At 38.6% G+C, this 104,456-nt stretch overlaps 1 protein-coding gene, 1 non-coding gene and 1 pseudogene across 5 annotated transcripts; all 3 read right to left on the bottom strand.

Annotated features, from left to right (window-relative positions):
• Positions 1 to 2,240: 2,240 nt before the first annotated feature.
• Positions 2,241 to 89,495, bottom strand: AP1G1 (adaptor related protein complex 1 subunit gamma 1). 4 transcript variants are annotated; one of them, XM_075537386.1, is made up of 26 exons: positions 89,177 to 89,495; positions 74,883 to 74,934; positions 74,043 to 74,127; positions 72,205 to 72,281; positions 68,139 to 68,342; positions 48,677 to 48,801; positions 45,343 to 45,484; positions 42,836 to 42,932; positions 41,642 to 41,718; positions 38,337 to 38,432; positions 37,594 to 37,674; positions 37,311 to 37,409; positions 34,825 to 34,880; positions 33,626 to 33,739; positions 31,419 to 31,559; positions 30,115 to 30,169; positions 27,438 to 27,560; positions 27,162 to 27,251; positions 26,414 to 26,541; positions 24,115 to 24,219; positions 23,300 to 23,441; positions 23,023 to 23,149; positions 7,795 to 7,902; positions 7,497 to 7,657; positions 6,318 to 6,416; positions 2,241 to 5,086 (listed from the first exon to the last, which is right to left on the bottom strand). In XM_075537386.1, the coding sequence occupies exons 5-26, from the start codon at positions 68,337 to 68,339 to the stop codon at positions 4,985 to 4,987; spliced, it is 2,469 nt and encodes an 822-aa protein (XP_075393501.1). In that variant the 5' UTR covers positions 68,340 to 68,342; positions 72,205 to 72,281; positions 74,043 to 74,127; positions 74,883 to 74,934; positions 89,177 to 89,495; the 3' UTR covers positions 2,241 to 4,984. The 4 variants fall into 4 exon arrangements, with proteins under 4 accessions (XP_075393501.1, XP_075393500.1, XP_075393502.1 ...); XM_075537385.1 differs by lacking the exon at positions 72,205 to 72,281; XM_075537387.1 differs by lacking the exons at positions 72,205 to 72,281; positions 74,043 to 74,127.
• On the bottom strand, positions 33,222 to 33,311 carry LOC142432958 (small nucleolar RNA SNORD71). The gene has a single exon (XR_012781032.1). It is a non-coding gene; the product is annotated as a small nucleolar RNA SNORD71 (small nucleolar RNA).
• On the bottom strand, positions 76,746 to 76,999 carry LOC142432252 (small ribosomal subunit protein eS27-like; annotated as a pseudogene).
• Positions 89,496 to 104,456: the final 14,961 nt, after the last annotated feature.

Genomic DNA, 104,456 nt, shown 5'->3' with positions numbered 1-104,456 from the left:
TCAGTTGAACAGATAAAGATACTATTTTAATTCCTAACAAATACACAGTATTTACTTGGCTTCAAGGTTTGGAGAAAATTTATCCTGTGAACATTTTTATATTTTACAAGTTATAGGGGAAACTGAACTGGGGAAAACTGGAAAAATTAATTTGGTCCTTTGGGATTGACATTCAAATCTTATTCACTGCACTGGATAGGCTTTCCTATTATAGCTTTTATATTTTTGCCTCAATACATGTAGATAAAGCTATCATCTAAGTTTAATATTAAAAATAAAGATCCATTTAAACTAAACTATATGCAAGGAAAGATTACAGAACTATTGCTTATCAAATAGTTCCAAAGGGCACTTCTACATAAACTAGGCAAGTGCCCAGGCCGACACCCTCCACCTTTCTCAGTCAAGGCACTGTCACACCCTCCCTTTCTCAACAAAGGAACTGTCAGGAATCATCACAATAATGGGAATACTGAAGCTTCTTAGCACCAACCACTGTCACATCTACAGAAAATCATTTATATGCATTAAGACCACAAAACAATACTCATTGTGGCTTGTCAGGCCTCACCTCTTCCCCGTCAGATACACACCTCAAAAATTCAAAAACAGAAGTTTAACTAAATCCATGGCCACCTCCAATACCTATTTCATCTGGCTGTGTGTGTGTGTTTTGCCTTATTTGAGAATTCACATAGGTGGATAAGTTCCAAATGAACTTAAGACTTTCTCATTATCTATTAACACCTACTACATTTACTTTTTGTTTTATTGAACTTGCTAAGTTTTGTTTGTTTTACATCTACAACTTTTTAAATTTTTCAGATCCCTTTCTTGGTGAGATTCCTGATTGTAAAAGGAATAGTAACAGTTAAGTTTGGCTCAAAGCTGTAGAAGAAGAATCCACCTAAAGCTTCTAATCTATTTATGAGAAGCAAGGAAGCAGATTTTAAATCATTGAGTATTGACTTTTTATTTTTAGTCACTCTCCATAATTTGTTTCAACCAAAAGACAATACACACAGCAGAATTCTAATGCATCCCATGTAAATGTTTACATCCATTTTATTCCTCACTCAGCTGTAAGACTTAATTTTTTTACATCTCAAAAATATGTCTGCAATAATTAAAACTTCATGAGCTGTCCCACTGAGAAACAGCTTTTAATATTTTTTACAGTAAAGAAGATGTGATGGGGCTCAATGAAAATGTAACTTACAACAACATGGAAGAAAAAGAACTTTACGGGAACATAGTTGAGATCTCAGGAGGAAAGAGTTCAGAAGCTCGACTCCTTAATGCCCCCAAATACAGAGGAAAACGCATACACGCACGCACGCACACACGCACGCACACACACACCTCAACAGCAGGTTCTTAAAAAAACAAAACAAATGAAAATAACCCTTCAATGCTCCATCTTAACGGCAGGATTAGCCTTGTGAAAGTTTGAGAAGCAGCTGTGCAAGCTACTTCAGCAATGTTTTTCTTCCTATTCAAGGGTTCCAGGTCTTGGGACCCTGTGGATGGAAACAACTCCCTGCTATTGCTTGGAAAAAGTTATTATTCACATCCAGTTCTAGAAGGAGCCCTTACCTCCTGAGTCAAAGCTGGTCAAAAAGGTTTTAAACTTTAGGGCTTTCTGAGCAACTCTCTTCACGTGATCTACCCCAACTCCCAAGCACATGAGTATATAGACATGTACAACCTCTCCCCAACCACAAAGTTATTGGATATCCATTTTTTGCTCTCTGAATCACTCTTTTAAGGAAACTGGGGTTAAAATACAGTCACAAGGAAAAATATACCCAACCTAACTCTATCTTCCCCATAAATCTCATGGCCCACATATTTTCCAATTCACAAGACAATGGCATTCAACCTCAAAATCAGTATTCCTTAACCCTTGGCTCTTCAGGAAGGGCAAAAAATGGAAAGCATATTATATCATATATGGAAATACTCAAACCAATAGTGCTGAACAATTTTTAAAAGTCTATTTTCATATATCAATGGAACAAACAAGGGGTACAAACCACACTTTTAATCTAGCAAGAGGAAAGAACCCCCTCCCCGTTGTTACATTAAGGAATATTTCTTTAACAGATGATCACTGTACACACACAAAACATCCCATGACTGTCTAAACCATCTCAAGGTAACAGCACCTGGAGCTCTGCGGGGGCAGCTCTAGAAGAGAGCGTCCTTCCTGTGATGTTTTGAAATTACTTTCATGGATCTCCTCAGGGTTGCAAAAGGGCGGGGTGGGGAGGGGCAACAGGATGCAAACTACAATGAGGTGAAAGTGCATGTGAAAGTGTTGAAGGAAGTGTATGGTAGATTCAATGTGCATCACCCTGGGTTATGAAAACAGTCATGGAAATCACTTTCCTCACAAAGCCTCTGAACCTGTAACTCCATCCATGTTTGCTCCCCCTTGAATGCTTACACTGGGAAATTACTGAAATGTGCACGTGTTCACAGCAATTGAGAGATTTCTCCATTGAGCTGCAAGGCCAAGTGAGAGGAATACTAATTCTGATCCTAGAAACTAAGGCACTCTGAAGCTTTCAAATATCCAATCATTTGAAACAGTCTTCACAACCATCAGTATCCTAGGCAGTTATTTGGCTGCTAGTCCTCAGTAGGATGCTCAGGCTTAGTCTCTGAAACTAATTCAAGTTCTAAGCAGCACCCTTTGTGTTAAGGCCATGATATTTTATTCCTTGTAGACAAAGCTTTGGATGATCCTAGAATTCTACCTCAAAATTTCCATCAGCCAAGAAGATGCTTTGTCAGTATAGTAGATCCTTTCCAGCTCCATCAGCCACCACTGTCTTATAGCATGGTCTTCGGATTTCATCAGGTACTCAACTCAGTTCAACTAAAAAGCCTTGAGTTGGTTAACTACAAAAATGAGAGAGAAAATAAAGCCTCTACCACAAGGAGGAATGTTAAGACAAAAATCTATTCAAGAAATCCACCAATATTATGTTAATCCTATCAGGTTTCACAGCATTAAGTATCCATCCAATGAACTCAGTCTGAAAGGAAACCTTTAAAGGCTATTATTTTTCATTTCACAGGCAGAGCAGTTGTCTTACAATGTGCACCAGTCCCATTCACTTACTGAAAACGATGCACAAAGATAATACCCTTGTGTGGACTCAACCATTTAACAAAGGGAGTAAGTTTTAGTAGATCTTGCTCTTACTAATAAAGACCAGGTTTCCCTGTTGGAGCCTTCAGTTCAATCCCAGTTGGTCAAATGTTAGGAATAGGCTAGCATCTGATACAGCGCTAGATTAGACAAGACTCTGAAGAGCGTAAGTAAAGGCCTGGTAGAATGAAGATCTGTACCCAGCTGTAAGACCAAAACCAAAGTATTCATTATACTGTACTTAATACAGTAATAATTTAAGAACAAGGTGGACTCACTTTTTCTTTCTTCTTTAATATATAAGACATGATACCTGTATACTTGAATGTGCATAGTACATTCAACATATGCCATAGGACAGTCCCTGTTAACCTTAATTCCAGCAACTAAATTTAAGGTTTGATGACACAAGGATCCTTTCCAATAAGCACTTGGCACTCCTACTAGTTTAAAGAGCTCCAGGCCTCAAATCTTTGCTACAGATGTTCCTAAGGTTGGTCTGTGTCAAGAGACCATTTTCTCAGACTCGGGAAAGGCTATTCCTACTCTATGGTGTCTTAAGACTTCCTGTTTCAGGGGGCTAGGAAGCTACAAGGCTTCATTCCAACATCATGAAGTACAATATAGGAAAGATTTCTTTATGGTCTTTATTTCAGTGCCAGTGTTACAGATACAACACAAATGTTCCAGTTAGAAGAAGGAATTCAAACGGAATGCCAAGGTCCAAGCCAGGCTCAGGAAATTAAAAGGGAGGTTTGGAGTAATGGAGGTGACGACTCCAGTATGCTCCAGGATGAGTCTGATACTCAATCCTCCTATGGGCAAAGGTGCTTTTGCTAAGGAGTCTGATCTTTAAAACTGGTGAGAACCCCCCTTTCAACCCATTTCCATAGTTCAACAGGCAATTTAAGGGCTTAGATAACATTTTTAATTTGTGGGGGTATTAATAACTATTTATCTTTTTGAAGTTGTCCACTTTCCACTTTAAGAGGAATCAATTTTGAAAATCATGGAGAGTATTCATGACTACAGCTAAAGAATGGTGAGAAGGGGGAGCTGGAAGAGCCTTGGAAGTTTCTATTACAAATAGAGCACCATAGCCTTCATGCTAAATCTGAACAAAAGCTCTTTTCCACTACATCTGTCCAGTGTTTACAAATAACCCCTCAAGATCTGGCTAGTTCTTCGTAACAAACATACATACATACATATGTGTGTCTGTGTGTATACAGCAATGCACAGAAGAGGCTACCAGGAGCCTAATGCCTCTTTCAATCATTGGGGGAACCAGTAGAAAAAGGCAGGGCTCCCTAAATGTCCATTGTTGCATTTCCATTCTGAATGCCTGGTGTAAAAAGCGCCTTAAGATGGTAACCTAGCTAGTGAGGAATAAATACCCCACCTCACCCAGTCCAAAGAGAAAAAACAGTAGAAGGGGCAACCCTTTGCTGCAGAGACAGAATGAGTGTTTTCTTGCCATGAATTCCAGTCCTCTCCTCCAAACCAGCTGCTTATTTCCTCAAAGGTCCGGGGAATGTTGATTCTGGCTATAAATTTAGGAAGGGTGGGGAAGTACGGAAAAAGGAGAAGAGGAGGAAGAGTGCACAGTAGCTTCCAGAAGCAGCCAGCCTCAACAATGGAGGAGAGGAAATTAGTCTTTAACGATGCTTCAAGGTCAGCAAGAACTTTAGGAAAAATCCTCCTCAACAGTCTCTTTGGCTCCTCATGCCCATGGTAGAGTTGGGGGGGACTTGCCAGCAATCACAACCTCCTTCCCAGAGTTCCTTTGATTGAGTGGGATAAGAATGAGAATGGCTGGACCCCTCATTGCCAGGATTGAGGGGGGAAGTTGTTCACTTCTGCTAAATCTTGCATGGCTGAGCCCTTGTGATTATATGTGAGCTTGATCCGCATTCGCAGCTGTTGCTGTAAGAGAAAAAGAGAATCGCAAGCTATACATTGAAATAAAATCCTTAGAATTTATCCAGCCTATAAATAGACTGTTAATTTTATGGATCAGCAATTTTTTTCAAAGCAAAGCTGTCTCTTAATAACGAGGCATATGCAAAAAACAAAAGAATAAACCACATCATACTCCAGCTATTAACTGAGGAGCTGCTGTGAAATGCACGCACCTCCCAGTACAAGAAGCACTCCTACCGCACGTACCTTCAGAACACATCTATCTTAGAAATGCACTGAGAGCACAAGCCATGAGAGCATTTTCCTAGCATCATTTGCTGAGTGCTTAACAAAAGGACCCAACCCTTGAAACCAAGTGCCTAAAAAAATAAGATAAACAAATGCCTATCTTTTATATATCTGCAAAACTTAGTTACTATAAACATACATTTATTTGTTCCCAAGGTATAAAATAAAAAATTTTAACTTATGCATAGCAACAGGTTAGAGAACTCAATTATAAAAATTCTTTAAATGGTAAATTTCAAATATGAATATACTAAGAAAACTTTTACTTCATGAATTGGAGTGTCAAAAGGAATTTTTGCTTGTTCTAAAAGCAAATGTTAAAAATAGAGTGAATAGCAAAGGAAAGGCAAATTGTTACAAGAAAAAAAATAATACTATTTATAGGACACTACTAGAAATCTTTCTATTTGAAGAAATTCTGTGAACTATTTTCATAAAATATATGAAAATCAGGCAGTTAAATGAATATTTACAGGAACTAATTTACCTCTTTCAGATGGCATAATAAAAATATTGCTTTATTTCTTTCAGCTTTTAAAGCTATTTTTCATTTGGCTGTCTTGTGAAAATATCTCACTTTTGTTTGCATACTTAATAATTATAGTTATAACTGTTTGTATTTGGTTTGAGAAATGTTCTTACCAGATGTTAGTTTGAATGAAGATTAAAATGCCTAAGTCTTTCACCCCACCCCCCCAAACTAGGCAGTTAAGCCTATTAAAAGAGGATATATTTAAAGATGCATTTTCATAAAATGCCACTAAGTCATTTACTATCTGTGGACTAAGTTTACTACAAAAGGAACAAGGAAGTTGGGCCAGTCATTTTCATAGCACTCTCTATGACAGTAAGTCAGAAAAACTCCAAAGAATAAAGCAAATTCTATTTGACTTCATAAAATATGGTGACATCTTGCTTAGAGATTGTCTTCAAATGAACTACTCACCTTCTGAGGGTTCAGAACTTTAATGACTTGTGTGATGGTCCCTGTATTAAATGCTGGGACAATGCTGCTGCTAGGAGACAGAAGCTGCAGTTGGAATGTCTGCAGGTGGAAAAGTAAAATATTTTGTATGATTTGAGAGATTATCAAGCAAAAAAAAAAGATACACAAAGGTGATGGTTCAAGTCAAAGACTTGCCTACTACACTAAGTTCTCTTTGCTTTCTAGGTCTTAGCAGTTCACAGTACATGTGTGCGCTGTCACTTTATGAGACCTGTAAAAATCACTGGTTGGGAGCATGAAAACTAGCAATGGTCCCTTCTCCCTCCTTTCTGGCAGAAGGAGTTTAAGCCTCACACTTTCCCAAAGGTGAACAATTCTTACACTGGCAACTTCTGATCAACTATGTAGGTGATGACTTTGACTTTAAGAGGTCTATGACTTTAAAAAGCCAGAAAGAAATCAAGGAAAACTGGTTTCTGAGAATAACAAATCAACAAGATAATTTTATGCCTTTGTGTATTTAGATGGTTGGGAACCAGCCACCTGAACTCATGTCTAGAATAATTTGTAAAGCTCAAGGTCTCCCTCGCTCACTCTACATGACAAGGGAAAAGGCAAAGTATGAATGAGCATGTAGGTACATAAGTGGAACACATGAGAATCTCTCGATCAGGAACACAAAACCATAATGAAAAAGTATGTGCAGAATCAGTACATATGTACAGCATAAAGACATGGAAAAGTCAAATGACCTAATTTGTTGAGTGCTTGTGGGTTTTCTTTTGCTTATAGCGATAAAAGCTGCTGTGAGTTAGGTAAGTCAGATGCTACATAGCTCTTCTACATATTAAACCAAAAACCCAAATACACTACTGTCAAGTCAATTTCAACTTAATGCCCTGTGAAATAATGGATCACTTTGCAGGAATAATTCTGTTTTACACTTACTACTATTAGAATTTCCTTTCTTTATCCTACAATTTTAACTATATAAATATTTGTGACCAAGAAAAAGGTATTCAATAAAGATACCATGTTTCAATAAACCAGATGAGTCACATTGATTTGGGTTAAGTCTATAAGTTTAATAACTATAGATTAAACATGTCCCTTATCAAACACATCTTTAAAAAAAATCAGCTAATCTGTATCTAAGGTAAAGGCAAGACATTGTTATACCTTTGGTACTGCAGCCTGGAAAACAAAGTCCGTCATATCTAGCTCTGTGCTGTTGGAGGCCTGTATCGTTATCACTGTGACACTAGGGTTGGTGTTTGACCGTTCAAAGGTGAATTCTATCTTCAAGCCATTCTTACTGTATGCTGTGATGGAAGGGATGCCTGGAGAAGTACAGAAAAGATCAGTGTTATTATACCGAACCTACCAATGCTTTCAAAGAAGCTATTACTGCTTTTCTTCAATAACCACCTCCATTGCTCAGTATTCCACATAATAAAGATAACCAGCGTAATTCTACCTGAAGTGATGTCATTGAAGAGAGGCTGTGAGGAAAGCCCATCCAACAGGAAGGGAGGCTGGGATATCTGTGGGACTGAGGCAGGGGCTGGAGCAGCAGCTGGAGTACCTATAGAAAACATCAGCATGGACAGGGTTAACCTTAACTTGCATAACTACTCACCAAGAAAATATACAAAAACATTATCATAATTTTAAGAGTAAGGATAGATTCTTCACACATGATGTAAAAATAAAAAGCACAGACCATGAGAGAAAATAACTGAAAGTTAAAATATATTAAAATTGTAAACCATGTATTGATTACAAGAAAATAATACAATAGTAAAAGGAAAGACCACTGGAAGAAGAAAATGTTTGCTACTGAATAAAGAATGAAAGAATATCCAGAAGTATGATTTTCTTTAATAAAAACACACCCCAGTCAAAACAGGACAAAAGAACAAGCACATCAGTGAAAAAAGAATCATATTTTTTAAAAAATAAAAAGGAACCATATAAAAGATGTTCAAGATCACAATGATCTACATATAATCCCCCTCCCTGGGAGATGGGCAACAGAAAAGTGGGTGAAGAGAGACATCGGTCAGTGTAAGAAATGAAAAGGTATTAATTTATAAATTATCAAAAGTTTGTGATGGAGGGAGGGTGGAAGAAGGAGGGGGGGAAATTAAGAGCTGATACCTAGGGCTCAAGTAGAAAGAAAATGTTTTGAAAATGACGGCAACAAATGTACAAATGTGCTTGACACAATGGATGTATGAATGTACTGTAAAAAGAGCTGTATGAGCCCCCAATAAAATGATTTAAAATTTTTTTAAATGTTCAGTATGTTCAAACCCACAAGAAGGTACCACTTCACATTCATTAGAATGATAAAAATTCCAAGTTCTGATAATACCAACTACTGTTGTAAGTATTGAATAGAAACATTTAAACTCTACTGCTGGAATGTAACCTGGTTTAGCCAAACTGGAGAGAAATTGGAAATAGTAGAAATGAGAATAGATCCATAAAGCGTGGTACCTAAACTTTTGACACTAACGTACGGTGACCAGATTTTAACATTGGTAAAGAGGGACACCGTTGATAAAACTCATATCCTGGTGAAATAGCCACATGGCAGCTGAAAACCGCATACCCTAGCTTGTGCATTCTTTCCAAAAATCGGGACTTTTTAAAAATACCGCAGGACGCGGGAAAAACTGTTAAAAATCGGGACTGTCCTGCCAAAAGCGGGACATCTGGTCACCTTACACTAATGCCATGTTAAGATATAAATTGTGTTGTGAAGGTTGGAAAAGGACTAATTAACAACACTCCTTGCGGATCTCAGTCATACCCTCATAATTTTTACAATGAAAAATGCCCCCAGAAATTGCCAAAGGTCCTGACAGGTGAAGTCTCTCCAAGTAGGAAACCACAGCCTTTCTTCAGCTTTGTTGTGGTTGTTGTTAGGTACCACTGACTCAGTTCTAATTCAGAGACCTTGTGGACAACAGAACAAAACACTGCCTTGTCCTGTGCCACCTTAATATATCACTGTTATTGATCAGGCCATAGTTGCAGCCACTGTATCAATTCATCTTCTTGAAAATCTTCCTCATTAGCACTGAAGCTTCACCAAGCATGATGTCCTACTTCAGGAACTGGTCCCTCCATTTGTACACAGGGAGACATGTATAAGTAAGTGTTCATAGCAAAATAGTTTCTAATATTAAAAAAGAGAAATAATCAAAATGTCCACTTTCAGGATAATGGTGAAATAATGATAAATTGGCACAGTATTATACATATACAAGAGTTAAACTGGAAGTTCATTTTAAAATTATCCATAAATTTTTCTCACAAATACATTGAAATAGAAAAACTTTTAAATGGTACAAAATAAATTCCGTTTACATAAAGTTAAGTAAACACTAACAAAACCATATAACAAAATGTTTGAATACATTATAAAGAAATGCATGGAATTCTTAAAAACCAATGGTTCGTTTCAGACAGACAGTAATTGTTACCACTGAGGTTGAGAGGGCACAAGGGGAGTACACAGGGAACATCATTTTACAAGCTAACACTATTTTACAACCTAAGTACATAAAAGCTCATGTTCAGTTTTGTAGATGTTAAACACTACATAAGAAAATACCAATGTGTGCCCGGGCGTGCGCGCACGCACGCGCACACACACACTGTAAAGGTATGGAGTATGACTGGGGCAATACATAGCCAAGTTAACCATTTTATTTGATCCTTCCATGTAAGCTCAATGGGAAGGTAAGTAACAAAACATAACCATAAACTAAAAAAAAAAAATCAAGAGTAAGAAAATTCAAAAAGTATATTTTAAGTTCAAATTTCAAACCACTTAAGAAATTGAAAATACATCATTAAAAAAATAAGAACACAATGAAATAAAGGCCTTAACATTGTTTTTTGTTTGTTTTTACAAGTAGTAGTACTAGAGACATTCTTAAAAAGTAACAATGAAGTTGAAAGTTACATTAGCTGAAGTAAAGCACAAGAGTCTAAAACAAGGATCTTATTTACCTCATAATGAATGGTTCACAAATGCTAAAGGAATGTGTTAAAGGAAACTTGTGTATAAAGCAAATATGGACAAACTATAAACATTCTAAGTAATCAAAGAAATAATTAACAAAATAATAGAACCAATTTTACATCAGTTAACAAAACCTTTTTTTAATATAGTAATAATATGCATGAATGCTAAAACTAATAGCCATCCATCTGCTTGGGGAAAAGGTAAATAACATGTGTTAATTACTTCATATATATCCAAGTACTAAATAAGTTACTATATCCACAAATCTAATCCCTGAGGTACTGTCCTTATTTTAAATAAATTCAAAAAGGTTAAATAATTTAATATATAAAAGTAATCCAGTGTAAGGATTAATTAATGTGATAATGTTTTTGAGAAATTATTTTGAAGAAAAATATAGAAACAAACAAAATGCCTAATAGTGAGAAACTAAAGATACAACCATACAAAATTTTTGGTGAATAGCCATTTAAAATTATAATTGTGAAGATTATGTACTAATGTGGGAAATGGTGACAAGTTAAATGGACCATATCATCTATTCCTGGTTTTAAGTAGGGGGCGGTCTTTGCTATTTCTTATATTCAGAATACCATTGGTCTATGAGGATTTGCTATGGGCTCTTTATGAGTGACTCACAGATACATGACAACTAACATTCTGAAATTTTGTTAAGCCACAGTTTCTGGCTGCTGAATTAGAGGGGGAAAATCACTTAGCCTGTGATAGTCTAGCCCAGTATCATTACCATATGACTTTCTACTTGAGTTCATGCATACCATATATACCATACTATACTACTTTGCAAAGGATCACTTACCATTACAGTTTACTTCATACTGCCATTAATTAAGAGTAGAAATTATGTTACAATGACTCTTAGTCTGAGAGATTCATATTTCTGAACACATCAATTACAAATGTGTACGAAACGGAAAAAGTTCAAAATATTTCCAAAAGGATGTCTGCATGTGAGAATTGCGGTGGGATTCCTTCTTATATATATTGCTTTAATAACTAAGAGATAAGAAGAGATGTAGAGATGGCAAAAACAAAAAGGTTAAGAAAAGGAGATAAAGGAGTCTGGTCCCACTTTCCCTGTGGAGATATAAACAATACCCTCCCCTTGGGTGGGTTAGTGCCCAGTGCTGCAAGGTGTGAATGCAAGATCCCGGCGTGGAGTAGGGAACCAGTGGAGAGGTCTGGGAGGCTGGCCCCAGCACCAAAAATTAAGTGGATTCCTGCCCCTGCCCCGAGAAGAATTTATTTCAAAGGATGACACTGATTCTGCAGCTCTGGGAGACGGACATATCTGATCAAAGCACACGGGAGCAGATGAAGTGGGAGGAGGAGAGAGTGGAACACAGCCTGGCTGACCAGGCCGTGAGGATGATGTTCCTGAGTAGAGCAGCCAGTCCACAGAGAGAACAACATGGCTGGCACCACTATGAGAAATGATGCCCCTCAGTGACTAAGGGCGATACAGGGGACAGCACCAGAGACACAGTGTGGGAATTGCACCTGACCTGATCCCACCACACCGAGGCAAAGCACTGGGGGAGTGCAGCGGAACAGCAAGGGAATGGAGTGGCAAGGTCCCCAGGGAATGCTGAAAGTGGACTTTGGGGCCAGGGCATGGTGCCCCAACAGACTGGAATGGAAAACACTCCTAAGGGCTAACAAACGATCCTTGAACAAACTACAAGCTTTTCTTTTGTGAAGTGTTTTGTTTTGTTCTTTGTCAGTGGTTTGTTTTTGTTGTTTTGCTGTCTGGTTGTATACTGTTGCTTTGTTTACCTCTGTCTTGTTTTCGTGCATGTTAGTGTCTCCACAGGTCTGTCTGAATAGGACAGGCTGGATGAACTATCTGGAGGAAAAACAATGGGACCGACAGTTCCGGGGGGACTTGGGGTGGGGGAAGGTAGTGGGGTAAGGAAGTGGTGTTAACAAACACAGGGAAAAGGGAACAACATGGGACCCAAAATGGTAGTGAGGGGGGAGTGGCAGGCCTGGTGGGGAATGATCAAGGGTAAGGTTGCGTAGAGAAGAGGTATAGCTGTAGCCCAGGTGGGGACTGAGCATGGTGGTGGGGCAGGAGGAAAGTCAAGGGAGATGGAGGAAAGAGTTAGGGGTCAAGGGGCATTTATGGAGGTCTAGACAAAGACATATACATGCAAATATATATATGAGGATGAGGAAATAGATCTATGTGTCTGTATTTACAGGTTTAGTATTAAGGTGGCGGGAGGACCTTGGGCCTCTAATCAAGCACTCCCTCAATGCATGAATACTTTCTTTTATTAAATTGGCACTCTACGATGCTCACACTCCCAAAACAACTGCTAAAGCCAAAGCGGGTGAACAAGTAAATGTGGTGAAGAAAGCTGATGGTGCCCGGCTATCAAAAGATATAGTGTCTGGGGTCTTAAAGGCTTGAAGATAAACAAGCACCCATCTAGCTCAGAAGCAACAAAGCCCACATGCAAGATCACACCAGCCTGTGTGATCGCGTGGTCCCGAAGGGATCAGTTATCAGGCATCAAAGAAAAAAAATCATATCATTGGCTGTACACCTCCATGATACGATCGCCGAAGACAAACGGGTGCATAAGCAAATGTGGCGAAGAAAGCTGATGGTGCCCGGCTATCAAAAGACATAGTGTCTGGGGTCTTTAAGGCTTGAAGGTGAACAAGCGGCCATCTAGCTCAGAAGCAATAAAACCCACAGGAAGAAGCACACCAGCCTATGCGATCACGAGGTGCCAAAGGGACCAGGTATAAGGCATCATGCAAATATATATATATACATACACACACACACACCACAGTGAAAGAAGGGGGGAAGTGCAGAGTGGAGACCCAAGGCCCATTTGTCGGCCACTGGAGATCTCCTCATAGAGGGGTTTAGGAGAGGAGACGGGTCAGTCAGAGTGCAATGTAGTACCGATGAAGAACACAGCTTTCCCCGATCCTGGATGCTCCCCGCCCCCAACTACCATGATCCGAATACTACCTTGCAGGACTGGATAGGGCAGAGGTTGTACACTGGTGCATATGGGAGCTGGAGGCACAGGGAATCCATGGTGGACGATACCTTCAGGACCAGGAGTGTGAGGGGCGATGCTGGGAGAGTGAAGGGTGAGTGGGTTGGAAAGGGGGAAATGATTACAAGGATCCACATGTGACCTCCTCCCTGGGATATGGACAGCAGAGAAGGGGGGGAATGGAGACTCAGGATAGAGCAAGATATGACAAAATAACAATCTATAAATTATCAAGGGCTCATGAGGGAGAGGGGAGCGGGAAGGGAGGGGAAAAAAAAGAGGACCTGATGCAAAGGGTTTAAGTGGAGAGCAAATGCTTTGAAAATGATTAGAGCAAAGAATGTACAGATGTGCTTTATACAATTGATGTATGTATATGTATGGATTGTGATAAGAGTTGTATGAACCCCTAATAAAATGTAAAAAAAATGATTAGGCAAAGAAAAAGAAAAGGAGATAAAGGAAAGGAAAGGAAAGGAAAGGACAGGACAACGTGCAATAGTAAGTTAGCAACTCTGCATTCTCCAGAATATGCCTCAGCCAAAGTAAAAAGTACCTGGAGAAAGTGATTTCAAAGACACCTAAGGACAAGCCAGCTCAGAGATGATCAAGGCTATTGAATAATGAGGCAAATTATCTGAAACAGAAGATTTTGTGGAAAGATGGTTCCCTCAAGCCTTTAAAAACAGGTTGCGTACAGAACTTACAAATGCAAGACTTCCAAGAAGATGGCGACGGAGTGACACATACCAGAGGGACACCGCAGAACTCAGCCCAGGAGAGTTGCTTTCAGGAAAATTCAACACTGCTGGACCGCAGGAGAATGATAAGGATAAAGAGGCACAGAACCACAAGGTTTTGAAGGGATGGCAATTTTGGCTTACCACAGGGAGGAAGGTTAGGGCTTGACCTTATCCCCGCCATTATCTCTGCCGGAGCCAGGACCATTGAAGCCCGAACAGGGGCTAAATCTGAACACAGCCAGTGTGCCACAGGCCGCCTCCCGACAGGGACTAAACACTTGAAGCTGCACGGGTAGAGATCAAGGCTCAGCTACATTGTTACTTTTGTTTCCCTTATTTGCCCTCTATCCCTCCCCCTACCCCCAGTCTCATTGACTACTCAGGGGTTTTTTCTAAACACAGCCACAGCTTGCCACTGCATCAGGGCAGGCACTAAACCCTTGCAGCCCCAAGAGCAAGGATCCAGGTTCAGTTACATTGTTACTTTTGTTTCCCTCTCTTCTATCCCCCACACAGACTCCGAGGCCTGCACAGGGGCTTTTTCCTCAACACAGTCGCAGTTTGCCGCTGCCTGCCTCAGAGCAGGGACTAAACACTTGCAGCACCACGGGCAGGGATCTGGCCTAAGCTACGTGTTACTTTTGTTTCCCTCTCTTCTTTATACCCCCCACCCCAGTCTGGGGGGGGGGGGCTTACATTTTAATTTTTTTTCCTACTCTTTGTCCCTTTCCTATACTCTCACACTCCACTGCTGACCTCCAGACCACTCCCCATAGCCTAGGGCATTTACGCCTGTGACACACCCAGCTAGGTGAGCTGAACCTTGAGCAGCTATCCCAAGGCTTGGGGAAGCCCTGCTGGCCTCCACCAGGGGATACTCTGCCCAACTTCTTACCGGGGACAACTTCTTATTGGGGAATTCCTGCCTGTGTGCCTGGAGGACTAAGGCAGCTCAGCCAACACTTGTCAACGTTCCAAGCTGCTGCAGGAACCTCTGCACAACCTCCGCAACACCAAAGCAGGCAACCCACCAGCCTGCCTTCTGGGGAACTACCCTGAGAGAGAACAGTAAGATAAGGAGGTAGATTAATTCCATACAGAAATTAGCTGTATGCACTTTGAAGAAGCATTTCTACAAGTCTCCCAGAAAGAGCCAGAGCTCTTAGACTCCCTGGAAAATGGCACCTGGCTCCTCTAAAACAACGCAACACAAACAGCCATCAGACCCAATGACCTTAGTGAAAAACAAGAGAAACTAAAAGCAATGGCAGAAGATGTCCTGATCATAACGACATGCATAGGAGAAGCACACATTGAGCTGCCACAGAAAGAAAATTTCAAATTGCTGCTTGGAGTCATATAGGATATGAAGGAAATAATACAGAAAAAGAATGAAATGATAGAGGAGACAAAGGCCATACACCAAAGGGCAATAAGGACTTAATAAAAACCAGTAGCAGAAACACGGACCTCAGGAATTGACTGGAGAAAGCCGAGAACCACATCAGTGAATTGGAGACCAGCCAAGCAGACTTTAACAATGCGAACAAAAAACTAAGATCATCAGAGAAGCTGAAGAAAACCTAAGAGTTATGTCTGATGCTATGAAGTGGATAAACATTAGAATTATTGAATTACTGGAGGAAGACACAACAAAGACATCATCTGCAACAACAGTGAGAGAATTCTTGGAGGAAAACTTCCCCAACTTAATGAATGGAAAGCAGGCAAACATTCAGGAGTCTGAAAGAACACCAGCTAGACTGAATCCCATGATGAAGTCACCAAGGCACATAATAGTTAAACTAACCAACTTTGAGGAAAAGAAGGATATCATGAAAGCAGCTAGGGAAAAACAAACAAAAACATATTAAGGTTCCCAAATAAAAATATGCTCAGATCTATCAGCAGAATCTATGAAGAGGAGGAGAGTGGAGTAACTTATTCCAAAAATTGAAGCAACGCAAACCCAAGAATATTCTACGCAGCCAAATTATGATCAAGATACATGGAGAAAAGTCTTCCCAGAAAAGAAAACACTCAAAGAATACATTAGAAATAACCCAGCCATACAAAAGAAGCTTGCCGACCCAGTATGGGCAGAAGAACAACACTCACTAAGCATAAATAAGAGACCGCAACATAGAACAAACTCACACAGAAGGCAACAAAGAGAAAACAGACCCCAAGATAGCATTGGCTTAAGAACTGAAAGAAGTCAAGAATGATACACATACACACACGCACAACACACTAATGAGAAAGGAAGGTAGGAAAACACGCAACACAAAAGGTCTAAGTTGACATCACAGTCTGCAGATGGAGATAATAACCCTGAATATCAATGGCCTAAACACAGGCATTAAAAGATTGAGATGAACAGACTAGTTTAGAAAACACAACCCAACAATCTAATGCTTACAGGGGACACATCTCAAGGCTACAGACAAAAATAGGTTGAGAATCAAAGGCTGGAGAAAGCCATACCAAGCAATTCAAAAAAAAGCAGGGGTTGTAATCCTAATCTCGGATAAAACTGACCTCAAAGTGCAAACAATAAAAAGAGATAAGGAGCAACACTATATAATGCTGAACCACTATGCATTGTAAACATATATTCCCCGGATGAGAGACCTGCTGAATACGTCAACCAAACACTCCAAAAGATAAAAAAAGATATCACAGCCTCAACAATTCTAATGGGTGACTTCAATACACTGCTCTCTGACGAAGATAGATGACAGGAAAAGAAAAAAAAAAACAAGGAGGCTAGAAATCTAAACACTATAATTAGACAATTTGACCTGATAGATATCTACAGAGCTTTTCACCCAAATAGAAAAAAATTCACATTCTTTTCAAGCCCGCATGGCACATACTCAAAGACAGACCAAATGCCGGGACATAAGGCGATTCTACATAAATTTGAGCACGATGATATTATACAAACCTCTCTCTGAACACTGTTCCCCATAAGGCTGGAAATCAACAAAAGGAAGACGAAGAAAACAAGAGCAAACAATTGGAAGATGAAAAACTCTACTGCAAAAGGAGTGCATACTGGCGCAGATCAGAGATGAAATTAGGAAATTTCTAGAGAACAACGAGAATGAAACAAGACATACCAAAACTTCTGGGACAAAGCAAAGGCAGCTATCACAGGAAGTTTCATAGCAATGCAAGCACACGTGAGAAAGGAAGAGAGACTCATGATTGATATACTGGCACAAAATCTACAAAACTAGAGCAAAGTCAGCAGGACAATCCTACTAATAGCAAAGAAAAGAAACAATAAAAATCAGAGCTGAGATTCATGCGAGGGAAAATAGGAAAATTCTGGGAAAAAATCAAGGCTGCTAAAAGTTGGTTTTTTGAAAGGATCAACAGAATCGACAGACTGCTGGCAAACCTAACCACAGAAAGCAGGGAACAAATTTCAATAGCACGAATAAAGGATGAAAGAGGGGACATTACAACAGACCCTAATGAAATAAAAAGGATAATTACACAGTACTATGAAGGGCTGTACTCCAATAAATTCAACAACTTGGAAAACATGGCAAATTCTTGGAAAAACAATCCCTCCCTAGACTATCCTCGATGGATGTCAAGAATCTAAATAGACTGATAGCAATAGAAGAAATACACAAGGTTATCATGGGATTACCAATAAAAATAATCCCCTGGACAAGATGGCTTCACTGGAGAATTCTACCAAGCATTTAGGGAAGAATAAACACCAATGCTATACAAACTGTTCCAGAACATAGAAAGAAATGGCAAACTCTCGAAATCCTTCTATGAAGTGAGTATAACTCTGATACCAAAACCAGGCAAGGATCCCACAAGAATCGAGAACTATTGACCAATATCCCAAATGAACATCAATGCAAAAAGCATTAACAAAATACTGGCCAACAGAATACAGAAGTATATAAAACAAACAATTCACCACGACCAAGTGGGATTCATACCAAGGATTCATGGATGGTTCAACATAGGAAAGGCCATTAATATCATTCAACACGTTGACACTAGAATAATCACATGATAATAGCGACACAGAAAAAAGCATTCGACAACATCCAACATCAATCCTGTTTAAAACACCTAAGAAGATAGGAATGTAAGCAAAATTCTTCAAGACAATACAACTTATATATGAAAAACCAACAGCCAACGTGGTAGTCAATGGCGAAAAGACTAACACAATCCACCTGAAAAATAGGATCAGACAAGGATGCCCCTTGTCCCCACTCTTATTTAATATCATGCACGAGGTTTTAGCTAACAGCATAAGGCAAAGAAAAGACATCAAAGGTCTTCATCTGAGGAAGAAAGAGGTGAAATATAATTATTTGCAGATAATATAATTCTCTATAAGGAGAATCCCAAAAGCTCCACAAGGGGAGTACTTAAAGCAATAGAAGAGTTTGACAGAGTGGCAGGATGCAAGATCAATAAACGGAAGTCCATCAGACTGTTATACACATCTGATAAGACCACAGAAGAGATAAAAAAGGTGGTACCCTTCACAATAGCAAAACACAAATTGAATTATCTAGGGAAATACCTGACTAAAAGAAAAAAAGATCAATACGGGGAAAACTACAGAACACTATTACAAGAAACCAAGAGCGACCTCAACAAATGGAAGAATGTCCCTTGCTCGTGAACTGGAAGACTCAATATAGTCAAGATGTCAGTTCACCCAAAGGCACTACTAACTTTAATGCAAGCCCAATACAATTACCCTCATGTTTCTTCAAAGAAATGGACAAACTGAATACCAACTTCATTTGGAGAAAGAAGAAGCCCAGAAATAGCAGAGAACTCCTCAAGAAGGACAGAGTGGGAGGGCTTGCTTTACCTGACTTTAGCACATACTATACAGCCACAGTTGTCAAAACCGCATGGTATTGGTATAATGCCAGATACTCTGACCAATGGAAAAGAACTGACTACCCAGAAATAAAATCATCAGCATACAGACAACTGATCTTTTATAAAGGCCCAAAAAATATCCAATGGGAAGCAGATGCCCTCTTTAACAACTGGTGCTGGAAAAAAATGGATATTTATCTGCAGAAAAATGAAGCAAGACCCTTATCTACCTCCATGCACAAGAATAAACTCAAGATGGATCACACCTCGAGGTAAAACCCCAAACTATTAGGGCCATCAATGAGGGAATTGGGACCAACTTGAGAACTTTGGCACAGGGAAAACATAGGCTATCAGAAATAGGGAAGGATACAAACAAAGAGGAGGCACAAATTTACAAAATGGGATATACTGAAGCACCTGTGTACAATGAAAGAATTCACCAAGGTAGTCCACGGACTGGGAAAACATCTTAACAATGACACACTAGACAATGGCCTTATTACTAAAATCTACACTACTCTGCTAGCTTCCAAAAAGAAAAAAAAACTAATTGCCCACTAAGGACGTGGGCAAAGGACCTGAACAGAAGTTTCACAGGGGCAGAAATCCAAATGGCCAACAAACGTGAAAAAATGTTCCTGATCTTAAACCATGTGAGAAATGCACATTAAAACATCAATGAGGTACTGCCTAACACCCTCAAAGGTAGCGCCATTCAAAAAATCAAAAAGCAACAAGTGTTGGAGGGGCTGTGGGGAGACAGGAACTCTCATCCACTGCTGGTGGACCTGTAAGTATGTACAGCCACTATGGAAACCGATCTGGCGATAACTAAAACATATGTAAATCAAGTTACCATACGACCCAGCAATCCCCCTACTGGGCATATACCCAGAAGAGGCAAGAAACAAACCAAGGCCAGACATCTGTGATCCAAAGTTCACTGTGGCACAGTTCACAATTGCAATGATTTGGAAACAACCCAAATTTCCATCAACTGACCAGTGGATTAAAAAGCTGTGGTACGTACATACAATGGAGTACTACGCACCGCTAAAAAGCAGTGATGAACGTATGAAACACATCGCTGTATGGGAAGAACTGGAGGAAACCATATTAAGCAAAGTAAGGCAAGCAGTAAAGGACAAGTACAACATGAGACTGCTGAGATAAGCTTTAAAAAAAAAACATGCAAAAGGGCCATAGGGAAAAAGCTACCGTATACAAACATTCCTGGGGTGAGGAGCAGATGTATGGCAGGGGCCAGACCAAATCCCGGGATACATATGGTAGCCAACTAAAAAGGATGTGGGGAAACAAAAAAATAGTAATAATAAAAAAGAAATCGGTAGCAGGAGAACAGGGCACTAACCCACGCAAGAAGAGGGTATTGTTTATATCTCCACAGGGAAAAAGAGACAGACTTCAACCCAATGCTCCCAAGATGTGAATGTAACATGCAGGCATGGAATAGGGAAACAGTGGAGAGGTTTGAGGGGCCGGCCCCAATCCCAACTATTACGTGGATGCTTGTCCCTCACTCCAGAAGAATTTATTGCAAAGGATGACACTGAATCTGCACCTCCGGGAGAGGGACACATCTGTTCAGAGCACACAGGAGCAGATGAAGGGGAATGAGGAGAGAGTAGAGCACATCTTGGCCCACCAGGCCTTGAAGACGATGTTCCCGATTAGAGAAGCCAGTCCACAGAGGACCACATGGCCAGCCCCACAATGAGACACAATGTCCCTCACTGACCCATAGCCCTAAAGAGGACAACACTGGAGACACGGTGTGGGAATTGAGCCCAATCTGATCCCGCCACACCGAGGCAAAACACTAAGGGGGTGCAACAGCACAGCAAGGGAACAGAGTGGAGAGGTCCCCAGGGAATGCTGAAGATGGACTTTGGGCAAGGGCATGGTGTCCCATCAGAATGGACTGGAAAACACTCCTAAAGGCCAACAAACTGTCCTTGAACAAACTACAAGCTTCTCTTTTTTGTTGTGTTTTGTTTTGTTGTCATTGGTTTGTTGTTTTATTGTATATTGTTGCTTAGTTTTGCTCTGTCTTGTTTTTGTGCATGTTATTATCTCCACAGGTCTGTCTAAACACGATAGGCTGAATAAGCCAACAGGAGGAGAAAATAACAGGACCGACAGTTCCCAGGGGCATGAGAGAGGAAGAGATGAGTGGAAAGGTAGTGGTATTAACAAACCCAGTGACAAGGGAACAACAAGTAATTCAAAACGGTGGTGAGGAGGGTGTAGGAGGCCTGGTAGGGCGTGATCAAGGGTAATGTAACCAAGAGGAATTACTGAAACTCAAATGAAGACTGAGCATGATAGTGGGACAAAAGGAAAGTCAAAGGAAATAGAGGAAAGAGCTAGGAGGCAAAGGGCCTTTATAGCGATCTAAATAAAGGCATGAACATATGCAAATATATTTATATTAAGAGGATGGGGAAAAGATCTATGTGCATATCTTTATAGTTTTAGTATTAAGGTAGCAGAAGGACATTGGGCCTCTACTCAAGTACTCTCACAATGCAAGAATACTTTCTTCTATTAAATTGGCATTCTATGATGCTCACCTTCCCCATACAACCGCTGAAGACAAAGCGGGTGAATAACAAAAGTGGTGAAGAAAGCTGATGTTGCCCAGCTATCAAAAAATATAGTGTCTGGGGTCTTAAAGGCCTGAAGGTAAACAAGCGGCCATGTAGCTCAGAAGCAACAAAGCCTACATATAGGAAGGACACCAGCCTGTGTGATCATGAGGTGCTGAAGGGATCAGTCATCAGGCATCAAAGAACAAATAATCATATCATTATGTGCTCACCTCCCTGGTATGATCGCCGAAGAAAAATGGGCGTATAAGCAAATGTGGCAAAGAAAGCTGATGGTGCCTGGCTATCAAAAGATATAGCGTCTGGGGTCTTAAAGGCAAACAAGTGGACATCTAGCTCAGAAGCAACAAAGCCCACAAGGAAGAAGCACAGCAGTTGGTGTGATCACCAGGTGTCGAAGGGATCAGGTATCAGGCATCACCAGAACAAAAAGTCATATCGTTGTTAATGAGGGGGGAGTGAGAGGTGAAGACCCAAAGTCCATTTGTAGGCCACGGGACATCCCCTTACAGAAGGGTCTCGGGGAGGAGACAAGCCAGTCAGGGGTGCGATGTAGCAACGATGAAACATACAACTTTCCTCTAGTTCCTAAATGCTTCCTCGCCCCCCCGCCCCCCAGCATGATCCCAATTCTACCTTACAAATCTGGCTAGACCAGAGGATGTACACTGGTACAGATAAGAACTGGAAACACAGGGAATCCAGGGCGGATGGTTCCTTCAGGACCAGTGTTACTAGTTGGCAATACTGAGAGGGTAGAGGGAGGGTGGTTTGGAAAGAGGGAACCAATTACAAGGATCTAAATGTGATCTCCTTCCTGGGGACAGACAGGTGAAGGGAGATGTTGGACAGGGCAATATATGACAAAATAATAATTCATAAATTATCAAGGGTTCATGAGGGAGGGGAAGCGGGGGCAGAGAGGAAAAAATGAGCAGCTGATGGTGGAGAGCAAATGTTTTGAGAATGATGAGGGCAATGAATGTACAAATGTGCTTCACACAATTGATATATGAGTTGTTTAAGGCCCTAATAAAATGATTTAAAAAAAAGCGAAGTCTTAGGACACTAGCCAAAACCAGAGATAACTCAAGATATACACTTTTGGGCCCAAAGGAAGTCCTTCCTATCCTAAAATATTATGAATAACTTATTCTTCAAAAATTCAAACTTGGTTCTTTGAAAATCTCTATGAATTATCTTTAGAATATTAACATGTCAGTTTATATTCTAGAAGTTCTCAAGATTCTAATCTTGCTTAATGTGGCCTCTCCCATGATCTAGTGACTCGTGCTGTTTGGTTTCCTAGGAGGCTTTTTGCCCCTATCCAAATGTTACATAGTTCCAGTCTGACCTCACCTGTAAGGTTGAGGTCTCCCAGCAAATCAAGAAGTTCTCCACCAGCAGAAGTAGGTTTGCTTGTAGGTGCAGTTGGTATAACAGGTGTTATGTCATTTCCTCCCAACAAATCCAATAAATCGTTGGCCTAAACAAGAAAGTAATAACTCAACTCATTGATCATTTTCCTAATCCGTATCTAATGCAAAATTCTTTCCACACTTAAAAATGAGGAAGGGAAACATCCAACCAAGCCAAAAACATGTAAGAGGCAGGTGAGAAGCTAGGAAAAAACTACCTGACTGGTGGGCTGTGGCCCAGAGGGTGGTGGTTTGGTCTCTAGCGGAGCTGGTTCTGTCTCTCCATTTGTCTGCACAATCTCAGTAGGGCCATTTGTGGTCACTTTTTCCATGACAGGCATTCTCTCAAGCAAGGCAGACCTAGAAGAATCTGAAGTGGTTAAACTCTATGCAGTTTACCGAGATTCCCTACCCAGAGCAATGACTATGACTATGTATAAGTCAAACATGGAGAGTTACCTCCTAGCTTTACTGCTAAACACGCAATAAAACAGATGCTGGATTACAGGAATAATAACCTAAATTCCTGGCAGGATTAAAGGTAAACAAGAAATCTTGATTGCCTAAAGTATCTGCTTAAATACTGAATCGTGTATTTCAGGGGTAGAGAAACTGGGGTGAAAGATGGTACTGACACTGTCCCATCAAGAAGATACTTTCCTTAGCTTAATGAGTAACGAACATGTGTCTTTGAGAATTGTGCTCTTTTACAGAAGGATCTCAAAATCAAACCAAGCTCACTGCCAGCAACTCAATTCTGACTCAAAGCAACCTTACAGGACATGGTAAAAATGGCTCTGTGGGTTTTGAGACTGTAACTCTTTAGTGGAGCAGAAAATCTCATCTTTTTCAGCAGCTGTGGTTTCCAACTACTGTTCTTACAGGTAACAATCCAAAGAGTAACGCCCTACACCCCCAGGGTACCGAAGTAGGATTGTATGGGTTAATTAAGCCTGAGTGATTTCCTCATAGCTTATCATGATAGTTTGAGCAGGATGCTAAGAAGCACATGCATTGTTTGTTTTTCACATACCTCATATGGTCATATTTCTTAAAAAGTGCATTATATTCTACTGCCCTCTGCTGGAGTTCCACATCAATGCTGCTTCCATAGATAGAAACCACTTTCTTAATTCGGCTATTGGAATAAATATACAAATGAAATCAAACACTCAAATTAAATTCATAAACAATCAGGAAAATAACATTCAAATTAATGTTCTAGTTAAAAAAATTGAAATGCCCACCTTGCTAATTTACAAAAACTTTCATTATTCACCCAATTAGATGACACTATTCACCGTTCACCATGATATTATTTTAGTTACAGAGCTAGGTTTTTCTGTTAAAAAGTCCGTAGTCTAAAATTTGCTAGGAAAAGTACCAATTATTATTTTATCCCAAAAGAAAAACTTGACACTCTACTCGTTTCTTCCTAATTTTAAACTAAGACAGTCCTATCAAATACAGGGGAAAAGACTACGGCATCCAAATGCTGGCCCCAAATTTTTCAGTTTAAAAGGTGAGTTAAAACATTAATCAAGTCAGCATTGCCTATGATAATTTGTATATTTAAGATCGTTCGGTAGATGAACGTCAAGATGGATAACGCACGGAAAAGGGGTGGGAGTGGGGAAGTGAAAGCACTGATGACAGTACAGCCCCTCTAGATGGGAGCAAACAACAGAATTCTATGTGAATGGATATAGTGGGTTGTCAAAGATTAGCACGCACACCCCTAAAAACTATTATAGAAAAAAAGGAAAAGGGCGAAGGGTTCCAGGGGCTATGATACGAGTATATGGGATAAAGAGGATTGATATCAAGAAGTTCAAGAAGAAAGAAAATATTTTGAAACTGATTGTGGTAGCAATTGTACAACACTGCTTGATGTGATTGAAGTATGGAATGTTATGATATCTGTAAAAGTTCCCAATAAAATAATTACAGAGAAAAAAACCCAAAATTATTTTTAAAATGACTAAGCTTACTGATTGGATGGAGACTGGTGGAGCCCTAAGACTATAACTCTAAGCCATCCTTCATGTCTGGATATGAACTCACCCCCACGGTTCAATTTTCAGGCAAACAAAAGACAGGTCTATAGAGGGAATGATACACAGGAGAGGTATGCACACCTTAGAACAATCAACCATGTGAGATCAGAAAGGCAACACTGAATCAAGGGGAAGGTTCAAAAGCATGAAAAGAAGGAGTGGACTCACGAAATACAGGGAGGAAATGGAGTAAGTGATACTACATTGTGGGGGTTGCAGTCAATGACATGAAGCAAACTGTGTATGGATTGTTGAATGGAAAACTAATCTGTGCTTTAAATTTCCACCCAACTCACAATAAAAGGGAAAAAAAGTGAATGGAAAACAATTTTTTAAATCATTTTATTTGGGGCTCTTACAACTCTTATCACAACTCATGCATACATCCATTGTGTCAAGCACATTTGTACATTTGTTGCCATCATCATCCTCAAAACATTTTCTTTCTACTTGAGCCCTTGTTATCAGCTCATTTTCCCCTCCCTCCCCACCCTCCTCCCTCACAAATCCTTGATAATTTATAAATTGTTATTTTGTCATGTCTTATACTCTCAGACATCTCCCTTGACCCACTTTTCTGTTTTGTCCATCTGCCTAATCCACACTCCCCTCATTCACAATTATATGATTTTTGTTCTTCGATGCCTGATACCTGATCCCATCGATACCTTGTGATCACACAGGCTGAAAAACACCATTTTCATAAGACCTTAAGTAGGAAATCCGAGAATGAACTCATATATGCTTGTGTGAGAAACTAACCCCAAAATGGACTTAACAGAGTGAAGAACTTGAAGATTTAAACCCCCAAAACTATCAGGATTATCTTCCTATTAAGACATTTCAAATAAAATAAATCAGAAGGAAGCCTTACATAGGGAAATACCTCCTCTATTTTTAAGGCACAAAAACAAAAGAAATCTCATTTTTAAAATGTTAACTTTCACCTTAAAAATAATCCAAAGCAGCCGATGTCATGTGAGGAGAAGGACATGAGAGCACTGGTGAAAGGATAATAAAACCGAACAGAAAGCCCGTGCCAGAGTGGTCCTATATAGGGTTTCTATGGCATTGTAAATCTCCATGAGAGCACACAGGTGGAAAGCCTGGGGAGTCTGAACCACTGACCTTACAATTAGCAGTCCCATGTTTACCCCACAGGACAATAGATACATACAAATTCATTTCACTGCTCTTCGGTCTGTACATGAAATTATTTTTCTTGTTTTTTAATATCAAAAAACCCAGTGGGCCCAACTTTTACTTAATACTCACTTTACGGTACAGGTGAATCGAGTTGAAAGCTTCATGATGGCGGTGAGGGCATAACCTCGTGTCACAGAGGTGGACATATTAGAGATTAGGACACTTTCTAAAATATCCAAAACTTCATCCTCTGTTACCTGGGGAGCAAAAACGGAGACCGAATGGTAAACATACAAATCTGATACCAAGTCACAGGATGCCACCAGAATAATAAACCTTCCACTATAAAAGTTTCTTTATAGCCTGTGGTTTGCCAGAGGAACTGTCTGGGCTGGAAACCACCAACCAGAGCAGATGGCAGGAAGGTAAACATAGTTTTAAGGCATAGCTTTAAGAGAACGAAATAGAAGAAAAGGAAAGATTCATAGTTTAAGTGATATCACAACTTCTAATAAAGAACAAATGAGAACATGAGCCAGGTCTCATTTCTTCTTGCTCATCAGCCAGAGATTAAGAGAGAACAAAATACAGCAAGGCTTTCAAAAGTTCATGGGAAAATAACGTTAATTTCCTCCCAATGCTTGGAAGTGCCCTCCTAGAAATCAGTTGAGGAATGGGGGTGGAGGAGTAAAGAAACTTCTAAGTAGTTTTAAATTTTCACAATGGACAAAAAAATTCATCTTAAAGAGTAATAGCTTTCCCAAAATAATTAAAAACTGTTAAAGGCATTGAGAAATCAACCTCAGCTTCCCATTAAGCATTGTTCTTCTATCTCCCAAAGCACCGATGGTTCCCGCATTGGTGAGTAACAGTGTACCTGAATAGGCTCCTCCTCTTCACACTGGCCAGAAACGAGAAGATCTCCATATTCACCTATACACCATGCAGCCACTTGGACCAAAGGTTGCTATAAAATGAAAGTTAATATTGGTCAAGTACTTCGCTTCCTTCAAAATACTCGCTCCAAGTCAGGAGTCATCTAATCATAAAGGTCAAAACCTAGGGACATCCAGAATGTTAGAATACATTAGGGTAGGAAAACAAAAGCTGTTTTCTCCAGTAAATTAGAAAGAAAAGCAAATGAAAGACCTACTTGAGAATAATCACCAAGAATTGCTTTGTATAAGCGCTGGACAGTATATGCATGAATCTCCACACTATTGGTTATTAACTGGATGAGATTAGGGACTGCATCATCACGAACATAACTTCCTGCCTAAAAGAAAAGGCACACAGTTTATCCTTAGGAACACAGAAAACGGTAACAAGAACTAGCTGTTGTCGCTGTTGTTGATTGGGAGACTTCCACAAAACACTTAAAGGAAAAGTTGGCTCCAATTTTCAGGTGCTTAAACAGCTCTTCAAGTTCTCATTCAGCTAAAAAGAGCATTTACATTTTTAAAATGTTGTTTGGAAATGATAAAATTTACTCTTTGTCAAAAGTAAAAGAAATATTACGAAGGTTTAAAATATCAAGAAAAGTCTTTTATACTCAAAACAAGTAATGACTAACATTCCCAAAATGTCAAGAAGTAGATTCACTGGGAACTGAATTATAATAAATCACAGTGTTAACCAATAACCTATCTCCTCTCCTCCCTAAAACCTCGAGTACCCATGTTAAAACCAGCTATGGCTCAGCTACAGTGGCAAGCTATTCTGTTGAATAGAGCAAGGAGAGATGCACATAAACAATTAAAACAGGTATAAATAAATGGGACTAAATAGCTAGTAATTTTTTTAATTTATGAGAATATTCTGTTATTTAAATTCTTTATAAATGTTATATAGAGCCAACCATTATTCTTAGGAATGGAATATATTTATATGCAATTATCTTTTCAAAACAAAAAACACTTGGCCTCATTAATACCCTCTTCCTCTTACTAGATGAATTTGAGATACAATCTGTAACCATGGAACACAGTAACGATACTTAACCTCCCATGGAGACACTAAATCTGAGCCTTGTTAGAGCACATAAGTAACTAGACTAGACATACAAACAGTGGAATCCATGGCTAATATTAACCACTTGGATAGAGCAGTGGGTCTGAATTAAAACACAGAAAGCTGGTCTAGCCAGGTATGGTTAAAAAAGGAGAAAAAAAGGGTGATTGGAATACTTATTTTTTTAAGAAACCCAAGAATAAAGGAAGTTGTTTGGGAAAATCTGAAAAATAAAGGGGAGAGCAGGCAGAATAAGAAACTAACAAGCAGACCATTTGTGACATGATTTAGACATTTACATTCTCCACTAACTAGAGCAAGCAGAGTGCTGCAAATAAGACAAAAAACATGAACGTGATCAAACTGATATTTACAATTAGAATACTTTAACCAATAGCAAAATATACATTCTTCTCAAGTTACCATGGAACACTCACCGATCACATTTTTGGTCTCACTTATACTCTATATAATACTGATGTTAATATCCGCATTATTTATTTAACCAAACCCCATTTGGGAATTTCTAGATATTCTCAGTTTTCCCTTTTATAAACAAGATTGCAGATGAACACCTTTGTATGTACATCTTAGTGTACTTACTCTTTTACCTTTCCAAAATACAGTCTTTATATCTAGATTAAGGAATTAAAAGCTATAAAGTTTTACTACATGCTGCCAAACTATATTCTAGAAATATTGTGCCATTTTATATCCCCTTAAAGTGGAAAGTACTACCTGTTTCTCTACTTCCAAATCAATATTAAAAAGATGAGTAAAAAATATTACCTTTTTCATATTTAGTAGTTATTTATAAGGGTAATTTTTCAAATGTTGATTAGTTATTTCTTTCTACATTGTAAACTGCATGTTCAAATGGTCTTGCAAATTTTCCATTCAAATGCTTCATTTTTATTACTTGTAGGCATCCACAGATTGAAAATAATAAAATACTCTTGTCTATATTTCCCCCTAATGATTATTTGCCTTTTGACTTTGTAAATTGTTTTCCTTCTGCTAGATCAGCTTAAATTTTTTTTTCATTTTTATGTGAAAATTTGTAAATATTTTCTTTCAAAATAAGTTACTTCTGATGACATGACTAGATATAAATAAGCTATGTTTTATTCTCATTCCACTACATTTTTACCTTAATGTCTAATCCTTATGTCCAGGAAGATTCAAAAACCTTGTTCCAAAACAGAATTAAATTAAAAGACAATAGAATTTTGTCATCAACTTTTTGGAATCCCTTCAGAGGTGCTCCAAAATTGAAGATTTATCAAAGAAAGGATAACTTCAAAAATAGTAATTCTAAGCCTAGAATAAATGTAGTCATTCCAAACAATGGCTTCCTATCATGTTCAAAGTAATAGCCAAACTTCCATAAGATGCTACACAATCTGGTCCCTCTCTCACACCTCAAATCTACCATTCTTGCCTCCTCTTCACATTACTGGCTTCTTCTCCCCAGGCAGGCCAGGCTTATTGCCAGCACAGGGTTTTATTGCACTTTTTTCCTCTAGTTGGTACACTAATTCCCCAGAGTTTTGCATGCCTTGCTCCTCACTTTGTTTTCTAGTCAAATGTTACCTTTAACAACCCTATCTAAAATATTGATCCATTTGTTAAATATCCCATCTTATCCTGCTACCATTATACTTTCTTATGCTGCTTTAGTTTTCTATTAGCACTTACCCCAATCATTTTATTTCACGATATGTTTCCAGTCTCCCACACTAGAACCTACAGAAGAACAAGGGCTTTTGCTGCCCTATTTACCAGCACTTAGTAAATGTTGGCTGAGAGAAGCTACTTACCGTTGTTAGAACTCGCATAATTGTGTCTATATGCCATCGTTTGGAAGGTGCATACCTGAGAAAACAATACCACATGGTAACAAAACGGAACCTGTAAACCCAACTGTGTGCAGTGACATTTGAAAACCCCTTTCTAGTTGTTTTTAGGTACCCTTGGATAAGTGATCACATTTGGAAATATTTCTTCTTCGAGTCTTGCCAGGGGATTACCACATTTCAAAGGGCAATGAAATGGAATACAGTCAAACTCAGATGCTTCATATAAAATTACAAGAGTTCTAAGGTGACAAATGAAACTCTGTCTCCGGTTTCTCAGAAAACAAAACATAAATTCAAGACGAGAGAAGGCAGAGACAAAGACAGGAGAGGGGAAAAAAAGACTGTTTCCTATTTCCAGACACAGGCACCAGAATGAGCAATTTATTCCCTTATCTTCAGGGTGAAATGAGAAAGAATAGCCCTACTATTAAAATGTTAACGTACTTCTTCCTTAAAATTTTACCTAAATTCAGGCTGAGTTAGTTTATTTTGCCAACCTGGCCAATAAACACATGTGGGATTAATTGAAGGGCAGAGAGATAAATGGCTCAGTGAGCCTTGCCTTTCAAGTTCTCAGGTCTCTTGTTTTGTGATGGTCGCACCAGGGTGCAGCTGCCTTAGCCAGTTCCCTGCTTTAGCTGGCAAGACTCACTTCCTGTAAGACATCCCCGTGGAGAAGACGCATGGATCTACCCCAATGCAGGCCTGGGTGCTGGAGTAGCCAGCACTGAGATGCTTACACACTCACTGATTCGGCTTTCCTCCTACAGTCGGCATCATAGTGTGTGTGTTCGTGAGATGAAGGAGGACTTTATGGATTGGTGTTGGACATATGGGTTAATGTTGGACTTGTGGGCTTGGGCAGCACTGGGTTGTGATGTTTTCTTGATGTGCACTTAACCTTTATATAAAACTCTCTCTTATACATGAGTTTCTGTGGATTTGTTTCTCTAAAGTACAAGACTAACACACAGGTGATTATTTTTGTATTTCTTTCACCAAAAAAGGATACTCTAAATGAGAAGTCAAAGGTTAGACAGAGAAGAGATTTTAAAAAGTGATTTTTGGTAGTTCTTGCTGTTTGGTATTAATATAATTTTTTTAAAGCTAGCTGAGAAAATTAACTTTTCAAAATTGTCTTATAATTGGGAACTGGAGATACGTTAATGCTTTTTGCACAAATAGCATTTCCCCTATGTTTTTAAAACATTATCTGAAAGTTCCAAGCATCAATGACCAGTGTAAAGATAAAAATTAAATCTTACTTTTCTGCAGCAAGAAATATTCCAGATGCACAGTCAGCTTTAAACTCTGGCTCACAAGAATCCAAAAAATAAAGTAATTCCTTCATCATGCCTCTGATATTATTCCCGTTCACCAGGGCAAAGCTCAATTCCATTGCACGCCTTGCAGGGGTGAAAGAGAGTTATATTTACCATGAGAATAAAACAAAGACCTAGTAGGTATGTTCTTATGAAAAACAAGCCCTGACAGGTAAGTTCATGCCCTTGCCTAATTTTGTGAGCCTTATCTCTGTACACAAGATAACCCAGCAAATTATTTTTTTTTAAACTTTCCTCTTGTCCCACTATCCATGAATTTAATTCTTATGTAATAATTAGTTTTAATATTTTGGATCTCAATTCAACTCTTATCTTACCTCCAAAACTAATAAATCCCTAAATGATACACCATTAAAGCCCAAAAGTGTAGTTTGGGCTCAATAGCTCATTCTCTAACACTAAAATTCTAAGTTACTTAAGGTCCTCAAAATGAGAGCCTCAAAATTATCACCTAGTAATTTTTTAAATTATCTCCTAATGATAATACAACTCAGCATTAGTATCTTCAAAACATGACAAATTTTACATGACTACTTTTACACTCTACTTCAGTCCAATGATGATATAGCATACATCATATAAAATGGTATGCAGAAAATTAGAATTTACAAAATTAAGAAAATGAGTATTCTAAGAACTAACATGGTTTTCATAACTGACTGTCAAATTTGGCAATCAAGGCAAAAATGGAAATATTCAATGTTTAAAATGTACAAGATTACTATAAGCATCTTTATATGCGGGTCAATACTTTCCGACATGTTATGTACTGACTTCCAAAAAATATCAGTTTGAATTGACTCCATGGCAGTGGGTTTGGATTGGTTTTCTTCCTGAATCTCACCCAGGACACACACTGAGGCACTGCAGTAAAGTGACCTGCTAAAGGACAGCTAGCGTTTGAAATGGAGTAGTTTAGTTCCTGAGTGTAAGCTCTTACTTTGTACACAGACTACTGAAGAGACACAGGTTTTGCCTTTTCAATACAAAGCCCAGTAATGAGCTCCAAAGAAATAACACAATGAGAACCAACTGTCTGAGTTCTCTCCCAAGGTCTGCCCCTTTACAAAGGTTAGATTTAGGTTAAGCCAAGTGATCTCTTTGGGACTTTAACTAATCTGCTAATTGGGGACAGAAATAATTGCCTAGTTTCTCTCACTGACTCCTCTGGAAATCAATGGATAAGGTACTTAGAAAACTCTTCACCAAACACAATATAAAAATTGAAATCACTGAGTTTAGGTCTAAGATTTCTTTATATTGCTTTAGTGCATAACATCTGTTCTTTATGAATGATAAGAATACAATAAATGCTTAAGGTAATCTAATTTGTTCTAGATCTAAAAACCCACACTTTATCATCCAAAAACTTCAGAGGCTAATATTAGCGTTTCTTCCGGCACTCTATACAAAGAAGAAATGTAGCCTTTTGAAAGTGTTATCTGCTGCCTAACCATACCTCCTAGAGCAGTAGTTCTCAACCTGCCTAATGCCATGATTTAATATAGTTCCTCATGTTGTGGTGACCACCCCAACCATAAAATTACTTTGATTGCTACTTCATGACTATAATGTTGCTACTGTTGTGAATCAGGCAACCCATGTGAAAGAGTCGTTTGACCCCCAAAGGGGTCGCAACCTACAAGTTGAAAACCACTGTCCTAGATGCACTGTACTAAGAAGCATGACTGGCTCCAAAGTCCTGGGGCAGATTAACTGTGAGAATGTGTGCTGTCAGCAATTCGAGTTTCAGCATTGTGATAGGACACTCACTCAGCCGATGGATCACTCCTTGTTTTCATCCTCCAGCACACAAAGCTCAGTACTTCAGTTAAGTACTGCCCAGGTCACTCGTATGTGTTACATTTTATCAATGAGTCAGGGCATGTTCAGTGTGCACATCAGTATTTCTTAGTGACCTAACCTTCTCCCTGCGAATCCTCTTTAAAAGGGGGACTCACTCTGTAGAAAAGTTTGTCTGTGAGTACAATGACTAACTGCATAACTGTTAGCACACTGGCTCTCTAAATTATTACAATCCATCAAGTGAGCTAGCATACAACTATCAGTGATGTTTTCCTCACTTTAGTGAGCAGATGTACAAGACTGATAGATACACAGTTTGTTACCGTTTTATTGAGACATCCAAATCTTTTAAACAGTCCACGATTGTGCTTCTGTGCCTCTGTACTGCATTATGATCAGTCTGTACAGTTTTCAACAAAGATGTGAGAGCTACATATCTGAAAGAAACAAAATTGCAAGGAGGTAAATTTAAAATTCATAATGGTAAGTCCTTAACTATGAAAAATAAATAAAGAAACAAAATTGCAAGGAGGTAAATTTAAAATTCATAATGGTAAGTCCTTAACTATGAAAAATAAATAAAGAAATGTTTTTAAAATCCCTAACTATGTAACAATAAAGATGTCTTTCAATGTAGAAAGAATGGAGTTAGTGAATATAAAGGAATTTTCAATGCATTGATGATACCACAGGTTAAAGTAGTGACAACCAGAAGTCTTGGACTTAATTTGAATTTATGGTTAAGTTCATTTGTGATACCTACTGGGTCCTTTCAAATTCTCCCAAATTAAAGCAAAAAATCACAGAGTATACTGCTTTTATTTGATAGAATACCCAAAAATTGTCTTTTAAAAAATCTGAATGTAAGAATCAAGTACCTAAGAGTTATTTTGGAAAAAAATTCAGAGTATCACACAATGATTACTTCCACATTTTTCACACTCAAGGAAGCAAATTTTCTCCTGATTAAAAGTGGCATATAGGCAAGCATATATATACACACACACACATATATATAAGCAAGCACACACATATATGTGTATGTATATATATATATGTATATATATGCCCCCAAAAAAAGAAGTCTAAACTGTTCAAATCATTTGCTTTTAAAAAAAATGAGCTGGAGTTCAGAAAGACTTTCCAGATTTGCTTCATAAAATGTAGTCATTTTTGTTCTTAATTCGTAACAGGACTCAGAATCCAGCCAGCAGCTATGTGTATTTTTGTGATCCAAGCTTATCTGTGGGTGCCTTCACGCTACTGGGCAGAGACTACATGATCCACAAAGCCTACAATATTTACTATCTTGTTCTTTACAGAGCAACTTGGCCAATACAAACAAGGAGTAAAATGTATGAGGTAATTCCTCAAATTCTTTATAAAGCAGTTGTTTTAACCCTGACTGAAAATAAAAACCCTAGGTTGAAGTTCTAGATATGTTACACATCTGATAATTAGCTAGTCATTTCTTGAAACCACTGAGTTTCTAGTCTCCAAGGTAACGGTTTAATAGACTTACCTAATATTCTTGTCATTGTTCAAAAGGAAACGACCCAGGATATTTATGGCTAGGACCTAAAGAGAAATAGCGTAAATTAAAAATCTAGAAAAGTTCAAATATTTGTACTTTTTCCTGATTCTTATGAATCACTACTTGACCTTGAATGGAGGGCAAACTATTTAAAGGTGATGAGTGGTACTTTAGAGACTGCTCATAAATATGTAAATATAAATCTAAAGGCAAAAATTTAACTTTTAATCATTTTATTGGGAGCTCTTACAGATATCATAACAATCAATCACATCAAGTAGTATTTACAACTGCTACTACAATCAGTTTCCATACATTTTCTTTCTTCTTGATCAACCCCACTTACCCTCTATCCCCCACCTCCCAGGAACCCTTTCCCCTCCTCACCTTACAACAATTTAAACAAATTCTTAGTATCATTCTATTTCGACAGTAATTGCTAGAATCAGTTCATGTTAATTTTTGGAGCTTAATGGGAAAATAATACTGGTAGTTTTTGGAGGCAATCTGGCAGTAACTATTTAAAATAAAAATATATCCTCTGCTTCAGCAATTCCCTTCTATGAATGTATGTGATATACATATGCACAAAAACTTATTACAATACTATGTCATTACAAATGATGGGAAACCTCTTAAATGTCCATTACCAATAAAACTTACTAAATATACTATGGACCATCCACAGAATGCACTGTTATATAAGTCATTAAAAAGAAATGACTGGTCTCTACCCATGCATATAGAACCATCTCCAAGATGATGTTAGGCTAAGAAAAGCAAGCTGCAGAACAAAGTATATGGTATGTTAGGTGGGAGAGGAAAAGGACTAATCTAAGTACTGGCTAAATTATTGACTGGATACTGTAAAGGGTAAGGGAAAAAACTAATGGCATATAAACATTGTACTCTACGGGTAGGTTAGCAATTCCAGTATTATTACTAAGTAGCTGGATAGGATGACTTTTCTGAAGTAATTTTAATTCCTTACAAAATAATTCTAATTAATTAATGTGGAAAGAATAAGAGGAAAAGAATATTAGCATTAAAATACCACTAAGTAACTGTGGCAGGCAAGAGTCACAGACAGACGCTAGAATATTGAGAATAAGTTTTTGAAAAATAAGTTATTTGCATGGTCTCAAACTGTCTCTCTCAAAACATTTCTAATTGCAAAGCAAAAAATAATAACTTTACCGTGGAAGGACAAAGCAGACAGCACCTTAACCAAACGATCAAAGTTACCACCACCAGAAATGAGACAGACAGCTTAGTACCCTGAGAAGGAGAGCACATCATTTCTGTGGCAGTCTTGCCAAAAGCTTAACCTCAATCTCATAAATGAGAACACCAGTCATGGGACATTCTACAAAGACCAGTGTTTTCAAAGTGACAAGATCCAAGGAAAGACTAAGAAATCGCCACAGAAAGGAAGAGACTAAGAGACATGACAATTGAATACAATATGGGACCACGGCTCTTGGAATAGACATTATCAGAAAAAGTGGTGAAATCTGAATAATATCTGCAATTTAATTAACAGGATAGTTCCAACAGTAAATTCTTAGTAGTGATAATTAGACTGTAAACCCCCAACCAAATTCACTGTTGATTCCAACTCACAGTTACTTTTTATAGTTTTGCAAAATGTTAGTATTAGAGGAAGCAGGGTGCGTGGTAAATAGAAAGTCTCTGATTTATACAACTTTGCTCTGTCTAATTTTTTGTATTTCTAATGAAACATTTACAAAAAGCAAGAAAGAAAAGAATATATTTACATGGGGTAAAAAAAAAAAACCTAAACTCAGTGCTAGGGAATGATTCAGACTCACAGCAATCCTATAGGGCAGGACAGAATTTCCCTGTGTTTTTTTGAGACTGTGACTTTTGACAGGATTAAAAAAGCCTCATCTTTCTCCCACAGAGCGGCTGGGGATTTCAAACTTCCAGCCTTGCAGGTAGCAGCAGTCAACACATAACCACTACAGCACGAAAGGCTCCCATATCTCTAGAAAAATACATTAGAAAAGGTAACAATACTTCCTTAAGCAAATGAGTAAACAGAACAGAGATGATCTACATGTGAAAGCGCCATGTCAGAAATGTTTTCTTTGTGTACTTTTTGTATTGTGTTTCACACTCGATACATTTATTTCCTAAACAAAAAAGTAACTAAAATGACATTTTCCCCAAAGCAATTAAGTACAATTCACACTCTGATGCTAGTGAAAGCTTAATGGGAAATGCTGTTTTCAGTCAGTAATATTTCTATCTAACAATATCTAGGGCCTTCCAAACTTACAATAATCAATACTAAGCCTTCAGTAAGTGGGAATGGTAACTCAGCTAGTAAAAACAGCACTATATATCTTAAATTCAACTCTGAAATAAAATCCAGTTCCAAAGAACTGAAGTTAAATTAGTCATCCTAAATGAAATGTTTAGAAAGGGAAAGAAGATTTCAAAGGACTTACTCGTAGTCCACTTTCTGATTTAATATCCATGATCGTCAAAACCGTTTCATAAAGAATAGCATTTCCTACATTTTTACTAGTCTCTGTATTAGTGGCAACCTGAAATGACAGAGGGCAGTGCATCAGTGACAGAACACAGCTCCCAGACATAGTCAGGGCTAACGAGAGATATCGTGTCACGGCAGCAACCATTAAGAAAATAGATAAAATGTGCCCATGTGACCACAATCACCCCACTCTATTAAAATGAGTAATAAATATGATGCAAGTCTGGTCCACTCACCTGTGCTAATATATCATTCATAGCTTCACTTGAGTCATCATCATTTCGTCCTAAAATTCTTAATAACCGTAAAATTCGTACCTAATGTGCAAAATATGACAACAGTCAACACATTCTGACTGACACAGAGGAATCTCACTTGGTATGATACATAAACAACTTAAATGAAACCTTAGATTCCAATAAAAATGGTCAATATCTAACAGAAGAATTTTAAACATTACCTATATAACAACTTTCAACTCATAGCAAACCAACAGGACAGAGTAGGCCCACTTCATAGATTTCCTAGGCTGAATTCTTTCTAGGAGTAGATTGACAGGTCTTTCTTTAACACACAGCTGGTTGGTTCCAACAGCCAACCTTTCCGTTAGCAGTAGAGCATGCTAGCCATTGTCCCCCCCACCAGCGCTCCTGAGTCGGTATGAGTCCTTAGTAGAGGACACAAGTCTTTTTTTTTTCTGACACACACTGTCTTAATTAAGTTAGAACTCCCCACTATGTCACTCCACACCAAAGAATAAAACAGCTAAATTACAATGACTAACTCAAATCTGTGTAGTACATACTTTTGACAATTACTGCATTAATTTTATCTTACTACTATAAATAGGTTACCTTTATTTAAGTAATACATTAATTTAATCAATGAACTATCCAATACAAACTTAAGTGAAAGGATATGGTCCAGTCAAAAGATATTAAATTCATGACACCTATCCAAAAATTCTTTTCACCCTCACCTGCAAAAAGGGATCGCTGATACCAGAAACATCATGTTCTGGTGAATATCCGGACATGATGAGGTTCTTTAGAATTCGGACTAATTGGGGCACAAGCTGCAGAAAACAAAAATGCATCAAAATCTAGTAAATATCAAAGAATGTCGCATGAATAAAGAAGGAGGTCCTTTGAGAAAAAAGGGTACAAAAGTCTGAGTCCAAGCAAATTCTACTGATAGTGTTGATATTTGATAAATAAAACTAAGGAGCACTTAGGTCAAAGTATTAAAGAAAATATGTATTTTATCTGGATAAAAACAAATCGATACTAGATTTTTTAATTCCAGTTAGAGAGATGTAAAATTACAAATAACGGTGGGCCAGAAGCCTATGAAGACCAAGTAAAACAAATATCTAAGAGATTCTTATTTTCTACATCTAACAAACAAACCTAAACAGCACAAACATATTCAATTTTTATCCATCCAAATTTGGTAAAATAAAATACTATTGTACCTAAATTATAACTGGTATATTAAAACTGAAGAACACAATCTCACTTAGAGAATCCATTTCTCTTCATAAGATGAACCTGCATATGTCCTTTGTCAACAAAGAGAGATTCCACAAAGCTTATAAATCCACTTTAATTTCACTGATTTGTTGCCTGCTTTGTGTATCTCACCAATGAGATGACACATTCCACATGGTTGGAATCACATGATGTTAAAACTACAGTAAGCTGTTAACACTACAGTAAGAACTTTTCCAGTCTCTAACTGAAATCCCAATTTAGTTATATAAACAACTGTAATGACCTAAAATTAAGGAAGTGTTCAAAGTAAAATGAATTATACCTCTTGAAAGCGCAGGCTAAGAGCTCCGATTCTGCTGTAACTAACTTTTCCCCACTGGTTTCAGACTCTGCTCCCATCCCCACATCCCCCCCAAAAAGGATACCAAAATGCAATGTTATAAAAGCCAAGCTAAGTGTGCCCAAGGCATGCACTCAAAGCATTCACAAGGCAACTTCTAAATCCAAGAGAACATAGTCTATGAAAACTTCAGTAAGTTTGGCCATAACACTTCAAAACTAAATGATTCAAAAGTCATTAAAGAGAAATCTAATTTGGACAACTCCAAGATAAAACTAATCTAAGCCATAAAGATCTGAAGATTCTAAGCAGAATTTTCATTAAATATATCAACTGTGCATACAGGTTTGTATTAGATTTAAGAATAGTATAATTTTAAAACTGCTTTAAAATGTAATGAAGTTGAGATCATCCAAGTTAGCAAGCTCTGCCAACAGCAGCTCACCTTGCATACTTCCCAAGAGCCTGCTTTTTTACATATCCCTAATTATTTCTTTAAATCTGATTTATTTTCTTGGAGGAGTCCTTTTTCTTTGGCCTGCTGAAATGCAGAAATTGTTTTATTTGCTACCAAAAGACCAGCACATCACATCAGATTATCCTGGTACAGAAAGCATTCATATCTAAGTGTTCAGCAGACAAATTCTTGGAACCCAGCTTTAGTTTTCAGACAAAAAACAGCCAAGTTAGTAAAACTGATGACAGGACAAACAAAATAAGATGACAGAGGGAAAGGCTGCAGCCATGAAAATCAGTTGGTGCCTACCCGCTCTACCTCAAATCTCTTTAATATTCAAGAAATCTAGACAAGATTAAGTAAGGTAAGAAGTAAAAGCTCTGAATCTGAACTGAAAGCTCAAAAGTTCATATAAAGCTTTTATTTAATTTGAGATTACCAACATATGACTCTAAAATGCCTACTTCTAAATGAAGCAGCGTTTGTGTCAAGGCTCCAGACTGATCTGGAATTGCCAACATCGAAGCCACTGGGAAACTGCTCTGAGTTTCTCAAGGGAGTCAGAGGTAGAGAAGGAGACAACAATGCAGGAAAGGCTACAACTGAAATCCAAGGCTGACTGTGGAGTCAGGAGTTTAAGTGACAAGACAAAACTGGTCTAAGGAGTTAGTCAAAAGTGCTAGAACAAATAACTCAATCATATTAAGCACAGCGTTAGCATGAGTGTATTGTTAAAAGCCACATTTGTGGAGAATACACAAAAGCTACTGAAGACCCTGAGGCCAGCATGCACCATCTAAAAGAGGGTTAATTCTTACCTTTTCATTCTAACATACAGCAGGATTCCAAACAGACAACAGGAACAAAACATACAAAGCAAGCATTAGGGACAGATACGGGTCTCATACTATTTTACAATAATTTAATCAAGACATGAACATCTAAGAAAGAGGGGAGGAACTGTCTCACTCATACACTGACTCCCTCACTGTCTCCCTCACTCACTCACTTATTCACTGTCTCACTCACTCACTCAGTCTTTCTCAGTCTCATTCACTCACTGTCTCACACACTCACTGTCTCACTCAATGTCTCTCACGCACTGTCTGTCTCATTCACTCACTGTCTCTCACTCACTCTCTTACTCAATGTCTCACTCACTGATTCACTCACTCACTGTCTCACACAATGTGTCTCTCACTCACTGTCTCACTCACTCCCGGTCTCTCTGTCTCATTCACTCACTATCTCTAACTCACTCACTCACTGTCTCACTAACTCACTGTCTCTTTCACTGATTCACCGTCTCTCTAACTCACTGTCTCTCTCATTCACTCCCTGTCTCACTAACTCACTGTCTCTCTCTCACTCCCTGTCTCACTAACTCACTGTCTCTCTCACTGATTTACTGTCTCACTCACTCACTGTAAAAAAATAAGAAAAAAAGAGGGGAGGAGGAAAAGGAGTTGCTGTTAAAACCTCATTGGCTCTAAAGTACAAAATGAGTCTCACTGACAGTGATCAGTATCCTCTAAGGGCTTAAAGAACAGTCTTTCTGTCTTCCTCACTGCTGCCTTCTGAAACTGTTAAGAGTGCTGAGGGAGAAATGCTAGTAAGAAAGAGAGAGTACAAAACAAAGCTAAGGACCCTGAGTTAGGTAAAAGTTCAAATTTCTGTTCATAGTTTACAGATTTTTTTAATGTTGCCTTTAAAATACAAAATAAATCAAAACCCAAACACAATTCTTATTTGTAACTTGACCTCAGGTTATAATCCCTGACTGCAATGTGAAAACGGCAGATAAAGGACATGAAAGATGGGTGTGTCTGCCAACAACCTGGCTTCCAGCCTATCTCACACAGGAGACTGTTAAATCTTCCTTTCAGCTCCATAGCTTGCTTTCAAAAGAAAATGTATAAATGAGTAAATTATGTGCTTTTTAGGAAAATCATCTTTCAATCAAGAAAGGTTTAGGCATACAAAATGACACCTACCTTTCTAAAATGTGCAAGCATGTCTGGGCTTCGCTCACACATTTCCGTGAGGAGGACTACAGATGTGTGAAGGACACCTTCAAAAAAAGATACAATGAAAACTAAAATTAAGGCTATCTTATTCAACTGATTCAGTAGAACTTTTGATTGCCTAGGTCAATTCCAAAAGAATAGTTACCACTTGCTTTTAAAATCACCAAAGGATTTAAATATTGAACTAAATATAAAAGAAGCACTTTACATAGACATCTGCTGATATAATACTTATCAGATCAGTAAAATAAAAATAAAATTATATAACCAAAATAACTACTGAAAAAACAACCAACTCGTGTGCCTTGCCATCTAAGAATATCAATTAACTGATATGTTCATGGTGAACAAGAGCTGGCTGGACACCATATACTCCATTCTTAATCATTAAGTTATTGGTTTAATTCTGATATTCATGAGGCAAAAATCTAAACAAGATTTTTAAATATTTAAGGGGAAAAGTTTCAAAAAACTAACATACTGTGAATGACAAAATAAACTTGCTTATTGCAGAGTCAGTGAGAAAACTCAAAAAACTTTATTAGGTAATAAATAAGTGCCCTAAGCAATTCATTTGTTCAGGTATCTTTTGGATTTTATAGACAGATAAAAAAATTAAATGAAATATACATTACCTTCTGTCCGCACAACCCCTCTAACATTTAAGACACATGAATTTTACTCAGCGAGTATGTCTCATGACTTCAAAATAGGAATAAAATATTGGGGGAAAGAGTAGCCGCATATCCTTTGATTTCTCAGAATTACAAGTGAACTAAAAGAATTTTCATAAATATCATGCTTTTATGATAAGGCAGTAAGAAAAGACTTTTGTTCTATTGTTAAAAAAAAAACAGGAAATCTAAGGGTTCTAGAAACAAAAACCAAGGCTAGGATCATTTGTACATTAAACTGAATGTTAGTAGCTTTATATAGTTCTGAGGTGCATGGCAAAGTTTACTATTATAGTTTCAATCTCTATTTATAAAACGAGGACATCAGACAAGATAATTTGTGACCAGATCTTCCTGGATAATGTCTAAGCACATCAGAAAGGCAACTGTAATGTGTGAAGACAAAGCCAGCAATGCTTGATGCCTCTTCTCTTTCTCTTCCCCCCTTCTCCCTTAGTGCTTCCCGGGTGCCTCCAAATCGCATTACCATGGTTCTTCTCATTCAGTAAGTTTTTTGTTGCTGGTAAAAACATCTCCATAAGTTCAGGAACCTTCCTGATGACATGAACAGCACACAGTGCTGCCTATTAAAAATAAAGAATAAAATATTTGGATTAAGCCACAGGAAGCAATCTTATGAAAAAGAAAACTCACCATTTAGTTAGTTCATCTACTAGAAAAATCAAGAAAAAGAAGTTAGCTATCATATTTACTACTTATTAATTTATCAGGACTTTCCAGTCTATACTATCACACTGATGTTAACTTCTAGATTACCTATCCCTTCCTTCATAGATCATGCTTAATATGAATTTATCAAAGTTAAACATAACTCGTGGCATTTTAGGAAACTAAAAAATTGATATTCACCTGTGACAGTAATTCCACCTAGAAAGTAGACCAGTAATCATACAACATCATGCAACTGACAGTTGGTACAATCTGTTATGTTTAGTAATTGCTACAAATTTGTTTACTGCTACCTATACCACACTCAATTCGCTACTCTTTGCTGACATCAAGAAAATCATTTGAAAAATACTTAACTGGCCTCTACTCAAGAAAAGATGGTCTTAGCTTGTCTGTTGGAGAGGAATACATAAATTCAGACTGAATTTGGTTATCTTCCTATCCTGATTCCCAAAGTAACCATAATGACTGTATGTTGGTGTCAAATACCTTAAAATTAACAGTACCATCAGTAAGAGATGACTTCTTATTCCTGCCATCTTGTACGTAGGGCAAGTAAATTTTTTCTAATTCTACCAAGATATTTTAATTATTCAAATAATGTGCTTCCGAATAAGAGCTAGCTACACAATCATTAAGAAGCAACCTGCAGTTAAATGAGAAACTCAATTTTGTTTACGGCCATCATAATACTGTGTGATTCTGGAAAATGACTTAGCCTTTTAACATCTCTATTTTACACCATTAATACAAAGCCATAATCAGTATCAGAGAATAGCATATGTTTATTCCTTGAACTCTTAATTGTTTCACTTTTATTTCATAATCATAAACTTAGCTCTGCTTTCCAGCTGGACTTAAGAGGAAATAAAGAAAGTAGGAAACCCGAAGAACTGGAGTGGGAGCACCAAGATTACACGATACTGCGAACACACTGGGAACAGAAGGGTGATTTCCCAAGCTACACAAGGAATGAGCTGGTACTTAAGAGAAAACATGGAAATACAGATCACATTTATTAGAGTTGTCCACAGTCAGCAACGGTGATCTTCTTCCTGATTTTGCCATTCCTGGAACCAAAACGCCCCACGGCTTCCAGTGTTCATGCCTTCTTCCACCTGACCAGAGACCACGTGCTTGCCATCAACCATCCGTCTGAGCGAGGCAGATAAAAAAACTGGGGGCAGATAAAAAACTGGGGACAGTTTGTACTGGGCCCAGAATTTGCCATGTACAGGATGGCTGGACTCTGTGCTCCAGGATGAAGTTCTCATCATCTTCTCTCCATAAACAGGCACATAAACCCCCAGAATGATTCTGTGAAAGCAGGAACCTTTATAACCAAGTCCTTTCTCCCCAGTGCTCGGACCACACAAGTTTTCTGCTGTCTTTGGAACTTTGTCTGTAAACAGTTCGAGAGGGATGCGGCCAAGGGGCTTGCCATATGTGACGATGTCGAAAGCACAGTAGAGTTGACCATGGCTGGACTCAAGAGGATCAGACAAGACTACAAATTCAATCAGTGGCATCTGCAGTTATTCCTTGAATTTTTAAATTTTATACCTTTAAGATTTTAGGTAAAATACGATTATCCTTTTCCATTTAGATATACCAGTTTTATAAAGTGGTATTTCTCAAAGTAGGCGATATTGTCTTCTGTGGGGCACCAAGAAAATGGGGAAGGGGGAGCAGGGCTGCAAAAGCAGAAATCTGTATACTTTTCCTGGATTATGAGCTATAGTACAAAGGTTTTTCATTGCTGGGGGGAGGGGGGACAAGGGGCTTTAAATCTCATGCCACCACCCTGGAAAGGGGGACAGTGGGCCAAAGGTATTTGTGAACCTATGCTCCATATCACTCCTATGCTCCCTATTATTCTAAGGAAATGGCCTTTCCAGGGATGCAAAGGTATAAATACAAAGACTGGGCATAAAAGTAAGTTCTTTAAAATCTGCTGATTATTATTTTGCCTAAATTCTAGTTGGTATCAAATCATTTAGGAAAGAATTGGGTATGACATCAAAGATACCCAGTAACATGTTTTTTATGAGTATTTCCTTGAAAGAAGAGACGCTAGAAAATGAAGTGTTCATAATTATCATCAACTGTAGAACAATTAGCAATAAAGAATCCTCTCTAAAATTAAGCACCATTAAAAAGTACTTTGATTTATAAACATTTGACTGATAAAATCATAAAATATTCTTACTGCACAAAGATACTCTATTATCATAATTTTCAAGTAAAAATAATGTCTCTCATCTTTATGACACAAGCACACACAAGTAATTTCATAAAAATTACCTTCTTTCTTAAGTAAGAGTTAGAGGTTTTCAAGAGTTTCTCGACTTCTCCGGCAAGGTCTCTGCACATCTCTGAGGAGCCCATGCAGCCAAGGGTACAGAGTGCTAGCCCCTGGACAAACTGTGTGCTGTGATTAAGATCGCTGCAAACAAGAGGAGAGAGAAGTGAACATGTTCCACCTTGTGCCCCCAGAGGAAGCTCCACTCCCAGTGAGTGCATTAGTTCAAACGAACTCAAGAATTCTCCAATAATGGAAATAATATGATTACTATTGTAGGAAATGTCTATCTCCATTTGATTACAAATTACTTGATAGTCCCCTACAGGCATGCAACCCAACACTTTCACATACTAAAATAACAAACTGCACAGCCTGTTACCTGTTGGATATGAAAGACAACCCACTTTAGAAAATGCAGGAAATCATTGATAGTAAAAACCGGCAATACAGGCATACCTCATCTTATTATGTCTCATTTTATTGTTCTTTGCAGATATTGCATATTTTATAAATTGAGGATTTGTGGCAACTCTGTGTAAAGTAAGTCCTGTCACCATTTCTCCAAAAGCATGGACTGACTTCTTGTCTCTGTTACATTTTGGTAATTCTCACAATATTTCAATCTTTTCCAAAGCACTATTCTTGCAGTTTAATGGACTATGTATAGCTTATTATGTATAGATATAACTTTTAGACTGGGAAACCAAGAAGTTCCCATGACTCATTTTATTGTGATATTCGTTTCGCTGCAGTGGTTAGAACCAAACCTATACATTGGTGTGTCTGTAATAAAAATACAAAGCAAGGCCTTTCCCATTCTGCAGGTCTGTGTCCTCACACCCAGGAGATGGCTCAAGAGGAGCTCAAAATGGGGGGGCTGTGGACCTCATACCAGGCCGCCCCCATGTAGTCCACCGTGATCAACATCCAGAGTGAACCCCACGTGCCTGACCACATCGTCTGGTCCCTCTTCAACACGCTCTCCTCAACTGCTGCTGCCTGGGCTTCGTGGCCTATGTCTACTCCATGAAGTCTAGGGACCAGAAGATGGTGGGCAACATGACTGGGGTTCCAGAGCCACGCATCCACTGCCAGTTACGGGAACATCTTCTCTACAGTCCTCGGCCTCCTAGGAATTCTCATCTTCGTCATTCTTCTCGCCACGGGCACAAGGATGAGTTTCCAAGCCCTGTCACAGATGATGAGCCAGCAAGGCCACTAGCCATTGCACCATGCTGTGTCCTGAACCCTCTGACCCTGCCCTGCCCTGCTGGACGACCTGACCCCTGGCCTGCCTGCTGCCGCTCCTGTCCACAGCCCTTTGTGCATGTATCTTCATCTCTCAGCAAGCTCAATAAAGAACCCCAGTGTGTTAAAAAAAAAAAAAGCAAAACTGTATCTTTATATAATCCTTATTTTGGTTTACTACTAACAAAAAAAAGGGAAATGGACATAATTAAGACCCATTTTAAGAGAACCAACAAACAAGGTATCTAATGCTAGTTGGAGCATTTTGCATGATCTACACATGACAACAGAAATTTCATTACACTGAGGCCTTCGTCTTATGCCATAGTACTAACTTCGATGTCATATAAAATACATTTCATAACTTTATTTATCCACAAAAAACCAAAACATTAACTATTCATTACTACTATCAAAATGAACAAATAGATTTTTAACAAAATATGTTAGAAACTTAAAATGAATCCTAGGATCAAGTGAAGCGGAATTTTTCTACTTCTACCAGCTTTGTACATTTCAATTACCTTAGCCTAGGGATTATTCTCCAAATGTGGTTGACAGCTATCTGGGAGTCCCCACGATTATTTCAGGAAGTCCATGACGTTCAAGCTATTTTCATAATTTGCATTAATAGTTCAAAAGTATTGTGGGAAAAATTATCGGTGCATTAGCATGACCCAAAGCAGCAGTAAAAAACGGTACTACAGTAGTCCCTGTAATCACTGCCCCAGAGTCAGGGTAAAAAGGAGAAATAACTTTTCACTTAAGACTTCCCCTTAAGAGTGGCAATACTGGGAGGGTGGAGGGAATGCGGGGTCTCAAGGGGGAACCAATTACAAGGATCTACATACAACCGGGTCCCTGGAGGACAGACAGCAGAAAAGTGGGTGAAGGAAAACGGTGAACAGTGTAAGACATGACAAAATGATAAAAATTTATAAATTATCAAGGGTTCATGAAGGGGGGCAAGGAGGGAAGAGGAAAATTAGCTGATACCAAGGGCTCAAGTAGAAAGCAAATATTTTGAGAATGATGAGGGCAACAAATGTACAAATGGGTGTATGCATGGACTGTGGTAAAAGTTGTATGAGCCCCCAATAAGATAATTAAATTTAAAAAAAGACTGCCCTTTATGATACAGTAAATACTAGTAATTTTATTCCCAAGAACATTTAGTTGTTTTTTCATTCATTTTCCATGATTAAGGGTATTTACATAATGAAATTTCTTACAAGTATATCCAATTTTTGAAGATTTCCCATAAATGCCTTGACATTTTCTAAGCCAATGAAAAATGAGGCAAACATTCGTTATTAAGCATAAAAACTATTGGTACACAAAGATGCTCCAGAATATCAAAATGAATAACCAAAAAATAAAACATCAGAATTAACCGTATTTGGAATGAAGTGCCAAATCAATCCCGAGCTACCTGAATTACATAGCTCTCTCCTAAATTCAATTTAACAAAAAAGACTATACAATGTTCCCCAGAAAAGTAAAACTGGATGCAACTGAAATTTCAGCTGAATTACACTGCTGGCAAGTAAGACACCTCTTTCTTTACTTTACCTGGTATCTACATATTAAAAATACCAAAGACAAGCCCATTGATATCCAGTTGACTCAGATTTAGTAACCTTGAGCAGTAGAGCAAGCAACGGATTTGAGCCACTCATCTTGTGGTTAACAGCCTAATGCCTAATCCATTTCACCACCGGGGTTCCTTTACACATACTATATACTGGTTATTCTTTTTAAAGTATCCAGTTACAATATTTGTGATACTCAAACTACTAGGGAAAATATAAGAATACCCAGATTTTCACCAATGCTTTTTCTTTATTATAATGGTCCAAATCTTTATTTCAGTACTAAATTGTGTTCCTATGCCTAAAGATGCGCCCGTGTCTTTCGTGAATAAAACTATACCTTATAAATATGTGAATATGTTAAATTTATCCAAGAGAAATTCAAATACACTTTGGACAATAAATATAAAACCAGTAATAAGATGCTACTGACATCGTATTATAAGAAATACCTCGAAGAGCAAAGTAGCTGTTGAAGGGAAGGAACACTTACTTCTTGATACAGTTGGTCATGAGAAGATGAACATCTTGCCTCTCATCTAAGAGCAGCATTGCCCCTAAATAGCCAATACGTTTGTCTGTGAATTTCTGAGATGCAATAAGCTTGAGGCACTCCAACTGTAAACAGAAAACAAAGAAATTTTTAAATTGCTATCAAAATCTAGAAATGCAGTATTTTAAGCCCAGAATCCACAAATGATTAAAGTAAACAGACATAAGCCTTTACTATCAAAGTATCTAACTGACAGATAAAATGGGTTTAAAAAAAAAAAAAATAGGACCTGATGCAAAGGGCTTAAGTGGAGAGCAAATGCTTTGAAAATGATTAGGGCAAAGAATGTACAGATGTTCTTTATACAATTGATGTATGTATATGTATGGATTGTGATAAGAATTGTATGAGCCCCTAATAAAATGTTAAAAAAAAAAACAAACAGGTTTCAAACTGCCCAACAAGTAACCATGTCTCCAAAGAGCAATAAGCCACTACTAAATCAAATTGCTAATCACCCCCAGGTTACAGTAAATGAACATCTACCTCACATATGTGCCAAGGTCTTCTAAAACCAAGTATCAAAAAACGCAATATAACTAGGCTAACTGCAAATATCTCAAAGTGCCAAATATAATCTCAAAACACTGAGAATGCACAGCTGAAAAGACAGCAATAGCCAAACGTTACATGTAGAAAATGAACAAGTACTACAATTTCTTCTTTACATAGCTGTTAGGAATGACTCTTTTGAGTCTTAAGAGTCCTTGAGTTAAATAATTTGCTTAACTCTCTACTTAGCCTTCCTTGATATCACTTTGACATACTACTTAATCATTTCACTTTGACAAATATAGAAAAGGCCACACATTCCCTCTAGAGTAATGCTTTCAAAGGATATAAACAACTTAAGAATCTTCCAGTTTCTGAAAGCCTTTGGAAAGACTACATTCCAAGGAAAAGGATTCAAAAGAAGAGCTGTATACTGAAGGAGATAAGGAATCTGTGAGCGTACAGATGAAATCGTCTAAGAAATTAAAAAGTGGATTTGTTGAGAGTTAAACAGTTCCAAAATAGAATTTTTCAAACTATTGAAAATTTGCTCTCTAAGCAAACACAGTCTGTTCATTATCAAATGAATATTTAAATTAAAAGTTCCTAAGTGCTTCCTCCTCCCCCCCCCCCCACGATCATGATCCCCATTCTACCTTGCAATTCTGGCTAGACCATAGGATGGACACTAGTACAGACAGGAACCAGAAACAAAGGATATCCAGGGCGGATGATCCCTTCAGGACCAGTGGTATGAGTGGCAGTACTGGGAACACAGAGAGAGGGTGGGTTGGAAAGGGGGACCCAATTACAAGGATCTACATGTGACTTCCTCCCTGGGGGACAAACAACAGAAAAGTGGGTGAAGGGAAATATCAGACAGGGAAAGATATGACAAAATAAATAATTTATAAATTATCAAGGGTTCATGAGGGAGGAAGGAGTGGGGAGAGGGGACCTGATGCCAGGGGCTTAAGTGGAGAGCAAATATTTTGAGAATGATGAGGGTAATGAATGTATAGATGTGCTTCACACAATTGATGTATGTGTGGATTATAATAAGAGTTGTATGAGCCCCTAATAAAATGATTTTAAAAAGAAGTGTATTGGGTACCTTGTTGGACTTAAGGGAAAAAGTAACATTTGCTCTCCCAACACAAGCTTATATTTACACACACACACGCAGCTGAAGAACTATACATACTGCTGTGAACATATCAAAGCAAACTCCAACTCAGAAAGATAACCGGTATGAAAAAGAAAACATCATGTGTGCCCCCCAACCACCCACACACAAAAACCCTACAATGTTCTGAATGAAAAAGAGTATGTGACAACTACCACGCCCTTCCATGTATATTTAATTTTAATTTACAAACCAATTTTTAAAACAAGCTGATAAACATTCTTATATCTACTAGAAAATATTGCAAAATTACATGAATGAGAAAATATTAACTCTTTTCACACTCAAGATATTAAAGTCTTCCTGGCAAACACTAGACATTACAAAAACAAATTAGACAAAAATGTTTTTATTACGATAACCTAAAATAATAGAACATACTCTTAAGTCATCAGTATTATCTTGGATCTTTAGGATCAAGTTTTTGTTTTTTGTTTTGTCACCAAATATTTATTTAATTGTTTAAAGTGGGTTGGTTTTGTATTTTCTTTTTCTTTTTTTAATTATTTTATTTTTTATTTAATCATTTTATTGGGGGCTCTCCGAGCTCTTATAAAAACCCGCACACCTGTCCATTGTGTCAAGCACATTTGTACATATGTTACCATCATCATTTTCAAAACCTTTTCTTTCTACTTGAGCCCTTGGAATCAGCTCTTTTTTTTAAATCATTTTATTGGGGGCTCATACAATTCTTATCACAATCCATACATACATCCATTGTGTCAAGAACATATGTGCATTTGTTGCCATCATCATTCTCAAAACATTTGCCTTCTACTTGAGCCCTTCCTATCTGCGACTCATTTTCCCCCTCCCTCCCCACTCCCCTCTACCTCATGAACCCTTCTCATCATTCATGTTATTATTTTGTCATATATTACACTGTATGACATCTTTCCCCAACTTCTTCTCTGCTGTCCCTCCCCCAGGGAGGAGCTATACGTAGATTCTTGTAATCAGTTCCCCCTTTCTACCCCACATTCTCTCCACCCTTCAGACAACACCACTCTCACCACTGGTCCTGAAAGAGTCATCTGTCCTGGATTCCCTGTGTTTCCAGTTGCTATCTGTACCAGTGTGCATCCTCTGGTCTAGCCGGATTTGTAAGGTAGAATTGGGATCATGATAGTGAGGGGGAGGAAGTATTTAAGAACTAGAGGAAAGTTATTTGTTTCATTGTTGCTTCCCTGCACCCTGCCTGGTTCATCTCCTCCCCAATCAGCTAGTTTTTTTTCCTCCCTCTCTTTCCCCCTCTCTCCCTCACAAACCCTTGAAAATTTATGAATTATTATTTTCTTAAGGTCAAGTTTTCATCACACTAAAAGTTATCAGTGCCTGGGGAATATAATGTGTTGCTTTTTGAACAAGGCTCTGAATCAGTTGTTTGGTTTGACCCTCCTATTTAAAATTTCCCTTTCTATACAATACACTGAATTAGAAGATCCCCTGGAAATATTTGGAGGAGTGTGGGGTGGGGAATGGAGTTAACTTTTTATTGTGAGTTAGGTGAAGATTTACAGAGCAAATTATTCATATATTTTGTTTCATGACATTGATTGTAATCCCCATAATGTAATAGCGCCCTTCAACTTTCTTCCTGTATTTACGGTTTCCATTTGTCCTTTCCTATCATTTCTTGCCCTCTAAGCTTTTTTATCCCTGGGTAAATGATACCCTATTACTCTAGTATAGGGGAAAGTGAAGAAATTCAAAGATGCATGGAAGTATGGAAACGATTAGTCCACAGGACCAAAGGGCCATACAAACCATGGTCTTTAGAATGTTGACATGAGAAGATGGGATAATGCAGCCTTACCTCTCTGAAAGGCACCACACAAGATGGCCCTGGCTAGGGTACAAGAATATGGAACAAATCTCAAAAACAACAACAAACTGGCTTACTAGTCTCACAAAAAGTAGTAGGACCCCTGACACTATAGCCCCTAGACAATTCTGGAAACAAATTGACCCTCAGGGCCCCTGTTTCAGTCAACAATAGATAAGTCTATAAAATGAACAATAGTAACACCTGAGAAGAGATATGAATTGGTTTTCTTTTCTTTGCTCCAGACAGGTGGAGAGATCAATAGTTGCAATGCCATGTGATTCAGTAAGTCAAAGTGGAAATGTAAATTCTCAACAGACCAAACTGGAATGAACCGGTTAACAGCCATAGTTTAAAACTTGACTTACAATTAAAAAGCAAAAATGTACATTAATTTAGCAAAAAATTAATTTCTGTAACTTTGTTTCAAAATTAAGTATAAGGAGACTTCAAAGAGCTTGTGGAAAATAGAATTAAAAGATCATGGAAATTTCCCACAAACTAATAGATTCCTTTGAACTGATTTCAAAAATAGCAGTCCAATATAAAAATTAAGAAAGAACATGAATAGCTCAGGGAAAACATAGAGCTCAAGTATATGAAGTTAAACCTAATAAAATGCAAATCTAATTTAATAAACTTCCTTTAAAAATCTTGTCCTCAATGTACAGATGTGCTTTACACAATTGATGTATGGATTGTGATAGGAGTTGTGAGTCCCTAATAAAATGTTTATAAAAAAATCTTGTCCTCTATGTAAAAATAAAACAAAGAAATAGGTACTTGTAGAAACAGTAACAACGTGAACAGTTTCTTAGGATTACTGCAGAGGAAGGTGAGGGGAAATGGAGAGCTAAGACTGATAGGTACAAGAATGAAGAAAATGTTCTAACATTGATGTAGTGATGATTGTACAACTTTTTAATACATTTAAACTAGTGTATATGGTCCAAGAATTATGTCAAAAAACCTTTTTTTTTAAATCTTGTCTTATAGAGTTGATGAATCAGACTCAATGGTAGTGAATTTGGTTTGGTTTTGATGATCTATATAATAAATATACACATATACCCTTTGAATAAACAATTCAACTTTGTGAATTTACACACTTATATTGACATGTGCAAAACAATGAACATTATTCAATTAATTATTTAAAACAGCATTATTTGAAAAAGCAAGACTGAAAAAATGTCCATTAAAAAGATGTTTATAAATTATGATATACAAAGATAGTCAAATACCGGATATGAGCATAAGGAAGAAGCTGCAGGGTAAGTGTGTGAAGCATTTAATATACTGACATGAGATAATCTACAAAACAGATTAAGTGGGCAGAGCAAACAGTATTTGCATATCTATTTTAAAGGGGAGAAGAGAATATTCAAGGAGGTACGCAAAAATAACAGTAATCACAACCCCACCCAGTCTCCCCCAAGCTTATCACCTTCAAAGTACTCTCCATTACACTTAATACATTTGTCAAATCTGGGGGGGGGGGCGGTTGTGGTTAGAAAAGATATTTAGGTGGAAAAACTAAAAACTTTCAAGCAAATAGTTAATTGCCCAGAACCCCAATTAAGTTTCTTTTGGTCTGCTAGCAGTTCTTTCATATTTTTACCTACTATCAATATCTCTAATCTCAACTTCTACTTTAGTATACTTAATCCTCCACAGTAACCTCCCCTTGCCCAAAAGGCGTTTTCCTGCTCACTGATTTTTTTTTATATCTCAATTGTAAGGCTCTATTTTGAGGAGCTGTGTTATCATCAGCTTTGATATCAGAATTAGATATTCTGATTGAGTAAATTTTTTGCCAAACCAATATACTAGATAATAATAAAAAGAACATTCTCCTTCACTGAGGAAAATTGTCAGTCACATGTAAAAAGGGCCAACTACATTTATTATAAAACAGGGCATATATACAAACTACTATGGAAAGGTTAGACAGTACATCCAATTCTTTTCTGTCTAAATAGGGGCACAACAGGGGTGTGGGGGAGTCTTAAGTTGAGACTCAAGCCTCCCAGTTCTGATTTTTGCTCAGAGGTTGTTGTTATTGCTTGTTAGTTGGTACAAAGCTGGTTCCGACTCATGGCAACCCCACATAGTACGGAGCAAACTACTCCCTAGGGTTGTCTGTGCTATAATCTTAAATGAAGCAGATCACAAAGCCTTTTCTTCTGTGGTACCACTGCGTGGGCTCAAACCACCAACCTTCGGGGGTGGGCAGCTTTTCAGTGGCCTTACACAAGTCATTTTAACCTCACTGTCTTCACTATGGTAACAGCCACTTCATAGAGAAAAACAAAGTAAGAGTTGCAGCTCCATTCCCTGACATCAAGGCAGGCAAACCACCGTGTATAAGCCGAGTTTTAAAGCACAAAAAATGTGCTGAAAAACTGGGGTTCAGCTTATACATGGGTCAGTGGTACCCCAGTGAGATGTAACATCTCACTGGGGCCCCACCAGGTAACGGGGAAGAGCTACCATTAATCTCGCGGGTGGTTGCCATTTCTCCACTGTTCAAAGCCCAAAGCCCGCTGACACTACAGGGCTTTGAATGTTTGTTTACTCAAATCTACCCAGTCAGAGCTGTCCTATGATGTGTATTTCTGAATAAGCCTTTTAAAGACCATGTGCGAACCATGTGACATGAATGGATGTCAACTGGTCAAGCCCGACTGACAAAAGGAGGAAATCTCATGAAGACTGACATAGAGTTAATAGCAAAGTGGGTTCGAGATGCATGGGAAGACATTCCAGAAGACGTGGTGCAACGTGCCTTCCAGAAATGTAGTATTAGCAATGCTATGGATGGCAGTGAAGACTGCACTTTGTATGAAAATGACAGCAGTGATGGTGATGACGGCGATCTCAGTGAGGACAGTGTCTACGATGATCTCACACCAGCTGAAGCTCTGCCTTGGGATACGGATGGTGATGAGGAATCCAGTTTTGAAGGATTTTAACTCTTTACATTTTAGCTTGGTTGCTGATTGAGCTCAGGGAATAGCACTCTTAAGGTATCATTGTTGATACCTTATTGTTTTTGTTGAATTTATTTTCCACTTACTGTGCTGGTTTACTAATGTTAAATGACTTGTTGTCCTTTTATTTAGGTTTTTTATTTAAAATAAATATTTAAATACAGGACCCCACTGATGTCTCCATTTTCAGTAATTTTATTTTCATTTGTTTTGATTATTGAAAGTCACCAATAGCTTCTGCATTTTCCACCCTAGGCTTACACTTGAGTCAATCAGTTTTTATGGTTTCTCAAGTAATAATTAGGTGCCTCGGCTTATACTCGGTTCAGCTTATATTCGAGTATATACAGTACTACTTTCCAGATAAGCTTTAAATTGGCATCAGAAGTTTTCTCAGTAGACGGATTCCCAGAAGCCACTAGCAATAAGCATGAAGACTGAAATTATCAGCTCCATTTTGAACAAATAACTTCTACAATGTGTCTGATCAAAATCACCTGGGGAAAATTTTAAACCTATAGTCCACCCCAAGTTATTCTGAAGAAGGACAGAGTATTATGAGCCTGACATTTTAATACCTACAAAATTCTTCCAGTTGATTTTTTTAAAGTGTTTATTTACTTTGAATTTCAGAGCAAAATTTAAAAAAATAACTTTACCAGCCCCCTAGCCCTGTTATGTATTCCTGAAGCAGAGTAACACGTACATATTGCCTTTTATCAATGTTTAATCTGAATACACTATAAATAATGAACATTACACACATTATTAGCTTTTAACATAGTTTCCTAAGTCAAATGCATACATGTTTGCTTTTAAATTCAACATTTGAGTTTTATGATATGAATAATCCTTCGGTTAAAATGCAATTATTTATTTCAACATTAATGAGTCTGCAACAGATTGCTCAGTTCTTTAAAAAGCTAACTTTATTGTAATACTGAGAAATAACGTTCTAGTTTATATGCTCAGGGGATTCAAAAACCGTGGGAAAATTCAATGTTTTTTTTTTCTTTTTACATTTTATTAGGGGCTCATACAACTCTTATCACAATCCATGCATATACATCAATTGTATAAAGCACATCTGTACATTCTTTGCCCTAAGCATTTTCAAAGCATTTGCTCTCCACTTAAGCCCTTTGCATCAGGTCCTCTTTTTTTTTTCCCTCCCTCTCCGCTCCCCTCCCTCACGAGCCCTTGATAATTTATAGACTGTTATTTTGTCATATCATTCCCTACCTGGAGTCTCCCTTCCCCCCCTTCCATGCCGTCCATCTCCCAGGGAGGAGGTCACATGTGGATCCCTGTAATCAGTTCCAATTCAATGTTTTTTAAAAAATTCTTTTTCTACCAAGTTTTTGAAGGTCCACACATAAACACAAATCTTTTGTTTTTCCAAAACTTTCGCTCAGAATATACATAGCCAAACATACACCAAAAATCAATAATTTCATTATGTACAATTTAGTGACCTTAATTGCATTTTTTTTAATTGCATTCTTTTAGTAATACATTCTCACTCTTATTTTAAGCTGTTCCTCCAATTAACATAAATTTATTGCCCTCTAAAGTTTCCATGTAATTTGTGAGTTGTCCATAGTTCTGAAAAGAGTGTAATATGGTCAATACAGGCCTTTTTTTACCAGGTAAACTAAGCTCAACTATTGTTTGGCTTTAAGATGACTTCAGGGGATACTTCTGATTTAAAGATTATCTCAGATCCCCTCATAGAGGGGTTTAGGAGAGGAGATGGGTTAATTAGGGTGTGAGGTAGTACCGATGAAAAACACAGCTTTCCCCCAGATCCTGGAAACTTCCTCCCCCCAACTACCATGATCCGAATTCTACCTTGCAGGGCTGGATAGGGCAGAGGTTGTACACTGGTACATATGAGAGCTAGAGGCACAGGGAATCCAGGGTGGATGATACCTTCAGGACCAAGGGCGTGAGGGGCGATGCTGGGAGAATGGAGGGTGAGTGGGTTGGAAAGGGGAACTGATTACAAGGATCCACATGTGACCTCCTCCCTGGGAGAGGAACGGCAGAGAAGGGGGAGAAGGGAGACTCCGGATAGGGCAAGATATGACAAAATAACGATGTATAAATTACCAAGGGCACATGAGGGAGGGGGGAACGGGGAGGGAGGGGAAAAAAAGAGGACCTGATGCAAAGTGGAGAGCAAATGCTTTGAGAATGATTGGGGCAGGGAATGTATAGACGTGCTTTATACAATTGATGTACGTATATGTATGGATTGTGATAAGAGTTGTATGAGTCCCTAATAAAATGTAAAAAAAGAAAAGGAAAAAAAAAGATTATATCTCAGAATAATAGTTTCAGGGGCTCATCTACCTTCAATGGCACAAGAAAATCTATAGTCCATGAAAATTTAAAATTCAATTCTACATTTTACCCCTTTTGATCAGGATTCTTCTATGGAACAAACATTTTTTTAACAAGGTAGCTGTGATTATTGTCTCATTATGTACATAGAGCCTGGCACAAAAATCTTAGAAGCTTAGGTCTTGCTTTTTGTTGTTTTTTTTCTATCTCTGGCAGTTTAAGAGGGGGTGGGGGGTAGGAATATACTGGCATGCGTGCCCATTGATTTTTTTTTTCCTTTGGGGAAAATTTGCTTCAATCATTAGTACATAAAAATACACAGTTATCACACACAAACAACGCCTGTGCTCTCTCTCTCTCTATATATATATCCACCCCCAACAAAAAATGTAAGATTTTATCACCATTAAAAGTCTAGATTTTAAACAGATTCTTGAATTGGTGGCTCAAAGCCATCAGCTCGTTCCACTTTTGCACCTATGTCATATACAGTAGCTTTTCCAGAACTACCACCTTCACCATGAAGCTCCATGAGATTTCCCAATTCGAATTTGGGCTTCAGCATTTTCTGAAGAATACATCATGGAGAGGATAAATAGATTGGCAAGTCTCTTCTATGTCTTCCCCAATACTGTCTAGAACCAAGTTATTAATGAGTTCTTTTTCTGTGCCTTTTAAGTCAGGATTACCATCATTTTCTTTCCTATTTGGCAAATCTGTTGGTGCTGAGCATAAGAGGTCTTCCTGTACAGGTTTAGTATTAAGGTAGCAGATGGCAATTGGCCCTCGACTCCAGTACTCCTTCAATGCACGAATACTTTCTTTTATTAAACTGGCATTTCATGACGCTCACCTTCCCGATACAATCGCTGAAGACAAAGCAGGTGCAAAAGCAAATGTAGTGAAGAAAACTGATGGTGCTCGGCTAGCAAAAGATATAGTTTCTGGGGTCTGAAAATCTTGAAGATAAACAAGTGGCCATCCAGCTCAGAAGCAACAAAGTCACATGGAAGAAGCATGCAAGCCTGCATGATCACAAGGTGCCGAAACTATCAGTTATCAGGCATCAAAGAACAAAAAAAATCATATCATTGTGTGTTCACCTCCCCGATACATTCGCGGAAGACAAATGGGGGCATAAGCAAAGGTGGTGAAGAAAGCTGATGGTGCCAGGCTATCAAAAGATACAGTATCTGTGGTATTAAAGGCTTGAAGGTAAACAAGCGGCCATCTAGCTGAGAAGCAACAAAGCCCACATGGAAGAACACACCAGAGGCAGTGCAATCATAAGTGTTGAAGGGAACAGGTATAAAGCATCATCAAAACAAAAAATCTTATCACTGCAAATGAAGGGGATTGAGGGGTGGAGACCCAAAGCCCATCTGTAGGCAATTGGACAATCCTTTATAGAAGGGTATAGGGGGAAGAGATGAGTCAGTCAGGGTGCAGCATACCACTGATGAAACAGACAACTTTCCTCTAGTTTCCAAATGCTTCCTCTCCGGCCCCCCCTATATCATGATCCCAAATCTACCTTACAAATCTTGCTAGACCAGAGGATGTACACTGGTACAGAGAGGAACTGGAAACACAGGGAATCCAGAGCAGATGATCCCTTCAGGATGAGTGGTGAGAGTGGCGATACTGGGAGGGTAGAGGGAGAATGAGTTGGAAAGAGGGAACTGATTACAAGGATTTATAATGTCACCTCCTCCCTGGGGGATGGACAACAGAAAAGTGGGTGAAGGGAGACATCGGACAGTGCAAGATATGACAAAATAATAATTTATAAATTATCAAAGGTTCATGAGGAAGAGGGCAGCAGAGAGGAAGGGAGAAAAGATGAGGAGCTGATGCCAGGGGCTTAAGTGGAGAGCAAATGTTTTGAGAATGATGAGGGCAACAAATGTACAAATGTGCTTTACACAATTGATGTATGTATGGATTGTGATAAGAGTTGTATGAGCCCCTAATAAAATGACTGGAAAAAAAAAAGAGGTCTTCCAAGTCTGATTGTTGCATTTTTTTAGTAAAACCAGCACAGAAACAGGAGAAGCGTATAGTCACTGGTAGTCCTGACATCAGCACAAGCATCAATCATGGTCAAGCGTAAGGTCCATGCCATGGAAGATGCTCAGGCAGTTTTTGCCATGAATGTCCTCAGTAATTAATTGAATTTTCTAAATGCAACTTTATCATTGTGTAGATTAACAAGGCTCACTTCTAAAGTTCAACCCTTGAGGCAATCTGATGCAGTTTGGGTTCCTTGAAGTCCTGGTGACGGGTGTTTTCCCAATATTTCTTATATTAAACATAGCAGGTATCTTCACATCATAGGAATCTTAGAAAATGGATCAACCCACTTTCTTAGAAAATGGATTAACCCACTTACACTTTCTTTTGGGCTCCTTTTTTGCCACCTTTTGTTAGCTGCTTGTCCTTGCCATGGTGCTTCTCAGAGAACCAAAAAGACAACGTATATTTTTAAAATACTACAAATTCAACTAAATTATTCTGTGAACTCTGCCTTAGTCCCATTTCCCTACTCTCCATCCTACAAGTAACCAAAACCCCAAATTGACACTGCAATATTTTATATTCTTACTACAAAAGTGTGAATCTAAATATACACCGAACGCCACTCTCCTGTCAGATTTTCCTCTGCCCGCTCTGTACACCTGCTCATCTGTGTCCATTATGGCCACGATTATGTCTCATAGGAAGACAGTGCCTGATAACCAGCAAAAGCTTTGATGCATAGCCAAAGGAACTAGCTTGGCAAAAAGTGTGTGCAAGGGCCAAGCCTAACTATGTCATCTCTACTGATGTCCAAACCCTCACTGTGAAAAGTGAGGTCACTTTGAAAACAAGTTTAAACTGCAACTAGAGTGGACAAAAAAAAAAACTGACTTATAGATGGTGTGTTGGTTCAACACCAGTAGTGGGATGGGAAGGAGAGTATAACAAGAAAATTGCCTCTTAATTTCTTCCCTTCAATTACACAATGGTCCCTTAGGAGCCAGATGCCACAACTGTGTAAACCTTTGCCAAAACATACAAAAATATTACTTGATTGGAGGGTGGAGGGAAAGAAACTGATACCAAGGGCTCAAGTAGACAGAAAATGTTTTGGAAATGTTGATGGCAACATATGTACAAGTGTGTTTAATTCAAGTGAATGATGGAGTGTCAAAAGATTCTTAAAAGTCCCCCTCCAATAAAATGATTAATACATATAAATTACTTGAAAAACTCAACAAATAAAATCTATATTTAATGATACTATGTAGGAGCATTTGTTTACAATTTAGCAAATACAATAATACTTGTGCTCACCATTCTTCAATATTGTGCTACAGTTATAGGGTACTAAGAAAATAATAAAAGCCTTTATGGACCATAGCTAGGCATGGATTCCCTGTGTTTCCAGTTCCTATCTGTACCAGTGTACATCCTCTGGTCTAGTCAGACTTGCAAGGTAGAATTCGGTTCATGATAGTGGGTGGGGAGACAACATTTAAGAACTAGAGGACAGCTGTATTTTTCATCGTTGCTACATCACACCCTGACTGACTCATCTCCTCCCCTAGGGCCCCTCTGCAAGGGGGTCTCCAGTGGCCGACAAGTGGGCTTTGGGTCTCCACTCTGTACTCCCCACTTTATTCACTATAGTACGAATTTTTTGTTCTGATGATGCCTTATACCTGATCCCTTCGACACCTTCTGATCACGCAAGCTGGTGTGCTTCTTCCAATGTGGGCTTTGTTGCTTCTGAGCTAGATGGCCCGCTTGTTTACCTTCAAGCCTTTCAGACCCCAGACACTATACCTTTTGATAGCCGGGTACCATCAGCTTTCTTCGCCACATTTGCTTATGCACCCATTTGTCCTCAGCAATTGTATCATGGAGGTGTGCACCCAATGATATGATTTTTTGTTCTTTGATGCCTGATAACTGATCCCTTCGGCACCTCGTGATCACACAGGCTGGTGTGTTCTTCCATGTGGGCTTTGTTGCTTCTGAGCTAGACGGCCACTTATTTACCCTCAAGCTTTTAAGAACCCAGACGCTATATCTTTTGATAGCCACAAGTTGGGCTTCTAACAACAAGGTCAGTAGTTTGAAACTTCCAGCTGGTCTATGGGAAAAAGATGAGGATTTTCACTCCTGTAAAGAAAGATATGAGCTCAGAAACCCAAAAATGCAGTTCCGCTCTGTCCTAAAGCATCACTACAAGCCAGAATCAACTGGAGTAGTGTTTAAAAGTTTGGTTTTGGTTGGACGTTGTCACCATTTTACAGCAAAGAGAAAATTGAAGCACAAAAAGATAAAGGACCTTGCCCAAATTCAAACACAGAGTAAAGTAGCAAAAACCAGCCTGGTTCCTGCAGTTGTGCTCTTAAGTTCAGTAATAAAAACCATGTCACTATCTCCTTTCAGGTCTTTGTTGAATCATCAAAAGGAATTTCAATGGTCTTATGTTCTACATTTTTTCTTCTTCCCACCTCTTACTCACTCTTAGTATTCGTTTTTTTTTTTTTATCCATATCACTATATTTCTGAGTTGCTAGCTGACTTTAATTTTTTTAAATCATTTTTTGGGGACTCATACAATTCTTATCACAATCCATACATACATCCATTGTGTCAAGAACATACGTACATTTGTTGCCATCACTCTCAAAACATTTGCCTTCTACTTGAGCCCTTAATATCTGCTGCTCATTTCCCCCTCCCTCCCCACTCCCCCCTACCTCAGGAACCCTTCATCATTCACAAATTATTATTTTGTCATATATTACCCTGTCCAATGTCTCCCTCCCAGCCTTCTTCTCTGCTGTCCCTCCCCCAGGAAGGAGGTTATAAGTAGATTCTTGTAATCAGTTCCCCCTTTCTACTCCACATTCTCTCCACCCTTCAGGCAACACCACTCTCACCACTGGTCCTGAAAGAGTCATCTGTCCTGGATTCCCTATATTCCCAGTTGCTCTCTGTACCTATGTACATCCTCTGGTCTAGCCAGATTTGTAAGGTAGAATTGGGATCATGATAGTAGGGGCGAGGAAGCATTTAAGAACTAGAGGAGAGTTATATGTTTCATCGTTGCTACCCTGCACCCTAACTGGCTCATCTCCTCCCCACAACCCTTCAGTAAGGGGTGTCCGGTTGGCTACCAATGGCCTTTGAGTCTCCACTCTGCACTCACACACATTTTCAATGATATGATTTTTTGTTCCTTGATTCTTGATACCTGATCCCTTCTGCACCTTGTGGTCAGACAGGCTGGTGTGCTTCTTCAATGTGGGCTTTGATGCTTCTCAGATAAATGGCCACTTGTTTATCTTCGAGCCTTTAAGACCCCAGACGCTATATCTTTTGATAGCTGGGCACCATTAGCTTTCTTCACATTTGCTTATGCACACGTTTATCTTCAGTGATCGTATCAGGAAGGTGGGCACCCACTGAAGTGATTTTTAGTTCTTTGATGTCTAATAACTGGTCCCGTTTATACCTCGTGGTCAGCCAAGCTGGTGTACTTCTTCCACATGGGCTTTGATGCTTCTCAGCTTGATGGCCGCTTGTTTATCTTCAAGCTTTTAAGACCCCAGATGCTATATCTTTTGATAGCCGGGCACCGTCAGCTTTCTTCACCACATTTGCTTATGCACACATTTTTCTTGTGTCGGGAAGGTGTGCATCCTGGAAATGCCAATTTAATAGAAAAAAGTGTTCTTGCATTGAGTAAGTGCTTGAGTGAAGGCCCAATGTCCATCTGCTGCTTTAATACTACACCTATAAATAAATGCACATAGATCTGTTTCCCCATACTCATATAAATATATTTACATATGTACATTCCAGTCTTTGGACCTCTATTAATCCGCTTTGTCACCTACTTCTTTCCTCTATTTCCTTTTACTTTCCTCTTGTCCCACTATCATGCTCAGCCTTCATTTGGGTTTCAGTAATTTCTCTGTTACCTTGCCCTTGCTGAATCCCTACCAGGCCTCTCACACCCTCCTTGCTACTGATTTTGGATCACTTATTGCTCCCCTATCCTTGGGTTGGTCAGCACCACCTCTTTGCCCTTTCCTCCCCCTCTCCCATTGGTCCCGTTGTTTTTTCCTCCAGACTATTCATCCCAGTCTATCTTATCTAGATAGATCTGTAGAGATAATAATATGCACCAAAAATCAAGTCATAACAAGATAGGCGATGAGTGAGAACACAGCTATGGCAACAAAAAAAGGAAACCAATTACCTATAGAAGAATAAAATAAACACTCTTAGTATTCTTGTCTTCTAAATGGATGCTACTGGTACGTTGCCACTTCAAATCCTTTGTACAAAGTAGGGCTAAAATGGTTTATTGCTACACCTAACAAAATTATTTATAGATTTAGACAACATACCCAAAGAATAAATATGTTGTAAAGTTATATATGGCTGAATTTAAATCCCCTCTCTAATATTTACTAAACTGTATAAACTGAAATAAATCACCTGAGCTGCCTAAATTTTAATTTCCTCATCCAAAATATGAAGATAGTACCTATTTCATTGGGTATACTGTAAAATCCAAATGAGACATTTGAAATGTAGCTGTTAAAAATTTTAAATTACATACATATATGCTCATATTTTAATAGATAGCTCTATATTGGTAAGAAATAGAAATTAAATATATTCTTTAAATCAGCACTTCAGTAAGCAATCAATATAAACAAAACTCACTGGCACCGAATCAATTTCAACTCACAGGGACTTTATACGACAGGGTAGTGTTGCCCTATGTGTTTCCAAGACTGTAGCTCTTTACGGAGTAAAAAGTCTCATCTTTCACCTATGGGGAGGCTGGTGGTTTCAAACCGCTGAACTTGCGATTGGCAGTGCAATAAGTAGCCACTATACCATTAGGGTTAATTAAATTTTACATTCTATTAAAGTGTTTAAATACAGTATGAAGTTAACAGTTATAGCACACATGACTTTGGACACTACACTTTCATATAATAAATAATTGGGGGGAAAGTTCAAAATAAGACTATATTTAAGTATAGTAAGGTAGATCACATACCCTGTCACTTCTAGCATATTTCAGTGCTGCAAAAACTGGATCAAGTTCAAAATAAGTCATTTTGCATTGGTGGCTACTATGATCAGTGCAAGTCTAACACCAAACAAAAACCCCACTACCATTGAGTCAATTCCAACTTACAGCAACCATATGTAGGGTTTCCAAAGCTGTCAATCTTTTCAGGAGCAGATAGCCTCAGATTTCCCCAGAGGAACGGCTAGTGACTTTGAATCACTGACCCTGGTTAGCAGTCCAGCACTGACAGTACCACAAAATGCAATTTAAGGATGGATGTTATTATAGGTAATACAATTTTAAAAGCACTGTGATTTATATATGCAGGTGAAAGAAACTAGCGATCAGTTGTTTTATGGGCACACAATACACAATTCCAGTAAGAAAGGTAACAAACTACTTAGATAAGACTAGGGTTGTGACTTGTTCAACGAAAGGAAATAGAACAAGAGACTTGGTAGTACCTAACATCAAAAACAAGTCCTTTATTTAAAAAAAAAAACAAACAAGGTTTGTACAAAAAAATTTTAGCACCGGTTCCTTGGGTAGTACTACTTTCCACCTAAGAATTAAATGTTTAATCAAGTAACTGTTTCACAACATTAGACCTAGCTAGTGTATTTATTTCAATATAATAGAACTAAATCTCATAATAAACCCCTTAGGCTCTTTCACTAAATGAACTATCAGTCTTAGATCTACCCTAAAACTAAATTTAAGTCTTATCTTTATGAGAGATAGCCTCATCTTTCTCCCACAGAACCCACTAGTGGGTTCAAACTGCTAACCTTGCAGTTTATAGCTCAATGTATAACCGTTAAGAATATATAGATATCTATGTGCTTTATATAATGTTATATACCATATGGATAACCTTTTGAATCCAATTTTAATGAGATAAAAGCAGATAATTTCAAACACTAGAGATCAGGTTTTAATCTTAATTCTTCATGACATAAAAATTTCATTTCTAAGATGTATCAGAGGCAGATAAAAAACGTAGACTCAGGAATGGATTCTAGGCTCATACTTAAATCCTAGCTCCAATCTAAGAACAATTAGATAGTCACCCTTATGGAGGAAACAAAGACGTGATCAGGGTGCTATAGCAAAGTATGTAGGGGAAATTAGGTGGTGTCCAACTACAAGAAAAATAGCATCTGGGGTCTTATAGACTTGTTAGCAATCATCTAAGTGAGACATCAACTAAGACCGCAAGGAAGAAGCACACCAACATCCATGATCCAAGGATGTTGGTGTGCTTCTTCCTTTAAATTATATAAACCAAATCTGAAAGAAGGAATAGTGTAAGAGCTTAAATTGTGAGATTCTGGTGTGCAGATGGCTATAAAAGCCAATGGAAGCCCAAAATAAATTTTCAGGATATACACAGGAATAAGCCTCTGTTGAGTTCCCTCTAACCGTAACTGAGTGATGGTTAATAACCTGATCATTAAACAGAGTATTGGAGAGATGACTATAGATTAAAATGATAAATTTGTTTTGAACAATTACAACCTTGTCACTTAAAATCTCCTTTTGATAGTTTGTTCTTGATCGGGTTTTCAATACTTTCTCTCTCTCTCTCTGTACACACGCGCATGTATGTTTAGTATTGTTAGTCTCTGTTGTATTTTGACATTGTTGGTAGCCTTCTTGACTCTCTGTTATGTGTTTTACTGGTTTTCAGTATGAAACCCAGGATAGGTGAATCTATAGAAATAATAACTAGAATAAAGGTTCCCTGGGGAGAGGAGGGTGAACAGCAGGACAGTTCGGGGGGGTGACGGGGGGGGGAGGGGAGCTATTATCAAGGAAGAAAGAAAATGTCTTGAAACTGGTTATAGTAGCAATTGTACAACACTGATATGATTGAACTATAGAATGGTATGATGTCTGGATTAGCTCCTAATAAAATGGCTTGGAAAAAAAATTTTAATTTCTCTAAATTTTGAGGCAAGAAAGTTAATATGAACTTCTTATCTCAAAACATGCATCCATTTATTGAAATATATGTAGCCATTAAATGTTTTAAATTATTATTACAATTTAAAATTATTACAATTAAAACAATACTCTGTGACAGTATTGTTTATAATTCAAAAAACCCTTAAATGTTCAATACAGAGAAAATATAAAATGGAAATATATATATGTTTACATACAGAACCATGATTTCAAAGAATAGATGTAAAATAAGTTCATGATCATATTATTATGTGGAAGAGCAGAATGCTGTATGATAACGAATTCTGTTTAAAAGCAATTGCCAAATACATGAGTACTTTGTAGGAGACAGCCATTTTTGAATTGCCAAATACATGAGTATTTTTGTAGGAGAAAGCCATTTTTGCCTGCCTAGTATCCGGTTCTTTTTTCTTTTGATAACACCTCAATTTTCTTTTAGGGAACTAATGCACTCATACTTTTAATTATGTATTATTTCTAAAGAAGTTGACCCCAAGCTCCAAGAAGAAGACATAAAAATAACTCAAGTCAATCTGATAAGGCTCAATCACAAAAGTTTTGTTTAAAAACTAGGAGGACAGGGTGGGGAATTCCTACTTCCAATGAAATTACTAACTGAATAGGAGAAAAGCTAGTGGACTTTTTTGGGGGGTGGCCGTGGGGAGGGAACCTTCTTGATATACACATAGAAATGGTAACTATGGTTATCTTTTAATAATGGAAATGTAGATGACTACTTTGCTCCTTCTATTTAGGGCTACACATGCTTACTTTTATTTGGAAGCACACTTTCCTTAAAAGATAATTTCACAAAAAATAAATTAAACAAAAAAAGATAATTTAGCAAGTAAGAAATTCCTCAATTTAAGTAGAACAAAATTTAACAGCTTAAATAAGAAATAAAAAGCAGCCTACTCACCTCTCCGTGTGATATTCGTATCATGATACAAATAAGGAAAGAGGAAAGCACTCATCACCGGGCATTATCATGTTCAAAGCCCAAGACAATCAGTAGGGAGACCTTTGTGGAAGTTGCTACCACAATCAAGGCATGAAGCAATTAGCACAAAATCCATAGATGCTTATTTGGCAATTATCTAATTTCTTTAATTTAAAAAATATGTTTGAGTTCCTCTATATGATCTTGAACTCAGATAAAATAATTAAGAAAACATTTCTTAAGCAACCATTAAATTCAGGCTGACATAGATCAGCCACAACTTAATGGTTAATATTTTAAAAAACTAGATGCTACTACCAAATTATTCTGATCCAGATAAGGAGAGCTCTCCAATGGAAAAGAACGGTGATGGAACATCCAGGCCACGCTTTCCCAGGTCTGCAATTTGTCCTTTCAATTCCATCCTCAGTCCTGCAGTGACCATCGCATGACAGACAGGTCTATCAAAAGTGCAGGAAAATAATGACCCCCTCCAGAGCTACTGTACCATTCAAACAAGTGTACCCATGGTAGAGGTGATCTCAACCCACCCTACCTGTCCAAAGTGAGCAGGGTAGCCCAGCATGTGCATATATAGCAATTTTGCCACATTGCGACAGCGGTAAGTATTATCTTCTTCTCTAAAAGATGACCGGATTGCAGCACATTCTTTCTGGATCATTTCTCGTTCTTCAGCTTGGGTTCGGGCTGTCCGGATAGTCCGGATAAGCTCCCGCAATCTGATGGGGGCTGGCATCCTCTGTATATGAAAAGACAGCAAATAGAGAAGTTCATTTGTTAAAAACTATCAAAATATATAACTTCCTATATTCATTTAAGAATTCAAGACTTGCTAAGTCTAGTAACATGATGCTATTACTAATACCTCAACTCTAAATTTAGAGATTACAAAAATGTAAAGCCTAAGTGCAAACTGAGACATGGTATGTAAATCCATCACAAACATAAAAATACCTCAGGAACTAATTCAACCCAAGTCTCCATTTTTTAAAGTAGTAAGGAAAGACCTATGTCCAGTATGGGTCCCTAGGTGGCACAAACAGTTTGCACTTATCTACTAGCTTAAAGGTTGGTGGTTTGAACCTACTCAGTGGCACTGCAGAATCAAGGTCTGGAGATATGCTTTAGCACATATTCCAGCCAAGAGAAGCCTGTAGAGTAGTTCTACACGGGGTCACCCATAAATCTGAATTCAATGGCCACGAGATTTACTTTGATACACAACCAAGCAAAACTCAACAAATAAAAGTGCCAAAAAGGAAGCTCAGCTGTCACATTGAAATGTATTTCCAATGAACAGTTTTCCTCAATATACTGAGTACTCTGATTCCATTGTTAGAAAAAACATTTTTTTGAGCAAATGAAAATTCTAAATCAATTAAAATCAGTCTAAAGCAGCAGTTCTCAACCTGTGGGTCACGACCCCTTTTGGGGCCGGGGGCGGTGTCAAACAACCCTTTCACAGGGGTCACCGGATTCTTAACAGCAGCAAAATTAGTGATGAAGTAGCAACAAAAGTAATTTTATGGTTGGGAGGGGGGGGGTCACCACAACATGAGGAACTATTAAATAAAGGGTTGCAGCATTAGGAAGGTTGAGAACCACTGACCTAGAGCAACTGGAAGTATTCTATTTTTTAAAAAGATCCTACATAGCAAAAAAGGATTGTTCAGAAAAAGTCTAAATCTAGTCCCACATTAGTGTATTGGAGCAGGTAAAAAGTAAGAAAAGCTGAAGCCAGCTGAGATAAACGCAAGTTATCTGGAACAAATTCTCAGGCAACAGTCACAGAACACCAGCTTTTTTATGTAGAAAACTGAAGCTCTAGGTTATTAGCTACCTCATTCAAGGTCACACAGTAATTAGTTACTGGCCTGTGTCAAGTCCCGTGACTCCACCAGTCTGCACTCTTCCTGCTCCATGACTAGCCTGCTTCTAGTTTAGAATAAAGAAGCAATTTTTTTCTAGATTTGTGACAACTTACTACCTCTAGATGTTTTTACACATCACATGAAAGTATCTTACTTAGAAATGTATGAAAAACAAAAGTTAATTTATACAGTAAAGAATTTAGAAAACTATATCTACAACCAAAAGTAAACACAGCATTCTGTTTCTAGAAAAGATGGAATGAAGTGAACATGCTCTATCCTGTTTCTCCTCTGAAGGCAAGTGCAAGTCCTAGATAAAATGCACTCCCTAGCATCCCAAAGGTTCTGAAGAGTAAATTTGGCAGTAAGGAAGGGTATGGGGAAGAAAAACAATTGGAAATTTCACAATATTGCCCAGTAGACCCCAAACAAACAAAGAAACACCACTGTCATCTAGTTGATTCTGACTCATAAAGACCCTACAGATAGGGTTTCCAAGCCTGTAAATCTCTTACAGGCGCAAACAGCCTCCACTTTTTCCTGCAGAGTGGTTAATGGGTTTGGACTGCTGACCTTGCGGTTAGCAGTTCAATGCTTACACAACAATGCCACCAGGGCTCCTAGGAGACCCAAAGACAGCCCCAAAATGAGAAATATTCACCAGTAAAAGACTATTTCTGGTCTAAGAAACAGGAAAAGAAGCCACTACAAATCAAGGAGTATGGGGTTAAGTTTCCCTTTTGGCCTTATGTATCAAAAAAAGTAAATTGTAAAGTATGTTAATTTAAATAACGCATTTTTATACAAGGAAATTAAAAAGCCCTTCAATTAAATAATTAAAAGCTATTTGATCAGTTATAATACAAAGGGGCTTCAAAAAGTTTCTGTAATAATGCCAATATTTTCCATTCTATTTTTCTACAAGTTTTTTTTAAGTCTCCTGTATACTTGAAGTCTCCTTGTTTACCTAGGATAGTGGTAAATTGACTGAAAAAATTACTAATTGCTCTAACCTGCTTAAAGACACATTTGAACAAGCAAACAAACTAAAAGGAAAGACACATTTGGCCACTTAGTTAAATAAAGATACTGTAAAAATCTTGAAATGTTACATGTGATGGGTATTGTATGTCATACTGGTTGGCCTATAAAAGATAAACATAAACCCTTTACATAAGGGATGATTGAGGGTGGGTCTCACCTGGAAGATGAAGCCATTTTCTGGGCCAATAACCTGGAGAAATGGGATATGCTTTTGGGGGGGGAGGGCTGGGAGGTGACAAGTAAGTCACTAGAGAAAGGGCTCTGATGAGTTGGATCCAACTCACAGTGACAGTATAATCAATAGAACAAAACAGAGTTGAATCATAAAGGGTTAAAATGTCTACAAAGTGGTTCCTGAATAGTGGGTGATGGATGGATGGTGCTCTCAAAACAGGCAGGTCAGAAAAGCTTCCTCTGTGTGAACTTCTAAAATAGGAGATTATTCTTTAAGTATATGGGTGGAACAATGACAAAATCTTCAGGAACCTGAAATTCTCTTTATTTCTACCCTCAATATGCAAAAAGAAGTCTATTCTGAAAATTTCAGCCATTTCCAGCCCTGCAAAAGAGAACAGGAAGAATTGCATGTCCACATTTTGGTCAAAGTACTGAAAGAAGGGCAGCACAACACAGGAAGCAAGAACTGGAAGAAACTGCAAAAATAAAAGCATTGCAAAAGGAGAAACTACTGGGGTATAAAACTGGAACTACTAAACCCGCACAACTCCCTGTCAGTCTTCACCCGTTAATAAACCTGACAGATTATAGACTTACATTTTGAAGGGATAGTTTAAATAACAAAGTCAAAAATTTAAGAATAAATCTATGTTCAATCTTTCAAGTACATACTCTTGTAAACTATTAAACATCCCTCAGACACCAAACTCACTGCTTATGAAGCCAATTCTGACTCAGTGCCCCTTTAAGGATATAAAACTGTCCCTGGGATTCCGAGGCCATAAATCTTTCCAGGAACAAAAAGTATATCATCTTTCTCCCTCAGAGCAGCTGGTGAGTTGGAACTGCTGACCTTGCATTAGCAGTCCAAAACATAATCCACTATGTCTCTACTTTCTACAAATCATAGAAATATAAAATTCCATCAATGAAAAGAATACTTTTTAAAGAAACATCCTAATACAAGTATGTGTTACTTAACGTCCATTCAGGCAACATCCAATGGCATATACATCTGTGGTCCCTAAGACTTCTTTTTAATTTAAAAGGGAAAGTAGCTCCCTTTTCATTTACTATTTCCTGTTACCCTCTCCACCACCTCACCCCCAACCAAATGGTTTAAAAGACCCATAATGAGCAGCACTGGCCACAGTGGGTTACAGACAGGTGAGGCAAAAGGTATGGCTTTGGACATGGGGGGTCTCAGGCATTGTCCAGCGGGTAGGTGGCCGACAACTGTTGGGACTTAGAGTCAATTTTCTCTAGCAGCTTGGATTGGCAAAACAGCAGGCTCCACTCCCTCTTCACGCATTTCCTCTAGCTCAGCTCCTGCCACAGACCTCTCAGGCACTACTGTGCCAGCACCTGTTCTTCCATCCTTTACCAGCAAAAGCAGCGCAGCGGCAGCAATGACAAGAACCAGAAGGGTGCTCCCTAATATGGTGTTCACACACAGCCAAATCACAGAATGTCCTCACAGAACGTATTATGGACATTAAACGACACTACCTGTGATCAACTCGTACTGTCAGCCAAGAATCCTAGGGCAAGCCATCTGACTTCTCTAAGCCTTTCTGTTCCATCAACTAAAAAAATAACAACATAGTCAGCTCTAAAAATCTAGGAGAACCACCACTTGATGATCACATTATATAGTATCATTCTGTTATCACTATGTTAATGTTAAAAGCTTCATTTTATACATTAAAATGTACTCCATTCATAAGTCAATACTGTCTGGCCTGTAGAAGGAAGTAATTAAGCCAAACTTCAATAATGAGTAAGCATGTATACTATAAACCAAAACCAAACTCACTACCATTGAATTGATTTCAACTCATAGTGACCCTATAGAACATGGTGCAAATGCTCCTGTGAGTTTCTGAGATGGTTGCTCTTTATAGAAGAAAGCCCATCGTTCTCCAATAAATGCTGTACTTAACTAAAATATAAGGAGCATTGGCGACATAATGAGTTACTTGTTGAATGGCTAGCAGCAAGGGCAGGGTTCAACCACACCAGCTGCTGTCTATGAAGACTGATAGCCCCCAAAACCCTAAGGGCAGTTCTACTCTGCCCTGTAAGATTGCTATTAGTGTGAATCGACTAGATAGCAGTGGTTTTTAACTGAAATATAGCCATTAAAGTCTTGAATTCAGAAAGTAGCAAGATCAGACTTTAATCAAGAAAATGAAAAAAGAAGCATTTTTAACAATTCAGGGCTCATTAGAATACACTTAACAAAATAATGCAGTTTCAAAAAACAGAAAATCAAGTATCATAAATGAAATCAACGTAAGAATCATTTAACCCGACTAATGAAGGCATATAGGTATTAAAAAAAGAATCATTTAAATCTTTCAAGTTGGGAGAATTCCTTAAATATAAAAGGAATTAGAACTTCACTACCTGATTTTGTCCTCCTTGTTCAATTAGTCACACACACACTGTCCCATTGATTGCGTAAGTATTTGAAAAACATGTTAGACAAAATGTGCCTATTAAACATTCAATAAATATTTGCTGAGCCTTCTCTATGCATTGCAGTAAGTACTGAGAACCAGCAAGGACAGAGTCTTGTATGCTTATTGTTGTGTTGCCACCAAGTTGATTCCAATTAACTGAGACCCCATGTGACATGTTTTCTTCATTGCAATTTTTATGAAAGCAGATCAACATTTCTTTCTTCCAACAAGGTGGGCTTAAACGGCCAACCTTTCATTTAAATGCCAAGTGTTCAACCTTTGTGCTACCTGGGCTCCTTCCGTTAAGCTAAAAAGAACTCAAGTCTAGTGAAGTCCAGTGAGGAAAACAATGTTTTTAAAAGTCTAGTGATATAATAACAAGCACATTCTGCTGATAAGTGACAGAATGAAAAATTATGATAAACTAAGGTTTGTCAAGGCAAATGTACACCGACATTTAGACCTTTTCTTTTGTGAAATTGAGTGCTTTGTGAATCAGCCCAGCAACTCCAAAACTGCTTATAGAAAGAGCATAGTACAAATCCATAACCTCTTTACCTAAAATCTTTAATGCAGATGTTTCAGAATTCAGATTTTTTTTTAATTTTAGAAAATACAATGCATATAAATGAATGTGATAACTTGCCTACCATGTCCAGGGCAGCATTTCCATTTACTAAACAGTTTACTTCTGCAGCAACAACAAATGACACTTATTCACATCAAGTGAGAGAAATAAATACTACAATCTCAAAGACCTAGATTTGACATAGGTCAAAAGAGTGATCCAAAATCTCCTAGTTTTCTAAGTTTTGGGGGGATTTGAGAATTGAGATAAACGATGTGGTCCTATATTTCAAAATCACCCTAAAGTAAAATTACCTGGGCTTGAGCCCCAGCTCCACCACTTATTAGCTGTGAGTCCTTGAATAAATGACTTAACCTCTCAGAGCTTCAGTTTCCTCATCTGTAAAAGGGGAAAGAGTACCTATCTCAAAGACTGTTATGAGAATTTCAATGAGAATATATGTATCTTAGCATAGTGTCTGGCACATGGTGAGTCATTATGTTAATTATATTAAAATATCACATAAATTATTTGAAGACTTGCAAAAAGTTACACACTATCAATATTTATAAAATTTTTTAATGTCTGTAGAAATAAAGAATGCAGTAAGTAAAAAATATACATGGGAAAGATAAAGATCAAACCCAACAAAATAGATATATGGGGGAAGAGGAATATGATCAGAGGGTGCTTCAGCTATATTAACTTTTATTTCTCAGAATAGGCAATGGTTAAGCAGATGTTAATTATTCTCTTCACTTTTCATTTCTGAAATACTTCACATCAAAAATAAATTTTAAATATCTAATCTATATATTAAATGGTGTAATCTAGAAAATATAATCTACTTGATTTTATCACAACATGAAAGACTCGGGTTTTTATTCTCAAAGATTTTGCCTGGTTTTTCCCCATTTTTCATAATATTAAAAAAACATGAGATTCCTTAAAATTCAGCAGCTTAAATGTCTATCATAAATAACAAACTCTACTCTTCAAGCATAACCCAAAGGACTTAACAAAATCTATGAAAAAAATGAAATTCGAATGGAATAGTAGTGACTCAGCTACACAGCTGAGAATCAAAGACATACTTTTATGATATTTAAAAGTCACTATAGACATCATATCCACACACTAAAATAAACACCTACTTTAATCCAAAGAATGAAAAGTTTTCAATCAGCCTGTTCCAGAAGAGAAGAGCTGTAAATCAGAAAAATAAAAGGGAGAAAGAAGATGAGGGCACGGACATGAAATGAAGCTGTTTTAGAAAATGATGCTATTTGTCAAAAAATGTCACCAATCAATGAGAAAAAAAAAGCAAAACAAACAAAGCTTATGGGGAGAGAAAATAAGCATTGAAAAAGCACAGTCATCTGAGGCTACTTTGTATGCTACAAAAAACATTCTGCTCCCCTCTAGTGTGAGTAATCAATAAATTATAAATAGTATCCTTATTAATATTTATTTAATGTTTATTAAAGCATGCTGATTCATCGAGAAATGTGTAAAATGATTATCACTTAACATTTAATACAGACGAGTAAAAATACAAAATTAAACCTATAGAGCAACCTACATCTAAAAACTATATACTTCAGATATTCTCTACCCTTACGATTTTACTACCTAAAACCATAGGTGACACAAACAGGTAAGTATTAAATACCAGCTAAAATGTTGCCTGTTGAAATCTATGCAGTGGCACCTCAGAATATCTGCTTCGGTCTTTAAAATCCTACAAAACAGTTCTCTGCACAAATGGGTCACTATGTGTCAAAATTGACTTGACAGCAACTAAAACAACAAAACCAACCATCAAAGACTGAGAAACCAACCACTAAGACTGTTTCAATTTCTCCTTTAATATTTAAGTTTGTATTTCAGTAGTTTTATTCGGTGACTAAGTTTTAATATGTTCTATGTTCAATAAGGCTTATACAAGGGTCCACGTGGTGCTCTGTTGCACACCTTGGTGTTTTGCCCTGGTGTGAAGATTAGATCAGGCACAATTCCCACAATGTGTCTCTACTGTTGTTCCCCGTAGCACTATGGGTCAGTGAGGGACCATGGGAGGACCAGCCCTATGGTTCTCTCTGTGCATTGGCTGCTTTGAACACGAATATTGTCCTTGGGGCTTGGTGGGCCAGGATGTGTTACACTCACTCTCCTTCCCTCTTCGTTTGCTCCAGTGTGTTCTGATCAGACGCTCCCACCTCTCCCTGAGCTATAGCTTCAGTGCTGTCCTCTGATGTGCATTCTTCGGGGCAAGGGTGGGAGTGTTGTTCACGTGGTTGGAACTGGGGCTGGCCCCACAGACCTGCTTGGTTCCCTGCTTCATGCTGGTAGAGCCTGTAAATCTTTAGAGGGGCAGACAGCCTCATCTATCTTATGCACAGCAGCTGGAGGTTTCCAATCAGTCCAATAAGCAACACCTGACAGTGCCACCAGGACTCCTAGTAGAGCACAAATCAGTTCATGCTGCCTAACTCAGGTGGTATAATAGTTGCACGTTGGGCTGGGATCTGAGTGGCCAGTAGTTCAAAACGACCAGCAGCTCCCTGGGAGAAAGACTGTGTTTTCTACTCCCAAGTCTGGGAAGCCCACAGGGGGGTCACTATGAGTCAGCATTAACTCGGGGGCAGCAAGTTTTGAAGGGACCTTATAAATAGTTAAAATACGGATGGAAAAGTAATAGAAAAATTAAGTTTGATTTGTCAAAGTAGATCATAGATAAAGTATACTTCATTTTTCAGTAATGGCTAAATATTAGGACAAAAAGACACCCCCCAAAAAACAAGTAAATAGGATCAACATCCAATTTAACACTGATAAAAATGTTTTCTTTCCGCCTAGTATTAATATAAAAAAAACATCTTAAGCAAAAAAAAAAAATCTAAGTTTTCTCAATGATCAAATGTCACAAAATTCTTAAAACAATATCTTAGCTTTTTTTTTTTAAGCCAAAATGGGTTTATTAGAATGGCTTCCCACTCATCTCAACTCAGGGTCCTTTAGTGCTGCTTCCATCTGAAGGAGCATCCTTCTGTGAGCCTTGCTTTCCCTCCTGTAGGCTGACAGAGAACAGTAGAGCAGCCAACACAAAAAACTGCTGTTTGTGCATGGCTGGGGACCGTGGTGATTCTATAGCAGCCTGGGCATTTGACATCCATGAGTAGGAATTGGGGCTCTGCACCAGGCGCTTCTTCTTGTGTTTTCTCTTCTCCTCTTCGGGAGAGGGGTGAAGGAGATCCTTTGTGAGAGGCATGATCGCCGGGCAGTCGTCAGCGCCGGAAAGGAGTATTTTAGCTTTTTATAAGGAAATCTCCAGCCAGACACCTGACTCACTTGAAACTTGCCACATTCCACAACCACTGACCCATTCCTTTGTGATCAATCCCACAATCGTGTACATGTAAGGGGGCTTGGAACAGTTTATTTAAAAATTCCATTTTCTTCTATTATAATACTAGGTGGGGAAAAGAAAAAAATTATTGGTGTTAAATAGGATATTGATATTTATTTATTCATTCATTCATTTGACCTTTCATTCATTCATTCATTTGACCTTCCATGTTTGAAATCCCTTTACATAAGCTTCACTGGGTTTGCTCCACTGGACATCTCAGCCTAAGGTACCTTCTGTGCAAAAATGGAGAAGCCATACCACAATTGGACATCCCCTCACAGAGGGGTCACAGCCAGTCAGGGTGCTTCCTTCCACCCACTATGACCTCAATTCTACCTTACACATCAGATTGGACCAGAGCATGCACACTGCTACAGATAAGAGCCCGAAACACAGGGAATCCAGGATAGACAAACCCCTCAGGATCAACAAGGAGAATAGAGATACCAAGAGGATTAAGGGAGGGTGGGGGGAGAAAGTGGGAATTGATCACAAGGATCAATCTAGAACCCCCTCCCAGGGGTACGAATAACAGAAAAGTGGGTGAGGGGCGATGGAGGACGATTAAGATAGGAAATAATAATCTATAACTTATCAAGGGTTCGTGAGGGAGGGCAGGCAGGGAGCAAGGGAGAAAAAATGGGGAACTGATATTAGGGGCTCAAGTGGGAAGAGAATGCTGTGAAAATGATGGCAACATATGTGCAAATGTGCTTGACACACTGGATGAATGTATGGATTGTGATGAGATATAAGAGGCCCCAATAAAAATATTTTTAAAGTTTTTTAAGAAAAAGAATTAATATGAACCTGTACAAGACCCTAAAAAGCAAAAGTAATGTTGAAACATGCACATGAACAAAGTAGGATTGACACTTCCCAATTTAAAAAAAAAATACTATAAAGCTTCAGTACTGATGTAACAACAGACATGTGGACCAAGGAGATAAAATTGGGAATCCAGAAATAAATTCATAGATCTATGGTCAACTCATTTTTAACAAAGATGCTAAACATCGTCAATGGGGAAAAGGAATAGTCTCTTCAATAAACAGTGCTAGAGCCTCTACAATGCTCATCCTCCCGACACAACTGCTGAAGCCAAAGCGGGTGAACAGGTAAATGTGGTGAAGAAAGCTGATGGTGCCCGGCTATCAAAAGATATAGTGTCTGGCGTCTTAAAGGCTTGAAGATAAACAAGCGCCCATCTAGCTCAGAAGCAACAAAGCCCACATGGAAGAACACACCAGCCTGTGTGATCACGTGGTCCCGAAGGGATCAGTTATCAGGCATCAAAGAACAAAAAATCATATCATTGGCTGCACACCTCCATGACACAATCGCCGAAGACAAACAGGTGCATAAGCAAATGTGGCGAAGAAAGCTGATAGTGCCCGGCTATCAAAAGAGATAGTGTCTGGGGTCTTAAAGGTTTGAAGGTGAACAAGTGGCCATCTAGCTCAGAAGCAACAAAGCCCACATGGAAGAAGCACAACAGCCTGTGATATCACGAGGTGCCAAAGGGACCAGGTATAAGGCATCATAAATATATATATATACACACACACACACACACACACACACACACACACACACACCCCATAGTGAATGAAAGGGGAAGTACAGAGTGGAGACCCAAAGCCCCATTTGTCGGCCACTGGTGATCCCCTCACAGAGGGGTTTAGGAGAGGAGATGGGTCAGTCAGGGTGCGAGGTAGTACCAATGAAGAACACAGCTTTCCCCCAGATCCTGGATGCTTCCTCCCCCCAACTACCGCGATCCGAATTCTACCTTGCAGGACTGGATAGGGCAGAGGTTGTACACTGGTGCATATGGGAGCTGGAGGCACAGGGAATCCAGGGTGGATGATACTTTCAGGACCAGGGGTGTGAGGGGCGATACTGGGAGAGTAGAGGGTGAGTGGGTTGGAAAGGGTGAACCGATTACAAGGATCCACATGTGACCTCCTCCCTGGGAGACAGACGGCAGAGAAGGAGGGGAAGGGAGACTCCGGATAGGGCAAGATAAGACAAAATAACAATCTATAAATTATCAAGGGCTCATGAGGGAGCGGGGAGCAGGGAGGGATGGGGGGAAAAAGAGGACCTGATGCAAAGGGCTTAAGTGGAGAGCAAATACTTTGAAAATGATGAGGGCAAAGAATGTACGGATGTGCTTTATACAATTGATGTATGTATATGTATGGATTGTGATAAGAGTTGTATGTGCCCCTAATAAAATGTTAAAAAAAGAGAGAGACAAAAAATAAAAATAAACAGTGCTAGAGCAACTAGATTTTCATTGCAAAAGAATGGCACATAATCCATACTTCACACTGTATACAAAAACTAACTCAAAGTGTACCAACAATTTAAACTAAAACCATAAAACTGTTAAGCTTTGAAACCTAGTTTTCAACAATTCTTATACCAAAGGTATGAAAAAGAAACAAAATGAATAAACTGAATTTGATCAAATTTCTGAACTTTTGTGCACTGAAAGCCTTTAACAACAGAATAAAGAGACAACCTACAGATAAGAGAAAAACTGTTTAGGAATCCTATGTCTGAAATGGGTTTCCATCCAGAATATATAAAGAACTCCTACAATTCAACAACAAAATGACAAACCCAAATCCAAATAAATAGGATTTTTTTTTATTGGACTTGGGTAAACTATAGTTGATTCTTACTAGTTATATCCCAAGAAGCCACTGGTAACACTGAATTTTAGTGAATATTCAACCACTGCTCTATTAAAAATACAGGGCTACTCACAGTGTTTTCATCAACCAATCAATACATAATATTACATTATGTTTAATTATATTTAATTGTATTGTTTCTATTTAATCATTCCATTACCCCTGGGACTTGAAGCCCACCTACATTTTTCAGCTCTGAGATTTACAAAGCAGCTATTTTCCTCTGAACATGTATCCAACTGTCAGGAGGAGACATGTATAAAATGTGTTTGAATCAGAAGGAATAGGCATGTGCTAAAAATTATTTTTGTAACAGAATACTATATGACGATATGCTTTTATAAATCATTTTTCTCTTGACTTTTTTGTTTAGAGATAAGCCTTGTAAATACAATTCTGGTTCCTGTGCATTATTTAAGGAACCAAGGCGGTATTGTGGGTTGGAGATTGGATTACTAAACCACAAGGTCAGTGGTTCAAACCCACCAGCCACTCTGTAAAGAAAGGTAAGACTGTCTGTTTCCATATAGGTTCAGAAATCCCTTATAAGGTCATTAAGAAGTTGGAATGACTTGACAGCAGTGGGGTAGGAGTACAATATGTTGCCTTTCTTGTGATGATTTTATGTTCACAAACACATTTAAAATTTTAAATTACTGTTTTCACAAATACATTTTTAGATACCATTAATTATAAATACCTATCAAGGGATCTAGGAATCCCCGCTGGCTTAGTGATTGCATGTTGGGCTGCTAACCAAAGGGTCAACAGTTCAAAAAAACCAGCTGCTCCAGGAGAAAATATACAAGCTCATGTGCTTGACACAATGGATGCATGGATTGTCATAAAGAGCTGTAAGAACTCCCAACGAAATGATTTATTAAGTTTTTTTTTAAGTTACACTTTCAAAAACTCATAGGAGCAGTTTTACTCTGTCCTATAGAGTCATGATGAATTGGCATCAATTTGATGACAGTGAGTTTGGTTTTTTGGGTTTATCAAGGGGTGCAGGTGTTGAAGAGTCAAGAGAGACATAATCTGTTCCATTAATTCTACTCCTTCCTTGAATCCAGAGGGACACATATGCCCCACTTAATTTCACCGTAACAAGTTTTTAATTCCACTCCAGCGTCCAGAGGAACATTACATATGATGTAATCCTACCCCAGAATCCAGAGGATATATGTGTCCCATAAGATATGTATAAAAATCTGAATTCCATAAAAAATTTCAAATTTTCCTTGATTTAGCACACAATGAAAACACATGGTGTCAACAGAAAATGAAAGTAGAAACTGGGTCCGAAAGAGTTAAATTTGTCTTATTTAATATACATAGTTGATTCATTAACACTGAATCTGCCAACAGCATTTTTAATCATATCGGAAACTAGCTTATCTCTGTTAAGTCACACTTTGGAATTTGAGATAGCACTTAAGCAACACTCTCATCACAATTTTAAACAGAAAAGCCGCCAATGAAAAGCACAAGAATTAGAAAAATGTGACATTAAAAGACTGGACATTTGTTTTACAGTATGTGGGCCAAGACAAGAAAGCAGAATGTTACCTTGCTTACTCAACTTCAGCCAGGAACATGTGTTACAAGGGAGTCAATATTTCCACTCTTTCAAAAATGAACACTAAAGTGCTACAGAATGCTGGTTTTGGAATTACATAGGCATTTTAGCAGATAGGGAAAAAAAACAAAGGCAAAAGTCTTGAATAGACATTTCACCACAAAAGACATACAAATACCCCAATCAAAACATGAAAAGATATTCAAGGACATTAGAGAAATATGCATATCAAAACCACTTCACCACCTCCTGCCCTTACATTGAAAGACTAACACCAGAAAAAGACTTAATGATAAGGGTTTTACTTTCTAAACCTGAGAATAAACTTTATTGATATTTGATTCTACAAGTCACATGTAAATGACCTTCAACAGAATGCCATAACCTAGGGCCCCAGAGTGGCAGCACTAGCTAGGTGCAAACTGCACCAGGCAACTGTTGGAAGAGGTTAACAACAAAGAATATATAAAAAAAATTTTGCAGTACTGTATCATAAACTTGTTTTGTTTTTAATTAAAATATCCCTGTAGGTAGTTAAAACAACAACAAAAAATATTTCTTGTAAGTCCAGCTTGCATGTATCATCAATACACGGAAAACCAGAAGGCTAATTTATTTTTGGAACCCAACAACAAAGCAATCTAGTAAAAGCCACCATCGTTACCCAACTATAATAATATATTAAATTACATAGTTTGAATTGTATATGCTACAAGTGCTTCATGTTCTACAGTTAAGTATTGTTTTCATTTCAGTAGTCACTGATTTTGTCCAATTTCCTGGTTTTAGCTACAATATTGTGGTATTATTTATGACCTAATATCAGAAACTTTTTTGAAAATGAAGAAAATAAAGGGAAAAATGTTTTAAGACTTTTTACTCAGTTACTAATGCTTTCTTATAACTTTAATTAGTTACCACTAACAAATAATAATGTAATTCAATATAGAAAGATTTTACAAAACTGTTGGTTGTATTCATGTACACTAAGACATATTAAAATTAAGCAATTTATATAAGTATACATTTATAAATAATATCTACAACTATGTAACATAGTCTGATTGAAATGAAGAAGAAACCGTTACTAAGGTTTCTGTTCTGTGTGGTCCGGGACAGAAGGCAGCATGCGTTAGCCACACCAAGTCCAGTGATGTCAGTGGCACCCTACTTTTTGGCTCCATCATCAATCGACTATAACAGGCCTGGGTAACTGCGCACTTTCTCCATATTACTTTTACTCATAGCATGTCTTGTTGAAGTAGTACTGTGAGGCACTGTGCTATGTTGTCCAGTCAACTAACGTACTCACAGAGACCTTACAACACAGAATAGACCACCACCAGTCTCCAAAGGTGTAATAGTTATTAAAGTCTATGATTCACTCAGCAGAAGAGGAGATTGTCTGCTCCCATAAAGATTTTCTCAGAAACCCTATGAAGCAGCTCTACTCTGTCCTATAGGGTCAATATGAATCAGAGTGCAGTGAGTTTTAGTTTTAATTTTTATGTAAGCAGAGTTTGAATCAGTGACCTTGGACAACTAAAGATTTAAGCACACTTAGGGGCACCACCAGAGCCTCTTTGTTAGGTATTAGATTACATAACAAAGTGAGTAATAACTGGGCCAATATATAACCTCATGATACACAAAGACTGAAGCTGGCAAGGTTTTGTTAGGATCCACAATCAATGTTCATGGAAGCAGCACTCCATGATGTATTGCATTAGGCAAATCTGATGCACAACACTTCTTAAAATGTTGAAGAACCCAAATGTCATTTTAACGACTGAGGTACACCTGACCTAAGCCATGGCATTTTCAATTATCTCATATGCATGTGAAAGCTAGCCAATGAAAAAAGAAGAATGAATGACTTTGGATTATAGTGTTGGTAAAGAATACTGAAAAGTACCAAGGGCTGCAGGAAGAACAAATTTGTTCTGGAAAAAAGCAAATAGAATGTTTCTTAGAAGAGACATGGTAAGGCTTCATCTCACATCCTTTGAACACCTTATCAGGTGAAACTAATCCCTGGGCCAGGACATCATGCTTGGGTCACAGAAGAAGAGGAAGACCCTCAAAGAGATGTACTGACACAGCGGCTGCAACAATGGGCTCAAAGGTAACAACTGGAAGGGTGATGCAGGACCATGCACTGTTCCATTCTGCTCTACTTGGAATCGCTATGAGTTGGAAGCACCAGCAGAAAAGTTCAAGGATAAACAGAGAGCTACTTTAAAAAGTGATACACATCTTTGCCTGAGAGTATCAAGAGTAAAATTAGATATACCTGGTGAAAAGGAGAAAGAAAAGCATTCCTGGGATAGGTGTAACCTGTATAATGAGAATGAACAAAAGCACATGGAGTAATTAAGCAACAGTAAAAAATTCAGTGTGTGTAAACAAAAATAATACAGCCAGAAACTGGTAATGTCAAAGTATAAGCTACTTCCTTGTCCTACTTTCTTAAAAACAGCACTTATTCAACTTTCATCAAGAAAAGTTTCTAAAGAAAATGCAGAAATATATGGCCTCCTCTCTCACTGATAAGAGAAATGTTTAATACATGTTTAAAACAGAATATTTTATGATGGTCTTTGTTCTATCAAAAGAGTAGACAGATCTTCCAATACAGTTTTTCCCCTTCAACAACCATGCCAAAAGCCAGATCTACACAGATGGAAGTCACTCTGTAACACTTGCCTGTTTTTAGGTAGTTTTCCAAACTAAAAATCTCAAACCAGTGTTTCACCATACTTTAAAAAGTTTGATGCTTTCAACTTTACCAAAAAAAGTGAAGGGAACCAATTATTTCGTATAGACCACCAAAATAAAGTAATCTAAGAATTAATATCCTTTCCTTTGCTTCAGTTTCAAACTGAACAATTTTCCAATAATGAAGTGTAGTAAATACCTACATTGAATTGGGATGTAGAAACACTAATTAGATTCGATTTTGAGTTGTACAACTGTATAATCACTTATAAAAGCTTGCTCATATACTCAATATTGTACAGCAGCTGTAACAATCTTAACTTTAACCATCAGATTTGTGAAAAGGTAGCATTTTAAATTATTCCAGTTCCTAAAAGCTAAGCTCATATTTTTCTCTCATTTGGTAGCCTCAATAACCCAAAACATTAACTCAAAGACATAAAAAATGAAACACTTGGGAAGCTCAGCACCATACAAATATAACCAGATACAATTAGCAAACTAAATAAAGTTAGCAAAGCAACTGTGTAGCAGGTTACACTGTGACTATTGTACTTTAACAACAAAGAGGTATCAAAACTACTTGTCATCATTGTGGTAAAGAAAGTAGATGGTGCAGGGCTATCAATTCAAAGTGTCTGGAGTCTTAAAGGCTTGAATTCAAAAAAGCAGCCATCTATAAGCAAGGAGCCAACTAAAACCACTCAGAAGCGTATCTCCTTTTGTGATCCAAAGATAACAAATACAAAATTCGAATATTGTGAAGAGAAAATTATCAGAGCTAAAAGTATGAACACCCAAATTTGGAAAAGGTTATGGAGGACAGTGGGATCCCAAAACTCATCGGCAGACCCAGCAGCTGGCAGAGCCGCTCTAGCCAAGGCAAGAGTCCTGAACAGCCTTACTACCAGGCAGAGACCATTGCAATCAAGTTTATACGGGACTGAACTGGTACCAGGCCAGTGGTCTTCCCTATAGATAAACATGAATTAGTCCTGGGTGCAAGTATCTCTTAGATATCCCATGACAGAAATTTCTTCCCTGGCTTTTTGCATGTTGATGGGGGTCTTCTCCTTATTATGCATCACTTGTATTTTTGCCTTTATACTAATATGATCTGGTGTTAACCATTTCCATGGGTCTTGTCCTCCACTGCTTTCTATTGGGTTCCCAGCTGTGAAGCACAGGAGCAATGGATGTATGATGATAACAATTACAAGATGTTGTATCCCTACAGCAGATGTGAGGATGGGCGACTGGGAGTGAAGGGAGATTTGGGGAGTGAACAGTGAGGGTGGGAGGGGGAGGGAGTACTAGCACTGCTAGTGATTGCAGAGTTGCTTGAACTGTTCAATTGTATGATATGTGAATTATGTGCCAATAAAACTGCTGGGGTGGGGGGGACGACTACTTGCCTTCAAAATGTCTAATTATTCATAAAGTACAGAGGTCACATATATTTCTCCATCTTAAAAAAATAAGTTTATTGGATTTTCCATTGACAATAATTATAACTTATTAACTTTTTCCAATGATCCGAGTAACTTTTAAAAAGCAAAATGTACATGGAAAAGAGTATTTCTCAGTTCAACACACTATTCTAAACCCTGTCCTTTCATACTAAAGTTTTAGTTACTATGATTCAACAAATTTGGCAAATGTGGACATTTTTCACTTTTGGTCCTTTCAAACTTTGACAGGAGATGGTTCTAGCAACTAGAATTTAAGCCATATTGTTTTGCTACTCCTTCCAAAAAGCCCGAATTTAGTGCCATTGAGTCTGTTCTGACACATAGTGACCTGATCTTCCAGGGTTTCACATAGATAAAATTTCCTACCAAAAACAAACCAAAAAAAAAAAAAAAAATTCTAATATAGACATTTTGACTTCCACATGATTTCAAAAACCTAAAGCTAAGAAGTGTGGTTACATAAACCTATATGATCTCATTTTAAAATTGCTAACTACTTTAAATTTATTCTACTCTACATAAAAATGAAAGTCAAGAATTTAAACAATCCATAAAGCAAAGATGCAATTAAAACACCTAAAGCAACCAATTTTTAGTTAAAAACTGTTGCAGTTTGAAGACAGGTAAGAGTTTTCAATTTCTCTGAAGCTAACTCTGAGACCATTAAGTTCTGCTATACATACAAACTGCTATATATACAAATTTTGAAAAATTCTCATCAAATACAAATAAGGGGACTAGCATTATGAAAATCTGTTTTTGTATGCAGTTTCTCAATTCAATATCTTTAAAAATAATCTTAGTGGTTTGGGAAAACAATGACTCAACTTGTTTAATTTTGTATGAATTTGAAGTTTTCATAAAAGTCATTTTTAAAAGTATTTTTGATAAATAATGGATTAAGACTTTTTGAATATTGGAAGATTACTACCAGGGAGGGCACTACTGGCAATTTTTGTAGTTTATAGTGCCACTCTAAAGTTTACCATCAAACTCAAAGCCCCACATCAATGAAAATGATCAAAAACAGAAACTGCTGCCTAAAGAAAATGAATTGACTTTTCCTAAATTCTAGGGTTAATTTCAAGTGTAAATCCAACAGCCATGGGCAAAGACATTCAAGTATATGCTGATCAATTGGAGGTGACCTAAGCAGCATATCATTTACAAGGCAAACTCTAAAATTGAATACAAACCTAAAGATTGAATGACATTTAAACACTAGTACATTAACCATTCAGTTAGTGTTTGACCGCTCACTGCTAGGTGCAGTTCTCCAAGAAAGATGAGGCGATCTGCCCCTGCTTCAGGGACCCTCTGCAGGGAAGCCCTGGTATAGTGCTTATGCACTAGGCTGCTAACCTCGAATTCAGCACTTAGATGCCCTAAAGGGTAGTTCCACCCTGTTCCTATGAGGTCTCTATGACTCGGAATCACCTCCATGGCAGTGAGTTTGGCTGTTTTGTTGTTGGTGTTTTGGGCATGGCAATGGGTACATTAAAGTATTAAGTGAATGGTTAAAGAACACCTAAAAGCTCTAGCAATATTTTGTTTTAAACTTAGAAATGGAACATTTTAGCATAATCAATAAGAGGATACTTGTCAAAGAATGAGTATTCCATAGGTGTTTAGTGTTTAAACAGAAACCATAGGTTGCCAAACTTTTTGGCTTACTGCCTCTTATGGGGGGCGGCAATCTTGGTGCATCCCTGCCAATTAAAACTCTTGTACTGTAGCCCATAATCCAGGGTAAAGTGTAGGTATCTGCTTTTGCTGCCGCTCCAGATTGATCCAGTGCCTCCCAGGGTGGCGTGGTATTGTCCATTCTGGGAAACACCTGCTTTAAACAACAGTAGAAAAATACTAAACCTTTCTGGAATTTACAAACTCACAGAACTCATTTACCTAACAGTAGCTAATATTATTTTTGAAATTTTTCCTTAAAATAAATGTGAATGAGTCCTTTGAATATTAACAATGAAAACATTCAATATTCTAGCAAGACAACCTATGAACAGTAATTTATATACTGTCTCAATTCAATAACTTATTAAGGAAAATGTACTGACATAGTATCAAGCATATTATTATATATTAGAAGTATTAAACAATTTGACTCCACCTACATTTCTAATTCAAAACTCAGCAGTCACTAGACTACAGTCTCAAATAAGTTATTTCTCTTTTGCAGATATGAAAACACAGGCTGAGATGTGAAATAAGGATAGCTGAATCATACTTGCCTAACTTGAAATGTAAGCAACAATGAATGAATTGATTTGAAATACTTTTATTCAAGTATGCTACATTGCAAACATTTTACAAGTAGAATAAAAGTGGTGAGATTACAGGTACTGTAGGGCCCATATTTTTCCAGCACACTAAAAAAAGTTGAAGTCAATGCTTAAAACCCAACTACCCTGAGAAAACAGTACAAAAAGTTAACTCGTCTTTTAAAAAAAATTTTCACAATAAAGAGGAAAAAGAGAAATCACTGAACCACTCCAAAATCAGTCAGGAAGATCATTACTGCACAAAAACCTGAACGTTAAAAATCACTCGGAAATCTTCATCCCTCCCTTCCGTTTTTAATCTCTGTAACAATCAAGTTGCTCTTTTCCAGCTCTCTCAGGTTAATATTCTTCAAAGGCTTTCCATGCCCGGGGATATCTAACACCAACAAAAACATACCCCAAAAGCACCAAGAAACGCTCAATGTTCCGCAAAGGAAGGTAATCCACAAGGATGTAATTATTTGACACTTCCTCCTACACACACACACACAATTTGCTTTCCACACATTTACTAATTAATGAAGTACATACACTTTAACGGATCTTTGACACCAGGTCCTAACAGAGAACCACCAACCGTCCCAACTCTTTCAGGCAGTCGGAAAGATGGAGAGAATTAATAGAATATGACGTCCCAGGGACCAAGAGTTTGTGAAGGGCAACTGGTGTACTCGCAGGTTAAGTTCAAAAAAAAAAAAAAAACCCAGCCAGAAGATCACAAAACGGAATTGACAAAGAAGTTAGTCGGAAGGTTGGAGGAAGACGAGGTCCATGTCCGGTTCGGCGGGGAGGGCGTTGTAGGGACAGACAGCAATTAACCCCATATCGGAACACGCTGAGGAGAGTCAGTGAGAGACCTGACGCGGCTCCCGGAGAGAAGAACGCGGATACGTGGCTCGGGGAAGCCGCGGGGGTGGGGCCCGCCCGCCCCGCTGCACCCCTGGCTCCCTGAAGGAGCCCTCAAAGAAGGATCGCACACCCAGAAAGCCAATGGGTTCAAGGAGGCCCGCCGCGGCCCCGCCACCCCACAGCACGGAAGGCAGCTACGTGCCGCGCCGCCGGCTCCCAACCCTCGGGGGCCGCCGTCCAGAAGTCGGAGCAGCCCCGGGGGCTCCGGGCCCCTCCTGGCCCAGCCTGCGTCCTCGCCTCTCGCCCCCCACAGCCTAGAACGGGACCCCTGGCGTTGACAGGACGCTTCCGGTCAAGTGCTCGCGGACACCACGGGCCAGAAGAAGCAATGCGCTCTCGGAGCCGAGAGTGACACTCACCGGCCCGAAACCTCGAAGGAAACCGGCAGCTCCGGGGGCGGCGGCGGCAGTGGCGGCAGGAACCGAACATCCAAAATGGCGGCTCCCTCGGCCTCACCACCGCTACGGCAGGCGGAGGGATCCTCGGCAGGGAGGGACGCTTTCGCGAGCTTCGCCCACTGCCGCAGAGGCTTCGCGTGCGTGTTCGCCTCTCCTGGGAGACTCCGGGCCCGGGAGAGCGCCTTCTCGCGCCCCTCCTGCCGGATGACCCAGGAAGTCGGGCGCTGCCAAGGACTATTTGCCACGGAGGAGGCACCTGCACCTGGCAGAGCGACGCACAGCGTCCCAAGGTCCGGGGCTGTCACTGATGACGCGAGACGCTGCTGCCGAGTCACCGCTACGAGGAGTGCACGCCAGAGCGATCCGGCCAGCCCCGGGGCTGGAAGACGTTGGTTCCGCGTGGGGGGCTGGGCGACGAAGGAGCGGTGGGGCCACCTGACCTGGGCGGAGCTGGGCAAAGTCACCGGGAAAGGGCGAGAGGCTGGGCAGGTATGGAGGGGGGGCGGGGGGGAGTGCGCCGAGTTAACCCTATAACGCCGAGCGCGACGTTTTCGTAACATTTATGTATTTCTATTTGTAATATATATTGATAACTATGAAAGTAAAGAATAAAAACAAATTTTTCCTGAAATTAAAAATTCAGGTGTTTAAATAAAAAAATTCAGGTGTTATTTAAATCTTAAACACGCCGAAGTCACAGGTTGTCTTATCATTTTTTGCGTGAAGAGTGAGCCAATGATAATGATACAGTCCAAGCACTCGAACGCCAGCACTGGGGACACGTGTTAAAAACTCGATGGGTCTTAGTTTCCTCCTTACATAAAAAATAGGGTTGACAAAATAATTATCTATAAATTATCAAGGGCTCATGAGGGAGGGGGGAGCGGGGAGGAAGGGGGAAAAAAGAGGACCTGATGCAAAGGGCTTAAGTGGAGAGCAAACGCTTTGAAAATAATTAGGGCTCCCTAATAAAATGTAAAAAAAGAAAAGAGAAAAAAATGATTAGGGAAAAGAATGTACAGATGTGCTTTATACAATTGATGTATGTATATGTATGGATTGTGATAAGAGTTGTATGAGCCCCTAATAAAATGTTTTTTTAAAAAAAGTAGGATTGAACTTTAGAGAATGGGCTTTCTGTATTTGTCTTCATCAACCAATGACTTCAGCCATAGAAAGTTGAACCAGGCAGTATCTGACTTGATAAATAATTACTGACCAAGAATATTTTCCATGTGCCTTGATATCTGGGCCCACTTAAAGGGAACGTGAGCTACCTAGACTAAAACATTGTAGTTAGATTGGCGATAAAGTACCCCTAAAAGTGAATAAAGCAAAAACATCGAGCTAGATACCTATGTGAATAAAACTAATCACAAATACTGACTTTAGGTAGTGAGTCGATTGGCAAGAGTTTAGTCATGTTTAGGCAGGGAATGAAAAACACTTTATCAAAAAATGAACTGAGTAGCCCAGCTGAACGATATTATACTTGAATTACTGGAATAGAGTAAGTGGCTAAAAAGAATGACTTTGCTGTTAGGTGCCATCCATTCCAACCCATAACGACCCTAGTACCACAGAAGGAAAGACTAGCTGCCCCTGAGCTATGCTCATGTTTGAGCCCATTGTTGCAGCCACCGAGTCAATCATCTCATTGAGGGCCCTCCACTTTGCCATGCATTATGTCTTTCTCCAGGGACTATTCTCTCCTGATATCATACCCAAAGTCTTGCCATCCTTGCCTTTAAGGTGCATTCTGGCTGTACTTCTTCCAATACAAATGTATTTGTTTTGGCATTCCATGGTAATTTCAATATTGTTCTCCTGCAGCATAGTTCAAAAGCTTCAATTTTTCTTTGGCCTTACTTATTCACATTGAACTTTCTTTTTTAATTTTTTAAAATTTTTTATTTATCTATTAAATCATTTGATTGGGGCTCATATAGCTCTTATCAAAATCCATACATACATACATTGTGTCAAGCACATTTGTATGTATGTTGTCATCATTTTCAAAACATTTTCTTTATGCTTGAGCCCTTGATAACTCTTTTCCACCCTACCCTCCCTTCCTCCCTTATGAACCCTTGATAATTTATAAATGTTTTTTCCATGTCTTACACCAACCGCTGTCTCCCTTCACCCGCTTTTCTGTTGCTCATCCTCCTGGGAAGGGATTATACATAGTTCATTGTGATTGGTACCCCTACCTTCCCCTTAGCCATCTGGTATCGCTACTCACATTATTGGTTTTGAGGAGTTTATCTGTCCTGGATTCCCTGTGTTTCCAGCTCTTATTTGTACCCATGTACATGCTCTGGTCTAGCTGGATTTGTAAGGTAGAATTGAGGTCATGATAGTGGGGGGAAGGAAGCATTAAAAAACTAGAGGAAAGCTGTATGTTTCATTGAAGCTATACTGTACCCTGACTGACTCATCTCTTCTTTGTGACACTTCTGTAAGGGGATGTCCAGTTGCCTACAGATGGGCTATGAGTCTCCACTCCGCGCTTCCCCTTATTCACATTGATAGGATTTTTTTGTTCTGAGTTTTTGATGCCTGATACCTGGTTCCATAGAAATTTCATGATCACACAGTCTGGTGTGCTTCTTCTTCCTTGTGGACTGTGTTGGTTCTCATCTAGATGGCCGCTTGTTTATCTTCAAGCCTATAAGATGCCAGACTCTATATTTTGATAGCCAGGCACCATCAGCTTTCTTTAGCACATTTCTTTATGCACCCATTTTGTCTTCAGCAATTATGAGTATCACAGAATTCCAGGTTATTAGAACAAAGTGTTCTTGCATTGAGGGAATACTTGAATAGAGACCCAATGTCTGTCTGCTACCTTAAGACTTAACATATAAATATATGTACATAGATCTATCTCCCTATTGTTATATATAAATATATTTACATATGTACATGCCTGTATTTTTACTTCTATAAATGTCCTTTGCCTACTTCTTTCTCTATTTCCTTTTACTTTCCTCTTGTCTCACTATCATGTTCAGTCTTCATTCAAGTTTCAATAATTCCTCTCAGCTACATTGTCCTTGATCAAGCCCCACCAGGCATCTTATGCCCTTCTCACCATTGATTTTAGATCACTTGTTCTCTAGTCCCTGGGCTTGTTAACATCCACTTCAAGGACCAACTTTCACATGCATATGAGGCAATTGAAAATACCATGGCTTGGTTCAGGTGCACCTTAGTCCTCAAAGTAACATTCTTGTTTTTCAACACTTTAAAGAGTTCTTGTGCAGCAGATTTACCTAATGAAATATGTCCTTTGAACATTGATGTAAGCAAGATGTAATCCTTGACAACTTCAGTCTTTTCTCTGTTTATCATGATGTTACTGATTCATCCAGTTGTGAGCATTTTAGTTTTATGTACACTGAGTTATAATCCATATTGAAGGCTGTAATCCTTAATCTTCATCAGCAAGTGCTTCAAGTTTTCACTTTCAAAACAAGGTTGTATCATCTATATATCGAAGGCTTTTAATAGACCTTCTTCTAATCCTGATACTGAATTCTTCCTCATAAAATCCAGTGTCTCTGATGATTTTCTCAATATACAGAGTGATTAAGTATGATGAGAGGATATAACCTGGATGCAAACTTCCTGATTTAAAACCATGTACTATTCCATTTTTCTGGTCAGACAGCTGCCTCTTGATCCATGTACAGGTTCCACATGAGCACAATTAAATGTTTTGAAATTCCATTCTTCTCAAGACTTTCCATATTTGTAGTCTCAGGACTCTCCAGTTTGTTATGATCCAGACAGTCCAATGCCTTGACATTGTCACTGAAACACATGTCAATATCTTTCTCATAGTCTCTTCTTTGAGCCAAAATCCATCTGACATCAGCAATGATGTCCCTTATCCCATGTCCTCTTCTGAACCTGCCCTGAACCTCTGCCAGATCCCTGTCAATGTATTGCTGCAACACTTGTTGGAGGATCTTCAGCAAAATTTCACTTTCATGTAATATCAATGATATTGTCATAGAATTTGAGCATTCTCTTGAGTTACTCTTCTTTGGGTAACAGTGGGTACAAACATGGGTCTCCTCCAGTCAGTTGGTCAAATAGTTGTCTTCCAAATTTCCTAGCTAGATGAGTCAGTGTTTCCGGTGCTCATCTTTGTTGAAATGTTTCGATTGATATACCATCAATTCCGGGAGCCTTCTTTTTGGCTAATGCTTTTTCTTTTTTCTCCTCTGCTAATACTTTCAATGCAGCTTGTACTTCTATCTTCAGTACTATTGATTTTTGCTAATATGCTAGCTCTTGAAATGGCTCTTTTTGATACAGTGACTCTGTGTATTCTTTCCACCTTCTTGTGATGTTTCCTGCATCATTCAATATTTTGCCTATAGGCTCTTCCAATATTGCCACTCAAGGATTGAATTTGTTCTTGATTTTTTTCAAAGTAAGATATTAAACAAAGATACACTATTAGGAATGGAGAATGTCTGGGAGAAAAGGTCATTGTTATGATTTCATTTATTATTGAAAACTGATATGCTTCTATTTGACTAATAAAAAGAAATGAAGAAGAACTAGCCAGGATTCAGACCACTTGTGTTCCAGTCCTGCCTTATAAAGTTTAACTTACTTTCTACTCTGAGCAAGACATTTAACCTTTTTGAGTTATGGCTTCCCTTATTGAAAATAAAGAGGCTTGTTATATAGAAAAGACAAAATGTAAAACAGCACTTGGAAAAATATAAAGTATGATGAGAATATAAATATGGAAACTTTGCCACCTAACAATTCAACTCATTTTTGGCTGCTTACAGCCTAGGAAATTCTTTAGGGCAGTTCTACTCTGTCCTGTATGGTTCCTATGTGTTGGAACCAACTCAACATAAAAACCTATGTAGGGTTTCCAAGGCTGTAAATCAATACTGGCACAAATAGTCCTATCTTTCTCCTATAGAGTTGCTGGTGACTTTGAACCATGGACCTTGTGTTTAGCAGTCCAATGCTTACCGAACAATGCTACTAGGGCTCTTAGCTTGACTAGAGAAACAAATTCATAGACACTCATTTATGTATAGGAAAGAGCTTTATATACAAAAGCAATTCAGATCAAGTCCATAAGCCAAATGTTAGCCCATATGTCTGATACCAATCTATAAAGTCCTCTTCAGACTCACAAAACACATTCAATAATACTGAATGCAGGAAGATCACAGGCCAGTAGGTGGGAAGTCTTGTGGATCCAGTGGCATTGTAAGCATCTCAGCACTGGCAAAGGTCTCCAAGAGGCTCATCCAGCTCTCTGGGCTCTGTCTGCATCAGGGTAGCTTCATGTGGCTTCTTGTCAGAAATGTATCACAGGAAGTGAGTGTGTGTCCCGCCTTCAGTGAGCTATTTATCTCCTTAGTGCTTCCAAATGAGGTCATGAAGCTGCGATCTGATTGACAGGCTAAACTCCACCCCTTCACTCTTCAGCCTCAAATGGACAACAGATTATGCAACTACCACAGTTTATAAAATTCTTTTCATTTGCACTGACTCATTTGTTCCTTACTAACTATGAGTTTGTAATGAGGCGGGCACAATAGCATAGTGGTAGTAAGCATGGGTTGCTAACACTAGGCTGTTATTGTTAAGTATCCTGCTGTTGGTTCAAACTCAAAGCCATCCTATGTGGAGCAGAACAAAGCACTGCCTAGGCCTGCACTATTCGGAGTGTGACGTTGCAGACCATTCTTGCAGCCACGGTACAAATCCGTCTCCGTTAGGGTCTTCCTCTGTTTCCCTGCCTCTGCTTTACTGAGCAGGATGCACTTCTCTAGGGAGTAGACCTTCCTTATAACATGCTCGCAGTATGTGAGATGGAATCTCATCCTCCTTGCTTCTATAGGGCATCTAGACTGTCCTCTTCCAAGACAGATTTTCTTCTTCCAGCAATCCATGGAATCAATATTCTTCATCAAGACTATAATTTAAAGAAATCAATTCTTCCGTGTTCTTCCTTATTCAGTGTTCAAGTTTTGCACGCATATGAGGTAATCTAAAATGTTGTGGCTTAAGTCAAGTGACCTTAATCCTCAAATTGACATCTTGTTTTCTTTGTTTTTTTAATCGTTTTATTAGGGGCTCATACAACTCTTATCACAATCCATACATGCATCAATTGTGTAAAGTCCATTTGTACATTCACTGCCCTCATCATTCTCAGAACATTTGCTCTCCACTTAAGCCCCTGGCATCAGCTCCTCAGATATCTTGTTTTCTAATATTTTAAAGAGATTTTTTTGTAGCAAACTTCCCCCCCCCCCACCGTGCAATAGGTTATTTGTTTTCTTTCTTTTTTAAAAAAAAGATCATTTTATTGGGAACTCTTACAACTCTTTATTATAATGCAAACATTAATTGTATCAGACATATGTGTACATATGTTGCCATCCTTCTTTTCTGGACAGTTACTTTCTACTGAGCCCTTGGGATCAACTCCTTCCCCCCCCACCCTTGTGACCCCTTGATAAATTATTATTTTCATATCTCACACCGATCCTGTCTTCCTTCCCCCATGGTTTCTGTTGTTCTACCCCCTGGAGGAGTGTGTGTGGTTATGTGTCAATCACTGTGATTGGTTCCCCCTTCTTCTCCTCCCCGCCCCCCCATCCTCCTACCTTTCTGGTATCGCTATTCCCATTCCTGTTCCTGGATTCCGTGTGTCGTGAGCTGTTACTCATTTGTTTTCTTGAATGCTATTTCCATGGGCTTTCATTGTGGATTCAAATAAAATACAATCTTTCACTGCTTTCCTTTTATTTTTCTGGTATCATGATGTTGCTTATTGGTGCAGTTGAAGATTTTATGTTCTTTATGTTGAGGGGAGCCCTGATAGTGTAGCAAGTTGTGTGTTAAGCTGCTAACTGCAAGCTATTGTTCAGTTTGTGTGCTGAGCAAGTACTGTGAGAAGATGCACTATATAGAGAAGAATGCAGCACCAGGGTGGAGGAAGACTCACTAACAAAGACAAGACAAGGTTGCTTGCTGAAAATTAGGAGGACTTGATGCCCTTAGTGATGAAAATCAAGTAATACACTTTTCAGTGTGAGTTAAACTTAATGTCAAGAAAACAAAGGACCAAGGGTGTGAGGGACGATGCTGGGAGAGTGGAGGGTGAGTGGGTTGGAAAGGGGGAACTGATTACAAGGATCCACATGTGACCTCTTCCCTGGGAGAGGGACAGCAGAGAAGGGGGGAAGGGAGACTCCGGATAGGGCAAGATATGACAAAACAACGATGTATAAATTACCAAGGGCATATGAGGGAGGGGGGAATGGGGAGGGAGGAGGGGAAAAAAAAGAGGACCTGATGCAAGGGGCTTAAGTGGAGAGCAAATGCCTTGAGAATGATTGGGGCAGGGAATGTATGGATGTGCTTTATACAATTGATGTATGTATATGTATGGATTGTGGTAAGAGTTGTATGAGTCCCTAATAAAATGTAAAAGAAGAAAAGAGAAAAAAATGATTAGGGCAAAGACTGTACAGATGTGCTTTATACAATTGATGTATGTATATGTATGAACTGTGAAAAGAATTGTATGAGCCCCAATAAATTGTTAAAATTAAAAAAAAAAAAGAAAACAAAAATCCTCACATCTGGACCAGTGAACAACATGAGAAATAGGAAAAGATTAAAGTTGTCATGCATTTCATCATACTTGGATCCACTACCAATGCTCACAGGAGCATTACCCCAGAAATCAAACAACATATTACACTAGGTAAACCTGCTTCACAAGCGCTATTTAAACTGCCACAGAGCAAAGATGTCACCTTGACGACCAAGTTGACCTGACCCAAGCCACGGGATTCTCACCTGCTTCCTATGCCTGTGAAAGCTGCACATTGAATTAAAAAAACTGCACAACAATCAACACCTTGGAATTATGGTGTTGGCAAAGAATATTGAAAGTTCTCCAATAAAACTATAAAAAGAAAGAAAAAACAAAAAGAGAAAGAAAACACCACGGACTGCCAGAAGAACAAATAAATCTCTCTTGGAGGAAATACTGCCGGAATTCTCCTTAGAAGCAAGGATAGATAGATTTTGTCCTCCATACTTGGACCTGCTATCGGGAGAGACCAGTCCCTGGAAAAAGACACGATTCATGCCTGGTAAAATAGAGGGTCAGAGGGAAAAAGGAGGACCTTGGATAAGTTGGATTGACACCATGGCTACAATAATGATCTCAAATATAACAATGGTTGTGACAATTGTATAGGAGCAGATGTTTCTTTCTGTTGACTATACAGTGGGAGCCCACTCAAAAGACTCTAACAACAACAACAAAGTGCTAAAGAGTTTCAAATAAAGTATTTCTTTTAATTCTCATTATTGTGCCCATTTTACAGATGACAAAATGGTGGAACACAGTAAGTGGAAGAGTCTAATTTGGACACAGGTACACAGGATTTCACTGTTTCTTAGAAATACTTTTTCCATTACTCTCAGTGCTTATACGTCCTTTCTTTAACATAGTTTTTCTTCTTTCTTTTAAAGATATTTACCATATTCCTCCACTTTCCTAGCTCCATCAAGCAATGCGAGGTTGATGAAGATAAAAGACTGCAGTCTTCTGTTTTAATTACACCTCAATATAAAACCTAATGCCACCGAGTCAATTCTGACTCACCATGACCCTATATGACAAAGTAGAACATTCCCTTTGGGTTTCCGAGGCTGAAAATCTTTACGGGAGCAGAAAACCTCATCTTTCCCTGCAGAGCCACTGGTGGAATTGAACTGATGATCTTGTGGTTAGCAGCTCAGTGAGCAACCCACTCTCTGTATAATACAATGCTGACCCAAACAGTATCCCTTGGTTCTCCTTGGATAACTGCTTCTTGGTCTGGGTACAGGGTCAGCATGCACACAATGAAATGTTCTGAAATTCCCAATCTTCAATGTTATCCATTGTTTGTTATGATCCACGAAAGCCTTGGCATAGTCAACAAATCATATAGAAACATCTTTCTAATGCTACCGATACTCTCTGATTTCAGCCAAGATCCATCTGACTTCATCAACGATACCTCTTATTCCATGTTCTCTTCTGAATCCAGCTTGAATTTCTGGCAACTCCCTATTGATGTACTGCTGCAACCATTTTAAAATTATTTTCAGCAAAATTTTGTGATAGTAGTGATATTGCTTTATAATTTCCACATTCAGTTAGGTCACTTCTCTTTGGAATGAACATAAATAAGGATCTCCTCCAGTCAGTTAGCTAGGTAGCTGTTCTCCTAATTTTTGTGTGCTCCATCAGCTTGTTGAGACATTTTAATTAGTATTTAAACAATTCTTGGAGCCTTGTTTTTGGTTAATGACTTCAGTGCAACATGGACTTCCTGCAGTATCATTGGTTCTTGATCATATGCTTCCTCTTGAAATGGTCAGGTTTGTCCAATTCTTTTTGGAATAGTGAATCTGCGTATTCCTTCCATTTCTTTGGATGCTTCCTGCATCGTTCACTATGTTGTCCATAGAATCTTTCAAGATTTCAACTCAAGGCATGAATATCTTCTTTGGTACTTTCATTTTGAGAAATATTGAGTATGCTGTATGCTCTTCCCTTTTGCATTTCTAACTCCAAGTCTTTGCACATTTTATTATAATGCTTTACTTTGTAATCTTGAGTCACCTTTTGAAATAGTGTGTTCACTTCTTTTACTTCATTATTTATTCCATTTATTTTAATTACTCTATGTTCAACAGAAAGTTTCAGAGTCTCTTCTGACACTATATTTTAATCTTTTCTTTCTTTGCCTTTTTAATGACTTTTGGTCTCATGTATGATGTTCTTGATGTCACTGCATAACTCATATGGCCTTCAGTACATCAAATCTGTTCTTCAGGTGGTCTCTTTGGTGACATGCACTCAAAGCTGTATTTTGGCTTTCCTTCAACTTCAAACTGAACTTGCATAGATGCAATTGATGATCAACTCCACAGTCTGCCCTGAACTTGTTTTGCTGCTGATATTGAGCTTTTTCACTGTTTCTTCTCCTGGAGGTGGTATTCCCACTGATGAGGATTACATGTATAATTGTCATTTATGTTGTTATAAAAAGGTATTGCAACAAAGGCAATATTGATCATACCAAGTTCTATTATGTGATCTCCTCCCTAATTTCTATCACCAAGGCTGTATTTTCTTTTATTTTTTTAAATCATTTTATTGGGGCTCAGACAACTCTTATCACAACCCACACATCCATCCATTGTGTCAAGCGCACTTGGACATTCGTTGCCCTCATCATTCTCAAGATTCGCCTTCCGCTTGGGCTCCTGGAATCAGCTCATTTTCTTTTTTCCCTCCCCCTCCCTCCCCCTACCCCCTCCCTCATGTACCCGTAATAATTTATAAATTATTATTTTATCTTATCTTACACTGCCCAGCGTCTCCCTTCACCCACTTTCCTGTTGCCCATCCCCCACAGAGGAGGTTATATGTAAATCCCCAAGATCAGTTCCCCCTTCCCCCCCACACTTCCCTCCAGGTGTCTCCACTCTCACTGTTGGTCCTGAGGGGTTCATCTCTCCTAGATTCCCTATGTTTCCAGACCCCAACTGTACCACTGTGCATCCTCTAGTCTAACCAGGTTTGCAAGGTAGAATTGGGATCATGACAGTTGGGGGCAAGGCTGTATTTTCCAAGTACTAATCCTCCACTTTTTTCCAGCTTTCACATTCTAATTATCAGTAATTCTCAATATACTTTGAGTGTATGTTAGATCAATTTCAGACTAAAGACATTGTAGAATTATGAAATTTCTTCATCATTGCCTGTGGTAGTTACATATCTTGTGTCAATTTGAGACTATTAAGAATGAAGGGGTGGAGTTTAGCCTGTTAATCAGGTTGCAGATTGATGACCTCATATGGAGACGCTAAGGAGATAAATAGCTCACTGGAGGCCTGACCTACACTCTCTGCTTCCTCTTCCTGCTGACAAGATATTCCTAATGATAAGCCAGATGGAGCTACAATGATGGAGCCAGAGCCCTGGAGCTAGAGGAGCCATGTGGAGACCCACACCAGTGCTGAGATACTTCTACTACCACTGGATCCACAAGACTTTCCACCCACTGGCCTGTGATCTTCCGCCATTTGGTGTCATTGCATGTGTTGTGTGAGTCTGAAGAGGAATTTATAGACTAGTAACATACATATGGGCTAATATCGGACTTATGGACTTGATCTGGACTGGGCTGGGATGTTTTCTCAATACACAATTGTTCTTTTATATAAAGCTCTTGTTATACACAAATGAGTGTCTATGAATTTGTTTCTCTAGTCAGCCCAGACTAACCCACTGCCTTTACTGGTTGGTGCATAGTTTGAATAACAGTTGTATTAACTGGTCTTCCTTGTAGATAGATATATGGATATTATCCTATCACAATCAGCACTGTACTTCAAGAAAGATCTTGAAATAGTATTTTGGTTAGTGCCTAGGATATCCATCTTTATGTGTCCAATTCATTTTTTATGATCTCTGATTTTCTCAAATTCATACTTAGTACATTCCACATTAGGCATCAATTAGTTGAAATGGACAGGTATTGGCCATTTTGAATCAGACAATCAAATGGTTTACTATACCAGGAATGACAAAATCAAGAGGACAGTGCAGTGCTCATAACCAAAAAGTTATTGTATGAGACTAGAGAAAGGAGAGGCTGAGCCAAAAGATAGCCAAATTAAAAGTTAATGCAATCAAAGGTTATGTCAAACATTTATTTCAGAATCCTAATTTCTATGTCCAGGAAGGTTTATGTGGCTCACATTTTGCATGTGAGGAAGTGATACCTGTAAACCAATTTATCTTTTAAAAAAAATCAGTTTGTCACTGACCCAGGGCCCTGTGGGGGATAGCACCAGAAACACAGTGTGGGGACTGCGCCCGATCTGATCCCGCCACACCAAGGCAAATAACTGGGGGAGTACAGCGGAACAGCAAGGGAATGGAGCGGCCTGGTCTCCAGGGAATGCTGAAAGTGGACTTGGGCCAGGGCATGGTGCCCCAACAGACTGGACTGGAAAACACTCCTAAAGGCCAACAAACAATCCTTGAACTAACTACAAGCTTTTCTTTATTGTTGTGTTTTGTTTTGTGTTGTTTATCATTGGTTTGTTGGTTTGTTGTATATTGTTGCTTGGTTTTGCTCTGTCTTGTTTTTGTGCATGTTGTTATCTTCACAAATCTGTCTAAATAAGATAGGCTAGATGAACCATCTGGAGGAGAAAACAACGGGACCGACAGTTCCGGGGAGACATGGGATAGAGGGAGGTGGGGACAAAGGAAGTGATGTTAACAAACCTAGGGACAAGGGAACAACAAGTGATCCAAATTGGTGGTGAAGTGGGTGTGGGAGGCCCGGTAGGGCATGATCAAGGGTAATGTAACCAAGAGGAATTGCTGAAACCCAGGTGGGGACTGAACATGATAGTGAGGCAGGAGGAAAGTCAAGGGAAATAGAGGAAAGAGCTGGGAGGCAAAGGGCATTTATAGAGGTCTAGAGGAAGACATGTACATATGCAAATATATTTATATATGAGGATGGGGAAATAGATATATGTGCCTATACAGGTTTAGTATTAAGGTAGCAGAAGGACATTGGGTTTCCACTCAAGTACTCCTTCAATGCAAGAATACTTTCTTCTATTAAATTGGCATTCTATGATGCTCACCTTCCTGACACAACCGCTAAAGATAAAGCGGGTGAATAAGAAAATGTGGTGAAGAAAGCTGATGGTGCCCTGCTATCAAAAGATATAGCATCTGGGGTCTTAAACGCTTGAGGGTAAACAAACGGCCATCTAGCTGAGAAGCAACAAAGTCCAAAACACACCAGCCTGTGTGATCATGAGGTGTCGAAGGGATCAGGTATAAGGCATTATCGGAACAAAAAAAAATCTTACCATAGTGAATGAGGGCGGGAGTGCAGAGTAGAGACCCAAACCCCATTTGTCGGCCACTGGAGATGGCCTTGCAGAGGGGTCTAGGGGAGGAGATGAGCCAGTCAAGGTGCGATGTAGCAACGATGAAAAATACAACTTTCCTTTAGTTCCTAAATGCTTCTTTCCTGCCCCACTATCATGATCCGAATTCTATCTTGCAAGACTGGCTAGACTAGAGGATGTACACTGGTACAGATAGGAACTGGAAACACAGGGAATCTAGGGCGGATGATACCTTCAGGACCAGTGGTGTGAGTGGCGATCCTGGGAGGGTAGAGGGAGAGTGGGTTGGAAAGAGGGAACTGATTACAAGGATCTACATGTGACCTCCTCCCTGGGTGACGAACAACAGAAAAGTGTGTGAAGGGAGACGTAGGACAGGGCAAGATATGACAAAATAATAATTTATAAATTATCAAGGGCTCATGAAGGAATGGGGAGTGAGGAGAGAGGGGGGAAAATGAGGAGCTGATGCCAGGGGCTTAAGTGGAGAGCAAATGTTTTGAGGATGATGAGGGCAATGAATGTACAAATGTGCTTTACACAATTGATGTATGTATGGGTTGTGATAAGAGTTGTATGAGCCCCTAATAAAATGATTTTAAAAATCAGTTTGATATTGGATGTTTACTTTTGTTTTTCACTCTTCTGCCCCATAAACACAAGTTTATTGAAAAATATGGGAGCAAAGTCGTGCCTAGCAAGCTGGCAGTCTCTCACCCACTGGCACCATCTTCGGGTATATACGAGTAGTTTGGCACAGAACTGGAGCTTGGAGTTGCTGGAGTTGGCCACCAGAGACTTGCTGCCCCAGTTACTGCACCTGCCCCAACAGTTCTTGGACTTCATTGACTAATTTTAAAACAGCTGCAGGATTGACTTCAGAGGGGGAGGGATGGGGCAATTCACCAGTCAGAAAACAAAATGATTTATCATGGATTCTTCTAGGCAAATGATGGTAGCCATATTAAGGAACTTATGTAATCATGAGGCAGAGGTTCTGCTCTGTTTCTGGATGGCTCATCCACCTCCAGGAGCCTGCTTTTGTCTTCTCTAAAGGGACTGGAATCATTTCCTCAAGTTGGGGTTGGAGGACTTCTGTCTGAAATCTGGTAATTTTGTTGTTGTTGCTACAAAGGTGCCAACATACTACAGATTCATTTACAGATCAATTATAACCACACTACAGAAACTATTATGAATACAAAACATCTTAAGGGATACTTGGGTACCTCTGAAAACCTCACTAAAGCAAAGAGGAAGGCGCTTGGCAGACGCACACATCCTAGGGCTTTGGTCGTCGTCTGAGGGAGCATCTTTCCTTGCTGCTCCTAGAGGATGGTCAGAGTTGGAGCTGGCTGTTGGAATTTTAATTTTCACATTATTTCTGGCTTTTGTCGTACTGAAGAATTAATTTGTAAGCCATTTTCTAAGGTCAGGATACATTGTGATTAGGGGCCATGTTTAAAAGGATTGCGGAAGTGCTTGTGTGAAAATCTTACATAAACAACTGCAGAAGGACTATTTATAGATACAGATGACTCAATGACAAAAGAGGCCACTAGAGCCGCCTTTTGACTCACATCACTGTGTTCCCTACAGAGTAGAGCCTCCCTTCAGTCTCTTTTCTGGGCTGAGGTCTCAAGCATGTGGAAAGCGAGGAATAGTTCCTGGTGAAAGAGGCTGACAGCATTTCTGCAGCGAGCTTTCCTCGTCTGCTGTAAAGGTCACATGGCTTCAGCTGCTGATAGTAATGAGTCATTTAAGAACTCCCCTTCATCTCTTCAGCCCAGGAGATAGGCCCCTCTCCAGTACCACAGATGCCAACAGACATGCCACGTGTGCCAAAAGCCCACTTTCACGGCTCTGACTGTAGGGAGCTCTCATTGTTCTACTCATTTTGTACTAGAGCTTCAGCTGCTCAATACCATTCGGATCTCTCTCTCTGTACCTACATGCATTCATACCTTCTTATATGTGTATATGTCAGAGAAGTTCAAAAAAACTTGTGGACATTTTTAATAAAAATATAAGGGAGTTTTCTCACAAACTTTTTGACGTCCCCTCATGTATGTGTGTGTATAAATAAATAAAAGGTATAGATAAACTATAGCTTTCCTCAATAAGATTTTAATTGTCCTGAGTATAAGCACATCCTCTTTTGGAATGCCTGTTAAAGGTCGTGATGTAGTGGAAAGAATTGGGCAGCACATTCATTGAACTGATCACT

The sequence above is a fragment of the Tenrec ecaudatus genome, chromosome 18 (assembly GCF_050624435.1).
Source record: "Tenrec ecaudatus isolate mTenEca1 chromosome 18, mTenEca1.hap1, whole genome shotgun sequence".
Taxonomy (NCBI): domain Eukaryota; kingdom Metazoa; phylum Chordata; class Mammalia; order Afrosoricida; family Tenrecidae; genus Tenrec; species Tenrec ecaudatus.
The sequence above is the reverse complement of the archived record's forward strand: the minus strand, read 5'-3'. Positions and strand labels throughout refer to the sequence as shown.

Coding starts and splice junctions, on each gene's coding strand:
- AP1G1 (XM_075537386.1), bottom strand. CDS start 68,339: ATGCCAGCCCCCATCAGATTGCGGGAGCTTATCCGGACTATCCGGACA. Junction 38,433..41,641: donor TGCTTGCACATTTTAGAAAG/GTAGGTGTCATT, acceptor TGTTTTCTGCAG/CTTGTGCCCCAATTAGTCCG. Junction 7,903..23,022: donor GGGAGACCTCAACCTTACAG/GTGAGGTCAGAC, acceptor TGTTTTCTATAG/GTACTCCAGCTGCTGCTCCA.